At 45.9% G+C, this 144,179-nt stretch overlaps 4 protein-coding genes across 5 annotated transcripts; 3 read left to right on the top strand and 1 right to left on the bottom strand.

Moving 5' to 3' along the window:
• Window positions 1-52,835: 52,835 nt before the first annotated feature.
• On the top strand, window positions 52,836-60,258 carry LOC109776768 (SCAR-like protein 2). Of its 2 annotated transcripts, none has more exons than XM_020335433.4 (10): window positions 52,836-53,427; window positions 54,445-54,608; window positions 55,094-55,217; window positions 55,281-55,413; window positions 55,746-55,849; window positions 55,980-58,743; window positions 58,832-58,924; window positions 59,513-59,617; window positions 59,757-59,873; window positions 59,954-60,258. In XM_020335433.4, the coding sequence occupies exons 1-10, from the start codon at window positions 53,237-53,239 to the stop codon at window positions 60,005-60,007; spliced, it is 3,849 nt and encodes a 1,282-aa protein (XP_020191022.1). In that variant the 5' UTR covers window positions 52,836-53,236; the 3' UTR covers window positions 60,008-60,258. The 2 variants fall into 2 exon arrangements, with proteins under 2 accessions (XP_020191022.1, XP_020191021.1); XM_020335432.4 differs by having other exon boundaries at window positions 52,852-53,427; window positions 55,977-58,743.
• A 2,703-nt stretch (window positions 60,259-62,961) lies between these two features.
• Window positions 62,962-66,920, top strand: LOC109776770 (phosphoenolpyruvate carboxylase 1). The gene is made up of 7 exons (XM_020335434.4): window positions 62,962-63,426; window positions 63,549-63,949; window positions 64,044-64,455; window positions 64,557-64,647; window positions 64,752-64,906; window positions 65,014-66,396; window positions 66,514-66,920. Exons 1-7 carry the CDS (start codon window positions 63,148-63,150, stop codon window positions 66,802-66,804), a joined length of 3,012 nt encoding a protein of 1,003 aa, XP_020191023.1. The 5' UTR covers window positions 62,962-63,147; the 3' UTR covers window positions 66,805-66,920.
• A 384-nt stretch (window positions 66,921-67,304) lies between these two features.
• Window positions 67,305-116,288, bottom strand: LOC141042762 (uncharacterized). The gene is made up of 3 exons (XM_073511650.1): window positions 116,169-116,288; window positions 67,582-67,811; window positions 67,305-67,455 (listed from the first exon to the last, which is right to left on the bottom strand). The coding sequence occupies exons 1-3, from the start codon at window positions 116,286-116,288 to the stop codon at window positions 67,305-67,307; spliced, it is 501 nt and encodes a 166-aa protein (XP_073367751.1).
• A 6,658-nt stretch (window positions 116,289-122,946) lies between these two features.
• Window positions 122,947-128,447, top strand: LOC109757002 (alpha-1,2-mannosyltransferase ALG9). Its single transcript, XM_020315828.4, has 10 exons — window positions 122,947-123,398; window positions 124,999-125,089; window positions 125,212-125,371; window positions 125,481-125,701; window positions 125,782-126,077; window positions 126,900-127,011; window positions 127,090-127,228; window positions 127,569-127,765; window positions 127,847-127,936; window positions 128,015-128,447. Exons 1-10 carry the CDS (start codon window positions 123,124-123,126, stop codon window positions 128,204-128,206), a joined length of 1,773 nt encoding a protein of 590 aa, XP_020171417.1. The 5' UTR covers window positions 122,947-123,123; the 3' UTR covers window positions 128,207-128,447.
• The last annotated feature ends 15,732 nt before the right edge of the window (window positions 128,448-144,179 follow it).

Below are 144,179 nucleotides of genomic sequence, written 5' to 3'. Positions count from 1 at the left end.
ACTAACTTGAGAACAATTCCCATGTGTCCTCGGGGGCGCTTTGCTTTATATAAGAGTTCGTACAGGCTTGTCCTTTGCTACAAAAAGGATTGCGCCACCTTACTGCACCTTGTTTACTTGTATTACTTGTTACCCATTACGATTTGTCTTATCACAAAACTATCTGTTACCGATAATTTCAGTGCTTGCAGAGAATACCTTGCCGAAAACCACTTGTCATTTCCTTCTGCTCCTCATTGGGTTCGACACTCTTACTTATCGAAAAGAGTACGATAGATCCCCTATACTTGTGGGTCATCAAGACTCCTTTCTTGCGCCGTTGCCGGGGAGTGAAGCGCCTTTGGTAAGTGGAATTTGGTAAGGAAACATTTATATAGTGTGCTGAAATTTACTGTCACTTGTTACTATGGAAAATAATCCTTTGAGGGGCTTGTTCAGGGTATCTTCACCTCTACCAGAAGAGCAAAGAGTTGCTCCTCAACCTACTGCACCTACTTAAAATATTTATTATGAAATTCCTTCAGGTATGATAGAGAAACTGTTAGCTAGTCCTTATGCAGGAGATGGAACATTACATCCCGATATGCACCTAATCTATGTGGACGAAGTTTGTGGATTATTTAAGCTTGCAGGTATGCCCGAGGATGTTGTCAAGAAGAAGGTCTTCCATTTATCTTTGAAGGGAAAGGCATTGACATGGCATAGGCTATTGGATGATATTGGATCATGGAACTACAACCGATTGAAATTGGAAATTCATCAGAAGTTTTATCCTATGCATCTGGTTCATCGTGATCGGAATTATATATATGATTTTTGGCCTCATGAAGGAGAAAGTATTGCTCAATATTGGGGGAGGATTAATTCAATGTTATATTCATGCCCCAATCATCAGCTCTCAAGAGAAATTATTATCCAAAAAAATTATGCTCGGCTTTCTCATAATGATCGATCCATGCTCGATACTTCTAGTACTGGTTCCCATATGAAGAAGGATATTGAATTCAAATGGGATTTATTGGAAAGAATTAAACGCAACTCTGAAGATTGGGAACTCGACGAAGGTAAAGAGTCGGGTATAAACCTTAAGTTTGATTGTGTTAACTCTTTTAGGGATACTGATGCTTTTCGTGATTTTAGCACCAAATATGGACTTGACTCTGAGATAGTAGCGTCTTTTTGTGAATCTTTTGCTACTCATGTTGATCTCCCTAAGGAGAAGTGGTTTAAATATCATCCTCCCATTGAAGCTAAAGTAGTTGAACCCATTAAAATTGAAGAAGAAACTATTACTTATAATGTTGATCCTATTGTTCCTACTGCTTATATTGAGAAGCCACCATTCCCTGTTAGAATAAAGGATCATGCTAAAGCTTCAACTGTGGTCAATAAAAGTAAAAGCAGAACACCCAAACCCTCTGAGAAAATTAAATTTGAACCTAGTATTGCTATGGTTAAAGATCTCTTAGTTGATAATATTGATGGGCATGTTATTTATTTATGTGATGAAGCTGCTAGGATTGCTAAACCTGATACTAAAGATAAACATAGACCTATGGTTGGCATGCCTGTTGTTTCTGTTAAAATAGGATATCATTGTTATCATGGCTTATGTGATGTGGGTGCTAGTGTGAGTGCAATTCCTTATACCTTGTATGAAGAAATTATGAAGGATATTGCACCTGCTGAGATAGAAGATATTGATGTTACTATTAAGCTTGCCAATAGAGATACTATTTCACCAATTGGGATTGTTAGAGATGTTGAAGTCTTGTGTGGGAAGATAAAATATCCTACTGATTTTCTTGTTCTCGGTTCCCCACAAGATATTTTTTGTCCCATTATATTTGGTAGACCTTTCTTGAATACAGTTAATGCTAAGATAGACTGTGAGAAAGATATTGTTACTGTTGGTTTGGGAGATATGTCTCATGATTTTAATTTCTCTAAATTTCGTAGACAACCCCATGATAAAGAATTGCCTAGTAAGGATGAAATTATTGGTCTTGCTTCTATTGTCGTGCCTCCTAATGATCCTTTAGAACAATATTTGCTAGACCATGAAAATGATATATTTATGAATGAAAGAAGGGAAATAGATGCAGTATTCTTTAATCAGGGACCTATTTTGAAACACAATTTGCCTGTTGAAATCCTTGCGGATCCTCCTCCACCTAAGGGTGATCCCGTGTTTGAGCTTAAACAATTATCTGATACTTTGAAATATGCTTATCTTGATGAAAACAAGATATATCATGTTATTATTAGTGCTAACCTTTCAGAGCATTAAGAAAATAAATTATTAAAAACTCTGAAGAAGCACCGTGCTGCTATTGGATATACTATTGATGATCTTAAGGGCATTAGACCCACTCTATGTCAGCACAAAATAAAATTGGAGAAAGATGCTAAACCGGTTGTTGATCATCAACGACGGTTAAATCCTAAGATGAAAGAAGTGGTAAGAAATGAAATACTAAAGCTTCTGGAGGCAGGTATAATATATCCTATTGCTGATAGTCAATGGGTAAGCCATGTTCCTTGTGTCCCTAAGAAGGGAGTTATTACTGTTGTTCCTAATGATAAGAATGAATTGATTCCACAAAGAATTGTTAGAGGTTATAGAATGGTAATAGATTTTCGCAAATTGAATATTGCTACTAGAAAATACCATTACCCTCTACCTTTTATAGATCAAATGCTAGAAAGACTATCCAAACGTACTCATTTTTGCTTTCTAGATGGTTATTCTGGTTTCTCTCAAATACCTGTGTCAAAAGAGGATCAAGAGAAAACCACTTTTACTTTCCCTTTCGATACCTTTGCTTATAGACATATGCCTTTTGGTTTATGCAATGCACCTGCTACCTTTCAAAGATGTATGACTGCTATATTCTCTGATTTTTGTGAAAAGATTGTTGAGGTTTTCATGGATGATTTCTCCGTTTAGGGAACTTCTTTTGATGATTGCTTAAGCAACCTTGATTGAGTTTTGCAGAGATGCGGAGAAACTAATCTTGTCTTGAATTGGGAGAAGTGCCACTTTATGGTTAATGAAGGAATTGTCTTGGGGCATAAAATTTCTGAAAGAGGTATTGAAGTTGATAAAGCCAAAGTAGATACTATTGAAAAGATGTCGTGCCCTAAAGATATCAAAGGGTATAAGAAGTTTCATTGGTCATGCTGGTTTCTATAGGAGGTTTATTAAAGACTTCTATAAAATCTCTAGGCCTCTCACCAGTCTCTTACAAAAAGATGTTCCTTTTGTTTTTGATGATGACTGTGTAGAAGCATTTGAAATACTTAAGAAAGCCTTGATTTCTACTCCTATTGTTCAGCCACCTGATTGGAACTTACCCTTTGAAATTATGTGTGATGCTAGTGATTATGTTGTTGGTGCTGTTCTAGGACAAAGAGTTGATAAGAAACTAAATGTTGTTCAGTATGCGAGTACAACTCTAGACAGTGCCCAGAGAAATTATGCTACTACTAAAAAAGAATTTTTAGCAGTTTTATTTGCATGTGATAAGTTCAGACCCTATATTGTTGATTCCAAAGTAACTCTTCACACTAATCATGTTGATATTAAATATCTTATGGAAAAGAAAGATGCTAGACCTAGACTCATTAGATGGGTTCTCTTGCTACAATTTCATTTGCATATTATTGATAGAAAGGGAGCTGAGAACCCCGTTGCAGACAACTTGTCTAGGTTAGAAAATGTTCTTGATGACCCACTGCCTATTGATGATAGCTTTCCTGGTGAACAATTAAATGTCATAAATGCTTCTTGTAATACTCCATGGTATGCTGATTATGCTAATTGTATTGTTGCTAAATTTATACCACCTAGTTTCACATACTAGCAAAAGAAAATGTTTTTCTATGATTTAAGACATTACTTTTGGGATGACCCACACCTTTATAAAGAAGGAGTACATGGTGTTATTAGACGTTGTGTACCTGAGAATGAACAGGAACAGATCCTACGCAAGTGTCACTCCGAGGCCTACGGAGGGCACCACGCTGGAGATAGAACTGCACATAAGGTATTGCAATCCGGGTTCTATTGGCCCACTCTATTTAAGGATGCCCGTAAGTTTGTCATATCTTGTGATGAGTGCCAGAGAATTGGCAATATTAGTATACGTTAGGAAATGCCTATGAACTATTCACTTCTTATTGAACCATTTGATGTCTGGGGCTTTGATTATATGGGACCTTTTCATTCCTCTAATGGGTATACACATATTTTAGTTGATGTAGTTGCTGTTGATTACGTTACTAAGTGGGTAGAAGCTATTCCAACTAGTAGTGTTGATCATAATACTTCTATTAAGATGCTTAAAGAAGTTATTTTTCCGAGGTTTAGAGTCCCTAGATATTTAATGACTGATGGTGGTTCACATTTTATTCATGGTGCATTCCATAAAATGCTTGCTAAGTATGATGTTAACCATAGAATTGGATCTCCTTATCATCCTCAGTCTAGTGGTCAAGTAGAGTTGAGCAATAGAGAGATTAAATTAATTTTGCAAAAGACTGTTAATAGATCTAGAAAGAATTGGTCTAAGAAACTTGATGATGCTTTGTGGACTTATAGAACTACCTATAAGAATCCTATAGGTATGTGGTATGGTAAGTAAACCAACTCCAAAACGTTTCCAATGATAAATTTTATCCGTTTTGGAATATTTACAAAATTAGGAAAATTAAAAGTAGTCTGAAAGAGACACGAGGCGTCCACAAGGGTGGAGGGCGCGCCCTACCCCCTGGGCGCGCCCCCCATCCTTGTGGCCACCTCGTGTGCCCTCCGGACTCCGTTTTCTTGCACGATACTTCTTATGGTCGGTAAAAATTCATTATATAATCTCCCGAAGGTTTTAACCACAGTACCACGACAAAATCCTCTGTCTTCGTCTTGAGTTGTTTCTGCAGCAGATTTGGAGCAAGACGTCGTCCCAAAATTCGGAGGGAGAAAGCTACATGGCTGATTATATCGCAAACCCAAAAGCATATGGGGATGTGGAACATTATGGTTGGACCACAGAGGAAGAAGAAGACTATGATCCAAAAGGGAAGGAGGAGACAAGCTCCGATGAAGAAGACGATCCACTGCCCAACCTGGCGACATGCATGTGGGGTTCAAGAAGTCAAGCCACGTTTTTCGCAGGACAGCAAGTTGGCATTATGCAAAAAGATAATGAAACTTGAGCTTGAGAATGAAGATTTGGGGGAGGAAAATTTTAGCCTCAGACGCAAGCTAGAGAAGAAGAATGTGACAACTCCATCATCACCACCTCCAAAGAAAGAGATCTAAGTACATGGGTATGGGCACTCCCCTTGGCAACTAACAAGCTTGGGGGAGGTGCCCCGATATCGTATCACCATCACACCTCTATCTTTATCGTTTTTCTTAGTTTGATCCTTTTGGTTATATCTTGATCTAGTAGAATAAAGTTTTAGTATGATCTAGCTTTGAGTTTTGCTTCGATCTCTATCTATGTAATTGAGTCCTTGAGATATATAATAAAGAGTAGTTTTGAGTTGAGGGCTTTGCTTTGCTATGATCTTAAGGGAATCAAACAAAAGAAAGAGTAAAAAGAAATAAAAAGTTCATATATTGATCTTATGGAGAGTAATATGACTTCACAAATAAAGAGTATGATGAATAAAAGTTGTTGAGAGTTTACAAACATAGTTTTGGTCATTGTTGCAATTAATAGGAAGTAATAAAGAAAGAGAGGCTTCACATATAATATACTATCTTGGACATCTTTTGTAATTGTGAGCACTCATTAAAATATGACATGCTAAAAAGTTGACGTTGGACAAGGAAGACAACATAATGGGTTATGTTTTCTTATATCCGAATAGAAGTTATATTGTCATCGATCGTCCAACATGTTGAGCTTGCCTTTCCCTCTCATGATAGCCAAATTCTTTGCACCAAGTAGAGATGCTACTTGTGCTTCCAAACATCCCTTAACCCAGTTTTTGCCATGAGAGTCCACCATGCCTACCTATGGATTGAATAAGATCCTTCAAGTAAGTTGTCATCGGTGTAAGCCATAAAAATTGCTCTCTAAATATGTATGATCTATTAATGTGAAGAAAATAAGCTTTATACGAACTTGTGATATGGAAGAAATAAAAGCGACGGACTGCATAATAAAGGTCTTTATCACAAGCGGCAATATAAAGTGACGTTCCTTTGCATTAAGATTTTATGCATCCAACCATAAAAGCGCATGCCAACCTCTGCTTCCTCTGTGAAGGGCCTATCTTTTACTTTTCTCTCCTACCCTTATACAAGAGTCATGGTGATCATCACCTTTCATTTTTACACCTTTTCCTTTGGCAAGCTCTATGTGTTGGAGAGATCCGGATATATATATATATATATATATACATATACATATATATATCCACTCGGATGTAGGTTTTCATAAAGTATTATTGTTGACATTACCCTTGAGGTAAAAGGTTGGGAGGTGAAACTATAAGCCCCTATCTTTCTCTGTGTCCGATTGAAACTTTGTACCCATAAGTATCACGTGAGTGTTAGCAATTAAAGATTAAATGATAGTTGAGTACGTGGACTTGCTGAAAATCTCTTATTTGACTCTTTCCGATGTTATGATAAATTGCAATTGCTTCAATGACTGAGACCATAGTTTGTTAGTTTTCAATGAAGTTTTCGATTCATACTTTGCCTTGTGAATGAATTGTTACTTTAGCATGAGAAACTATATGGCATTATATGTTGCTATTCTAAAGATAATCATGATGCCCTCATGTACGTATTTTATTTTATCGACACCTCTATCTCTAAACATGTGGACATATTTATCGATATCGGCTTTCGCTTGAGGACAAGCGAGGTCTAAGCTTGGGGGAGTTGATACGTCCATTTTGCATCATGCTTTTATATTGATATTTATTGCATTATGGGCTGTTATTGCACATTATATCACAATACTTATGCCTTCTCTCTCTTATTTTATAAGGTTTACATGAAGAGGGAGAATCCCGACAGCTGGAATTCTGGACTGGAATAGGAGCAAATATTAGAGACCTATTCTGCACAACACCAAAAGTCATGAAACTTCATGGAGCGTGTTTTTGGAATATATAAAAAATATTGGGTGAAGAGCAACAGAGGGGGGCCACCAGCCAGCCACAAGGGTGGAGGGTGCGCCCTACCCCCCTGGGCGTGCCCCCCGTCCTTGTGGGCCCCCTGGCAAGCCTCCGACGCCCATCTTCTGCTATATGGTGTGTTTTGACCTGGAAAAAATCAGGAGGAAGCTTTCGGGATGAAGCGCCGCCGTCTTGAGGTGGAACCTGGGCAGAACCAATCTAGCGCTCTGGCGGAGCTGTTCTGCCGGGGAAACGTCCCTCCCGGAGGGGGAAATCATCGCCATCGTGATCACCAATGATCCTCTCATCGAGAGGGGGTCAATCTCCATCCACATCTTCACCAGCACCATCTCCACTCAAACCCTAATTCATCTCTTGTATTCGATCTTGTTCCCAAAACCTCAGATTGGTACCTGTGGGTTGCTAGTAGTGTTGATGACTCCTTGTAGTTGATGCTGTTGGGGAACGTAGCATGCAATTTCAAAACAATTCCTATGCTCACGCAAGATCTATCTAGGAGATGCATAGCAACGAGAGGGGGAGAGTGTGTCCACGTACCCTCGTAGGCCAAAAGCGGAAGCATTAGGTTAATGCGGTTGATGTAGTCGAACGTCTTCACGATCCAACCGATATAGTACCGAACGTACGGCACCTCCGAGTTCAGCACACGTTCAGCTCAATGACGTCCCTCGAACTCTTGATCCAGCAGTGGGTCGAGGGAGAGTTCCGTCAGCACGACGGCGTGGTGACGGTGATGGTGATGTGATCCGCACAGGGCTTCGCCTAAGCACTACGACGCTATGACCGGAGGAGTAAACTGTGGAGGGGGGCACCGCACACGGCTAAGAGAACAATTGGTGTGCTATGGGGTTCCCCCCTGCCCCCGTATATAAAGGAGGGGAGGAGGACGCCGGCCACAAGGGGGCGCGCCATGGTGGGGAGTCCTACTAGGACTCCACTCCTAGTTGGATTCCCCCCCCCCTTTTTTCCTTTCTTACCGGAGGGGAAAAGGAAGGAGAGGCAGAGGGAGAGGGAAAGGGGGGCGCCGCCCCCTCCCCCTAGTCCAATTCATACTGCCATGGGGGGCCACCCCTTGCGGCCCTCCTCTCTCTCCACTAAGGCCCATGTAGGCCCAATAGTTCCCCGAGGGGTTCCGGTAACCCCTCGGTACTCCGATAAAATACCCGAACCACTCGAAACCATTCTGATGTCCGAATACTACCTTCCAATATATGAATCTTTACCTATCAACCATTTCGAGACTCCCCGTCATGTTCGTGATCTCATCTGGGACTCCGAACAAACTTCGTTCACCAAAACACATAACTCATAATACAAATCGTCATCGAACATTAAGCGTGCGGACCCTACGGGTTCGAGAACTATGTAGACATGACCGAGACACATCTCCGGTCAATAACCAACAGCGGAACCTGGATTATCATATTGGTTCCTACATATTCTACGAAGATCTTTATCGGTCAAACTACAATAACAACATATGTTATTCCCTTTGTCATCAGTATGTTACTTGCCCGAGATTCGATCGTCGGTATCATCATACCTAGTTCAATCTCTTTACCGGCAAGTCTCTTTACTCGTTCTGTAATGCATCATCCCGCAACTAACTCATTAGTCACATTGCTTGCAAGGCTTATAGTGATGTGCATTACCGAGAGGGCCCAGAGATACCTCTACGATACTCGGAGTGACAAATCCTAATCTTGATCTATGCCAACCCAACAAACACCTTTGGAGACACCTGTAGAGCATCTTTATAATCACCCAGTTACGTTGTGACGTTTGATAGCACACAAGGTGTTCCTTCGGTATTCGGGAGTTGCATAATCTCATAGTCAGAGGAATATGTATAAGTCATGAAGAAAGCAATAGCAATAAAACTTAACGATCATAATGCTAAGCTAACGGATGGGTCTTGTCCATCACATCATTCTCTAATGATGTGATCCCGTTCATCAAATGACAACACATGTCTATGGTCAGGAAACATAACCATCTTTGATCAACGAGCTAGTCAACTAGAGGCATACTAGGGACACTCTGTTTTGTCTATGTATTCACAAATGTACTAAGTTTCCGGTTACTACAATTCTAGCATGAATAATAAACATTTATCATGATATAAGGAAATATAAATAACAACTTTATTATTGCCTCTAGGGCATATTTCCTTCAGTCTCCCACTTGCACTAGAGTCAATAATCTAGATTACATAGTAATGATTCTAACACCCATGGAATATTGGTGCTGATCATGTTTTGCTCATGGAAGAGGCTTAGTCACGGGTCTGCAACATTCATATCCGTATGTATTTTGCAAATCTCTATGTCTCCCTCCTTGACTTGATCGCGGATGGAATTGAAGCATCTCTTGATGTGTTTGGTTCTCTTGTGAAATTCGGATTCCTTCGCCAAGGCAATTGCTCCAATATTGTCTCAAAAGATTTTCATTGGACCCGATGCACTAGGTATTACACCTAGATCGGATATGAACTCCTTATCCAGACTCCTTCATTTGCTGCTTCCGAAGCAGCTATGTACTCCGCTTCACACATAGATCCCGCCACGACACTCTTCTTGGAACTGCACCAACTGACAGCTCCACCATTCAACATAAATACGTATCCAGTATGTGACTTAGAGTCATCCGGATCAGTGTCAAAGCTTGCATCGACGTAACCATTTACGACAAGCTCTTTGTCACCTCCATAAACGAAAAACATATCCTTAGTCCTTTTTAGGTATTTCAGGATGTTCTTGACCACTGTCCAGTGATCCACTCCTGGATTACTTTGGTACCTCCCTGCTAAACTTATAGGAAGGCACACGTCAGGTCTGGTACACAACATTGCATACATGATAGAACCTATGGCTAAGGCATAGGGAATGACTTTCATTTTCTCTCTATCTTCTGTAGTGGTCGGGCATTGGGTCTGACTCAACTTCACACCTTGTAACACAGGCAAGAACCCTTTCTTTGACTGATCCATTTTGAACTTATTCAAAACTTTATCAAGGTATGTGCTTTGTGAAAGTCCAATTAAGCGTCTTAATCTATCTCTATAGATCTTGATGCCCAATATATAAGCAGCTTCACCGAGGTCTTTCATTGAAAAATTCTTATTCAAGTATCCTTTTATGCTATCCATAAATTATGTATTATTTCCAATCAACAATATGTCATCCACATACAATATTAGAAATGCTACAGAGCTCCCACTAACTTTCTTGTAAATACAGGCTTCTCCAAAAGTCTGTATAAAACCATATGCTTTGATCACACTATTAAAGCGTATATTCCAACTCCGAGAGGCTTGCACCAGTCCATAAATGGATCACTGGAACTTGCACACTTTGTTAGAACCTTTAGGATCAACAAAACCTTCTGGTTGCATCATATACAACTTTTCTTTAAGAAATCCATTAAGGAATGCAGTTTTGACATCCATTTGCCAAATTTCATAATCATAAAATGCGGCAATTGCTAACATGATTCGGACAGACTTAAGCATCGCTAGGGTGAGAAGGTCTCATCGTAGTCAACTCTTTGAACTTGTTGAAAACCTTTTGCAACAAGTCGAGCTTTGTAGACAGTAACATTACCGTCAGCGTCAGTCTTCTTCTTGAAGATCCATTTATTCTCTATGGCTTGCCGATCATCGGGCAAATCAACCAAAGTCCACACTTAGTTCTCATACATGGATCCCATCTCAGATTTCATGGCCTCAAGCCATTTCGCGGAATCTGGGCTCATCATCGCTTCATCATAGTTCGTAGGTTCGTCATGGTCTAGTAACATGACTTCCAGAACAGGATTACCGTACCACTCTGGTGCGGACCGTACTCTGGTTGACCTATGAGGTTCGATAGTAACTTGATCTGAAGTTTCATGATCATCATCATTAACTTCCTCACTAATTGGTGTAGGTATCACCGGAACTGATTTTTGTGATGAACCATTTTCCAATTCGAGAGAAGGTACAACTACCTCATCAAGTTCTACTTTCCTCCCACTCACTTCTTTCGAGAGAAACTCCTTCTCTAGAAATGATCCATTCTTAGCAACCAATGTCTTGCCTTCGGATATGTGATAGAAGGTGTACCCAACAGTTTCTTTTGGGTATCCTATGAAGACGCACTTCTCCGATTTGGGTTCGAGCTTATCAGGTTGAAGCTTTTTCACATAAGCATCGCAGCCCCAAACTTTAAGAAACGACAGCTTAGGTTTCTTGCCAAACCACAGTGCATATGGTATCATCTCAACGGATTTAGATGGTGCCCTATTTAACGTGAATGCAGCCGTCTCTAAAGCATAACCCCAAAACGATAGTGGTAAATCAGTAAGAGACATCATAGATCGCACCATATCTAATAAAGTACGGTTACAACGTTCGGACACACCATTACGCTGTGGTGTTCCAGGTGGCGTGAGTTTCAAAACTATTCCACATTGTTTCAAATGAAGATCAAACTCGTAACTCAAATATTCACCTCTACGATCAGATTGTAGAAACTTTATTTTCTTGTTACGATGATTTTCTACTTCACTCTGAAATTCTTTGAACTTTTCAAATGTTTCAGACTTATGTTTCATCAAGTAGATATACCCATATCTGCTCAAATCATCTGTGAAGGTCAGAAAACAACAGTACCCGCCGCGAGCCTCAACACTCATCGGACCGCATACATCAGTATGTATTATTTCCAATAAGTCAGTTGCTCGCTCCATTGTTCCGGAGAACGGGGTCTTAGTCATCTTGCCCATGAGGCATGGTTCGCAAGCATCAAGTGATTCCAAAAGCCCATCAGCATGGAGTTTCTTCATGCTCTTTACACCAATATGACCTAACCGGCAGTGCCACAAATAAGTTGCACTATCATTATTAACTTTTGCATCTTTTGGCTTCAATATTATGAATATGTGTATCACTACAATCGAGATTCAACAAAAATAGACCACTCATCAAGGGTGCATGACCATAAAAGATATTACTCATATAAATAGAACAACCATTATTCTCTGATTTAAATGAATAACTGTCTCGCATCAAACAAGATCCAGATATAATGTTCATGCTCAACGCTGGCACCAAATAACAATTATTCAGGTCTAAAACTAATCCTGAAGGTAGATGTAGAGGTAGCGTGCCGACGTCGATCACATCGACCTTGGAACCATTTCCGACGTGCATCGTCACCTCGTCCTTAGCCAATCTTTGTTTAATCCGTAGCCCCTGTTTCGAGTTGCAAATATGAGCAACAAAACCAATATCAAATACCCAGGCGCTACTACGAGCATTAGTAAGGTACACATCAATAACATGTATATCAAATATACCTTTCACTTTGCCATCCTTCTTATCCGCCAAATACTTGGGGCAGTTCCGCTTCCAGTGACCAGTCCCTTTGCAGTAGAAGCACTCAGTTTCAGGCTTAGGTCCAGACTTGGGCTTCTTCCCGGGAGTAGCAACTTGCTTGCTATTCTTCTTGAAGTTCCCATTCTTCCCTTTGCCCTTTTTCTTGAAACTAGTGGTCTTGTTAACCATCAACACTTGATGCTCTTTCTAGATTTCTACCTCCGCAACCTTTAGCATCGCAAAGAGCTCGGGAATTGTCTTTTCCATCCCTTGCATGTTATAGTTCATCACGAAGCCTTTATAGCTTGGTGGCAGTGATTGAAGAACTCTGTCAATGACACTATCATCAGGAAGATTAACTCCCAGCTAAGTCAAGTGATTATGGTACCCAGACATTTTGAGTATGTGTTCACTGACAGAACTATTCTCCTCCATCTTGCAGCTATAGAACTTGTTGGAGACTTCATATCTCTCAACTCGGGCATTTGCTTGAAATATTAACTTCAACTCCTGGAACATCTCATATGCTCCATGATGTTCAAAATGTCTTTGATGTCCTGATTCTAAGCCGTGAAGCATGGCACACTGAACTATCGAGTAGTCATCAGCTTTAGTCTGCCAGACGTTCACAACGTCCGGAGTTGCTCCTGTAGCGAGCCTTGCACCTAGCGGTGCTTCCAGGACGTAATTCTTCTGTGCAGCAATGAGGATAATCCTCAAGTTATGGACCCAGTCCAGGTAGTTGCTACCATCATCTTTCAACTTAGCTTTCTCTAGGAACGCATTAAAATTCAATGGAACGGTAGCACGGGCCATTGATCTACAACAACCTAGATATGCAAAAACTATCAGGACTAAGTTCATGATAAATCAAAGTACAATTAATCATATTACTTAAGAACTCCCACTTAGATAGACATCCCTCTAGTCATCTAAATGATCGCGTGATCCATATCAACTAAACCATGTCCGATCATCACGTGAGATGGAGCAGTTTTCAATGGCGAACATCTCTATGTTGATCATATCTACTATATGATTCACGTTCGACCTTTCGGTCTTAGTGTTCCGAGGCCATATCTGCATATGCTAGGGTCATCAAGTTTTACCCAAGTATTCTGCACATGCAAAACTGGCTTGCACCCATTGTATGTGAACATAGAGCTTATCACACCCGATCATCACGTGGTGTCTCGGCACGACGAACTGTAGCAATGGTGCCTACTCAGGGAGAACACTTATACCTTGAAATTTAGTGAGGGATCATCTTATAATTCTACCATCGTACTAAGCAAAATAAGATGCATAAAAGATAAACATCACATGCAATCAAAATATGTGACATGATATGGCCATCATCATCTTGTGCCTTTGATCTCCATCTCCAAAGCACCTCATGATCTCCATCATCACCGGCTTGACACCTTGATCTCCATCATAGCGTCGTTGTCGTCTCGCCAACTATTGCTTCTACGACTATCGCTACCGCATAGTGATAAAGTAAAGCAATTACATGGCGATTGCATTTCATACAATAAAGCGACAACCATAAGGCTTCTGCCAGTTGCCGATAACTTTTACAAAACATGAGCATCTCATACAATAACTTATATCACATCATGTCTTGACCATATCACATCACAACATGCCCTGCAAAAACAAGTTAGACGTCCTCTACTTTGTTGTTGCAAGTTTTACGTGGCTGCTACGGGCTTCTAGCAAGAACCGTTCTTACCTACGCATCAAAACCACAATGATTTTTCGTCAAGTGTGTTGTTTTAACCTTCAACAAGGACCGGCCGTAGTCAAATTCGATTCAACTAAAGTTGGATAAACAGACACCCGCCAGCTACCTGTGTGCAAAGCACGTCGGTAGAACCGGTCTCATGAATGTGGTCATGTAATGTTGGTCCGGGCCGCTTCATCCAACAATACCGCCGAATCAAAATAAGACGTTGGTGGTAAGTAGTATGACTATTATCGCCCACAAATCATTGTGTTCTACTCGTGCATATCATCTACACATAGACCTGGCTCGGATGGACGTTCCATCTATGAAGAACACGTGGGACTGGAACTACGACACGGACATGTACCCAGGAGTGGACGTACGAACCTGAGTAATGTAGCACAGTAAGTGAAGTAGAAAGGCACAAATAGTATGAACATGCGTGGCATATAGGCAGTTGTCTCTTACTACCACTAAATGTTGTACGTGCAATGCCCGGTGATGTTATGGAGTATGTGCCTAAGTACTCTACTACTACTATATTAATTGGAGGCACATATTAAGTTTTATATTTGTTTACGTGTATGCCCCGTGACCTTCCAACTAGACGTGTCTTTCTCTCCGGTTTGCACTTTGTATCGTTCATACCACTAGTACTACTACGTGTGGTCTCCGACCTAGAAGTGGAAGCAGTGGAGACGCTCTACCACGCTGTTCATGTCCCACTCCTTTCGCTGACGTGTGGGACATCCAGCACGTGCCGTATTTGGCACTCCTTCATCGTAAGAGTTGAAACGCTAGCATTCATCAGAAATAAAAAAATAAATATAAATCAACAGTGATACTATACCACGCAGTTTCCTTGCTCCTCGATATCAGAAAGAATACTTCCGTTTGCCAACATGTGGGACATCGACCATCCTGGTCCACTTGTCATGCCTGCAGAACTCCAAGGGAGAGTCACCCAGGTCGTTGTATCGCAGTAATTACTAATGAGCCGTCAAATCACAGGCCCAACCTTTCCCACTGTGAAGTTGCTCAGACGAAGGAACCATCATGACTTCGTTGAATTCCGCTTCTTGAAGAAAACTACTGTACCAGCAGTACTGCTAGCTACAGTAGTTACTCCAGCAGAGGCCTCCTTTGGTTCATAGGATAGGAATTTTATAGGAATATGAAAATCATAGGAAGTGAGATGACATGCATCTCAATTCCTATAGAGAAAGAGATGCCATTTGATGCATAGGATAGAAATTTTTCCATTGAGTCTAGGCTAATGTACTAGTAATTTGCTCTAAAAACTACAGTTGTAACTAATACTGGTACATGCTCGTAATTAATTAAACAAACATACGGGCAACACAGACACACACACAAACTACTAAGTACTACTACTTATCACATGCTGGCTAGACGTTGTCGTTCTCCTTCCCGGCTTTGTCGGCGACACCCCACCGTGCTTGGATCTCCGCCAACCTCTCCGCAGCAACGCGTGCATCCTCTTCTTTCTTGCGGCGGCGGGCCTCTCTTTTCTTGAGTGCTTTCTGACTTTTCCGCTCCCTCTGTGCGGCTTTGGCCGCCTCTTGCTCTACCCCCCATTCGGCCTTGGCAGGTTCCAATTCCGCCCACATAGGTGTGAGGTTGCGAGCGGCGATGAACTCGGCACGGCGGGATGCCATCGCTTCCCTACCATTCTGTGTGCGGTCGTGGGCGGCGAGGAATTCGGCGCGGCGGGATGCCATCGCTTCCTTACCGGTTAGTGTGCGGCGCGGTGGCATGAACGACGCTTGGTGACAGCTCTGGGGTGGAGTGGCCGGACAACCGTATAGTGCATTGGTTTGTCAAGAGATCAAGGACAGAAGACGAAGGAAATTTGGATTCCCCTTCAATCCTGGTCATTTATTGCCGAGTAAAATGCATTGGCGGTCATCGAACTTGTCTTGATAGCTCACTTTGATCATTGTATATGAGATATGGTGATTATACGGTCACTGGCTCAGCGTATAGCTCTGTATTTGTCTGGTTGGCCAGTCAAATAGTCCGCATGCGCCTCATTAGCTCGTGTTCTTTATCTATCTACCTATGCGGGCCTACCTGTCAGTGGAGAAAGGAATAAAAAACAAAATTATGCGTATGTGAGGAATCGAACCACGGACTCGTCGCTGCAATGCACACTTGTCAGCCAAATGAAAATGAAATACTTTGCGTTAAATGCACAAACGGATTTTTTTTAATATTATACGTGATGCACACATTAGCGCACACCGTCCATAGAGGCAAGTAGCATGTACGCGTGCAGACACTCACGCTCACGCTGTCAAACCATGCTCATGCATGCACGTCGCCCTCTCAGTCAAAGTCTTGCTCATGGCGCAACGCAAACGGCGAGCCCGTCACCTGCGCGCCCCGGCGGTGCCTGACATTATTGTTTAGATGTTTGCTGGAGGCCTCCGTGAACACCGAGTATCTATTCACCTGGCTCAACATCAACGGTCATACTCGTGACTCGGCGCCTTGCTCATGTATATCGTCCATCACAACGACAATCCATAAAATAGCCTAGCTAGAGAGGGTACTATGGTACGGAGTATGTACTATCGTGAGCGACCGATCATAGTGCCACTGCACACGAGTGTGTGTCTGATCGATTCATCCATTATTCGTAAGTTATGCATGGTTGTGTGGTGTCTAATGGTTGTCGTCGAAGGCTAGCTGGCGACAAGAGCGGTTGCATGGACGCCTGGTTGTCAATACGTGCCACATACGTTTCAAAGGCTCATCAACCATGAGTTCACATTTTACCACCACGCCCGCGTCTGACCGCCCTGGCCTACCGAAACCCCTTCCATCGCTAGCGCGCGCTTCCCGCCTGAAACGGTCACCATCTCTCCAGAACGTCAATGCCGCATTCACCGGACTTAACTGCAGGTGCAGTTGGTGTCTCACTGACATGCGGTCCAGATGCCCGTTGGGCCCACATGTCAGTGACCCAACGCACATGCGGTTAAGTCACTGAAGCAGCGTCCGCATTCACGCCCGACGCGACCTCTCACTGGCGCCGGCATTGCAGCAGCGCGACGGCCGAGAGAGCGCCACCCGCGCGGCATCCCGGTGCAAGCGACTGTTCCACGTTAATGACACCACGACCATCCTTCCGTCCGCCGCCCACATTAATGACACGCGTCTGACAACGAACCTACTCCGACGCCAGCCGTCCATCCATCTGCCGCGGCTCATTGGCATTCGCCCGCTATATTAACTTGAGCCCCAGCTCCCAGCCATAGCCAAAGACCCACACTCATTCTCCTCCAGTCCCTTCCTTCTGTCGGCACCACTCCAACCATGGCCTCCTGGCGCTCCAAAGCTCTCTTGGACATACTGTCACAGGAGCAGACGAAGGACATCGGCGGCTCCGCTCCGGGCACGCTCCGAAGCTCTCTTGGACTTACTGTCGCAGGAGCAGACGAAGGAGATCGCCGGCTCCCCTCCGGCCGCCCTCCGCCGCCACAACCACGAAGCCGGCGCGCATGCGCGGGCGCAGCCGGCAACGAGGAAGAGTAGTACATGGTAGGTCGCTGTTGCTCTGGTCCCAGGAAGGCCACTGCTCCACTCAGTCGATGCCAAGCTTGGTGGGATAAACATCGCGGCCGATTAGCCGCTTGACAGTGACGTGGAGGCGGAAATCTTCAGAACCTTGTGCTCCGTAGGAGGAGGTTATCGAGGCGGATGAGGAGGAGACAAAGGCAATGGACAGCTTTCTCGGGTTCATGGCTGGACATGGTGGTCGGGCGCCGGCGATCGTTTAGATTAGGTTTACACTAGGTTTTAGTACGGTTTGTGCGAAATATGTAATGAATCTCGTCCAGTTTATAGGAAAAGTTTTCAAAATGTAATGAATTTCATCCGGTTAATTTGAAATTTGCTTTGTTTGCACGAATGTCGTCCGGTTAGTTCATATAGTTGTTGAAAGGTATGCGGGCAGCATTGGATGGCATCCATCAGTGTCCTCGGACAGATGCCGATGTAAATTTGTGGGCCAGCGCTGGAGATGCCCTAACTATCATGCTATAATCGCTAACAGTGCTCCATTATTTTGTAGGGAACAGTTATCCCTCGATCAAAATCAGATCCGCCGTGTTTCGCACCCTTCGCACGTAAGAGTCTAGACTCTTGTTTACATAAAAATGGAGCAAGTGGACGGCACTGTAGCATGTCATATCACTCAAACTAGCCTGCCTAACGCGCGGGAAAGCACCGCCGTCGTCATTTTGTTCTGGATTTCTATCGATCAATCGCACGAAAATGTTATGCTTTGCAAGTTCAAAAGGAAAAGGTGGCACACTTATGACTCGTACGCGTCGCACCCCCGGCAGTCCGGCTTGCACGCCGCTCAGCGGAGGGGACACACGTTGTCTTGCATTTTCACTGACATGTGGGACTGCAATTGAATAAACCGTCGATAGCCGAAATATAATTGCTCGGCGGGCGTCGGCTGAGAAGAGAGAGACGGGGGAGGGAGAAGAGATCGCCCGCCCGCTGCGCATGGACTCCAAGAAATATATAGTGATAATGTGAGGTGGGCCATGTGGGAGCCGGGACCGCTTCCAAGCCCGCTTCTGACCGCCCTGGCCACCAGAACCCCCCCCCCCCCCACCACCACCTCCCCGCGCGCGCTCCCCCCTCAGACGCCAGCTGCCCGCATTCATAGCAAGTAGTACTAGTAAAATTCTGGGCTATAAGCCCGCTTATGTGGAGGAGAGAGGGGCATTGACAAAGTCAAGGAGTGGGATCTGCAGGAGCCCATCTCTACACGTGCTCCTAGGTATAAAAAAACTAATTCTAAAAAAAGAGGCATAAAAAACAATTGTGTCTAAAAAAAGAAAGGTAAAAAATATTTGAGAGGAAATAGATAGAGAGAAAGTGAGAAAAAGTTGTAACCTTATAGCCAACCTTATAGTCAACACTATGATAGTATTACATGAAGAAGGAGGGAGTGGTGCACATGCCAAGTTCACTAGGCTGCCGTGTTTCACACTCCTCCGTCGTAACAGTGGATACAATAGCTTTCATCAAAAATAAAAAATGAATACTCATTGCTCGTCCACTATATCAGAAAGAATACTTTCATTCGCCGACATGTGGGACGTCGACCATCCTGGTCCACCTGCCATGCACAAAATTATCCTGGTCCACCCCGGTCGTAGCGCAGGCCCAACCTTTCCCACTGTAAGTTGGTCGGATGAAGGAACCATCATGACTTCGTTGAATTCCGCTTCTTCAAGAAAACTTACTATACCCGCAGTACTGCTACCACACGCGAAGACTGGACGGCACTATACCACGTCATATCACTGAAACCCACTAGGCCAAACTAGCCGGCCAAGGATTTGTACTCCCTCCATTTCAAAGTTAGTAGTACAAAGTTGAGTCATCTATTTTGGAACGGAGGGAATACGTCTCTGTATTGCTATGATTTTGTGTTGTACGTCTCTGTACTTTTGCTATGATTTTTCCTATCCTATGAACCAAATGAGGCCTCAATGTATCCATGTCGACTATTGTCTGATCGATCGCTAAGCCTACAATTTTAGGAGCTTGGGCTATTGGTCGGTCGACGACGGATCAGTATAAGCGTACCACGAGCTCATCAGCCCCAACGTTTCTCTTCGGTGAGTGTTTTGAAGTGACGATGATATGTACCTAGGGTAGGGCAATAGACCTGATCTAAGTACCCTACCCAAGGGCACTGCCTTGCAATCAAAGACATTCAAAAGACAGCAGATTCATCTGACTGAAATCATTACATAGTCCAACCCACTCGACTGAGAGTTCCACTCGGACAACCCAATTCCATTCGACAAGTATACGATCACTCGACCGCATCAGAACCACTCGGAGTATGGAAGATCTAAGGTTACTCTGAATGACAACGGTCAGGCGTTCACTCCGTGGTTTTAATGATCATTTATATGACTTTAATGATGGCGTTATCAGTAACATCCTATCTTTATGTACATTGAACCCTGTGTACCTGAGAGCCGGAGGGGTCTCGCGAACTCTATATAAGCCACCCCCTCCTCAGGCACAAGGGTTCGCACCCCCTGTAACTCCACACACATAATCCAATCGACCAAGCTCCTGAGCACCGAGACGTAGGGCTATTACTTCCACCGAGAAGGGCCTGAACTCGTAAATCTTGTGTGTACAACTTCACCATAGCTAGGATCTTGCCTCCTCATACCTACCCCCCATTCTACTGTCAGGCTTAGAACCACGACAGTTGGCGCCCACCGTGGGGCAGGTGTCTTAGCGACTTTCTGGTGAGGTTGCGATTTTTCCGATTCCCATCATCATGGTTTCCGACGGTGGATTGGCGGAGGGCCGTGAGATCCGTCTCGGTGCGCTCGTCTTCGTCGCCGACGACTCCGCCTGGCTCCAGGAGGCTCCACTCGACATCGAGACGCTCCCCGTCCGCGGGGCGACGCACTTCCGTGCATGCGTTCGCGGCGTCCTCATGCGGCAGCCGTCGACCAAGTATCAGTCGGCCCCCGCAGTGTCCTCGCTCCCCACTGTTCGCCACCGCAAGCGATCTGGTCGCTCGCGGCTTCAGCGGTGGGTAAAACACGCGGTGGCACGCCAGTCGGCCACCCCCCAAGTCGCGGCAATCGAGCTCGACGAATCACTCTACGGCCTGTTCGATCTGTCGACTGGCTCCATCGAGACCTTGTCTGAGTGCGACAGCAGCGATCCTGCGGCTGAAGTCTTGATGGTCGACTCTCCGCGCAGGCCCCCTGGCATGCGCCGCAACGGTGGCGGTGATGGCGGCGGCGATCCGTCACGCGTCCACAAAGAATACCATCCCGAAACCCTTTCCTCGTAGCAGAGAGAGGAACTTCACCGCCGCAACGTGGACGCGCTCCACACGCCCATCGTTGGAGAGACCTCTGAGGCTCGGGCCTTGGAGGAGGCGCGCCTAACCACTTTGGCTGAGCGCACTCAGCTGGAGAACCTTCAGCATGCACTCGACGAGCGGGCTCGTCAGTGGATCCCCGAATCCAGTCGACGCGCCCGACAATTGTTCCCGCCTCAACCTCAGGTATATCGCACTCCGATTCAAAATCTTACAGCTGCAGCCCATATAGCAGAGTCCATTCAGCCTTCCCAGCCGGAGGCTGGAAGAGGTTTGATGCAGATCCGGGCTTTACCCCGGGCAGCAGGAGAGCAGAACACAACAGTGTCTCAGTCACGGGACATAATCCATAGCAGATCTGTGGTGGCTGATACAGTCCAGACGGCTCACAGTCCGAGATCGCCTCAGAGGCGTGACGGACGTGGGCATCGTCAAGATCAATACTTGGGTCGCAATCATGAGCAGTTTGATAACCGATTCGACCGCGATAACCGCCGTCGAGTGCGTACGCCCCCTCCGAGGGGTGGGTCGTATGCGCCCCGTCATCATGATGACAGGCGCTCATTCGGTGGTGAGCGGAGATTGCCAGTCGACCCAGAGAGCCTGGATTTGATGCAAGGTCAATTTTGGTGCAAGGCCTGGTCGACAGGAACCGGGCGCACAGAGAAGGGCAAGACAGAGATCGCCCGAGTGGTAGCAGAGTACATGTTTCAGGTCCCGAATGCTTTAGCGGAGCCATCAGGGCTGCTGAGATCCCTCCCAACTTCAGGTTGGCGACTGGGGTTAGTAAGTTTACCGGTGAGTCGAAGCCTGACACTTGGCTCGAAGACTACCGAGTGGCTGTTTAGATTGGTGGTGGTAATGATGAGGTGGCTATGAAGCATCTTCCTGTGATGTTAGAGGGTTCGGCCAGAGCATGGTTGAATCAGTTGGCCCCAGGCAGTATATTCAGCCGGGAAGTGCTAGCCCGAGTGTTTGTCAGAACCTTTGAGGGTACTTGCAAACGACCAGCGGGGCTGAAAGAATTGCAACATTGTGTACAAAAGCCGAATGAAACCTTGAGGGATTACATTCAAAGGTGGACCACTTTGCATCATACAGTGGAAAATGTATCTCAGCATCAGGCAGTTTGCGCCTTCAAGGAGGGCGTCCGGTATCGAGAGCTTAACCTGAAATCTGGTCGAACAGGAGACATGTCTCTGACTCGAATGATGGAGATAGCCACTCGGTACGCCAATGGAGAAGAAGAGGATCGACTCCACAGTGGAAAGGGCAAGCCAGTCGCCCAAGACACCGGAGGAGGTCAGAAGCAGAAACGCAAGGCCGAGCCAGCAGCTCCTGGTGAAGCTTTGGTCGTGGGTCAAGGAAAGTTCGAGGGGAAACCCAAAGGGCCCTGGATCCCCAAGAAAGTAAAAGATCAAGCAGGAAATGATGTGTTGGATTTGTCATGCCACATTCACACCAAGAAAGATGAAGAGGGTAATCTGATTTATCCTAAACACACCACTCAACAGTGTCGGCTCATGATCCAGCAATTCCGAGAGAAACAGCCCAGTGAGAAGGAAAAGGAGTCGGACAAGGATGAGGACAAGGAAGAAGATGACGATGGTTTTTCCAACGGCAATTCCACTCTAGTGCTTTTTGCTGACATCGAAAGCAAAAGTCGATTGAAGGTCATCAATAGGGAAGTGAACATGGTGAGACCCTCCGAGGGATGGGCATTCCGATGTCCAAGCTCAGTGAAAGCAACATGCGATTCCATGGAGTCATCCCAGGGAAGAAAGCCGATTCACTCGGCCAGATTGCACTCGACATGGTTTCGATGATTCGACCAATTACCGTAAGGAAAAGTTGACATTTGAAGTTGTGGATTTTCATAGTGCCTATCATGCTATTCTGGGCAGAACCGCATATGCTCGTTTCATGGCTCGACCATGTTACGTGTACCTCAAGCTGAAAATGCCTAGCCTTAGGGGCGTGATTACAGTCACTAGCAATCGACAGCGAGCTGAAGAGTGCTTCCAGAAGGGCTCGAAGATCGCCGATGAGCAAATGGCAGCAGTTGAAATGGCAGAATATCAGAAGAATGCAGATCTGAGTGATTTGTTGAGAGCAAAGAAGACTGCTTCAGATTCAACATTTCAGTCGTCTGGTGAGACAAAGTCAGTTCATATTCACCCGACCGACCCCAGTGCTGCTCTGACTCACATCTCGTCGACACTCGACGGCAAATAGGAAGAAGCGGTCATCCAGTTCCTCCGTGAGAACTAGGACATCTTCGCATGGAAACCTTGTGACATGCCGGGTGTGCCCAGGGAACTGGCTGAGCACCGTTTGCGAGTCGACCCAAAAGTAAAACCGGTCAAAGAGCATCTTCGACGGTCTGCCGTACAGAAGAGAAAGGCAATTGGCGAGGAAGTGGCTCGACTTTTGGCAGCTGAGTTCATCCGAGAGATTTATCACTCCGAGTGGCTCGCCAATGTCGTCATGGTTCCTAAGAAAGATGATTCACTCTGCATGTGTATTGACTTCAAGCATATCAATCGGGCCTACCCGAAGGATCACTTCCCTCCCCCTCGCATCGATCAGATAGTCGACTCGACTGCGGGATTTGAGCGGTTGTCTTTTCTGGATGCATATTCTGGGTACCATCAGATCCGACTGTATGGACCTGATGAGATAAAAACAACTTTCATCACCCCATTTGGGTGCTTTTGCTATGTTACCATGACCTTTGGTCTCAAGAATGCTGGCGCCACATTCATGCGTATGATACATAAGTGCCTGCTCACTCAAATCAATGGGAATGTGGAAGCATACATGGATGACATCATGGTTAAGTCACGCAAAGGTTCCAACCTGCTGACTGACCTCGCTGAAACCTTTGCCAATCTGAGGAGATATGATATCAAGCTTAATCCGTCAAAGTGTAGATTTGGGGTTCCTGGTGGCAAATTACTCGGTTTCCTCATTTCCGAACGTGGGATCGATGCAAACCCAGAGAAAGTTGGTGCAATCCTCCGAATGAAACGCCCCGTGCGTGTACACGACGTTCAGAAGCTTACTGGTTCTTTGGCCGCTTTGAGTCGATACATCTCTCGTCTCGGTGAGAAGGCACTGCCTCTTTACCGACTGATGAAGAAATCTGACAAGTTCGAGTGGACTCCTGAAGCTGACGCAGCGTTTGCAGAGCTCAAAACCCTGCTTTCCACCCAGCCGGTGCTTGCTGCTCCAATCAGCAAATAGCCTTTACTGCTTTATATCGCAGCCATTGGACAAGTTGTCAGTACAGTACTCACGGTCGAGCGGGAAGAAGAAGGCAAGGCCTACAAGGTTCAACGCCCAGTATACTATATTTCTAAAGTTCTAACCCCATCCAAGCAAAGATACCCGCATTATCAGAAGCTTGTCTATGGGATTTACTTGACCATGAAGAAGGTTGCACATTACTTCTCAGATCATTCAATTACAGTCGTCAGTGACACTCCATTGTCAGAAATATTGAATAACAGAGATGCAACTGGTCGAGCGGCTAAATGGGCGATTGAACTCCTTCCGTTGGATATCAAGTTTGAGGCAAAGAAAGCAATCAAATCCCAGGCAATAGCAGATTTTCTTGTTGAGTGGATTGAACAACAACTGCCGACTCAGATTCAGTCGGAATATTGGACCATGTTCTTCGACGGGTCCAAGATGTTGAATTGTTCAGGTGCTGGGGTAGTCCTGGTATCTCTGCGAGGCGACAAGCTAAGTTATGTTCTCCAGATTCACTTTGACTCCTCCAACAATGAAACTGAATATGAAGCACTTTTGTATGGGTTGCGTATGGCCATTTCACTCGACGTCCCGCGCTTAATGGTATATGGCGACTCAGATTTGGTGGTCAATCAAGTGATGAAGGAATGGGACGTAAGGAGTCCAGCTATGACTAGTTATTGCAATGCAGTGAGGAAATTAGAAAAGAAGTTTGAGGGGTTAGAACTCCACCATATACCCCGACTGAAAAATCAGGCTACCGATGACTTGGCAAAGATAGGTTCCAAGAGGGAGCCCATTCCCAGCAATGTGTTTTTGGAGCATATTCACACATCTTCAGTTCAAGAAGATCCTTTCACTGAAGAGCCCCCACAGCCTAAGAGTGCCACTGATCCAACTGAAGTTGAAATCCCAGCCGTGGTCGACTTGGTCATGGAGGTTTTGGTCTTCATTCCCGACTGGACAGTGCCATACATTGCATATATTCTTAGGAAAGAACTCCCAGAGGATGAAGAAGAGGCTCGTGAGATCGTCCGTCGATCCGAAGCCTTTACTGTGATGGGCGGACAACTTTATAGAGAGAGTGTCACTGGAGTCAGTCAGAAATGCATCACACTAGAAGAAGGCCGAATGATCCTCAATGATATCCACTCAGGGACCTGTGGTCACCATGCATCCTCTCGGACCATCGTAGCCAAAGCATACCGAGCCGGATTTTACTGGCCACATGCCAATGAGATGGCGAAAGAAATAGTCGACAAGTGTGAGGGATGCCAGTTCTACTCCAACATGTCTCACAACCTGCTTCAGCTTTGCAGTCTAGGGATTGGATATGGTCGGACCTTTGAGGACTGGCAGGAGTGCCTTCACCCATGTGCCCGTAGCAGTTGACAAATTCACTAAATGGATTGAAGCTAAACCTATCAAAAACCTCGAAGCAAGTACTGCTGTCAGCTTCATTAGAGAGTTAACATTCAGATATGGAGTTCCGCACAGCATCATCATAGATAATGGGTCAAACTTTGATTCAGATGAATTCAGAGCTTTCTGCGCTTCCCAAGGCACTCGGGTCGACTATGCTTCAGTCGCCCACCCACAGTCGAATGGGCAAGCAGAAAGAGCAAACGGTTTGATCCTCAAAGGGCTGAAGCCCCGATTGATGCGTGATCTCGAGCATGCAGTAGGCGCTTGGGTTGATGAGCTGCCGTCAGTACTATGGGGATTGAGAACGACTCCAAATCGGTTGACTGGTCGTACTCCGTTCTTCCTAGTCTACGGGGCTGAAGTTGTGCTTCCGAGTGACTTACTTCACAATGCACCCCGAGTGGAACTTTTCTCAGAAGCCGAAGCAGAACAAGCTCGACAAGATGTTGTTGATCTTCTGGAAGAGGAAAGAGAGATGGCCCTAATCCGGTCGACCATTTACCAGCAAGACCTTCGTCGATTCCACGCTAGAAACGTGAGAGGTCGAGCATTTCAAGAGGGAGACCTGGTTCTCCGAGTGGATCAGCAACGGCCACACAAGCTTGCTCCCGCATGGGAAGGTCCCTTCATCATCACCAAGGTGCTCCAAAATGGAGCGTATCACCTCTATAATGTGGAGCACAATAAAGATGAGCCACGCGCCTGGAATGCAGAGTTGCTCCGTCGTTTTTATACTTAAGCACTCAAACTATTGAGATGCAATAAGAAATACCTTGTTAGTTTTATTATCAAAGACACAGTTTTACAGTCTTCTAAATGATTGTTGTCGATTATACATATGTTTAAAATCCCCCAGTGGGTGGCTTAGCTGCGAATCCGCTTCGCCTAAGTTTGGAAAAATCCCACCGAGTGAAGAGCAACCCCCTCACTCGGGGGCTTAGCTGCAGTCCAGTACTCGCCTAAGTTTGAAAAATCCCACCGAGTGAAGAGCAACCCTCTCACTCGGGGGCTTAGCTGCAGTCCAGTACTCGGCTAAGTTTGAAAAATTCCACCGAGTGAAGAGCAACCCTCTCACTCGGGGGCTTAGCTGCAGTCCAGTACTCGGCTAAGTTTGAAAAATCCCACTGAGTGAAGAGCAACCCTCTCACACGGGGGCTTAGCTGCACTCCAGTACTCGCCTAAGTTTGAAACACGTTCCGAGTGAGGACCGATTTTCTCGCTCGGGGACTTGGCCACACGCTCCATCCTGATCCGTAAGGATGACGAGGTGCAGGTCGACTGCGACCTTCCCCTCAGAGCTGCGCCATAAATACAATGTACGCTCCATCCTGATCCGTAAGGATGACGAGGTGCAGGTCGACTACAACCTTATCCTTAGAGCTGCGCCATAAATACAATGTGTGCTCCATCCTGATCCGCAAGGACGACGAGGTGCAGGTCGACTACGACCTTCTCCTCAGAGCTGCATCACAAGTACAAAGACTGTTCCGAGTGAAGAAACAAGTTCCACTCGAAGGCAAACACAAGCATATTCAGAGAAAGGCTAAGTTTAAGATAAATCCCACAAGGTTCGAGACCACGGATTAAAGTACTCGGGCATCAGACCCGAAAGAGTTTAACGGTTACAAAAACCACTCGGCATACCGAGGCAAATTTAATCGGATCATAAAAGTTTGTTCACTCCGCATGAGGAGGACTGGCAGGCTCAACGAACTCATGCAGGTCGATCCCATCTGCAATTCGAGTGGCGGCAGCAATAAAAGTCTCGATGAAGGAACGGAAGTCAAGCCTCTTGGTGTTGGCAACTTTGATCACGGTTAGCTTATCCTCTCTGGCTTCCTTGCAGTGGACGCGGACCAGAGATAGAGCAACATCAGCGCCACACTGGGCAGAAGACTTATTCCATTCTTGCACTCGACCGGGGATCTCATTGAGTCGAGTCATCAGAGACTCGAGGTCATTCTGGAGCGTCGCCCCTGGCCAGAGCGCTGTGTTGATTCGCGACACCGCAACCTTCAGCCGAGCCAGATAGTCAACGACGCCAGCGACACGGGATTCCAGTCGGAGCACGTTCATGGCAGCTTCGTCCTTAACAGGAGAGAGGATGGGGTCCAAGCTTGTTTCAATTCGCCCAGTCTCTTCCTCGAAGTTCTGGCTGAATTCTGCACACGCAATAAAACGATGAGTCAACAGTTATACAACGAATCGACAACACAAATACAGTCGGATAAAGAAAAATACCTTCAAGCATGACGAATAGCTTCTTGGCAAGCCCTCACAGATAATTCTCCAGCTCATCTCTCTTGCGGGCGATGTCTTCCACCTTGTCGGTCAGGGTCCTCTTGTCCTTCTTCAGACGAGTCGCCTCCTTGTTGGCTTCATCAAGGGCAGTCTTCAGCTTGGCGTTCTCTTCCTCCAGTTTACCGACTAAGGCCAGTTTCTGGTCGACGAGTGCAGTCTTCTCTTCTGCTGGTTTCTGCGCAGCTGCAAGGTCCAGATCCTTCTTCGCCAGAGCCTGGTTCATTGTTTCTGAAAAAGAAATAACGCTTGGTTCAGAAGAAGGAAATAACACTCGGATTCAGGAACGAATCAGTCGACAAGTTTTTCACACCAGCGGCTTCATCCTTGGCCTTCTGCAAGTTTGTCCTGGCCAACTCCAGATCAAGATTGAGCTGGATCTGCTTCTTCTCCAAGTCAGCAAACCGGGCTCCAAGTTCACAAGATTTCTGTGGTCAGAGGATAGTCAATCGACAGACGCGAAAATTGGTTGCTTCCAAGCAATAGAGTAACAAATTCAAAACAGAGTTCTAAGACTACTGCCGAATCAAACATCCAACAGTAGTCTCGGGGACTACACCCAGTGGGTGCACTTAGCGTGCCCCCACTGGTCCATTTTCCACTCGGCTTGGTCCGTCCAGGCCGAGTAAAAAAAGGGAGAGAGAAGAATGCAACAGTTGTTCTAAGACCACAACCGACTGCCCGCAGTCGACCGCGGTCTCGGGGACTACACCCAGTGGGTGCACGGAGCGTGCCCCCACTGGTTCAGATTCCACTCGACATGGTCTGCCCAGATCGAGTGGAACAATTGGCGAACAAGATATTTTTATCAAGACCCCCGCCGTATCACACATTTAACGGCGGCCTCGGGGACTACACCCAGTGGGTGCACTCTGCGTGCCCCCACTAGTCTAAAGCCACAATCGACATAACTCAGTCGATTCGATCGGAAAAACTACTTAGCATAAATTAAAACACCTAGTGGGTGTACGGATGCAAAAGTACAGACTGACAGATAGATGCACAAGAAAGGTTTTCAGATAGCATATCCTAACAGAACAAGCAACAGCTAGAAGATCAGTCGGAAATAAGCTAACCTGGACGTTGGCCTGGAGTGATGAGCTGGCGTCGTAAGCAGCTTGACTGGCATCGCGAACCACCTTCATCTGCTCCATCATGATGCCTGCCTGGCGTATAGCTTCCTTGGCAGCACTCACTTGGTCCTCCGGGACGTGATGGGCGGTGAAAAGTGACGGCGGTGGATCTGTCGGAGCTTGTGCAGTCGACGTTGAAGGTTGTGCACTCGACAAAGGAACGGCAAAAGTAACAGAGGCCCGGTTGACATCTTCAGACCGCTGGATCACTGGTTCCGTTGCTGGAGTCGACTGGGGCGTCTTGTGGGTTGATGCCTTCTTGCTCAAAGTCCTGCTCCTCCTCCCCGTGTGCTTCAGTGACGCATCCTCATCATCATCTGGAAGTTCAATAACATTGGGCGGAGCTGCAAAGAAATCAATTACAAGAGCTCAGTCGACTGACAAAATGGCTGATAAAGTAAAGATAAAACGACAAGGGTTGTACCCGGATTGGAAGTGACTGCATCCTCCATCTCCTCATCATCATCATCTTTATATACAAAAGTCCCAGAAGTAGCGGCACTACAGATTCAAAAACCATTCGGTCAGAACAGATAAATGAGTCGACCAAAGAGCAAGTCATGTGAAACTGAGAAGTCAAGTTCAAGGATTACCCAGAAGCAATAGGGGCATCCACTTTGATCTTGGGCAAGGCCTTCTGAGGTTTTTGCGGCACGACTTTGGGCTGCTTTGGAGCCTTCTCAGTCAGCACGGGAGAAGCCGTCCGACTGCGCTTGGAAGACTGACCAGTCTGTGCACTTGCTTTCCCTCGGATGCTGGCTAGGTCGTGGGTATGCTTGGATCGCCTTTCCGTGCGGGGAGGGGAATCGACCTCTTCACCATCGCTCGGATCGTCACTCTCCTCGTCTTCCCCTCCGTCAGACTGCCAGTCGGTGCTTTCCCCTCCGCTCACCGCTCCCTCCTGCTCCTGTACCTGCTCTCCGTTGGGCATTGAATACATCTCAGTGAAGACCTGCAAGACAACAAGTTGAACAAATAACAGTCAGTCGACCAGAACAATTACCGGTGGATCAAGAAGACACTCGGAAATTCAGAGTCGGACCTTGTCTGGTTCATAAGTGTTGTCGAGTGGAGGAATCCTGCTGGACCCTCTGGGGTTATCCTTGTTGCCGGTGATGCCCTACAGCCACCGCGCCACCGTAGCCTCGTCAACTTCTTCTGGGTGAAGCCGAGTGGAGTCGTCAATGCCCAAATACAGCCACATCGGATGGTCACGGGCTTGAAGTGGCTAGATGCGTCGACTGAGAAAGACCTCTAACAGATCCATGTCAGTCACGCCATCACGGACAAGCTGGACCACCCGCTCGACCAACGTCTTCACCTCCGCTTTCTCTGCCGGGGTCACTTTCAAGGAAGAGGGCTTTTCGACTCGAGCCATAGAGAAGGGGGGAAACCCAGTCGACTGACCTGGAGTCGGCTGGTCTTTGCAGTAGAACCAGGTCGACTGCCACCCTCTAACAGACTCAGGGAGAATCATGGCTGGGAAGGTGCTCTTACTCCTCATTTGGATCCCGAGACCCCCACACATCTGGATCACGTGCGTCCTCTCATCACTCGGGTTGGCTTAAGTGAAAATGTGTTTGAAGAGACCCCAGTGCGGTCGACACCCCAGGAAATTCTCACACATGAACACATATGCGGCAAGATACGTGATGGTGTTGGGGAACAGTGGTGAAGTTGAGCTCCAAAGAAGTTCAAAAAGCCTCGAAAGAAAGGATGGGAGGCAGAGAAAAACCGCGGTCAACGTGAGGGGCGAGAAGGACGCACTCACTCTCCTGCGGTCGTGGCTCGGTTTCATCCTCTGGAAGCCACCAAGACCTGGGGGATCAGGCCTCCCTCGACCAAATCCTCCACATCCTCCTGCTGAATCGTCGACCGGATCCAGTTGCCCTGAATCCAGCCGGGCGGCAGGCCGGATCTCGACGAAGATCCGCCCCGGCTAGTCTTCTTCCCCTTCGCCTTCGTCGTCACCTTCTTCGTGCGCTCCAAGGCCACCATCTTCTCCTTCCCTTTTGTGGCGGATAGAGCTCTAGCAAGGCAGCGGCGCCGGAGCGGAGGTGGATGCGTTGGAGGAACAGAGGAGAAAGGGGGAGAATGGGGCACACTATGCAGAAAACCCCAGCCGCGACGCTTTATATAAGGCGTTCTCCCGAGTGGCTGACTTGTGGGTCCAGGTGATCCTGTCAAATCCCGCAACAGTTGCGCGCGCAGTACGTGGCGAAAAAGGTGGCGCGGAGATTGAGGCGCCCCTGCCTAATCCATTCCGATTACTGCGGCCTCCTCCGTCCCGCGCGCTTCCCAAAATTTCAAATCCCGCAAGATTCGGGAGCAGCAGAGCAATCTGTCAGACCGAAGATTTTATACCATATCAAACACTCGAAGCTTAGTCACGAAAGTTCACTCGACACCTTCTGAATGGCTCAAGGCGACTGAAAATGAAGTCAAGACTTTTTGCATGGTTCATCAATCCAAAGTAAAGTGCTTTTGAAGCAAGAAAGTTGAGTCGGAACCACCTTCAACTTCAATTCCACTCGGACCCAGAACCATTTGGGGGCTAATGACGATGATATGTACCTAGGGTAGGGCAATAGACCTGATCAAAGTACCCTACCCAAGGACACTGCCTTGCAATCAAAGACATTCAAAAGACAGCAGATTCATCAGACTGAAATCATTACATAGTCCAACCCACTCGACTGAGAGTTCCACTCGGGCAACCCAATTCCATTTGACAAGTATACGATCACTTGACCGCATCAGAAACCACTCGGAGTATGGAAGATCTAAGGTCACTCTGAATGACAACGGTCAGGCGTTCATTCCGTGGTTGTAATGATCATTTATATGACTTTAATGCTGGCGTTATCAGTAACGTCCTATCTTTATGTACATTGAACCCTGTGTAACTGAGGGCCGGAGGGGTCTGGCGAACTCTATATAAGCCACCCCCTCCTCAGGCACAAGGGTTCGCACCCCCTGTAACTCCACACACATAATCCAATCGAATAAGCTCCCGAGCACCGAGACGTAGGGCTGTTACTTCCACCGAAAAGGGCCTGAACTCGTAAATCTTGTGTGTACAACTTGACCATAGCTAGGATCTTGCCTCCTCATACCTACCCCCATTCCACTGTCAGGCTTAGAACCACGACAGAAAGTACTATAGCTCGCACAGTAGCTAGCCTACTAATACCAAGAATCATCAAACAAGCCCTGCTGATATGATAAACAGTCCAAACTTACATCTAAGCATGTCATATATTACATCAAAAGCTAGTGAGGATACATCTGTTTCCACAACTTGGAGAGGGTTCGCATGACTCACTATCAAACAAATGTAGCAAGTACCGCCCACACAAGACAGTGCACCAGCCCTAAGATGGTTTGATAACACGCATCGTTCTGGTAATTAAACACAATGCAAACTACCCTGAAGGATTAGCGCGACCAACTATTTCTTGTAATCGATCTCTTGGGCAATGACCACAGCACGGACAGCGGCATGGGAATCGATCTCTGGGGCGATGTCCACAGGATGGACAGCGGCATCGAATCGATCTCCGGGGCGATGCCAACAAGACGGACCGCGACATCGAAAACAATCTCTGGGGCGTTGTCCACAGGACGGGCCGCGACATCGGAATCATCAAGGACGTCCACCGGCACCTGCACAACCATAACATATTAGCAAGCACATTGCACATAATCAAAAACCACAACTATGGTAAGCCATTATTTTTTACCTTGTGCAGCTCACCGGGGGATCCCATCCCTCCGGGGGCCATCTCCTCGTCCTTGATGGGGGCCATCACCTTGCCATGGGAATACTGCTTCTCAACGGCGACTATCTCGTCAAACTTGGCCTTGAGCCTCGCATAGGTGGCCGTTAGAGTTTTTGGGGTAGGCACGATGGGGCCCTTGCTGTTCTTCCAACTTTCTTTGAGGAGTTCGTCCGCCAACGTCGTCAACTCTTTGGCCAGTGCTTGTTTCTTGGAGTTCTTCGTCTCCATGGGTTGGCCCGCCAACATGGTCAACTCGTTGGTCGGTGCTCGCTTCCTGGAGAGCACTGTCTCCAGAGGGTTGTCTACCGGCAACTCTTTGCCTAGTGCTCCAGGATCCATCAATGAACTGACAAACAAAAAGCAATCGAAAGGAAACCACAATCACAATGAAAATGGGAGAAGAATAGGCTGTGAGAATCGGTCGGTGCTTCGCAAAAAGAAGATTCTTGGAATGAAAATATAGTAGCATCACTGATTCGCCCACCTTTCCTTCGTCGGTACAGAAGAAAAATGGCAGAAGTGAGTAGCCTGGAGTGAGGTTTTCTTCAAGAAAGGGGAGAAAGGGCTTCAACGAGCGTTCTAGTGAAATGATGGTTGCTTCGTCCAGTCCAACTTCGAGGCCACTTTACCACTGCTGGTAAAGGTGTGGGTTTTGTGATATGACGGGTCATGACGGCCACACCGGGGTGACCGGTGAGTCTCGACTATAGCACCTCGCTGTGATTTGGTTGATGGCACGCGGGCCTGGATGCTTTGATGTCCTACGTGTAGATACAACGGCTAGTCATATAGGATTACTCAATATTGTGCACCGCGACCAAGGCGGAGAGGAAAACGAGAGAACTACACATTTCTTTACGGTGTAGATTCACTCATTTTGCTCTAGTACTACTCATTTAGGGTTTAGTCTAGTCACTTGTTGAAATCTCTAGAAAGGCAAACACTCCTTTCCGGTTTATAGGGCTATACTAGCAAGTAGTACTACAATAGTGGGCTCAAATAGCAATTTTTTCTCATGTAAGAGCCTGGCTATATGCATGCTCCAAGCCCTTCTCGACCCACTTTTGGGTGTTTGGTAGGGTGTGTGAAGGGTGCATGAGTCCACACTAGCTTAACACAAAAACAATAGGAGCATGCATGAGAAGACCATGCATGAAGAGGGGTGCTGGGATGAGCATGCAGGAAGAGGGAACAACTATGCTGAGATGAGAATGCAACCAAACACACTATGGCGAGCGTTCGCAACTGCCATGTTTGGGTTGCGCTTGGCTCTTCGCCTCTTCGAGAAGACGAGAATGATGTTACTACTACTTCTACAGTATCAAATCCACTGCTGCATGTCCGTCCACCGCGTGCGGGAGGGATAGCTTGTTGTAGTACTCTATAAGGCTAGTTGTAATAGGAGTATCATAGGAAGTACTCCCTCCGTTCCTAAATATTTGTCTTTCTAGAGATTTCAACAAGTGACTACATACGAAGCAAAATGAGTGAATCTACACTCTAAAATATGTATATACATCTGTATGTGGTAGTCCATTTGAAATATCTAAAAAGACAAATATTTAGGAACGGAGGGAGTATCATGCATGCCAACTAGGCAAATTTGATGAGGTGGCATAGAAGTAAATGAAGAAAGAAAGGGTTGAGTATCATATCATGATACCGTATCATATTAAATATTGTACTACTATGTGTCATGCATGCTAATAAATGAAGTCATCGATGATACTAACATATGATACTATGCACTATGGATGTGTAGTATCATACACTAGTATCATATGCATGATACTAGTATTCCATTACGACCAGCCTAAGCTAAAGCCTATCCTCATCTGTGAGCCACCGCGCGCATGGGCGAGGGAGAAGGCGTGTAGTAGTAAAATCAAGCTTCTCCTCGTTGTACGAGTTGACGCGACACATCATAGCACTGGCCCCACATGGTTGCCTCTAAACTTGGCTGAAAGACCCGCAATGTACAATATATTTGCTGCAACCTCTAACATTTATCCCACCACAAATTAAAATATATATTCATGACTTGACCAGATGAGCATGCAAACTAAAATCACCGGGATGACAGGTAGGGCCAGAAGATTATTTTAATCAAAAAAAGCATGGAGCCGACCCCAACGATTTTAAGCTTACAGGCACGGTACACACTATCCTAGACTACTCTACACATCGGGGCTGTTTGGTTGCCAGCCACATCTTGCCACACTTTGCCACACCTCATCTTAGGCAAGTTTGACCAAGTTAGGTGGGTGTTTGATTCTAGCCACACTTAAGGCAAGAATTTTTTTTATGAGAAGTGAACCCCCACATGTCATAGACACAAAAAGTGTGGCAAGATTCCCTTAGCCAAGCCAAAGTGTGGCTAACAATTTGAGCAACTCAAGTTAGGCAAGTATGGCAAGTGTAGCAAAAATATTTTAGCAATGTATGGCAAACATAGTCACAATCCAAACAGCCCCAAAACTGCCACACGAGCATCCGGGCTGCGCTTGGCTCTTCGCCTCTTCGGGAAGTCGAACAATGATGGAGTACTACTGCGGTGGAGGAGTACTACAGTATGCTTCTGGCCATCTAACACTGAATGAACTGCTGCATGTCCACCGCGTGCGGGAGGGAGAGCGTGTAGCGAAAGCTTCTCCTAGTCCTGCCAGCCACAATGCTCATGGGCGAGGGAGGGATGCGGCTTCATTGACTTACTGCTCCTGCCTTTGCTCGTATGACAGGTGGGCCCAACAGGTGGGTGGCCCACCTGTCATGCAGCCAAAGGCAGGTGCGGTTAAGGCGAGAGGGCGTTGTAGTAATCAAACTTCTTGTTGTAAGAGTTGACGCGACACATCAAAGCACTGCACTCGATATATTTTAATAATTTGTGTTTACCGATGCATTAATTACAACGCATGCATGCATGCCGTGACTCTCCTTTTGATACTTGCATGTGTTGATTTAATGCACCTTGCCAAATTTTGACTATAAATTTAACTAACCAAATATTCATGCATGTCACAAAAAATTACATCATTGAAAACTATGTTCAAATACGAATCAAACGATATAATTTTTGTTAACATGCACTAACATTTTGTCACTTAAATCTTTGGTCAAAATTTAGCACCAATTACAAAGGGGCCCAATAAATATTCTACTCTCACATTTTGTTTTGAGGATACTCCCACATAAATAATGCATGTTGGGGCAGCCCACGTTTCTGATAATTTTAGCCGTGGGCTTGTTCACAAATTTTACGAGGGGGTGGTTGTTCATTTAATCGAGGGTCTTGTACCAGACTTGAACGATACAAAGTGTGACCTGGCAATCCGTAACACCACTTGGAATAAGTGGGTAGCTATCTCAAAAAACAATCAACAACTCAAAAAACGGTGACCTGGCACGTACACAATTTTAAACTATTGTTTTGATGGAGTGAAAAAGGAAAACTACCCCACTACGTATATATAGGCCGGAGCCTCCGCGCTTGCTTACTAGGGTTGCTCTATTCACACACACTCATCCTCTCCAGATCTAAACAAGATAGCAGTGGTAACACTGTCTTTCTCCCTTCAAAAAACAATGTCTTTCTATCCTCACTCCCGGTTACAGATCCGGACGTATCCCCCTCCGCCGGTGAAGGGGAGGAAGGGCAGCGTTTAGGCCGTCGTCGATAGCGAGGGAGGAGACCCACTGTCGGCCACACCATTATCTCTGGCCGAGCGCCGGCACGGGAGGTCCTCTGATCCCTTCGTCGTTGCCCTAGTGTGGGCGGACCTGGCCTCCCGCCGCCCACCTATCTACATCTCGACGACCTTTAGGTATATCTTCCTTCGAAACCGCCCTAGCTCTACTTCCCCAGCTCGCTACGTCACAACATGTGCATCGTTTTCTACCTCTCAGCCCCTCTCGATCGGATGATCCAATGACGCATATTTTTTTCTTCTATTGTTAGAGGTAAAGCTACTTCATGGAGTCGAATCATGTACTTGGTTCAAACAAGAAATAAAGTGGTGGTGGGTGAATTTAGTATGTACATCGGACTTGGTACAAATAGGAAGGAAAGGGGGTGAAAGTAGTACAGATTAGTCATCCAACCGGTCTCTTGGTCGAAAAGGGAAATACAGGGGAAACGTTGTACACAGTGGTATGACCAGGACTAGATTTGCTATCCACACATAGGAGTAGGTGTCTAGAGTGAACAAAAATGGGACCAACCCAGATATGTTTCTTGGATGTTTGTTTCTCGGGGCAACAAACTCTGAATCACCACTTTATGCCCCGGTTTAGGTATATGGTGCTGGACTGTTGGTGCACCCACTGTCCCATGCCCTTATACCAAATATTTAGTTGTTCTTAATCTAATGCCCCTGGTAAATTGAAGCCATGCCACTGTTATAAGCCATGACAAGTTTAGCCAAATGTTTTTGCCTGTGATTGTTTGAGACTCCGACTGTTTCCTCTGTAGCTTTTTGTGCAAACAGGGGTATCAATTTCACCTGGTTGATGTTGTGACCTTTTGGTGCACTACACAAAACACTTCTTAAAAGAAGTGACTTTTGTGCTGTTTAACTGGAATGTCAGAATGGAACAGTTGGTTCATTTCGGCAGAACTGCACAAAGGGAGATTTGTGTTCCAATCCTCATCATCCATATTGGCACCATAACCTTCCTTTAGGTAAGAATAATATTTAATGCACATGTTCATCTCTATTTTGCGACTGCCATGAGAAAATAATGCTATTGTTTACTAGTACACTTGTACTCCCTCACTGACAAAACCAATTCTCAAATAGAAGGTCAATCATGTACTTGGTTTCACCAACTGGTGAGGAGAAAGAGAAACAGAGCATGAAGAGGAAGAGGAAGAAGAATAAATAGTGCCAAGGTGATCTTGCTGAAGTCGAGGCCTCAGTCGAGGCCATTCAAGGGCTCCGGCAACCTCTACCTTACATGTGAGACGATCCTCCAGGGAGCCCTTCCACTTCTGCGTATTGTCCATCATGAATTTGATGCTACTGTTAGAGTAATATGCTAATGTCTTTCTATCCTTTCTCACTAAACTAATGAAGGTTTCACCTTGTTCCTACTTGTGCAAACAGGGATCATGTTGTGCCAATCATACATTTTAGTGGAACTACACAAGACAATACAATGAACTGTATCCCAGCCAGTGCTTTAACTCTGCTGGAAGTTCTTGATAATCTTTCGATATAATCTCAGCACTGGTAAACAAGAGTGATTTCAACCATACATTTTAAGTGCACAAAAATATATACTATTGAGTGATTCCAGTGAGTGCTTTATCATCTCTTCTGGGACTACATGAATAAGCTTTTTTGCTCAGGTTGGTACTGGCCTAAGGCCTTCATCCATATTAGTTTGTTGTCATCTCTATTTGTATCGTGCTACTGTCATGAGAAACTCCTTTATCTTTGCACGTTAAAGTTTTGCAACCTATGATACATGGCAAATCATTACATTGGATGATTTCAGTAGAACTGCACAAAAAGATCAGATGGACAGATACTTATGCTGCTGCTATGTACTCCAAAGTTCACTCAGACAAGCATCGATGTTGACAAGAAGAAGTGACTATATTCATTCGAGTATCAACCGGCGTCAACCAGTTGTCAAACTCCAAGTATTAGGAGAGTGAACGCCAAAAATATTGCTTGGCGCATAGCCCAAAAAAACGCGTATATTCATCTGGCACTTAATCAGCCTGCACGCCAGGGATGCTCCATTTCAGTTGAACTGCACAAAAAATTTGGGTGGTTCATTTTCTCAACCGCCTCCTTTCTTGTCTGCAATGTAGAATTTTGGCGAGCTACAGGACCAAGATGAGCCAGTCAACTAGTTGGATGAAAGTAGTGGCCAAGTTGCTCAAACCTCCCTCGGCACGAGGCCACTATTTGAGGATAAACCTACAAGCAAAATTCAGATTGTCTGTGCTGCCTCTTATGTACTCGAAAGTTTACTCGTACAAGCATTAATTTTAGCAAGAAATACCTCCGACTGAACACCATTTACCATTTTGTACCCTAGGTAATTAAAGTTCGTCCATGGATGATATTGGCTGTGATCTCAATCATTTGGTTGCATAAACATACTGAACATGTGTATATCTGAATCTTTTTGTGAATTATCTATGAATATTGTCGTGTGATCTATCAATCATTCGGATCCATAGACATGTTGAACTTGTGTATATATGAATCTTTTGAGTTGTTGATTGTGAATGTTGGCTATGAATATGAACGTGTCCTGTGAACCTGAGTTTGATACGAATGTTTACCTGTTCTGTTGTATTTGTGTGTGAACTTGTTAGTATGTCTACTGTGGGATTTGTGACGTGTGGGTGTCAACGACACACCTTCTTCCCGAGAAGAATTGCACCTGCTTTGTTAGGGTAGCAACGGCACATCAGCTCTAATTAATATTTTTTGCTCTGTCTTGCCCCCTCCCCCGCTCAACCCCTATTGTAATGTTTTCGGCCTCAAAACAAGCATAGTATTGCGTTGTTTTGGGGGCTTGATGAAAAATCGAGTGTTGGTTTCTGTAGGTTGGCCCGCCCAGCAAATGGGCTGCTGGTCCACCACGGACTGGGAGGCTAAAATACAAGTTGTATGGTGCAGAGGCAAGTAAAAAAACGCCATCGAGAGCCATCCACTGAAGAAAAAATCGCGTCTGATGTGCTTCTTCAGTCGTGCCGCCGGCCCCCTCTTTAATCCAGTTCGCTCGGGGATCTAGCTGGTACCATTTTTTCCAGAGGGCGAACAAGTATCAGCTAGGCCTAGGTATGCCTAGCCCACGACATACAGAGACAGTGGTTTCAACTTAGTTTTTGAGGTCCATACCGGCCTATGGGCCTCCCAGCATAGGTTTTACTTTTTCTTAAAGATCGGCAACCCAATGTATTTTTTTAATAAAACGCAGATCTCTGTTCTGTTTTTCTATATATAAGAATAATAATGTTGTGTCCAATTTATGTTTTCCCTTCTAGCCACATTATATATATTTATATTATTATTATTATCGTATATTTTATAGAGACTTATATATACATTATAAAAACATCCCACGTGTTATTAACTTATAAAAGTAATGTTTAACAGAAGTTGGCAAGGAAAATCCTGGTTGTTTTTGACTCACAGGTAGGACAATCCTAGTGATTGCGTACAAAAGCTTGCGAAGATTTTAAGGACCGATGTAATAATAACACACTCATTTTTATTTTGAGCAATAACTTGCTAATTTGTTAATTTTATATATATATAAATGTGTCGCTCCGGTTTACTTTTTGATATTAATTGCTCCTTCTAACCTAACATTATATATAGAACGAGCCCAGCTAATTCGTGTATTTCAAGAAAGTGCAAATGGACTGGGATTTCTTAGAAAATATTAAATGGGCAGCATTGACGCGAAATTATTTGTTCACCCAGCCCAGCAAATGGACTGTACATTCTAGAAAACATGGGTTAAATATATGCCACATTTTTGCAGGCTGACATGTGGGCCAATAGGTCGAAGCCTACGTAGGGCGTTGTCAACTTGGTCAACAAATGATTATGAGATCCACAGCCATTGGATTTATATCCAACGGCCGGCATGCACCTTCAATATCTCGTCTTCTTTCTCCAGCGTTGCCGGGACCGCCTGGTCCGGCCTCCGGTGGCTAGCGGCTCTGTTTAGCACGCATCGCTGCGAAGTGCTACCCCACCGCCGGCCAGGCTATCCCTCCACCCCTCCACACCTCCTGTTATTCTCCACCGACTGCAGCCCCACGCTGCACCAGAACCAGTTATAACCCTTGTACTCCTCTCAATCTGCGACTCCACTGCCACGTCTTCCCATCTTCGGGTCGTTCCCTTCCGGGGCCTCGCCGTCGTCCACCGCCTCGCTGCGCTCGGCACGGCGTGGTCAACAAACGAGAGTCATCGGAAGAGGACTGTACGTGGAGAGCCTGACGGCTGGGACCCGCGAGGTCCATGGTCGCACGCAAGGAAAGTTCCTCCTTATTAAGCTGAAAAAATGTTTCCTCCCCCTGACAGTTAGGACCCACCGGCTGTATCTTCACACGGAAGAAAGTGCCTCCTTGTTATGCGAAAAAACTATTCCTCCCGTTGACAGCTGGGACCCGTCAGATTTGGTGGCTGACTTGTGGGCCTACTAAGCGGACGTGTACGTAGGGCTTTGTCAACTTAATCAACAAATGATTCTAGTAGCTGGACCGTTGGATGTTAATCCAACAGTCGTACTCCTTCTTCAACCTCTGTTCTTGCTCCTGTCTCCCGTGGGCGGCAGTGCTGCCGCGCACCCGAACCAGTCAAGTTTCCCACTCCTCTTCATCTGCGACTCCACTGCTGCGTCTTCCCCATCTCCGGGTCATTCCAGTCTGGGGCCTCGCCGTCGTCCCCCAGCCTTGGTGCGCTCGGCAGGGTGTGGTCAACGTGGTCAACAAACGGGAGTCATCGGAAGATGACTATACGTGAGAGGCTGGCAGTGGGGACGCACCACGCCCATGGACACATGCATGCAATTGCATCCTTTTTACCCTGAAATATAATGTTTTCTCCCCCTGACTGCTGGGACCCACCAGCTACATCTTCGCACGCAAGGAAGTGCATCCTTATTGCGGGCAAGAAAAATATCCCCCTTGACAGCTGGGACCCAGCAGCTATATCTTCGCACGCAAGGAAGTGCATCCTTATCCTCCCTGACAACTGGGACCCACCCGGTCGAAGCGTACGTAAAGTTGTCTGTATTGTCGGAACATGTACATACATACTGGTCGATCAGTCTCTCTGCAAGTATGAACCGTGCAGAGGTGGAACCGTGGCCGAGTAAGTAGTGGCACATGTCATAGTAGAGCCCCCCACGTAGCAGTTCAGGCTGTCCCGTCTAAACCGTGTACACGTACATACAGCCACACGCCAAAAATACGGCCACGTACGTACATACGGGCGGGGTCACGAACGCCTACTCACGCATACGTACGGCTAGGGCTCGTGTACAGGGCTGGGTCGGAACGGAGAAACTGCATCGGCATCGTGTTCATGGGGAGGCAATGGAATGCGTCGTGTTCATCGAGAGGCAACGGAACGCGTGCTGTTCATTGGGAGCTAACCGGCTTGGACGGAACAGCCGATGGAAACGAGGTCTGGCATACCGCAGAACGGAGGAAACGGCCTTGTGTTCGACCGACCACGGTCGAAATGGGATCCTGTTCATCGGGAGGGGTCTGGCATACCGCAAAACAAAAGAAATGGCCTTCTCTTGGACCTCCTACGGTGGAAACGGGGTCATGTTGATCGGGAGGGGTGTGGCGTACCGCAAAACGGATGAAACGGACTTGTGTTGGAGCACTACGGTCGAAACGGGGGTCCTGTTCATCGGGAGGGGTGTGGCGTACAGCAAAACGGGACTCCACGGGATACTGTTCATCTCCACCGTCGACCTCCTCCAGCCTCCACGGGCTACTGTTCATCCACCGTCGACCTCCTCCAGCCTCCACCTGTCTATTCATCCACGGGCTCCTGTTCATCCAGCCTCCACCGCGCGCTCCTCCACCGGCTACTGTTCAACCAGCCCTCTCCATGGGGTCCTGTTCAACCACCCCTCCACGGGCTACTGTTCATCCAGTCCTCCACCGGCTACTGTTCATCCAGCCCTCCACGGGGTCCTGTTCATCCAGCCCTCCACGGGGTCCTGTTCATCCACCCCCAACCGGCTCGATCGGGGTCCTGTTCATCCAGCGGCAACTGCCTCTACTACCACAGGGTCCTGTTCATCCAACCCCCCAACAACGCTCACCGTTCATCTAGAGGTAGCATCGATCGGCTTCAGTTAGCAGCAGTAGCGAAGGAATCACTCGGGTTCAGTTAACAGCAAGGGATCGATCGATCGCTCGGGTTCAGTAACGCGTAGCCTGTAGTGCAATCGCTCAGGTTCAGTTAGAGCCCAACGCCTCGCTCGGGTTCAGTTAGAGCGCAATGCCTCGCACACGCGCGTACGTACGAGAGAAACGCGCATCGCTCGGCCCCCGACCACGCACCGTAACCGGGAACTCCCTGATATTTTCCTCGCCCTCGCTTCTACCACGTTTTTTCCCGTCATGGACGACCCAAAGAATGTCATGTAGCTGCGTCTCCGGCCCGCCTAGGACGAAAAGCCCATTTTTGTCATGATTTTTTGTCATAGAAGTAGGAGCCCACCACATCTATGATGATACTGGGTTTTGTCACAATTATCGTCATAGAAGTGTCATAGGCATGACAAAAAAAATTGTTCGGCCCAAAATGTCACGGATGTGTCTTTTTTGTAGTGTATCTTTGGGCCCTCTCGGTAATACACAACATAAGAAGCCTTGCAAGCAAAGTGACTAATGAGTTAGTTGCAAGATGATGTATTACGGAACAAGTAAAGAGACTTGCCGGTAACGAGATTGAACTAGGTATGAAGATACCGACAATCAAATCTCGGCAAGTAACATACCGATAGACAAAGGGAATTACGTATGTTGTCATAACGGTTCGACCGATAAAAACCTTCGTAGAATATGTAGGAACAAATATGGGCATCCAGGTTCCGCTATTGATTATTGACCGCAGAGGTGTCTCGGTCATGTCTACATAGTTCTTGAACCCGTAGGGTCCGCACGCTTAACGTTCGTTGACGATATAGTGTTATATGAGTTATATGTTTTCGTGACCGAATGTTCTTTGGAGTCCCAGATGAGATCACAGACATGACGAGGAGTCTCGAAATGGTCGAGAAGTAAAGATTGATATATAGGATGATGGTATTTGGACACCGGAAGTGTTTTGGGACATACCGGGAAGTATCGGGTCACCAGAAGGGGTTCCGGGCACCCGCCGGGAAGATATGGGCCTTATGGGCCAAAGGAGGGGACAGACCAGCCCACAAGGGGGCTAGCACGCCCCTCCCATGGCTGGCCATACCTAAGGGGAATGAAAGGGGAGGGGTGGCCCCTCCTGCCTTTCCCTCCTCAGGAGAGAAAGGAAAGGGGGGCACCTCCTCCTTCCTTCCTCCAGCGCTCCAAATAAGGAAAGGGGGGCGCGGCCTGGGAGAGACCCCAAGTAGGATTCCCCCTACTTGAGCGCCCCCTTGGCTGCTCCTCCCTCCCTCCACCCTTATATATGTGGGAGGGGGCGCCTAGCACACAAGAGACAATTGCCTAGCCGTGTGCGGCGCCTCCCTCCACCGTTTAGACCCCCGGTCATATTTCCGTAGTGCTTAGGCGAAGCCCTGCAGAGATCACTTCACCATCACCGTCACCACGCCATTGTGCTGCCGGAACTCATCCACTACCTCGCCGTCTTGCTGGATCAAGAGGGCGGAGGACGTCATCGAGCTAAACGTGTGCTGAACGCGGATGTGCCGTACGTTCGGTGCTCGATCGGTTGGAACGCAAAGAAGTTCGACTACATCAACCGCGTTGTCAAACGCTTTCGCTTACGGTCTACGAGGGTACGTAGACACACTCTCCCCTCACTTTGCTATGCATCTCCATGGATAGATATTGCGTGTGCATAGAATTTTTTTTGTATTCCATGCAACGTTTCCCAACACCAGTAGCTATGTGTTTGATCTCTCTCTCTCTCTCTCTCTCTCTCTCTCTCGTGTTCTTGATTCGGCACAATCTTGATGTACCGCGAGCTTTGTTACTATAGTTGGATCATATGGTGTTTCTCCCTCTCTACCTTCTTGTGATGAACCGAGTCTTTCTCTTTGAGGTTTCGTTATGTTGAGCTGAGTATTGGATTTGAGAACACTTGATGTATGTCTTGCGATGGGATATCTGTGGTGACAATGGATGTTCTATTGATCCACTTGATGTATGTTTTAGCACTCAACTCGCGGATTCCCGAGGTGACATTAGGGTAATCTATGCATAGGGGGTTCATGCACGTTTCCGTCCTACGTTCTCTGATAGAAACTTTGGAGTGATTCTTTGTTGCACATTAAGGGATTGTCATATGATTTAATTATGTTATTATTATTGATAGACTTTGCACTATTGAAAGTATGAACCCTAGGCCTTGTTTTCAAGCATTGCAATACCGTTTTTGCTCACTTTTACTACTAGTTACATTGCTGTTTTTATATTTTCAGATTACAAAAACCTATATCTATTATCCATATTACGATTCTATCACCATCTCTTCGTCGAACTAGTGCACTTATACAATTTACCATTGTATTGGGTGTGTTGGGGACACTAGAGACTCTTTGTTATTTGGTTGCAGGGTTGTTTGAGAGAGACCATCTTCATCCTACGCATCCCACGGATTGATAAACCTTAGATCATCCACTTGAGGGAAAATTGCTACTGTCCTACAAAACTCTGCGCTTGGAGGCCCAACACGAGTCTACAAGAAGAAGGTTGCATAGTAGACATCACACCCTAAAAGTCAAGGGGGCCTTGGATTCAAGATCTTGAGATTAAAAGCATCGCTCTTATGAGTAAATGGGTTTACAGATTACTCACTGAGAATGGGAAATCATTTGTAACAAATACGTGGGGTCCAAAGCCATTCTCAAGTTCATTGGAAACCCGGTGGTTCACTTTTGGTATGGTGTCATGAAGGCCAAGGAATTCTTTTTTCAATCTGGTACTTTCTCAGCTAGGGATGCTTCTCAGGTTCGATTCTAGGAAGATGCCTGGCTAGGCGCCACCCCAGTTATGGTGCAGTACCCTAACTTGTACAGGATTGTCAGACATAATTTTGTCACGATCAAACAAGTTTTGGGACAAGAAAACCCCTAATATTTCTTTTTGTCGGGATTTCTTTGTCCCTTGCCTAGTAGCATGGAATGAATTACTCGTCTGGAGGACATTCAACTGACAAGCGAGCCAGACAAGTTTACATGAAAACTACATCAAAACGATAGTTTCTTAGTTAAGTTCTTATACGATGCGATGACTCATATCGATGTTCCTGTTAATAACGAAAAATGGTGGAAGCTAAAAATACCTCCAAGAGCATCTCTAGCAGTCCCCTTAAAAGCGGCCAAACCCGTAAAAAATTCGGCATTTACAGTTTTGGTCCAAAAAACGGTCCCTAGCAGATCCCATAAAGTTCGATCGACCCTTAAATTTTTTAAGGGACACCAAAATCCATCTGTGCCGCCGTCATCGTCCCTTCATCACTGGAGTCAGGCACAACTTGTTGTAGTAGACAGTCATGAAGTCGTCGTGCTAAGGCCCCATAGGACAACCACACCAGAACAACAACCGTCGCCGATGAAGAATAACGTAGATTGGAAGGATCCAAATCGAAGACACATGAACGTAGACGAGCAACGATAAGATCCGAGCAAATCCATCAAAGATAGATCCACTGGAGACACACCTCCGCACGCCCACCAACGATGCTAGATGCACCACCAGAACGGGGGCTAGGCGAGGAGACCTTTATTCCATCTTTAGGGAGACGCCGCCTTCTCGTCTTTCTGAGCAGGACACAAACCCTAATAAAACTGAAATGAACAACTAAAATCGGAGCCCTCCCGCCGGCCCTTGCCAGGATTCACCGCGCCCCCATGGCCCTAGGGCCACCGGAGACGAGGCGGACATGCGGTGCGCCTGCGAGAGACGGGAACACTAGCTTTTTTTAGGAGGAGGAGGCGGCGGCTATACTGCACAAGTATGTACTTCAAAACTTATACATGACTTCAGATTTGTGTTATGTTTTAAGCCCATGTGTGTGCTACTTACTCTTTACAAATAAATCCTGGACCAAACAAGGCGGCCTCTGGTTTGGATATAACATGGATGCCACATCAAAAGTTTCTCTTAATGAAGTATGATAAATAAAAAATGCTCCAAAAGGGTTTATAATTTTAATAACTATTTCCGTCCAATATTTAAATATACTAAAAATGTAATTAGTTCAAATTTCATAACCAATAATAGAAAAATAAATGTGCTAAATCTATGATAATCCAGAACCTTATTTGAACAATATTACTTAACATAGAGTTAAAACTGATGAGATATATATTTTATGAATATTTCTAAATCTTATAAATGTTTTCCAATATGTTGTGATATGTGTGATAGCCAGCTGACACATGAGCCAACCGCTGAATATCACACAATTGGTAGAAGGAGGAAACACCGTTTAAGTCGAGTAACTGCTGAAACTCTTTGACAACTAGTAGAGGGTAAATAGTTGAATTTACTCTTTGAATTCTTGATGGGTTACTCTTTAGATATTAATACCGAAGAAAATGTGAGCCATTTTTCAAATGTAGTTAAAAAATTAGAGCTTTTGATTATATTTCAATGGAAATTAGAGAGATGACTAAGACAACCTTGTCGGTGCAACATGGAAAGGGTGGCTTGGTTTATTTGTGCCCGCCAAGCTGTGACACCACAACAATGTTATCATTTTGTTTGTACCCTTATTATGGCCTTGACACCGATTAATATGGGTGAATAAGCAAAAACCAGGGGTTAAGGGTATTAAGAAAAAGATAGTCCTATTAAGTCTCATGCGTCTCTCCTCCTAAGGAAAGGCGGTTAGGATTTCTGCCTCCCGTCGGGCGGTGGCGCCGCCGATCTGCCACGTCTCCTGTGGCCTTATGGCCATGGGTGCGTGGTGGATCCTCGCCCTTGCCGGCGGGAGGGCTCCATTTTTAGGTGCTTCTTTAAGTTTTGTTAGGGTTTTTGTCCTGCTCAGCAAAACGAGACGGCAGCGACTCCCTGAAGATGGAATAATGTTCTCACTGCCAAGCCCCTGTCCCGGTGGTGCGTCTAGTATCGTTGGAGGGCGCGTGGAGGTGTGTCTTCGGCGGATCTCGCGGGATTCAATCGGTGGTTGTCTTTGGTGGATCTGCTCGGATCTGGTTTTTATTCGTTTTTGTTCTATCTTCAGATTGGATTCTTCCGATCTAAATTTCTCTTCATCGGCGGCGGTTGTTGTTCTGGTGCGTTGGTCTATAGGGCCTTAGCACAACGACTTGCCGAGCGTCTACTACAACAAGTTGTGCCTGGCTCCGGCGAGGGAGGGGTGATGACGGCAGCGCGACTTTGGCTCGCTTCAGTGCTTGTAGTCGTCGCTAGGTGGTCCACGAATCTGAATGTAACTTTTTATTATTTCTGATGTTCGTTATACTGCCATGATTGAAGATGAATAAATCAAAAGTTTCCCGAAAAAATAGAAAAAGGTAGTCCAATTACTTAATGAAAATATAAAGCTTTTGTATCGGCTAAAAATGAAGAAGATAAAGGAAACCCCATCCAAACTTAACCCCAACTTTTTGTAAGAAACACAATAGAAAAGCAGACGCTTACACACGCGAACACTCATCTTTATGAACGTGCGCACACACGTATCCTACTTCTATGAGCATCCCAAAATCTAAGCCAACGAATTTTAAAATTGACGAAATCATCACAGGCATGTCGTAGTCGAAGAGAAGATCGTCTCCGTTCATGTCAAGTCTATGACTTGAATTCGACTAGACCATGCTTTTTCACCCGCACAAATTTCACGTTATGCAAAGCGTTCTTTGACAGAGCTCAACATAGGCCAAGTTATTTTTACTCGACAGATCGTTATCTCGTTAAAGACAGACATGTACGTGCCAACAACTTCTTGAATCCTCCTACACTCATACACAAACAAGCAATAAAAAGGGGACAAGCCAAGGACCAAAGACACGGTATAGAAAATAATAAAAACCACCCTTCAGCATTACGCTACGCAGATCAAATGCTGCACGGCGATCTCATCTGCAAATCACCAGCGCCACACATCTATTACCCCCCATGGCCCACAAGCAAGAAATGTTTGCACCTACTGCCACTCCTTCCTTCCTAGTACTACACGAGGTGCCGCCCATCCCAATCTCGGTCACTGACATCACGATGCACGATTCTTTCTTGATTCTGTGATGTCCCCACCCGGAAAATGATGCGGGGAGAAAAGGTTCGGTCATGATCATGCTATAGGTCTTTTACTATGTGAACCAGCGATTAAAAGGGGGAGTCGCTTGATAAAGCAACGGAAATATTAAATCCCACGCGTGTGGACGTTAGCCATCTCAACCACACACCTTCATCGCTGTCCAGCAGTATCTGCACGAATCTTGGCACGTTTTGACTGATTTTGTATGCCACGTAGGACAAGACGTGTGTGGTGTGTGAGAGAGGTCGCCCACACATCCGTTTTACCACAGGGACGGGCCGGTGTGTGGGCGTTTAGCAGTTCGCCCACACACCAGTTTTCAGTCACGCACAAGGGCTAGTGTGTGGGCGTTTACCATCTCGCCCACACGCCCGCCTCCTCTCCCACACCCAAGCTGCCAGTTGCCATGCGTTTTGCAGTGTACATGACAACTGCCCTAGTGTGATTGCAAGAAGATGACAACTCTCTCTTTTTTACCCTGAACATGTCAGTTGCCATATTTTTTGCATGGTACATGGCAAATTGCCCTAGCGTGCACGTAAGCAGATGGCAACTCTTTCTTTTTACATGGCAACTGCCCTAGCGTGCTTGTGAGCACATGGCAACTCTCTCTTTTACCCGAACATGTTTTTTTGCCATGCCTTTTTTTGTATCGCTACATGGCAAGCCTAGTGTTAGTATATGGCAACTCCTAAAGTTTTGAAATCATGACAACTGCAGTAGACCAGACCACACATGGCAACAGCTGTAGTTGTCCAAAAAAGGCAATCTGAAACTTTGACCTGAGATGGCAACTGCAGTTGAGCAAACATGGCAACCGTAGTTCAGCGACATGGCAACTGCACTTAAACGAACATGGACGAGGGTCCGGCCCATGGCAACTGCGGGCGCGCGGTAAAGTGTCACGTGGGGCGTGCGGGACCACGAGATACGAGGCCTGACGTACCGTGCGTGTGGGCGTTATCTATTTTGCCCACACGCACGCGTGTAAGAGGGACCGGAAGGGAAAAAAGAGGCGTGTGGACGCTAGTTGTTTTGCCCACACACAGGTATGTGGGCTGGTCCTCTTAGGCACCATACAGAACGTGTGGACAGATCTCTTAACACCCACACGTGTGGCAGTTAGCGGCGTCCTAAAGCAAAGCTCCAGCTCCTTATATGGCTGATACCACCCAACAACCATATTGAAGTGATGGTCCATAAATCGATTAGTAATGGACAGATGGCCCATTTTGTTTCTAAGATTTTTTTAGTGGTACATGATAACTTCCAAGTTCCACATGATCCCAAATAGCAAGCACGCGGTATGATTCAGGTCAAGCAATGGGGGTATAGTTACAATACCACATACTAGTAGGGAGTATATGCTCCTGCGCCTCCAAAAATATATTTTGCCAAGGTCAACTTAAAAAATAAAAATAAATGTGTGTATTGTCACACCCAAATAAGATGGACCTCCATAACCAGCGAATGTCAAATTTCTAGGCAGGGCAAATCAAACAACTTTTTATGACAAATTATGTTTGCCGACGGTGACAAGTTTAGTTGGCGAGCATGGCAAATCCACCACAGTTCACTTTTTGTCAGAAAATTGCCATGCTTGCCATCTAAAATTTTCATCCTCGCACCAACATGAATTAGGATTATAAACGTTCGTTTTGAGATGCCTAAAAATTGTATTTCTGAAAAAGATTGATATCACTTGAATTCATGCACATATATTTTTTTAACTGCGGAAATATATTCAAATATAGACCGTCGATGACTTTATTATCAAATGATACATGCTGAATGTTTTTGTAAGGTGTAGAATGTGAATGTCTAGTTTTGATATCATTGTTAAGAATGTATGTATGGAAATTTCATCATAATAATCAGTTGTATATAGCAGCTGGCAGGAGGGAAAATACACAGGAGCTCCTGGGTGCTCCACACCCCTATACGAATATTAAACTAAAAAAATATTAAAAACTTCAAAAAAAATCTGAAATTTGGGCATATCAAACCTGGGTTCTCAATCTACTCCCGTGTGAAATTTCGTGAAAAAATACCTGAAAACATATCCGTGGCGAAGGAAATACTATTCGAACAAAAATTCATCCAAACCGGTTTTTTTCACACATAGGAATTTTTTGTCTTTTTCGCCACGAATACGTTTCCTGGTATTTTTTCACGAAATTTCACACAGGAGTAGATCGGGAACACATGTTTGATACCCCTAGATTTTTTTTGAAATTTCTCTGTATTTTTATAGATTTAATGTTCGTATAGGGGTGTGGAGCACCCGGGTGCTACAAATCCGCTTCTATGGCAGGAGAGCATAGTCATGACGTTTTTATCCATTGCCATGCCATCCATTTGTCATGAAATTAAATGCCATTCATGTGCTCCTTGCAAAATTGCAGACACGATCATTGAGCACCACTGCTCCACCATCACCCACTCTACCACCATCATTACTAATGTGAAGACTCAAGTACTTACAAAAGGCTACATTATACTTTTGGGCATCCATATCTTATAGACAGTTCCGTTAAATAATTAGGCCTACCCTAACTATAACTCAACAACATCCCCAAGCCAGAATAGACCGTCTTGAGTACGTGCTATCTATTCCCTCCATCCCTAATATAAGTCTTTGTAGAGATTTCATTAGGTGGACTACATACAGAGCAAAATGAATGAATATACACTTAAAATGTATCTATATACATCTGTATGTGTTTCATAATGAAATATCTATAAAGACTTATATTTAGTAACGGAGGAAGTAATACACATTGTATCTTTATTTTCTTCTAGTGATAAGTTACAGAAAACACCAAATCTACAAGGCTAAACTTTTCTTTTAATCCATTTTCTAAAAAATACTCCCTCCGTTCCTAAATACTTGTCTTTCTAGGCATTTCAAATGACTATCACATACGGATGTATGTAGACATAGTTTAGAGTGTAAATTCACTCATTTTACTTCGTATGTAGTCACTTGTTGAAATGCCTAGAAAGACAAGTATTTAGGAACGGAGGGAGTATAACCAAAGGAAAAACATGCATGTAGATATTGTCCACAAAGTTTTAAAAGACCAACTGTAGTTTTTAGCGGTGTAGTGGTAAGTGCAACATAGACCTATAGCAATAGAAATCCTTTTTCTTTTGGATGCCACTAACCAGCGAATGTCAGATTTTTAAGCAATCCGAGCAAACGTCCTTAGAACCGCCAGACCCGGTCGAACGCATGGCAATTACTTTGCGCGGCTTGGCAATTTTTCTGCCATTTTTTATGCTACATGGCGATTTTCTTTCAGAGTATGACAAATCTCTTACAAACATCATATCATGCCTATTTTATCTGTTTTCGAATGGCAATTCTAGGCGTTTGCCGGGAAATCTTAAAAATTAGACGTCGGTTTTAAGGCTGTGTTCAACAACCCTCCGTTCCTTCGCTACAGAGCGGAGCACGCGGAGCACCCTGCCAGCCGCTCGCTGAAATATAACTGCATGCCGCTCCGCTCCGCAGCGGAGTTGTAGAGTGGAGGGATTCCGAACGGCTTCTAAATGTTCCTATTTCCATTTTGTGTGTAAAAATACCATTGAAACCCTTGTGCTAAAGGAAAAGATAGGCTAGAAGCACGAAGCACATGCATTTTTTTACACACAGTTGACGGGACCACGCCGCAACGCAAAGCACAGACCGCATGTTCCAACCCCCGGCAACCCGAGGAAGTGAAAAACAAGAAGAGCCAGCCACGGCCGGAAGTGGCAAAGCACCCCCGGCCCCCGCGCGACCCAGCAGCCTCGACTCGGCGGCATCGGCATCGGCATCTAGCACCCAAGTCGAGCCTGAGCTGAAGCATAATCACACCAGGCCGCGCCTGCCTACTACCACCACCGGAACCGGACGCGCCACTTGCCCACCCCCCTCGTGCCCGCAGCGCTGCGTGCCTTCCCTTTCCCACCGTCCCTTTCGCCCCGCACCCTGTCGGAGACCGACGCTCCTCCCCCTCCCGTCCCTTCCCCCTCCCCGCCACGCCCACGCGCCTCGGCGTCGCCTCCACTCCTCCTCCCCGCCACTCCCCTCGGCCGTCCTCTTCCGTGCGGAGGCGGCAACCTGTGACGCCCCAAAGTCGGCGCACCTGCTCCCACTGGGAAAGTAGCCGTTGCGGCGTCGCATTTATAGCGACCGCCAGGCGTCACGATGGCCGCGCCTCGGCGGTGAGGACGAGGAGGAGCCCGCTCGGTGGAGATGCCGCTGGTCAGGTTCGAGGTGCGGAATGAGGTCGGGCTGGGCGACCCCGGGCTGTACGGCGGCGCGGGGGCCGGGAAGAGAGGCGGCGTTGCCGGCGCCGCCGGGGAGGCCGAGCCCAAGGCGCTGCTCGAGGGCATCGCCGTCGCGGGCCTCGTCGGGATCCTGCGCCAGCTCGGAGATCTCGCGGAGTAAGCCAGCTCCCTCCCCTCGTCTTCGTTGCTCTCTGCCTCGCGGCCCGATTTCAGTTACTATTCGTGCGCGGCTCGATTCCGCGACTGCGTGTTTGGTTCCAGTCTTCCAGGGTGGGATCTGGTGCTCTCCGCGTGCTACTTTTGGCGGGCAGCCGCGGTTGGGGAAGTGTTTGGTCGCTGGTTAGTGTAGTTGAGGTGTTTGTGCTTGAGATTGGGGGTGATTGGAAGGTAGTGGGATCTGGTGTTGAGGTGGTTGCATTCGATTATGTGAGATTGAGCGCCGGGTTCTAGGAATTATGGCAGGGTTTCCGCTCGCCGGTTATCGATAAACCAGCAGTGCTTCCTGGCTGGAAGTGGATATTTCGTTTTGGGCACTGGTGGCTTTTGAGCTCATTTTCCGAGAGAGAATTAGGATTGGGTCGGGTAGAACCAAATTGTGCGTCTTCAGAGTGTTATACGAGCTAACCTCTATAATCAGGTGGTTTTTTACCGCCTTTGCTAGGTTTTTGGAGGCATGCTTTACTGAATTGGTAGGAAATATTGGTGTAGTCTAGGTATGCCATGTTTTGTGTAAGATCCCATGTTAGGATGAATTTATCTTATTAAGATCATATATTTTCTTTGTGATGTAGACTGTCAGTCTGAAAAATTCCTGTTCTAGACGGTCTATTGGGTGGTTGAGTGAATTCGTAGATATCTTGTGAGTGCTTGGGGCTAAAGGAGTCTTTGCTAGTTCTTGTGCAAGTGTTTCCATGGCTGCTGGCAATTTCTACTGGTTGTTGATCGAAAACTGTCATCACGCTTGGGAAGTCATTTTTACGATTTTACCGTTTTTATTATTTATCATTGCATTGCCTATTTCGCCCCAAATTTTAATGCCATATGCTTATGACAATGTCATAATTGATCTGCTAGCTTTTAGTTGGCTTAAGGAATGCTATAAATCCTCTTATATTCATCTTAAATTGTTAACGTTTAGTTTACTACGCCTGAGATATTCTTTGGTCATATCAGATTTGCGGCAGATGTTTTTCATGACCTACATGAGCAAGTTATAACTACATCGGCTAGGGGGCGTAAGGTACTGACTCGAGTACAGAACATTGAAGCAGCACTTCCGTCTCTTGAAAAAGCTGTGAAGAATCAGAAGAGCCATATACATTTTGCTTATGTACCAGGTAGTTACTTCATCAATGACTATACATGTGTTCACAAGTAGAAAAATAGAAAAACGAGCTAAGGATTCTTACGCACATTTTAGTCATCAATAATTATTTTGCCCATATGTAGTTCCCACTAATTTATCGAAGTGTATTGATAGTATTTGAAGTTGGTTGATGTTGACTTCATCATACTGATGTGAGTATTAGCAGTGGCAATCTGAATTCAGGGCAAACTTACAAAACAAAAAATGGCAACTGATTGAGGTTGGTGTCACTAAATCAGTACAAACCTTTTTGGGTAATAAGTTAATCTGTCCATAATGTTAGAGCAGTCCTGGCTGGCAGTAATAATTAATCTAACTTTTGCTTTACCATTACGGGACCAACATGGTAGAAAACGGCTCATTTGTAACTCTCATAATCAACTGTCTCTTGACCATAACCAACAATTTGGTTTAAGATCATCGTGCAGCTTTACTTAATTTGCTAATTAAATGCAGGCTCTGATTGGCACACACAACTTCAAAATGAGCAAAATCATCTCCTATCCAGTGATTTGCCTCGGTTTATGATGGATTCCTATGAAGAATGTCGAGACCCTCCACGACTTTACCTTCTCGACAAGTAAGTATGCTTGTTTTCTTATTTTTCAAGCGATTTTGTGTATCTAACATGATTTATTTTCAGATTTGATAATGCTGGTGCTGGGGCTTGTTTGAAGAGATATTCTGATCCATCATACTTCAAGAAATCATGGGATGTGATGAGAGCAGACAAGACTGCACATCTCCAAAAAGAAAGGAGATCTCATAAAATCAAGGTTCTATTTATCGTTTTCTGCGCCCGAAGATCAATGTCTATGTATAGCTATTTTAGTCAATACACAGGCACAACTAACTTCAAATCAATCTACTTGTGTTGTTACTGCTCCAGTCTAATCTATGAGCATGCCAACCATTATGTACTAATCTGGAATTAATTATTACGAACACTGTTATTTAATCCACATCAAGTCTTTATTGCTAAATGCATTGCTGAGGTACCGTGCTTCATTATTGGATGGTTGTGGCTTATTGGTGTTAGTTTGGCAGATGCAAGTTTTTTTTTCTTGTTGGTAACTCTATGCTGAAAGACTTGATTGAACTTGGACAGAGAAAAGGATCACGCTTAAAAGAACCATATCATGGACAAGCAGCATCCAGGCATAGGAATGGTGAATTGCAGCGAGCACTCACTGCTGTTCAACTTACCAGCAGGTTTTACACACAAATCCTGAACTCGAAGATACAACAACTGCATATATGTTTTCATCGTCCATGACTTTATTTTTCTTGTGTATTTAACAATACATATAGGACAGTACTCATAATAATTCTTTTGCAGCAGGCAGTGTGCATCTCCCAGCATGGATGGCCGGAGTTTTTCAGAGCATAGATCTACATCTGATGCAAGATCCAACCCTGACAATATAAGCAGATCTTCTTCATTTAGTTCAAAGGCACGGCTGAGTTTTGCAGAACAAGCTTCAGATACGAAGCCTTCTGTAGTTCCTCATGAGAATGGTAATGACAAGCTGTCAAATATTGATATGCACAAGCTTAATGATGCCTCTTCCCCCATCTTGCTTAGCGGGACCAGGGCAGATGATCTGGGTGATGATTCGAGGCAAGGTTCCCTGTCAGATGAGATGAATGCTAGGTCACCTTCTGTTGAATGGCATGAAAAGACTGCAATTGTCATGACTACAAGTTCTGTCTACTGTGATGATGTTGTCATGGATAGGGCTGAAAATGCAGAAACTAAACATATTAAGCCCGTGCAGCGAGAATTTGATCATAGTGAGATGGAGACCTTGGAGCAGCAGGGGGCCTTACTTCAGAAGGCAAAGTTGTTACTATCATCAGGCTTAAACCACCGTGATGAAGTCCCCAGTGAAACAGATAACTACATGGATGCACTTAACACACTTGAATCCGAGACAGAGACTGAAGTTGACTTTCAAACTAAAAAACGAGGGAAGCCAGTACATTCCTTCAATGCTCATGCACCTCAAATAGAGTCGGCAGATAATATCGTCTCACTTCCTGATTCTTCTCCCGCTGAATTTCCTGATACAAGTCCAAATTCCAGAATGTTACATACTTTTGAAAGAACTGCTGATTTCCCCAGTTTGTCAAGTGCAGATGCTTCGGATATTTCACAGCATACATTGTCAGGTTATACAGATATACATCCTAATGAATGGTCATCTGTTACCACCATCCCTGAGAATAATGAAAATGATGCTGCTGGAGACCCCACTGAAATTTCAGAACCGGCACCGCAAGCATATACAGCTACACCACCCAATGAAAGGTCCCCTCATGCAAATGAGATTCCTGAGAGTAAGGCAGAAGTTGCCCCCAGAGATTCTCCTGAGATTTCAAAACCAGGGCTGTCAACCTATGCAGTTTTTCCTCCCAATAAAGAGTCTGTTGTCAATCAGATCCCTGAGAATAATGTAGAAGATGCGTCAGAAGATGGTACTGTTGAAAGCATTAGTTGTCTTGTACAGGAACCTGCCATTTCCTTTGCTCCAACTAGTGAGGTATCTCCTGCAAAAATCTTACCTGGTGATACCACTGCTAACTCTGTAATTTCAGAAAGGAGTCCTCAGGATTATCCTGGAGAAAATCATCAGGAATTTGGTGGCTGTGGCATGGCTGAAGTGTCTAATTCACAGACAATGCCTTTGAACGAGTCATCAGAGAATGGATCTGCAACCCAACACCTTCCCACACATGCTCCTACTAGTTCTGTAGAATTATCTTCTGTTAAGCTCTGGACAAATGCTGGGCTCTTCGGACTTGAACCATCTAAACCTCCAGTTGGCATATGTCCTGGTTCTGCAAGCCAAAGCTACCCAGAGACTAATCAATCAGCCATAAGAACACCTGATGCAGTTTATAGTCAAACAGACCGGCCCTCAGATTCTTCCACATATTTCGAGCACAGGGAGCACAGAAATTTGAATGGCAAGCAAGCTTCAATAAGTGAGCTTCTAGAATCTGAAGGTAATGCTGAAAATGGTGCTGAAACATACTCTGGCACTGACTTGGCTGGAAGGAATAACTTGCACGTGGTGTCTGCATCAAGCTTCTCGAGCATTGCACAAAGATTCCTTGCCAATACACTTCAGAGAAGAACTTCTCCCAAGTATAATGATCTTCCTATGTCATCTGGGAGAGTGAACACTGATGCAAATGGGTTTGATGAAGCTACTGTAAATTCTACTCTTGCACCAAAGCAAGCAGTATTTGATGCATCTCAGTTTGAGAAGAAAGCAGATAATGGCATGGATGGACTGCCAAAGTCGTCAATCTTCTCTAGTCGCCATTACTCTGAGAAATCATCTCCGCCACTAGAGCATATGAAAATATCCTTTCACCCCATGAGTGCATTTGAAACGTCGAAATTGAACCTAGATTTCTCTGATGGCAACCTTCATGATAATGTTGATGATATGATGTTACCAACATTTCAGTTACTTCCAGGGTCTTCTGTCCCACAGCCTGGTAGTGGTTCTGAATCAGAAGATGACACCTTTGGTAGATCTTACAGTTATTCTTCATATGATGATCTAAGCCCACGTTTATATTCAAACTCTGAGTTGTGGGATCAAGAAGATGGAATTGGATTGGAGGATCATGAGCTGCATAATGATTCAAATCAGATAGGATCCTCCACAACACCTGTCTCTAGCTATATGGGATTCGAGCAGATGAACTTATCTGGTGAGAAGTCCACTATTTCACTTTCAGATATTGGAGATCATAATGGACTCGGCTCGTTAGAATCCCATCCTGCTGGAGAACTTCCGAACTTTGACACTTTGATGTCAACAAGTAATCATCAAAATGGAGATGCGCTCATTCCACATAATCCAGTCAATTTATCACCAGATGAAGATCAGATGCCGCCGCCGCCTCCTCTTCCCCCAATGCAGTGGAGGACAATGAGACAAACAACTTCCCTAGATGAAGAAAGAGACTCTACAGCTAAAGACATGCTTAAGAATGCCTCAAGTCTACCACCTGTACACACTCCTGTGCAGGAACAATATCTTCCGCCGTGTGCACCACCATTTCCACAAGGAAATGTTAAGGAAGTGGTAAGACTTAACCCTTTTTCGAATACCTTGGTATCAGTTGTCATTGTAATCTCTTGCTAATGACATTATATGAACTCTGTGCATGCAGAACCATCAGAAAGTTGATGTGATCAAAGAAGGGAGTAATCTTCCTAATATATTTGAGATCAAATCAAGCTTGCTTCAGCAAATCAGGGATAAGGTTTGTTTGCATTTTATTTTATTTTTAAGAAAATGTTATTTATTATCTATGTTCTCAGTCTGGCTACTTCCCACCAATGAGTTTGAAAGGAAAAAAAGCGCAATTGAAGAACCCACTTCGTCTTCCCCAGTCTGGAAGTTGGTTTTTGGATAATTATTTGGTAATTTTATCGATATAAGTGACGAGCTGGCTAAATTTGTTAAAAATGGAACTTTCGTATGTGTGATATGTGTAGTCAGACCAATAGAATCAAAGTTATGGATTCATCACTGCGAGTGAGTTCGCATTTTATGTTCATAGAATGAAGTGTGATATGTGTAGTCAGACCAATAGAATCAAAGTTATGGATTCATCACTGCGAGTGAGTTCGCATTTTATGTTCATAGAATGAATGCCATACAAAGTACTCCGTCTGTAACTTAATATAAGACCTCTAAAAACGTCTTATAAAAAGTTACATAGGCAGTAATATTTATAATAACGGTTAGTTGATTCTTGAACTTGAAAGGTCATTACCTAGTTTGTAGCATTTGACTGTTGTATGTGATACTGATATTTCTCCTCACTTTACATAACAAACTATTGCAGCCAGATCTGCACAAGCTGAATGGACATGAAAAGCCCAAAGCAGTATTTAATGATGTTAACAGTTTGGACGAAAGGGGGGAGTTGCTTCAGCAAATCAGGAGCAAGGTATGTCAAATATATGAACTGGTGTACTTGCGTACCACAGCCCTTCATGCCCTTTGAGATTTGTTGATTCTCTGCAGTTGCACCACAGCACACTAAAGGACCGCACTCACTAGTTTGTTAACATGTTTGTACAATGCAGACATTCAACTTAAGACGAACAAATGGATCTAAGACAAACACCTCATCGCAGTCAACCGAGTCCACTGCCAATTCCAGCGTTGTAGCAATTTTGGAGAAGGCGAATGCAATCCGGCAGGTATGCATTGCCTTAATATTTCCCCTCTATCAGATTTTTGGTTATTCTTCGTTTCCCCCTGATTACTTCCATGTTATCAGGCTGTGGCCAGTGATGAGGGAGGTGATGATGATAACTGGAGTGATATCAACTGAGAATGCATATGACAAACCTTTTCTGTATATGCAACTAGTACAAGATGAAGAGTGAAAATGTGAATAACACCTTTTTCTTCATTGTAATTAGATATTGTAGCTCTGTTTTTTTAACCTTATTTTAGTTCATGGTAGTGTATCTTAGATCCCTGTGGTTGTAGAGATGTTAAATCATTTCCACATCCTGTAAATTTATCTTATTATTTATTAATGGTAGTGATATGGACTAATAAAATAAGTATGTTTAGCTATCTTTTGTAGCATTGCACTAAAAATTGTCTCTTTGCATTGTTAATAAGATGGGGGCATACTGATAAAAAAAGTTATCCTGTCATTTGCAAGCATGTTTTTTTTTTTGATAAAGGCAAAATAATTCTTAAGAAGTCTCACTGCATTACCTCCATACTTTGTATTTGAGTAGCAAAATCTAAATCAGGAGATGCACTTGAATTTTCTTCATGTTAGTCAATTCATGAATAGAATTTCCTTCATGTTAGAAATCATTAGCAAGCATGTAGTAAGTAAGAGTTAGCATAATCTTTTATACTCCCTCTGGTCCGAATTAATTGTGTAGAGGCTGCATCAATTAATTCGGATCGGAGGGAGTATCTACACTATTCTTCTTATGTTGGTTAATTTAAATTTCCGACTAAGTTAATATTTTCTTACAGTAGAATTCTATTCATTTGTAAGAGATGTGCAACTGAATACTCATCCCTACTAGTAGATGTCATTTCATGTCTCGGATCTTCTTAGTTCGTAGTATGCAAGAAAGGTTGGCATTGCACTTTCCTTTCCTGGGGGATTCAGAGATGGTAATGCATATTTTGATGATATATACATGATGGGCCGTTGTTATAAGACTGATCTGTTCCTCAGTTCCTGTGGCCTGTGAAGAACTGGAAGGTGGTCATTTCTACTCTTGCTGCAGCAAGTGGCCTCGCTTTGCGAATATCTGTGCAGATACCAATTGAAGCGGCACAATGTCTCATCGTCTACAGAATATTCCAAAGTCTGGATACTGGGATGCCAATTTATTATGCCATTTTTGTGAATTTCCGACGAAGATGATATTTGGTTGCATCTACTAGTTTTTATCAGATTGTTGCTGTCCAGTGTCAATACTGTCACGGAGGGAGGTTTAGCAGCTTCCCCCATGTCTCTGTTGGTCCAGCGCGCAACATTCCACACCAGAAACCAGTCTGCAGCTCTTCAGCCATTCAAAGCGTCGGTTCACCAGAAAGAACAAAAACGAGGAGCCATATTGGGCGCAGAAATTTCAGAGGCCGACCTCGCATTACCCTCACAGCAGCAAAGGCCTGGAGATTTTGGTGTGCCGACTGCTGCTGTGGACCGGTGACGGGTTTAGTGGTACGGCCCGTGGAACCGGCGAAACGGTCGGCAAAAAATCGTATGGCACGCGTGGCAAAAAATCGTTAGCCACACCAGAGACTGGGGAGATGCTAGTATTAGAGCATCTCCAGCCGCGCCCTCAACAGGCTCTCCCTAGGCGTTTTTGTCACGCCGGCGCCGAAAAAACGGTTCAGTCGCCTCCAGAAGCCCGTTTTTCGCCGGCTCGGGCCGAATCTGATGCCGGCGGACCCAGGCAGAACCCGGCGCCCTGCGGCGTCTGGTGCGCCGGCACAAGCGAAAAGGCGCGCGTGGGTCCGCCCTGTTGGCGAGTCGAGCGCCTCTTCCCGCCGTTTCTCCCCGCTTTTCCTTAGTTCCCTTTCATTTTCTCCTTTCCTCCCGCCATTCTCTCTCCCGCTCGCCTCCCAGCCGGCCGCCATGGCACCGAAGAAGTACGTCGTCCCCCGCCTCCGTCGCCCAGCCGAAGCAGAGGAAGCCGAGGGCGCCGCCGTCCAAGCCGCCGGGCATGACAAACGCCGATTGGAGGGTAGAAGTACAACGACGGGAGGCCGTCACCGCCGACTGGCGGAACAGGGCCCTCGCCAAGAAGGCCTGTCAGCACGCGCGGCTGCGGGTGCCGCTGCCGCTGCCGCTTCCGCGGACCAGGCCGAGGCCGAGGCGGCACGCGCGGGGATGATGAATCCCCATGGCAACCACGCGCCGTACGCGCCCTGGGGCCAGCAAGGTGTCGGGTCTCCGACGCCGCAGCCATGGGGATCGCCGGGCTACGCCGACGTCGACGTGCACGGTGGGTTCAACCCAAATGTCACGTTCCCCCATGGACACCGGGCCCAGCGCACGCCCTCGCCCGCCTTCACCGGCGTGCAGTACCCTCCATACAACTACTCGCCGCCCGCGTACGCATCCTCCTCGACGCCCCCTCTCCGCCGTTGCGCACTGCCCTTCTCGCACCTCGGCGACGCCGACGAGACCGAGACCGACATGGACGACATCATCGCGGAAGGATCGGCCGCGGCCGCCGCGTCTCCCGGGTTCACCGCGGATGAGGCGGTGGATCTCAGCGGCGGCATGGACGGCGAGCTCGTCTACATCTACCGCGACGAGGAGCAGGAGGAGCAGGAGGAAGAGGACGAGGAGGAGCCGGCGAGGAGGCGCAAGAAGAAGAAGCGGACGGCCAGGTCAGCCGAGCCGCGCATCAAGTGGGCGCCCAAGGAGGAGGAATGCCTCGCCGAGGCATGGAAAGTCGTCTGCGTCGACCTGACCACCGGCGCGAACCAGAGCATCGACACGTACTAGGCGCGCATCAAGGCCGAGTTCGGCGAGCGCAAGAGACCCCGTCAAGCCCGCGCACGCCGACTCCGCCGACGCCGGAGGCCGACCTCGCCGTCTGATGCGCGTTTCTGTTCTGATTTTTGTACGTCGAACTTTTCATCGATCGCCGATCACCGCTTGATCACCGGATTGTGGCGTTTATTTTTAGCGCGGAAATGAACTACGTTTGAATTTGCCAAGGCTAGGGGAGGGGGGCCTGGGGCCGTGGCTGGGAGCTAGGCCGTCCCCAGGGGCCGAACTAGCGCCGGCTCGCCCCCAGGGCGCAGTTTTTCAACGGCCTGGAGGCCGAACGGCTGGAGATGGTCTTAGCAACAGCCACCCAATGACCCAAATCCTCTTCCGCTTCCCCCCGCTGCTTAAAACCCAGAGGACGGCGTGCTCGCCGTACTCTCCCGCCATGTCCTGCTGATACGTGGCGTGTCAAGTTTCTATACGCGATGATTTCCCTCCACACCTCCCCGTTCACTCTCCTGATAAAGCTCGAGCCCGGCCGGAGGCGGCTCGCGCTGCCGCAGTATGCCGTGCTCCGGCGGCCGGCGCCGAGGAGCGGCGTCCGCGCGGCGGCGGTGGCCGAGTCCGTCGACGCCCAGCTCCGGCAGTTCGCGCGGGGCGGGGCGACGGAGGACGACGACCGGCTGCAGAACTACGAGGCCCTCCTCGTCACCCGCTTCCTCGACATCATCCAGGACCTGCACGGCAGCAACTTCAGACGAGTGGTACGCAAGCAAACACTTGGCACTGACAGAGCAATCCCTTGATTCTCCTGCACCGCACATGCTCTCTCCGATGATCAATCAAACCAAGTAACCAACCAAGGGACTGTTGATTGCTGGTGCAGGTCGAGGAGTGCCTGCGGGTGTCCGCCGAGTACCAGCGCGACGCGGGCGACCGGGCGGCGAAGCTTGGCGAGCTGGGGGCGCTGTTCACGAGCCTGGACGTGGGCGACGCCATCATGGTGTCCAGCTCCCTGTCGCACATGCTCAACCTGGCCAACCTCGCGGAGGAGATCCAGATGGTGTACCAGAAGAAGATGGAGACGAGCCGGCGCGGCGGCTTCGCCGACGAGGCCCTGGCGCCCACCGAGTCGGACATCGACGAGACCTTCCAGCGGATGGTGGGCGGGCTGGGCAAGACGCCCCAGGAGGTGTTCGACGCGCTCAGGTCCCAGACCATCGACCTCGTCTTCACCGCGCACCCCACCCAGTCCATCCGGCGCTCGCTCCTCGAGAAGCACGCCAGGTAGTTTCGAGCACTAAATCAATCGACACTAGCAACACTAGTGAGTGAGTGCTGACGTGTGTGTGCTCTTCATGGCGTTGTTTCACTCACTCAGCATCCGGACGTGCCTGACGCAGCTGTGCGTGGAGGGCGTGTCCGAGAACGAGAAGCAGGAGATCGACGAGGCACTGCAGAGGGAGATCCTGGCGGCGTTCAGGACGGACGAGATCCGGCGGACGCCGCCGACGCCGCAGGACGAGATGCGGGCGGGGATGAGCTACTTCCACGACACCATCTGGAACGGCGTGCCCAAGTTCCTCCGTCGCGTCGACACGGCGCTCAAGAACATCGGCATCGACGAGCGCCTCCCCTACGACGTCCCGCTCATCCAGTTCTCCTCCTGGATGGGCGGCGACCGCGACGGCAACCCCAGGGTCACCCCCGAGGTCACCAGGGACGTCTGCCTGCTCGCCAGGATGATGGCCGCCAACATGTACTTCTCCAAGATGGGCAGCCTCATGTTCGAGGTGCCATTCCTCAATCTCTATGATGCCAAGTCGATGCCGGTTCTGTACACTGTTCTGGTTCAGTTTCTGACGGCGCCAGCCATGCATTTGCTCGTGTGCAGCTTTCTATGTGGCGTTGTAACGACGAGCTCCGGGCCCGGGCCGACGAGCTGCACCGGCTGTCCTCCCGGAAGTACGCCAAGTACTACATCGGTATGCATGCCCCATCCAATCCAATTTTGCTAACAGCCTGCAGAAAGAAATTCCTTTTAACTCGCCTGACAACTGAATAATTGGCAAACATTCATGTGCTGCAGAGTTTTGGAAGCAGATTTCTCCGCGTGAGCCCTACCGCATCATCCTCGGCGATGTCAGGGACAAGCTGTACAACACCTGCGAGCGCGCTCGAGAGATCCTGTCCAATGGAGAATCGAGCATCCCAGAAGAAGATACCTACACGAGGGTCGAGGAGGTTGCCGAATTTTGATTTCCCCACTGCAAATGAGTTTTAAGAATCAGAATCAAGTAGTACTACATTTTGATGCAGTCTTGGTCCATGCTGACCTTGGTTTGTTGCAGTTCTTGGAGCCTCTGGAGCTGTGCTACCGATCGCTGTGCGACTGCGGGGACAAGCTGATCGCCGACGGCAGCCTGCTGGACTTCATGCGCCAGGTCTCCACCTTCGGCCTCTGCCTCCTCAAGCTGGACATCCGGCAGGAGTCGGACCGCCACATCGACGCCGTCGACGCCATCACCACGCACCTCGGCATCGGCTCCTACCGGGACTGGCCCGAGGAGCAGCGCCAGGAGTGGCTCGTCAACGAGCTCCGCGGCAACCGCCCGCTCTTCGGCCCGGATCTGCCACAGTCCGACGAGGTCGCGGACGTGCTCGGCACCTTCCGGGTCATCTCCGAGCTCCCCGCCGACAGCTTCGGGGCCTACGTCATCTCCATGGCCACCGCGCCGTCCGACGTGCTCGCCGTCGAGCTGCTGCAGCGTGAGTGCGGCGTCAAGAAGCCCATGAGAGTCGTGCCGCTGTTCGAGAAGCTCGCGGACCTTCAGCAGGCGCGCGCCACCATGGAGCTCCTCTTCTCCATCGACTGGTACAAGGAGAGGATCAATGGCAAGCAGGAGATCATGATCGGGTACTCGGACTCGGGCAAGGACGCCGGCCGGCTGTCGGCGGCGTGGTATCTCTACAAGGCCCAGGAGGAGATCGTGGACGTGGCGGAGCAGCACGGCGTGAAGCTCACCATCTTCCACGGCCGGGGCGGCACCGTGGGGCGCGGTGGCGGGCCGAGCCACCTCGCCATCCTGTCGCAGCCGCCCAACACCGTCAACGGCTCGCTCCGGGTGACCGTCCAGGGCGAGGTGATCGAGAAGTCGTTCGGGGAGGATAACCTCTGTTTCCGCACGCTGCAGAGGTTCACGGCGGCGACGCTGGAGCACGGCATGAACCCGCCCGTGTCCCCGAAGCCGGAGTGGCGTGCGCTGCTGGACGACATGGCCACGGTGGCCACCGAGGAGTACCGGTCCATCGTGTTCCAGGAGCCGCGCTTCGTGGAGTACTTCCGGTCGGCGACGCCGGAGACGGAGTACGGGCGGATGAACATCGGCAGCCGGCCATCGAAGCGGAAGCCGGGCGGCGGCATCGAGTCGCTGCGCGCCATCCCGTGGATCTTCGCGTGGACGCAGACGCGGTTCCACCTCCCCGTGTGGCTGGGCTTCGGCGCCGCGTTCCGGCACGCCATGGACAAGCCCGGCGGCCTCGCCACGCTCCGTGAGATGTACGACGAGTGGCCCTTCTTCCGCGTCACCATCGACCTCCTCGAGATGGTCTTCGCCAAGGGCGACCCCGGCATCGCCGCGCTCTACGACAAGCTCCTCGTCCCCCAAGACCTCTGGCCCTTCGGCGAGCAGCTCAGAGCCAACTACGCCGAGACACAGAGCCTCCTCCTGAAGGTAAATGAGCTCTTGATCAACGTGGGCACCTTCGGCTGCTTGCAATATTGCAGACGATGAGATGAGATCATGTCACCATTGATGTGCATTTCTTGAAATTGCAACTTGCATGCGTAGGTTGCTGGGCACGAAGACCTGCTGGAGAGCGACCCGTACCTGAGGCAGCGGCTGTTGCTGCGGGACTCGTACATCACGGCGCTCAACGTGTGCCAGGCGTACACTCTGAAGAGGATCAGGGACGGCGAGTTCAGGCCGGCGACGCGACCGCCGCTGTCCAAGGAGTTCATCGACGAGACGGCAGAGAGCTTGATGGAGCTCAACCCCAGCAGCGAGTACGACCCCGGGCTGGAGGACACGCTCATCCTCACCATGAAGGGAATCGCCGCGGGCATGCAGAACACGGGCTGATTCTGGATTTTTGGGTGGACTCTCTCATGTCCTGGTCATGGATTCGTGACCCTCTTTTTTTCTCTGAATATTAGAAGAGGATCGGTGAAAGTGGAAATGTGCATTGGTTTTCGCGATTTTCTTCTTCTTCGAATTAATGAGCCTCAGGCCCCCAATGTCACATCACACTTCCGCAACGTGGTTCACAAAGGGAAAATCCCCAAATCTAAGGGCATCTCTAGCCGTTCGCCCCCCGAGGGCTTGAAATAGCGCCGCTTAGGGGCTAACCGGTGATATATTCGGCGTGGGAGGCTCGGGTTTCCAGCCGACCCACCAAGTTCGCCCCCCAGCCGCCGATTTCGGCCCAAATTTGGCGCAAATTCAGCCCAAATTCGACACGATTCGGAACAAACTCAACAAAAAGTACTTTTTATCACATAGTTCATCACAGAAATGAATTCTAATCAAATAGTTTAACCAAGCAAACTCATAATTCAAACACAAATTAAAAACACATCGAACTAGGCGTTGCCCTTGAGCCTCCATAGGTGCTCCACCAGATCGTGTTGCAGTTCTTGATGCACCTGTGGATCTCGGATCTCCTGACGCATATTGAGGAAGGCAGCCCATGATGCCGGTACCTGGTGATCAACAGTTGCAAGAGGACCCTGCCTGAAATATGGTTCAGTGTCAAACAATGGCTCTTCCTGCTCGCTCTCAATGATCATGTTGTGCAAGATGACACAACAGTTCATCACCTCCCACATTTGAGATTTCGACCAGGTCAGAGCGGGGTACCGGACAACAGCAGATGCCCGCTCAACATCCTTCCCGCAAGCCTCCTGACACTTGGCAAAGTAGGAGTTCTTGCCTCTCGGCACAGGGTTTGAGACAGTCTTCACAAATATGGACCATCTCAGATAGATGTCATCTGCTAGGTAGTATCCCTTGTTGTAGGGGCGCCCATTGACCTCGAAGTTCACCGGAGGAGCATGACCTTCAACAAACTTGGCAAAGACATTCGAGCACTACAGTACGTTGATGTCATTGTGAGTTCCTGGCATACCAAAGAATGAGTGCCAAATCCAGAGGTCCTGTGTGGCCACTACCTCAAGTACCACACTGCAAGCTCCTTTGGCGCCTTTGCACATCCCCTACCAAGCAAATGGACCATTTTTTCATGCCCAATGCATGCAGTCGATGCTTCCAAGTATCCCAGGAAATCCTCTTGCTGCATTTTGTGCTAGGATCCAAGCAGTGTCTTCAGCATTGGGTGACTGTCGGTGTCAAAACTGACAGATCTCGGGTAGGGGGTCTCAAGCTGTGTGTCTTAGGATCGATGGTAACGTGGACACGGGATTTTACCCAGCTTCGGGCTCTCTCGAAGAGATAATACCCTACATGCTGCTTGATTGACTTTGATGAGTATATGGGTTACAAGAGTTGATCTACCTCGAGATCGTATGTTGTGGTCTAAAGCTGAGGGTATGATGAATAATCTCATGATGATCTATCGACTAGCCTAGCCTGGGCTTATATAACATACCGGAGGCCTAGGATAACAAGAGTCCTAGTCGAATACGTAGGTGGAGAGGAGTCCTTGTCTTGATCATCAAGTCTTGTGGAATATCCCTTGTATGTGGCATGGGCTGTCCGAACTGGCCCATGAGTGAACCGCCATGGGGGTCCTCGGCCCGATCCAGCTGGTCGGGAGATGACGTGGTGAGTACCCCCTAGTCCAGGACACCGTCAGTAGCCCCCTGAACCGGTCTTCAAGTTGGGGACGCTCCTCGATTCTTCCGAACCGTTCTTCTTCTTCGGTCGTCGGTCTTGAAAACTGGTTCAACAAATCTTCTCATCTTCGATCTTGAGGATCGCCGAAGTGAATCCGAAGAGTTTACACGTCGGGTATCCGAGGAGCCCCTTTAAGTTCTCGGCCTTTATCAATGCCTTATTATTTTTTACGCCACACCTCGGGTTTGAAGTTGTTCCCGTGCAGCGGTGTCCTCTTGCATCCGAGCTCCAACGCCGGACTGCATTCGAGATATCTTTTGCAGCCGAGCACCAACGCCGGACTATATCCGACCTCCAACGCCGGACTATATTCGAGCTCCAACGCCGGACTATATCTGAGGTGTCATAGATCACCTTGGCTTGAAAAAGTTTGAAGGAGGTTATCCGAGTTTAACGCTGAAAAGTTCTCTATGGAACGAGCCACTCGAATCCGAGCTTTATGCCGGAACACTTCCGAGCTCCAACGATGGTCAGCGTCCGAGGTGTCGTAAACTAGCTCGGTCTTTTAAAAGATTGAACTAATTCAGCCGAGCTTAATGCCGGAAATGCCCTCTATGGAGCCAGCCACTGGCGCCCGAGCTTTATGCCGGACTGCTTCCGAGGTGGTGCACCACCCCGACCGTGGGCTGATTTTTTGTGAATATTTTTTATTGGTGCAATTTATTCTCTGCCGAGATATATAGCCAGTATATGTATATCCAGTAGCCCTCAAGGTGTGTGTCGGTCTAAAACCCGATATGCACCTGAAGGAAAACATAAAACTGCTGATCCTAGTAGCCCCTGAGACTCAGGTCGATTTGCAAAATCAGCCTCAGGATCAACTCCTAGCTCGGCAGCATACGTAGGAATAAAAATGCAGTGTAATATATTAGAAAATAATGATCGGCGGACAGGCCCCTGAGAGAGGGTTGTGAGAAGTCGCCGTGATATATTAGCTTGATGTCGGATAAGTCTCAGATGGTACTTATTGTTGTCTGAAGATGCGCTTGCCCATAGTTCGGTCATGCCGAACACTGAGCACTTTGAATCTTTGCATTGAATAAGCAATGCAGTAGCCCCCGAGACACTGGTCGGGTGGCAACATCAGATCAGGGGATCGATGTGCCCCTTTAATATTTATAAATAATGAGCACGAAGCCCAGTAGCCCCGAGCCTTAGTGTGGGCACGGGTGGCCGAATTAAGGATCGATATCCATTTGACAGAAAATTTTGTTGTGTTTAACACAAACTTCTCGGAAAGAGAATAAATATCTCATAAAGGAGTTAGAGCTAAAGAAAGCTGAGCTCACCAAGGTCGGCCTCAAGGGGCTTAATAGATGGGAAATCAATGCCAATAAGGAACTATGAGAGCGTTATGTCAGCTGCTCGGTTGTCTCAAAGAGACTGTGCCATTGACTCTTTAAAAGGGCTACGAAAAAATTGATTTTTGCTCACAATTTATGTGTAATGATTCTATGTACCCAAGTACTTTACATCATTAATGCTCGGATCCGCATTGTAAAAAACTTTGTTAACCGACCATCGGCTTCAACCTCCTCGGCCAGTAGCCACGGAGTGTTTGTCCCACTTTATAAAGCCTTTATAATGGCAAAAGATTTACGGAAAACAAGGCAATCCGGCCATACAGTTTTATAAACAAAGGTACACGGAGAGATATGTTATAAGACATCTTCTGGGAAAAATAGTTCCATTATAGGTTTCTTTTCCCAGGCTTTCATGTTGATTATGTCATGAAACCTCAACTACGATCAATGTGGGAGGAAAATATTGAGGATTTAGTTGTGGGGAAAGTTCCCGAACTCTGTGGTTTTTAAAGGACCTAAATTTTCGCTTCCGTCGCTGCCGACCAATTATATTCTTTAAGATGGCTAGCTTTCGGCTTCTCCCAGTCCGAGGTATTAACACGGATGACCTGGAAGTAACAATCACAGAGGTGCTCCCTTTACCTCCTAGCCAAACAATCGGGAACGTAGGGGTAATCACAGGAACCAGGCAACCCAGCTTGACCGAAATCTTACGTCAAATTGATGCATATTTATGGCTTTATAACGATGATTACGGAAGGCAGCGCTTGTATACTGAATACAAATGCTGATGATATATTTATTTTGACTTCGTTGCGACCGTTTATTAGTTGAAAGTGGACCATGATCGGCTTCTATCCTTTTGTAGATACTACGCAGGGTGTTTCCGTAATAACAAGACAACCCTAAGCCGACGTCTCGGTGCCCAGAGGCGGTTGTGTTAGCGGAAACGAGGCAATCAGATATGCGGGCTTTAAACTTTCACTTAGTCATAGGAGCTTAAAGTTGGGAGGCCAGCTACTAGCCCCTGGTTAGTGTTCGGCGACAGCCGAGGTCAAGCCGTAAACACTTCGGCAATGTTATGAACGGCCCGTCATGTAACACAGTCATCGGATCGCTGACCAGTTTACGCTTATTGTGACAGTTAGTTTTCGGCTTTCTCCACCGAGGTGCTTAACCATGCGAGCTGGAAGCACAATCGCAGTGGTTCTCCCTTTGCACACCTAGTCGAACAAAGCGGAACGTAGGAGGCAAACACAAGAGCCTGGCAACCCAACTATTGACCAAAGACACAATTCGAAATCGATGCATATATAGCAATATCCGAGAATGTTTTTGCAGAATCTCGAAAGGTGTCCGGCGTAGCACTACGAGACTTATGCTGGAAACACACAAATAGTTCAAAAGTGCCATAGGCTCAAAAAGCCAAAACTTATGTAAAATCTTGACGTCCGGTCTAAACCGAGATTTTGGTGCTAATCCGGAAATTGGTCTTTTCTTAAAAAAATGTGCTTATGTCGTGCTTTAACATGACACATCCGATCTCAAGACTTCAAACGGGTCAGCCTACGGCTTCAAGCTCCTTATCCCGAAGGCGGAGTGCTTCTCCGAGTCCAGTTTAGCGAACTAAACTCGAGCGGCTTTAGAGAGAAGCTAGGCTATCCGGATATTGACCATACACTCGAGTCGAAAAAGGAGTGGTAGAAAAAGACTTTGCAACGACCAAGAAGAAAACACATTATTATAGAATGGCTCGTGTAAAATTTAAGAGCCCCCAGTTAGCATGGGTAAGGGGAGTTTCTTTTAACGAACAACGTATGTGAGCATGGCCGAACCGAACACAAGTTAATTTTTTTTAACTTTGAGCATGAAAGCGACTTAGCTGGTTAATGTGTTCGGCATTGATGACGCGGTCCGAGCTTGATGCGGGACAAGGTTCCATCCCCCAAGCCGGTCCCGAGGTGGCGGAGCGAAGAGCTCGGCACTCCGAAGTGGTGACATAGCACGGCCAATGCAAGCCGGCAGAGTGACGCCGAAGTCCCCGGCATGGGTTAATGAAGTGTTGACGAAGCCCCCCGTCCAGCCGAGGTGACGTGGTATGTCAGTACGCCGAGGTGACAACACTGCCCGACCCGAACCATTTACATGTGCACAAAAAATAGTGCAAACCGAAGATAATAGTAATAATAATAAATTAAAAAATTTGTTGCATAATAAATAAATTATGCAAAGTGAGTAATAAAAGAAATATGGTCTGTGTGCCGAACACTCGATGAGGTAGAGCTCTCTCGGCGATGCCTAAGTCCCCGAGGCAACACGACCAACAAGGTGACACGCGAGCCGATTTACGCCGATTGGGACGACGGCGTCGGCTTGCCGAAGAGACCACGTGACGCAGTCGAAGTCCATTACCTGCACATGTAAAATAGTGCAGACCAACAATAATAATATAAATATATAAAAATCCTTGCGTAATTAATTTACGTAAAATAATTTATTTAAAGATACGTGGCCTGGCGCCGAAGTCAATGTTGATGCAGGGCGTCGGCGTGATGTGGTAAAGGCATGGCAAAGCCTGAATTCACAGGTCGGTCCGAGTTCCGGATGCGGCGGTCGCCGAACTATGTACGGAAACTGACCGAACCATCACACGACCATCGTTAATGCGGCCACCATTTGATAGACCTATGTACAGATGATGGAACAAACCAAAGTAATAATTCCTTGGGAAAAATAAACCCAAACAAGCAAAACTTGCTAGGATTAATAGCACCTAGTTTATTTGTTGTAGCAGTCCGAACAAAAGTGACTCCCAAAATTGGGACTCGATCCGCATACGCATTGCCTGATGGGCGGTGAAGCGACGGCATGACGATGCTGGTAAAGGTTGGCTCGTCGACGAAAAACCCCCGGTCCAGTTAACGTGACGAAGCTGGTCGGCTGACGACGCCGAAGTCTCTGGAGTAGGTTGATGAAGGGATAGCGAAGCCCCCGATCCAGACAAGGTGACGGAGCAGGTCGGTAAGGAGATGTTGCATCTGCCATGTCAGCCGAGGTGTTGAAATAGTTCGGCGTGATGGACATCGGCTCGAAGAAGCAACGGTGCGGCCATGTCGATGCAGGTCGTAACTCGTGACGTGGTCAATGCTGGCTTGATGAAGTGACCGTGCGGCGATGCGGGTGTGCCCGCTCCGTGTAATCCGTGGGGCGACGATGTTGGTGACGATTTATCCTTCGCAATGCCGAACTCTTGTTCGGCTTGCCGAGATGATGATCCAAAAAAGTTGAGCTCGGCTCAACAAAGCGACGACGTGTCTAGCGCAGGTCGGCAGCCGTGGAGCAATGTTGTCGGGCTGGTTTGACACCGGCGCGATGGTGAAGATCATATTGGAAAAGACTTTAAAATTAGTGGGATGTGTTTTGAAACAAAACACAATACCCCATAGAAAACTTCCTTCAAAAATGATGTCCGAAATCCCGTTCATAAAAAAGATGAACTCGGGTCGGATTCGTCCTCGCGCAGAAAACAGATCTGAAAAGTGATGCACTAATCGGAAAGTTCCCGGAGTTTGAACGGTGGGATCGAGCTGAAATTTTGAGGGGTGATAGATATAGGAATTCCGCAGCCGATCAACGGTTGGATCTTCCAAAGAACGTCCGAGCTAGATGCTGGACACCACGCTCCAAACTCGTCCAGATTCCCGTCCAGATTCGACGGGGCTCCGGTACATCGGAGACCGGCGGAGATTGCTCCATCGGAACGCGCCGAAATTTTACAGTGTTGTTGTAGACTCAATTCCGCACAATTCCACCGAAGAAATCCTCAAAGCGATGCTCGAGGAGGTGGTGGTAGCGGATACAAGTTCGATGTTCGGAAAAACAGCACGGTCGCCCGAGGGCAATGTTGACATCGAGCCCCCAAGCTCCATGGATGATTCCTCCATGATCTTGATAGAGATCAGAGTTGATGTTGATGAAGGCCCTCGTCCGAACATGATGATTGGAGGTAGGGCTCAGTCCTCGGTCAAGCCAAGGTGATCAGTCGAGGCGGCGACGAAGACGCCGACGTGGCAGTTGATCTGCAGGCGAGCCATTGATCCTTTTGCCGATCACACAGAGGAACTCTCAATGAAAGCACCATTGTCGATGTCAAAACCGGCAGATCTCGGGTAGGGGGTCCCAAGCTGTGTGTCTTAGGATAGATGGTAACGTGGACACGGGATTTTACCCATCTTCGGGCTCTCTCGAAGAGATAATACCCTACATGTTGCTTGATTGACTTTGATGAGTATAGGGGTTACAAGAGTTGATCTACCTCGAGATCGTATGTTGTGGTCTAAACCTGAGGGTATGATGAATAATCTCATGATGATCTATCGACTAGCCTAGCCTCGGCTTATATAACATACCGGAGGCCTAGGATAACAAGAGTCCTAGTCGAATACGTAGGTGGAGAGGAGTCCTTGTCTTGATCATCAAGTCTTGTGGAATATCCCTTGTATGCGGCATGGGCTGTCCGAACTGGCCCATGAGTGAACCGCCATGGGGATCCTCGGCCCGATCCAGCTGGTCGGGAGACGATGTGGTGAGTACCCCCTAGTCCAGGACACCGCCAGTGACCGCAAGTATTGTGGTCCAAACACTGCCACCACTGCCCTGCAGAACTTGTACAAACACTCAATGGTGGTGGACTCACCCATGCGTCCATAGTCTTCATGTATATCACCAGGAGCTCCGTATGCAAGCATCCTCATAGCTGGCGTGCACTTCTGGAGTGAGGAGAATCCAACTGTGCCGGTGCAATCCTTTTTTCAAATGAAATAGTTGTCGAACTCCTGGATGGCATTCACAATCCCAAGGAAGAGCTTTCGGCTTATCCGATAACGACGCCGAAACACTTTCTCGCCATGCAATGGAGCGTCGACGAAGTAGTCGGCGTAGAGCAAGCAGTAGCCCTCCATTCGATGCCTCTACTTGCTCTTGCGGCGACCTGGCGCCGAGCCACCTCACCGTGGCTTTGCATTGTTGGCGAACAGGCCGGCCAGAGCAGCGAGGATCATGAGGTGCTCTTCGTCGTCGGTGTCGGCCTCGGCTTCCTCCTCCATCAGAGCCGCGAATGCCTCCTTGTCATCGGAGTTCGTTGCCGAACAGGCAAATCGCCGAACACCTTGCGGGCCTGGTGGGTGGGAAGACGCCGGCATCCCCGCCAGCGTGGTCGGAGCTCTGGAAAGCTCGCCTAGGAGCGGGATGGAGGTTGTCGCGGAGAAACTCTCTTTCGACAGGGAAATGGCCTTTCTAGCGACGGAGCAGCGGGCAGGTGGGCGGCGCCGGGATCAGCATGGCGACGAAAGGGGAAGTGGCGCCTATGGCGTGCGGGTCGAATCTGGGCGAAGAAGGCATTTCGCCTGACAATGGTGGCCCACGCGCCACTTTTCCTTCCGTCGGAGCCCCCAAGTGCCCCAGTGCGCTGGGTTCGGCCTGGGATCGTCAGGCCAAAAATGGGCCGAACCGACGGAATTCGGCGTCCTGGGGGGCGACTGGTTTTTTTCGGTGCTGGCAGAAAAAATGGCGTCTTGGGGGGGGTGAAAGGACAGGTTTACTCCCAGAGGGGAGGTGAATGGGAGATTTTTAGAAAAGTTTCAAACTCTGAAGAATTTGACGAAGATCAGAGTGAAGAAATAAAAACACAAGGGAAACTAAGTCATCACATAATCAGAGTGCATGCAATCAGGATACGTAAGAATGAAGAACATGCAATCATAAAAGTTTTAGTGAATGTACTGGTAACCATAAAAGTTTCAGTGTAATATGTTCTCTGTTGCAAAAGGCAGTGACTAGGAGGCGCTTAGGCACGCTAAGGCTCTAGGTGATGGCCAAACGCCTCGCCTAGGGTATAAATGGAAGTCAAGGTAGTGCAAGCAAGATATTGTCTACCCAAGCAAGATATCATGTCATATTGCACTGATATGCCAAACGGGCCATATTCCAATGGTAGTAGTTGGTAATTAGCTTATTTATATGCCCTAACTTAATATTAATACACATATAATAACCATAGATATACCTTTATAGTTAAAACTATATTACCGCCTAGGCTGCGCCTAGGGCGCTGGGCGAAGGCCAACCGCCTCGCTTACTCCTACCGCTTTTCCCAACCTTATGCTTCAAATGAATTTTATTTTTACCTTGCACTACACCACAGGCGATTAACTGTTTCTCTAATGACACCCTTCATACAAGATTAGATAATATTCTGATGGCTGTCACAACAGACACAAATATTTTGATGCACCAATGAATAACTATCTAAGGTGGAATTGTCAAGATCAACGATGGAGCCGACGGATTTAGGGCTAGGGACCGATAACTATGGTTCAGGAACCGCCGAAAATAAAAAATGGGCCCGTTAAAGTTAACTCCGAAGCACCGGAAACCCTTGTTTATGGAACCGATATCATATACAAACGCCGCAAACCGCTTATTACACACTCGGAACCATCGAGATCGACGATGGAACCGACGTATGCGAAGAGCGCTAAAGAACAACTACTTAGGTGGAACCGTTGAGATCGACAATGGAACCGACGTATGTGAAGAGCGCCAAAGAATAACAATCTTAGGTAGAACTATTGAGATCAACGATGGAACCGATGTATGTGAAGAGCGTCAAAGAATAAGTATCTTAGGTGGAACCGTCGAGATCAACGATGGAACCGACGTATGTGAAGAGCGCCAAAGAATAACTATCTTAGGTGGAACCGTAGAGATCAACGAGGGAGCTGATTGATGTAGGGCTAGGGGACCGGTAACCGTAGTTCAGGAACCATTCAAAATCAAAGATGGGTCCGTAGCACCGATAACCCTTGTTTATGGAACCGATATCATATACTCCCTCCCATCCAAATAAGTATCACAATTTTGAACTATAAGTTCAATTTTAGAGTAAGCCAAGCGCACAATAGTATTTTTTTCCATACGGGGTGGCAGAAGGGTGTGTTTGTATACGTGAAGTACGTACACGCTTTTCTCTTGTATGATCAACCCGTGAATAGGAACAGATGGCAAGGCACACGTCTGCTTTGGCAAACAGGAGATTTACACATATACCTACAAAGGCGCAACGTGGAGTTCAGAAAAAAAAATGCACAACGTACACACACTAACAGACTAACCAAACTCCCTACAAGCTAGCTGCATGCGTTCAGATAAGAGAGAGAGAGGAGCGGTGGTCACGTAGGGGCTGCATGTACGGGTGCTTGATTCCAACACGTATACATAGCGTAGGTTCAACGCATGACACTCATAGGTTCCTCCAGATATACGCATGGACCCAGTGATGCTACACCTATGTAATTTTCTTTACGTGTTTAACGTAAAGAGCAACATGGAGGGCACTGATTGGAGATAGAGAGAGGCGGGGGCCCACCGCCACGTTAAAATCAGGGGGGCAAGTTTAACTCAGGCAATTTACGTAACTGTTTACATAGCTTCACGTAGATGGAGCATTATTGCGCATGGATCCGTTGTGGCTATCGGACTGAACCTACGTCTGTCTCGTCGATGGGCGTCATGTGTGAGAAATAGGACATAACGGCGCATGTTGGAACCTGCACGAAATGTTGCTCGGTCGATGGAAACTGATACATATGAACGCGTGTGACGGCCACCCCTTTGTACGCACATGCAAGACAGACTTTTCGTCAGCCCATTAGGCATAAAGCAGCGAGGAGCAGCCTGCCACCGCAGCTAAATTAGCACAACACAGGGGCTTGAGATGGTACCACACCAAACAACTAGTATGAATCACAAAGCACACCAACGGTACCGATGGCTATTTCTAGGGCAAGCTATGATAGAGAATCTCTCTCATATATATATATATATATATATATATATATATATATATATATATATATATATATATATATATATATATATATATATATATATATATAAGTGAAGAATAACCTCAAATGATGAATTTGAAAAGTTTGACGAAATTGCAAATGACGGAAAACTCAAATTTGAAGAATGTTATAGAGAGGTGGTGGCGTTACCCACCTTATAAGAACTCTGATGACTTCAGACACCACGTACAATTGTCGCAGGGTTCAGAGAGTCAAGTTCTTCATTAATTTCTTCACACTTAGAGGATTAGTCTTCATTGATTGAAGAAAAACGTTACTTTGTGTGTTGTGCATCAAAGTCATCAAAAATGCATAAGCATTAGGATGTGTGTCCACTTCAGAGGACATTCGAAGATTCTAGGGTGTTTAGCTCACACCGCAACTTGTAGAACCTCTTTTCATCCAAGGGCTTAGTGAAGATATCGGCAAGCTAGTCTTCGGTCTTCACGTGGTCGATGACGATGTTTCCCTTCAGCACATGATCACGAAGAAAATGGTGACGAATCTGAATATGCTTCGTCTTGGAATGTTGCACAGGGTTGTGGGCGATCTTGATTGTACTCTTGTTGTCGCAGAAGAGAGGGACTTTCTTCATGTTGACGCCATAGTCCTTGAGGGTTTGCTTCATACATAGCAACTGTGAGCAGCAGGCATCAGCGACAATGTATTCAGCCTCAGTTGTGGATAGAGCCACGCTAGTCTGCTTCTTTGAGGAACAACACACAAGAGATCGTCCGAGGAAATGGCATCTGCCTGATGTAGACTTGCGATCCACACGATCTCCAGTGTAATCAGAATCAGAAAATCCGGCTAGATCAAAAGATGATCCCTTGGGATACCATAATCCAAGCGTTGGTGTGTGAGCTAAATATCGAAGAATTCATTTCACAGCCTGGTGGTGTGATTCCTTCGGTGTCGCTTGAAATCAGGCACACATGAAAACGCTAAGCATGATATCTGGCCTAGATGCACATAGGTAAAGTATCGAACCAATGATGGAGCGATATACCTTCTGATCGAAATCTTTACCATTTTCGTCAGTGCCGAGTTGACCATTAGTAGGCATTGGAATTTTGAGGCCTTTGCAGTCTTGCATGTCGAATTTCTTCAGGCAGTCTTTGAGGTATTTCTCTTGAGAAATGAAGATGCCATTGTGCTGTTGATGAATTTGAAGACCAAGGAAGAATTTCAATTCTCCCATCATAGACATCTGATATTCTTCACGCATCATGTATGCAAATTCGTCACTGAAACACTTGTTAGTGTAACCAAAGATAATATCATCAACATATATTTGGCATGTGAACAGTTCACCATCATAAGATTTAGTGAAAAGAGTAGGATCAAGTGAACCGGGTTTGAAACCCTTTTTCTTCAGGAGTTCCTTCAGTGTATCATACCAAGCCCGTGGGGCTTGCTTGAGGCCTTAGAGAGCCTTGTTCAGTCTGAAGACTTTGTCCGAATGCTTTGGATCCTCAAAACCTGGTGGTTGAGCAACATATACTTCTTCCTCAAGCTTACCATTGAGGATTGAACTTTTCACATCCATTTGATATAAGAGAATATTGTGATGGTTAGCATATGCAAGCAATATACGAATAGCTTCAAGCCTAGCAACAGGTGTTGAGTTCTACGGTAGGGTGCGTCCACTGCAAATTAAAATTTCCTACGCGCAGAACAACCAGGAACATGCTACGGGGATGGATCACATATAGTTACCACTAGATGCGCAGTGTCGTGCAACGGAAGAAGAGTTGGGGCAGCGCGTCCGCGTGGATCGTCTCCTCCTTGTCCGATCTTTCTCGAACAACCGATCATCGGATCCCACGTACAGGTTCGCGGGAGCGGCACAAGTGCACCGCCTCTAACGGTATCCACGCGTGCAGGAGGAACACCGTGCGGTGGACTGCTAGGTCCGATCACACAGTCAGCGGCGAGTGGAGGTGGCTATTCGCAACACATGCAAACCCTAGTGACAACACCGAAGCGATCCATCGAATGAGTGTGCCACACCCTCACTTTATATATGCGTCTGTCGCGGGATCAACACTTGGGCCTCGCATGGACCCTAAAGCCCAAAATCGGTTCGGCCAAGATCCGAGTCCGAGTAGGATCACATCTAACTCGTGGAGTCAGATCGGGCCTCACAGGTTCCTTCCCTTAAGCGTGCGACCCCTTAGGTTCAAGTTGGCTTGGTCGCAGGTCGGATCACCTCCGACCTGCTCGGCTGGTAGCGGCCTCTAGCAAGGCGTGCCGACCACCAAGTAGACAATGAACCCGGTTGGCAAACCTGTGCAACATGTCACACTTCTGTTCCTTTTGCCACACAATATATGTTGTCGGGCTCAAGGCGTGTCTATCATCCTTGTGCTAGCCCGACCTCTTTCTCATTACAATGATGCCGACCACAAACCGTATTATCTCATAATCCTTGTCGCATGGCCATGCTTATCTTGGTCGGATCACACGAGGGGCCCAGAGTATATCTCTCCTAATCGGAGGGGCAAATCCCATCTTGCTTGACCATGTCTCGCAGCATGGGTCTGGACAATCCCGGAACCTACCTTTGTAACTGCCCAGTCACGGAGTAGCATTTGGTTGGCCCAAAGCAAGTCTGTCACCATCCCGAGTACATGCGCCAGCTCAGGTCTTGGGACATAGAACGTATGTTGTACTAGAGACTCACAGATGACATATCGCTGCGTCTCATAGTCGGGTATGTCCGACTCGGACCTTATCTGGACTCGGATCTGACTACATCGAATCCGACCAAATCCTTCCGAGTCCATATTATCTGGTCAGCATCCAATGCTCCATGGCTAGTGAGACCGAGCCATCCACCGTGTCATATGCTAGTCTAGTCGGCTGCGCATCCACACAACCCTTTCGACTAGGGACCTTTTAGGACAGTCATCATACAATGCATAATCCCACAAACAAGTCACGTACTTGTTGATACACATCATTGATAATGTCCAAGGACTATCTTTATTCATAAACACATAGGAAATATCATCATACATGATTGGCTCTAGGGCATATCTCCAACAGTCTCCCACTTGCACTAGAGTCAATCAAATAGACATCGAATGCCCATAGCTCTAACGTGCCCCTCATGCTTGGGTTGTGGAAGCGGCTTAGTTAACGGACCTGCAACATTTGCATCCATGTCAATTTTGCATAACTCTACATCACCACTCTTTACAATCTTACATATCAGGTGATATTTCCTATCTATGTGTCTGGTCTTGTGGTGATTCCTTAGCTCCTTGGCTTGTGCAATGACACCAGAATTATGACAATAAAGGTCCAACAGTTTTACCGAGGCTGGGAAAATACCAAGATCATCCAGAAAGTTCCGGATCCAAACACCTTCCTTTGCAGCTTCACAAGCCGCAATGTATTCGGCTTCTAGTTGATGGGAAATCTTTAGATGAGCATGCTCATTTTGTGTGTCACCGTTTGTCTGAAAAAGGGAAACTCTTATGGAATCAAATAAACAAATTGTTTTGTTATGCTTGGAATCTTTGTGAAATTCATGATTTTACTTGTTGCTCAAAGAACCCTAAAAAACACCTTCCTACCTATGTGAGTTTAATGATAATGAAATATTATCTTCTTATGCAAAGGGTATTTATATTTACTATGATATCGAACAAATTGAAGAATTTGTTGCTTTTAAGGGTGCTTATGAAGTTGCTTCTTTGATTGAAAAGTATGCTACTACTCTCTACGAATCTGAAATTTTTGACATACTTAAATATTGCTATGAAAACTATGCTCATAATGTCTATGTCAAAGAATTTATTGAGAGAATGACTGTTGCTTTGGAAGAAAATAATGATATGCATGAATCTATAGATAATGATGATTCCGATGATTTGATTGAAATATCCCTTGATGAACATGATGGTTGCTATTCTTGTGGCCATGATGCCAATATTTATGAAGATGAATTTGCTATAGTTCCTTATGTTAAACATGAGATCGTTGCTATTGCACCCATACTTGGTAGTTCCTTGAATAAAAAGCATGATTGCAATGATTTTACTATAAATTCTCTTTATGTCAATTGTGCCAATAATATGCAAAACCCTAAGCTTGGGGATACCAGCTTTGCTCTGTCTACTACTTGTTGCAATGATCATGATTGGGGTGATTCTTCTTTTGATCTTGAAAATTTATTTAAGCCCCATGATGAATATGAGATTTATAATAATGTTTGCAATAGTATTGAAAGTGGGTTTGGAAGAGCGTGAACTTTAGATCCCACATATTTGGATTTTGATCAATCTTATGAAGTTTTTGATAAAAGTGGGTTTGGAGAGGTCATGACTTTAGCTAATGTTAATCCCACTATTTTGGAAGAGTGTCAACTTTGCATACATGTGGATCGTGTTAAGCATATGTTTTGTGATAGCTATATTGTTGAATTTGCTTATAATCCTGCATGTAATTATTATGAGAGAGGAAAATATGGTTGTAGAAATTTTCATGTTACTAAATTACCTCTCGTTATGTTGAGATTGCCATTGTTTCTTTCCGCTTCCTTGCATACGCTAGTTTTTGCTTGCCATGATAATTTGTTTGCCTATAATATGCCTATGCATAGGAAGTATGTTAGACTTAGATGTGTTTGTCACGTGTTTTATGATGCTCTCTTTGCACTCCAATTCTTGTCTTTCATGTGAGCATCATTAAAATTATCTATGCCTAGCTAGGGGCGTTAAACGATAGCGCTTGTTGGGAGGCAACCCGATTTTATTTTTAGTTTTTTGTTTTTTGCTTCTGTTTAGGAATAAATATTTGTTCTAGCCTCTGGTTAGACGTTTTTTTATGTTTTAATTAGTGTTTGTGCCAAGTTTAACCTATAGGATCTTCTTGGATGATAGTTATTTGATCTTGCTGAAAATTCCAGAAACTTTCTGTTCACGAAAATAATTGTTAAAAATCACCAGAACGTGATAAAATATTGATTCCAATTGCTGCTTATCAATAAACAAATTGTCTAGGTCTTCCTATTTTGGCTGATTTTTTGGAGTTCCATAAGTTTGCGTTAGTTACAGATTACTACAGACTGTTCTGTTTTTGATAGATTCTGTTTTTCGTGTGTTGTTTGCTTATTTTGATGAATCTATGGCTAGTAAAATAGTTTATAAACCATAGAGAAGTTGGAATACAGTAGGTTTAACACCAATATAAATAAATAATGAGTTCATTACAGTACCTTGAAGTGGTCTTTTGTTTTCTTTCGCTAACGGAGCTCACGAGATTTTCTGCTGAGTTTTGTGTTGTGAAGTTTTCAAGTTTTGGGTGAAAGATTTGATGGATTATGGAACAAGGAGTGGCAAGAGCCTAAGATTGGGGATTCCCATGGCACCCCCAAGATAATCTAAGGACACCTAAAAGCCAAAGCTTGAGGATGCCCCGGAAGGCATCCCCTCTTTCGTCTACTTCCATCGGTAACTTTACTTGGAGCTATATTTTTATTCACCACATGATATGTGTTTTGCTTGGAGCGTCTTGTATGATTTGAGTCTTTGCTTTTTAGTTTAGCACAATCATCTTTGCTGTACACACCTTTTGAGAGAGATACACATGATTCGGAAATTATTAGAATACTCTATGTGCTTCACTTATATCTTTTGAGTTATATAGTTTTGCTCTAGTACTTCACTTATATCTTTTAGAGCACGGTGGTGGATTTGTTTTATAGAAACTATTGATATCTCATGCTTAACTTAGATTATTTTGAGAGTCTTAAATAGTATGGTAATTTGCTTAAATAATCCTAATATGCTAGGTATTCAAGATTAGTAAAAACTTTCTTATGAGTGCGTTGAATACTAAGAGAAGTTTGATGCTTGATGATTGTTTTGAGACATGGAGGTAGTAATATTTAAGTTGTGCTAGTTGAGTAGTTGTGAATTTGAGAAATACTTGTGTTGAAGTTTGCAAGTCCCGTAGCATGCACATGTGGTAAACGTTATGTAACAAATTTGAAACATGAGGTGTTCTTTGATTGTCCTGCTTATGAGTGGCGGTCGGGGACGAGCGATGGTCTTTTCCTACCAATCTATCCCCCTAGGAGCATGCGCGTAGTGCTTGGTTTTTGATGACTTGTAGATTTTTGCAATAAGTATGTGAGTTCTTTATGACTAATGTTGAGTCCATGGATTATACGCACTCTCACCTTTCCACCATTGCTAGCCTCTTCGGTACCGTGCATTGCCCTTTCTCACATTGAGAGTTGGTGCAAACTTCGCCGGTGCATCCAAACCCCGTGATATGATACGCTCTTTCACACATAAACCTCCTTATATCTTCCTCAAAACAGCCATCATACCTACCTATTATGGCATTTCCATAGCCATTCCGAGATATATTGCCATGCAACTTTCCACCATTCCGTTTATCATGACACGTTCATCATTGTCATATTGCTTTGCATGATCATGTAGTTGACATAGTATTTGTGGCAAAGCCACCGTTCATAATTCTTTCCTACATGTCACTCTTGGTTCATTGCATATCCCGGTACACCGCCAGAGGCATTCATATAGAGTCATACTTTGTTCTAGTATAGAGTTGTAATCATTGAGTTGTAAATAAATAGAAGTGTGATGATCATCATTTTCTAGAGCATTGTCCCAAGTGAGAAAAAAAGAGAAAGGCCCAAAAAAAGAGAAGGCCCAAAAAAATGAGAGAAAAAGAAAGAAGGGACAATGTTACTATCCTTTTACCACACTTGTGCTTCAAAGTAGCACCATGATCTTCATAATAGAGAGTCTCTTGTTTTGTCACTTTCATATACTAGTGGGAATTTTTCATTATAGAACTTGGCTTGTATATTCCAACAATGGGCCTCCTCAAGTGCCCTAGGTCTTCGTGAGCAAGCAAGCTGGATGCACACCCACTTAGTTTCTTTTGTTGAGCTTTCATATATTTATAGCTCTAGTGCATCCGTTGCATGGCAATCCCTACTCCTTGCATTAACATCAATCAATGGGCATCTCCATAGCTCATTGATTAGCCTCGTTGATGTGAGACTTTCTCCTTTTTTTGTCTTCTCCACATAACCCCCATCATCATTTTCTATTCCACCCATAGTGCTATATCCATGGCTCACGCTCATGTATTGCGTGAAGGTTGAAAAAGTTTGAGATTACTAAAGTATGAAACAATTGCTTGGCTTGTCATCGGGGTTGTGCATGATGAGAGCATTCTTGTGTGACGAAAATGGGGCATGACTAAACTATATGATTTTGTAGGGATGAACTTTCTTTGGCCATGTTATTTTGAGAGGACATAATTGCTTAGTTAGTATGCTTGAAGTATTATTATTTTTATGTCAATATTGAACTTTTATCTTGAATCTTTCGGATTTGAATATTCATACCACAATTAAGAAGAATTACATTAAAATTATGCCAAGTAGCATTCCACATCAAAAATTCTATTTTTATCATTTACCTACTCGAGGACGAGCAGGAATTAAGCTTGGGGATGCTTGATACGTCTCCAACGTATCTATAATTTTTGATTGCTCCATGCTATATTATCTTCTATTTTGGACATTATTGGGCTTTATTATACACTTTTATATTATTTTTGGGACTAACCTATTAACCGGAGGCCCAGCCCAGAATTGTTGTTTTTTGCCTATTTCAGAGTTTCGCAGAAAAAGAATATCAAACGGAGTCCAAACGGAATGAAACCTTCGGGAACGTGATTTTCAGAACGAACGTGATCCAGAGGACTTGGACCCTACGTCAAGAAAGCTACCAGGAAGCCACGAGGTAGGGGGGCGCGCCTACCCCCCTGGGCGTGCCCTCCACCCTCGTGGGCCCCACGTTGCTCCACCGACGTACTCCTTCCTCCTATATATACCTACGTACCCCCAAACTACCAGATACGGAGCCAAAAACCTAATTGCACCGCCGCAACCTTCTGTACCCGTGAGATCCCATCTTGGGGCCTGTTCTGGAGCTCCGCCGGAAGGGGCATCGATCACGGAGGGCTTCTACATCAACACCATAGCCTCTCCGATGAAGTGTGAGTAGTTTACCTCAGACCTTCGGGTCCATAGTTATTAGCTAGATGGCTTCCTCTCTCTTTTTGGATCTCAATACAATGTTCTCCCCCTCTCTTGTGGAGATCTATTCGATGTAATCTTCTTTTGCGGTGTGTTTGTTGAGACCGATGAATTGTGGGTTTATGATCAAGTTTATCTATGAACAATATTTGAATCTTCTGAATTCTTTTATGTATGATTGGTTATCTTTGCAAGTCTCTTCGAATTATCAGTTTGGTTTGGCCTACTAGATTGATCTTTCTTGCAATGGGAGAAGTGCTTAGCTTTGGGTTCAATCTTGCGGTGTCCTTTCCCAGTGACAGTAGGGGCAGCAAGGCATGTATTGTATTGTTGCCATCGAGGATAACAAGATGGGGTTTATATCATATTGCATGAGTTTATCCCTCTACATCATGTCATCTTGCTTAAAGCGTTACTCTGTTCTTATGAACTTAATACTCTAGATGCATGCTGGATAGCGGTCGATGTGTGGAGTAATAGTAGTAGATGTAGGCAGGAGTCGGTCTACTTGTCTCGGACGTGATGCCTATATACATGATCATGCCTAGATATTCTCATAACTATGCTCAATTCTGTCAATTGCTCAACAGTAATTTGTTCACCCACCGTAAATACTTATGCTCTCGAGAGAAGCCACTAGTGAAACCTATGGCCCCCGGGTCTATTTTCCATCATATTAATCTTCCAACACTTAGTCATTTCCGTTGCCTTTATTTTACTTTGCATCTTTATCACAAAAATACCAAAAATATTATCTTTTCATATCTATCAGATCTCACTCTCGTAAGTGACCGTGTAGGGATTGACAACCCCTTATCGCGTTGGTTTAACACAAAATTCTCGGAAAGAGAATAAATATCTCATAAAGGAGTTAGAGCTAACGAAAGCTGAGCTCGCCAAGGTCGGCCTTGAGGGGCTAAATAGATAGGTTGCAGTAAATGGATTTTACTCGCAAGTTTTATGTGTAATGATTCTTTGTATCCCGGTACTTTACATCATGAATGCTCAGATCCGCATTGTACAACACCTTGTTGACCGACCTTCGGCTTCAACCTCCTCGGCCAGTGGCCGGGGAGTGTTTGTCCTACTTTATAAAGCCTTTACAAGGGCAAAGGTTTACGACAAACAAGGCAATCCGGCCATATGGTTTTATAAACAAAGGTATGCAGAGAGAATGTTATATTACTATTTGATGTAAGAAACATCTTCCAAAGAAAATAATCCCGCTATCGGTTCCTTTCTTTGGGTTGTCATGCCGACCATGATCATGAAACCTCAACTCCGATCGATGCGGGAGAAAAATATTGAGGATTTAGTTCGGGGTAAGTTCCCGATCTCTGTGGTTTTTAATGGACCAAAATTTTCACTTCCGTCGTTGCCGACCAATTATATTCTCTAAGATGGCTAGCTTTCGGCTTCTCCCAGTTTGAGGTACTAACACGGAGGACCCGGAAGTAACAATCACAGAGGCGCTCCCTTTACCTCCTAGCCGAACAATCGGGAACGTAGGGGTAATCACAGGAACCAGGCAACCCAGCTTGGCCGAAATCTGAAGTCAGATTGATGCATATTTATGGCTTTATAACGATGATTATGGAAGGCAGCGCTTGTATACTGAATACAAATGTTGATGATATGTTTATTTTGACTCCGTTGCGACTGTTTATCAGTTGAAAGTGGCCCATCGTCGGCTTCTACCCCTTTGTAGATACTACGCAGGGTGTTTCCGCAATAACAAGACAACCCTTAGCCGACGTCTCGGTGCCCTGAGGCGGTTGTGTTAGCGGAAACGAGGCAATCAGATATGCGGGCTTTATAAATTTCACTTAGTCATAGGAGCTTAAAGTTGGGAGGCCAGCTACTAGCCCCTGGTTAGTGTTCGGCTGTAGCCGAGGTCAAGCCGTAAACACTTCGGGCAATGTTATGAACGGCCCGTCATTTAACATAGTCATCGGATCGCTGACCAGTTTACGCTTATTGTGACAGTCGGTTTTCGGCTTTCTCCACTAAGGTGCTTAACCATGCGAGCTGTAAGCACAATCGTAGTGGTTCTCCCTTTGCACACCTAGCCGAACAAAGCGGAACGTAGGAGGCAAGCACAGGAGCCAGGCAACCAAACTATTGACCAAAGACACAATTCAAAACCGATGCATATATAGCAATATCCGAGAATGTTTTTGCAGAATCTCTAAAGGTGTTCGGCGTTGCACTACGAGACTTGTGTTGGAAACACACAAATAGTTTAAAAGTGCCATAGGCTCGAAAAGCCAAAAACTTATGTAAAAGCTTGACGTCCTGACTAAACCAAGATTTTGGTGCCAATCCGGAAATTGGTCTTTAAAAAAAATTGTGCTTCTGTCATGCTTTAACATGACACATCCGATCTCAAGACTTCAAGCGGGTCAGCCTAAGGCTTCAAGCTCCTTATCCCAAAGGCGGAGTGCTTCTCTGAGGCCAGTTTAGCAAACTAAACTCGAGCGGCTTTAGAGAGAAGCTAGGCTATCCGGCTATTGACTATACACTCGAGTCGAAAAAGGAGCGGTAGAAAAAGACTTTGCAACGACCAAGAAGAAAACACATTATTATAGAACGGCTCGTGTAAATTTTAAGAGCCCCAGTTAACATGGGTAAGGGGAGTTTCTTTTAACGAACAACGTATGTGAGCATGGTCGAACCAGACACAAGTTAAATTTTTTAAAACTTTGAGCATGAAAGCGACTTAGCTGGTTAATGTGTTCGGCATTGATGACGCGGTCCGAGCTTGATGCGGGACAAGGTTCCATCCCCCAAGCCGGTCCCAAGGTGGCGGAGTGAAGAGCTCGGCACTCCGAAGTGGTGACATAGCACGGCCAATGCAAGCTGGCGGAGTGACGCCGAAGTCCCTGGCGTGGGTTAATGAAGTGATGATGAAGCCCCCGTCCAGCCGAGGTGACGTGATATGTCAGTACGCCGAGGTGACAACACTGCCCGACCCGGATCATTTACCTGTGCAAAAAAATAGTGCAAACCATAGATAATAGTAATAAAAAAAGATTGTTGCATAATTTATAATTTATGCAAAGTGAGTAATAAAAGAAATATGGCCCGTGTGCCGAACACTCGATGAGGTAGAGCTCTCTCAGCGACGCCGAAGTGACCACATGACGCAGTCGAAGTCGATTACCTACACATATAAAATAGTGCAGGCCAACAATATTAATATAAATATATAAAAATACTCACGTAATTAATTTACACAAAATAATTTATTTAAAGATATGTGGCCTGGCGCCGAAGTCAATGTCGATGCAGGGCATTGGCGTGACGCGGTAAAGGTGTGGCAAAGCCTGAATTCACAGGCCGGTCCGGGTTCCGGATGCGGCGTTCGCCGAACTATGTATGGAAACTGACCGAACCACCACGCGACCGTCGTTAATGCGGCCACCATTTGATAGACCTGTGTATAGATGATGAAACAAACCAGAGTAATAATTCCATGGAAAAAATAAACCCAAACAAGCAAAAATTGCTAGGATTAATAGCACCTGGTTTCTTTGTTGTATCAATCCGAAGAAAAGTGACTCCCCAAAATTGGGACTCGATCCGCACACCCATCGCCTGATGGGTGATGAAGCGACAGCATGGCGATCAAAGGTTGGATCGCCGAGGCAAAGCCCCCGGTCCAGCTAACGTGACGAAGTCGGTCGGCTGGTGACGCCGAAGTCTCCGGAGTAGGTTGATGAAGAGATGGCGAAGCCCCCGGTCCAGACGAGGTGACGGAACAGGTCGGTAAGGAGACGTTGCAGCTGCCATGTCAGCCGAGGTGTTGAAGTAGTTCGGCGTGATGGACATCGGCTCAAAGAAGCAACGGTGCGGCCATGCCGATGCAGGTCGTAACTCGTGACGTGGTCAATGCCGGCTTGATGAAGTGACCGTGCGGCGATGCCGATGTGCCCGCTCCGTGTAATCCATGGGGCGGCGATGTTGGTGACAATTTATCCTTCACGATGCCGAACTCTTGTTCGGCTTGCCGAGATGATGATCTGAAGAAGTTAAGCTTGGCTCAACAAAACGACGACGTGTCTAGCGTAGGTCGGTAGCCGTGGAGCAACGTTGTCGGGCTGGTTTGACACCGGCGCGATGGTGAAGATCATATTGGAAAAGACTTTAAAATTAGTGGGATGTGTTTGAAACAAAACACAATACCCCATAGAAAACTTCCTTCAAAAATGATGTCCAAAATCCCGTTCATAAAAAAGATGAACTCGGGTCGGATTCGTCCTCGCGCAGAAAACAGATCTGAAAAGTGATGCACTAATCGGAAGGTTCCCGGAGTTTGAACGGTGGGATCGAGCTGAAATTTTGAGGGGTGATAGATATAGGAATTCCGCAGCCGATCAACGGTTGGATCTTCCAAAGAACGTCCGAGCTAGATGCTGGACACCACGCTCCAAACTCGTCCAGATTCCCGTCCAGATTCGACGGGGCTCCGGTACATCGGAGACCGGCGGAGATTGCTCCATCGGAACGCGCCGAAATTTTATAGTGTTGTTGTAGACTCAGTTCCGCACAATTACACCGAAGAAATCGTCAAAGCGATGCTCGAGGAGGTGGTGGTAGCGGATACAAGTTCGATGTTCGGAAAAACAGCACGGTCGCCCGAGGGCAATGTTGACATCGAGCCCCCGAGCTCCATGGATGATTCCTCCATGATCTTGATAGAGATCAGAGTTGATGTTGATGAAGGCCCTCGTCCGAACATGATGATTGGAGGTAGGGCTCAGTCCTCGGTCAAGCCAAGGTGACCAATCGAGGCGGCGACAAAGACGCCGACGTCGCAGTTGATCTGCAGGTAAGCCATTGATCCTTTTGTCGACCACACAGCGGAACTCTCAATGAAAGCACCATTGTCGGTGTCAAAACCGGCAGATCTCGGGTAGGGGGCCCCAAGTTGCGTGTCTTAGGATCGATGGTAACATGAACACGGGATTTTACCCAACTTCGGGCTCTCTCGATGAGATAATACCTACATGCTGCTTTTGATTGTATTCGATGTGTATGATTACATAGTTGATCTACCTCGAGATCATATGTTGTGGTCTAAACCCTAGAGGTATGATGAGTAATGTCATGATCATCTATCGTCTAGCCTGGCCTCGGCTTATATAATGTACCAGAGGATTAGGATAACAAGAGTCCTAGTCGAATACGCCAGTGGAGAGGAGTGCTTGTCTTGATCACCAAGTCTTGTGGAATCTTCCTCGTGTATACATCGGCTGTCCGAACTGGCCCATGAGTAAACGGCCATGGGGGTCCTCGGCCCAATCCAACTGATCGGGAGACGACGTGGTGAGTATCCCCTAGTCCAGGACACCGTCACTATGAGTCTCACTTAGCCTTATACCATGTGAGAGTGGCAAGAACCCTTTCTTCGCCTCACTCATGTTGAACCGCTTCAACACTTTATCTATGTACGTACTATGGCTTAAGCCGAGCAGCCTCCTCGATCTATCTCTATAGATCTTCATGCCTAAAATGTAAACTGCTTCATCGAGGTCCTGAGGGAGCCCGCGCCTCCGCTGCCGTCCTCCGCACCTCGCCGGACGTCGCCGTCGCCTCGGCTTCCGCGCCACCGCAGCCCACCGCCGCCTCGTCGCCTGCGCCACCCGGAGCTCGCCGCCGCCCGTCGTGCCTCCCGCGCCCGCCTCCGCGCCTCACAGTCGCCTACGGACGCTGCCCCGCACCTCCTCGCGCCCGGAACCGGCCGGGGAGAGGCCCCGCCGCCGGCACCGTCGCCGGAGCGACTTCGTCGGCACCCCCGCGACCTCGCCGGCCCTTGACTGCCGCCGGGATGGCCTCGTCCTGGATCTTCCCCCGAACCCGTAGATCTCGCGAACCAAACACCGTCCCCGCGCTGTACATCTCCGTCCCGGAATCGCCCCATCCACTTTTCCAGGGGTGAGATTTTTCTCTAAGTCCCTGAATTTTAAACATCATGTGTGCATCTTTGAGTGGCTCTAACTTCATGCATGATGCTCTGTTTTGTGTGCATAATATGTCAAAATGTTCATCTCTCTGTGCTCTATGTGATGGTGGCTGTTGCATTCATGTTAGGGTTCTTATTGACATGTTAATCTTCGTTGCAAAAGCGTCTTCAATATGTGGCTCTATCCTTGGTGGGACCCTCGAGTTCCTCTCGGATAGGATCGCATATTGGGCGTGAGAAGTTGGTATCAGAGCCTCGACCGACCATAGGAGCCCCCTTGATTGATCGTAGTTTGGCCATTGTCGAGTCTAGAAGAAAACCTTTTTCGAAGTCTAGTTATACCGGAGAGTAGGAATTCTTTTTACTCCTCAGCCCCTTCGTCGCTCTGGTGAGGAATCTTGACGTAGGTGTTTGATTCTTCTACTCTTCTCATTCAAATTTTCTTTAGGATCTCGCAGGTGTTTTCGTTCGTTGTCCATCCTTTGTTTAACCGGTGCACTTCTCTTCGAGTTATTCCATCCTTTTCTACTTTTGCAACATCGATTCTAGTTTCCCCTATGGAGTTCGATCCTTTTCAAGTTCAATCCTTAGTTCTTCTCAGACAGTGTCCATTCTTTCTGTCCCAAGTCTACTTTGTTTTTCCCATCCTCCCACCCTTTTTCTTCCCAGAGTTTGAAGAATCTAATCAAGTATCCTTTTTGTTCGTGCGAAGCTTCTTCATTCTTTCCTTAATTGTTCCAACCGGTGGATTCTAGTTCGTCATTCTCTCTCTCTCGTTCTCTTCCCCAGTGGATTCAATTCAAGTATTCGGTGTTGATCATATTCCTTTCTTTGACTCAAGTGATTCCCCTTGCTCATTCGCCTCTCGCCATTTAATTGTTCTGGAGTTCCGAAGACATCTCAGGAGATTCGTCTGTGTTCCAACTAATTCGAGGTTGTCACCTCATTCAAGTCTTTGAATCATTCCGATGCATGATCTCTTCCTCAACCCTTTCCAATGGTGTTTTCTTTTCAGTGGGCCCTAACCCACATGTCTTTTCCCAGGATCTTACACGACTCTTCTAATTTTTTGGAGTTATTCCCAAATTCTTTTCAAGGACGTAAGTATGGATTCCATCAGTCATATGCCTTCTCCAAGATCGCTTTCAATTCTTCTCATCGTTGGTTCAACCTTTCCTGTTTTCATTCTTCCGGAGTATCTCACAAATTCTTCATGGTGTTTCTCGTCGTCATTCTCAACATTTGAAGACCGAAGAAGAGTTCCTCTAAATCTTGTCCGTTCTCTCGACTATTCGTCGTTCAAGCTTAATGCTATATCCTCAAGTATATTTGTTCTTTTAATTCTTTCCAGCGATTCGTTCTCTTCTCTTCGTTCGTTTTCATTGCCATGGTGGTTTGCTTAAGATTTTCACTTCGGTTCTTATCATATCAATTCAATCGTTCGTCCCAATCCTACCAGTGGTTCATGAAGACTTTCTCAACTTTTGCACTATATCTCCTCTTAATCTCCTTCAACAAGAATAAGTAGTATGCAAATCCATTGCTTCTCATCAATTTAATTGATGAAGGATAAGCATAACATAATTCTTATTCTTCTTTCATCAAGTTGGGTAATCCCTTCCTTAGGAATTTGTTCATGAAGAATAAACTCTAATCCCAAGTGTTTTCATCTTTTCTTTCCGGAGTTCAAAGTTTCCTCAGGCATCTCGTTGGAACCCCCGTCTAAATCATCGCAGGGCTTTAATCTTATTCTTTTCATCCTTCAATTCTATCTCATCATCCTTTTGTTACCGGAGTTCTTCATGGTGGTTCGTAAGGATTTAATTCATTCTTCAAGTGTTCATCAAGATTCTTGTTGGAGGAGCTCAAGTATTCTTCTTCTTGCTTCTCGAGGTGCAAATAATTCTTCGTGTTCTTTTGAAGTGGAGTTTTGCATTTCTTCATTCCTCTCAGCTATTCAATCATTTGGTAGTGGCGGAAATTCACCTCAAGTTTTGAGATGTTTACATAAGCCCACGCAAATCAAATCTTTTGTTGTTCATTCTTCAACTCCGTTCAAGCCTTTCTCTTGAAGATTCTCTTTCAAATTCTTTTGTGGTAGAAGTTGTCATCTTCTTCTTCGTTCTTTTCATTCCGTTCTTTCAAAAAAATCCGGAGGCATTGTGTCCTCTCGTCAAGTATCATTCCATCTTGTCAAGCTCATGCTTTTTTCCATTCCATGTTCAACCGGAGTGCTGTCCAAATTCTTTCATTCTTGTCCCTTGGCTATCTCGTTATATCGGTGTGGTTTCATATTCTTTTAGTTCGTTAAACTCTTGTTTCATGCCTTACAACCTACAAGGTTCTAGTAATGTTCCTTGTTCCTCTTTTGTAACGAAGCTTCTCAATCTCGTTCATCTCTGTTGTGTTCTTTATTTCAAGTTGTTCAACCTCTCAAGATTCTTGTGTTTCACTCTTTTCTCCAAGGAGAACTTCGCTTTTCCTATTTTTCCCTTCCGTCTCGTTCCTAAGATCTCAGGACGAGATCTTCTATTAGTGGAGGAGAGTTGTAATGCCCCGAGACCGATGCTCCAGGTGTCGTCAAATATTCACCATTGTTGCCATGTCATTTGCTTGCATGTTGCACTTTGCCATGTCATCATTTGCATTTCATCATCATGTTTTTCAAAACTTGCATCTGTCCGGGTCTTCTAGTTTTCTCCGTTGTTCGTTTCGGAATCCGACACTCGCACGCACCCGTCGCACCGCCCAGATCTTGTTTCGTGAGCGGGAGAAAAACGTTCTCGGAATGGGCCGAGAGTTGACGAGTGGTCTTGGTACATCACCGGTAGACCGCTTGTCAAATTTCGTTCCATTTGGAGGTCGTTTGATGCCCCAACGGTTAACCGCGTTAACCGTCGGACACCTCTCCTTTTGCAGCCCAACACCCCTCCACAACAGCCCACTAGCCCATCTAACCCCCCTCCATGCTATTTGTCGTTGGATCACGATCGTGTGGGCGAAAACCACACCTCAATAGCCCTCTCCTAGCTCCCTCTATCTATAAATAAGCCTCCCCCTCCACAATTTGCGGGCAAATCCTAGCCTCCCTCCTCCACCCGCCGCCGGACGCGTCCGCCCAGTGCCGGACACGTCCGCACCGCCACCCTTAGCCAATCCCGCGCCGCGATGTGTCCACCCCGGACGCCTCCGCCACCGCGGCCCTCCCGGCCCGCAGCCGGCCCGCCCCGGGCCGCGATCGGGCCCGAGGGAGCCCGCGCCTCCGCCACCATCCTCCGCGCCTCGCCGAACCTCGCCGCCGCCGCTGCCTCGGCTTCCGCGCCACCGAAGCCCACCACCGCCTCATCGCCCGCGCCACCCGGAGCTCGCCGCCGCCCGTCGCGCCTCCCGCGCCCGCCTCCGCGCATCGCAGCCGCCTACAGACGCCGCCTCGCGCCTCCTCGCGCCCGGATCCGGTCGGGGAGAGGCCCCGTCGGCGGCCCCGTCGCCGGAGCGACCTCGCCGGCGCCCCCGCGACCTCGCCGGCCCTTGACCGCCGCCGGGACGGCCTCGTCCTGGATCTTCCCCCGGACTAGCAGATCCCGCGAACCAAACACCGTCCCCGCGCCGTACATCTCCGTCCCGGAATCGCCCCGTCCACTTTTTTCCCGGGGTGAGATTTTTAAACATCATGTGTGCATCTTTGAGTGGCTCTAACTTCGTGCATGTTGCTCCATTTTGTTTGCATAATATGTCAAACTGTTCATCTCTCTGTGCTCTATGTGATGGTGGCTGTTGCATTCATGTTAGGGTTCTTATTGACATGTTAATCTTCGTTGCAAAAGCGACTTCAATATGCGGCTCTACCTTGGCGGGACCCTCGAGTTCCTCTCGGATAGGATCACATATTGGGCGTGACACCTTGTCCCATTGAGGACACTCAGATATATAGTGCCCTAGCTTCTTGCATTTGTGGCAAGTTCTCTTCTTGTAGTCGCGAGAGGAAGCCTCATCATTTCTTGAGCTAGATCTTGAAGACTTTCCGAAGCGGTTCTTTTTGGAGAACTTTTGGAACTTTCTCACAAGCATTGCTAGCTCTTTGCCAATGTCCTCAGGATCACCAAAACTGCAGTCAGATTCTTCTTCGGATGAGGAAACAGCTTTTGCCTTCAAAGCACGGGATCGGCCATAGTTTGGGCCATAGATATCTCTCTTCTCAGATAGCTGGAACTCATGTGTGTTGAGCCTCTCAAGTATGTCAGACGGATCGAGTTCTTTGAAGTCAGGGCGTTCTTGAATTATCAGGGCCAAATTGTCAAATGAGCTGTCAAGTGATCTCAGTAGCTTCTTTGCAATTTCATGATTTGTGATCCCAGTGGTGCCAAGTGCGCGAAGCTCATTGGTGATATCAGTGAGGCGATCAAACATGAGCTGGACATTTTCATTGTCGTTTCTCTTGAAGCGCTTGAAGAGATTGCGAAGAACATCAATCCTTGAGTCTCTCTGAGATGAGACGCCTTTGTTGACTTTGGACAGCCAGTCCCAGACTAGCTTCGCAGTTTCCAGAGCACAAACATGGCCATACTGTCCTTTGGTCAGATGACCACAGATGATGTTCTTGGCAGTAAAGTCCAATTGCGCGAACCTCTTGACATCAGCAGCGATGACACCTTCAACAACCTTGGGGACGTCTGTCCTGACGACATACCAGAGGTCGATGTAAATTGCTTCAAGATGCATGCGCATCTTATTCTTCTAGTAGGGGTAATCAGTTCCATCGAAGACTGGGCATGCAGCAGAGACCTTGATTATCCCTACAGTCGACATAGCTAAAACTCTAGGTGGTTAAACCGAATCACACAGAACAAGGGAGCACCTTGCTCTGATACCAATTGAAAGTGCTAGTGATCGACTAGAGGGGGGTGAATAGGCGATTTTATGAAAGTCTTGACAACACGAGGTCTTTGAAGACAAACTGTTAGTATGAACCTATATGATATGCAGCAGAAGATGAGCTACACTATTCAAGCCATAGTTAAGTAAGCTATATAGTGAAAGCATGAAGACTAATAGCAGCTAGGTAGTATGGATCGGAATGGAAGACGGTATGAAGCCAAACAGATAATAGTCTTCGCACATTGAAGTCAAACAAATCTGGCAAGCAAGCAATGACTTCACGAAGACAAACTGAAATGTAAGGAAGGTAGGGGATAGACCCAGTAGCTTGGTGAAGACAAGGATTTGGTAGACCAGTTCCAGTTGCTATGACAACTATACATCTGGTTAGGGAGGTTGAGATTGTACTCAGAAGACTGTGTTTTCACCTTATTCCCCTTGAGCTAAGGACACCTAGTCCTCGCCCAATCACTCTGGTAAGTCTTCAAGGTAGACTTCCAAACCTTCACGGACTCCATTCACTGGCGATCCACAGTGACTCTTGGATCCTCAGAACGTGATGCCTAACCAGCTGGAGGATGCACAATCCTCAAGTGTAACAAGTCTTCAGGTCACGCGGACAGAAAGACCTCAGTGATGCCTAGCACTCTTTGGCTCTGGGTGTTTTGGGCTTTGTCCTTGCAAGGATCTCTCTCTCAAAGGCTTCAGAGGTGGGTTGCTCTCAAACGACAAAAGCCATGTACTAACTCTGAGCAGCCACCAATTTATGGTGTAGGGGGTGGGCTATTTATAGCCAGGAGGCAACCCGACATGATATGTCTGAAATGACCCTGGGTCACTAAGGAACCAACACGTGTCCAACGGTCAGATTTCAAACACACACGGCAACTTGGCTTGGGCTACAAGCAAAGCTGACTCATCCAACTCTGGATAAGATCTGCTCTCATTTTCTTCACTCGAAGACATATGATTTTGGTTGAGCATCACTTCAGTCATCTAACTTTGTTCACTTGGACCCCACTTAACAGTACGGTGGTTCCTATGACTCAATAAAGAAGAAAAGGAAACTACGAAAGAAACTATGTCTTCGCACTCCATAGTCTTTAAGTGAATGTCTTCACAGGTCATTATCTTCAATGTGAATGTCTTCACGAACCACCATTGTCTTCAATGTCTTCATACATTTTTAGGGGTCATCTCTGGTAGGTAAACCGAATCAATGAGGGACTACTACCTGTGTTATCCTGCAATCCTCACAAACACATTAGTCCCTCAACCATGTTTGTCGTCAATACTCCAAAACCAACTGGGGGTGGCACTAGATGCACTTACACAGAGGTATGTTGTCATTGTCAACATAACAACCGAGAGATCTCACTATCTTCCATGCTAGACACATTATAGGCGGTTCCCAAACAGAATGGTAAAGTTTTTACTCCCCCTCCACCAACAAACACAAGCCATGGCTAGCCGAATCCTCGGGTGCCCTCCATACCAAAAACAACCTGGGGGAGTTTTGTTTCATTATTATATTTTGATATTGACTTTGATCATAGGACTGGGCATCCCAATTACCAGCCACTTTCTTGTGAATGACAAGCGAATAAACACTCATCATGAGAATAACCCACCTAGCATGGAACATACTGACAGCCCCCTCTCGATTCGGGCATACAAAACCGATTATTATTTGAAGGTTTAGAGTTTGGCACATGCAAATTTACTTGGAACGACAGGCAAATACCACATATAGGTAGGTATGGTGGACTCATGGAATAACTTTGGGTTTAAGGAAGTGGATGCACAAGTAGTATTCCCGCTTAGTACAAGTGAAGGCTAGCAAATAGATTGAAGAACGACCAACTAGAGAGTGACAACGGTCATAAACATGCATTGAGATTAATAAACATTGGGTACAAGCATGAGTAGGATATAAATCACCATGAAAATAAATATCGTGGAGGCTATGTTGTTTTTGATTCAACTACATGCGTGAACATGTGCCAAGTCAAGCCACTTGAATCATTCAGAGGAGGATACCATCCTATCATACTACATCATAAACATTTTAAATGCATGTTGACACACAAGATAAACCGTTATTCCACTCCTAGATAATTAAGCATGGCATGAGTAACTATGATCTCTAATTGTCATTGCAAGCATGTTCATTCATAATAGGCTGAATCAAGAACGATGAGCTAATCATATTTACAAAAACAAAATAGGTCAAGTTCATACCAGCTTTTCTTCATCTCAATCATTTCATCAAATATCATAATTATTGCCTTTCACTTGCGCGACCGAACGCTATGAATAATAATAATAAGAGTGCAAGTGTAGTGGACTAAGCTGGAATCTGCAAACATATGTTCCAAGGAGAAGACAAGGTATTATGGGCTCTTTGTTAGATAAACAATAATGCATATGAGAGCCACTCTCAACATTTTCATCGTGGTCTTCTCCTTACGACACAAAGGAAAGAAAAGAATTTCAAAGAAACACACTGAAATATTTTTGGAGTTTTTGTTTTTTTCTTAAGAAAGCATAATAAAAGGGAAAACAAAAACGAGAAAAGCTATTTACATGGGAAAGCTCCCAACAAGCATAAGAAGAACGAGAAATCTTTTTGGGTTTTCTTTTAATACTACAACTGATTAAACTAGAAAGAAAAACTAAAAAGAAGCGAGAAATATTTTTTTGATTTTAACAAAGTTTTTCATAACACACAAGAAGAAAGCAATAAAAATAAACTAGCATGGATTATACAATGAAAAAGTATGAACACCGACAACTGGAATGAATGTGTGATGCATGAATGTAATGTCGGTGAGAAATACGTACTCCCCCAAGCTTAGGCTTTTAGCCTAAGTTGGTCTATTACCATGGATCAAAGTAGCCTTCTACTGAATACTATGGAGGGTCCTGAGGGTTCCACTGGTTAGAGAGCTCTTATGGCTCCCACTGATAAACAGGCTCCTGATACGGCTCAGGTACTGGTGTTGGCTCAGGTGCTGGGGGTTGTGTTAGACCCCAGTGTGCATAGATGTCCTCGGGCATAATAATGTACGTGCCTGAATAAATATTGAACAAAGAAGGTGCGGGCAAAGTAATAATCTCACGAGTGTCCTGGTTAAATACTAAGTTATAAAGAAGTCGCTTATGCTTATCATTGTCAATAAAATGATGCGATGCCATACTAGCATAGTCTAAATATTTAGTCGGCATCAGCATCTCCTCTGCCTCCTCAAGTCTAATAGGAATATCAAAATGTGCAGCGAGGCGGGAGGCATAAATACCACCATAAATAATACCTTTCGAACGGTTTGTGTGTAACTGTCGAGCAACCATAGAACCCAAACTAAAAGTTTTATCAACATATAAAGCACGGCGCAAAATGGCAAGGTCGGGTGCACTGAGCGATCCACTCCCAACGACCAATCAAACATATCCCGGTAAATAATGCTTAGTAGCATAAAATGGGAAAATGTAAACTAGCCACTCTCGCTTCCGACACTTCTCTCTCCTCTCCCACAGTGGTTTCAAAGATGAAATCCTCCATGTCCCTAGGATGTGGATCTTTGTGACTGCCCTCATAAGCTATTTTGCAAACATTGCAAAAATCATATAGTGGCATTTCCTTAGGCACATCATAGAGGTTATATTCTACCATGGGTGATTCCTTCCTAGGACAAAAGCAAAAGTTTTGCATGAAGGTATTTGTGAGTAAGAGATATTGATCACACTTATCTTCGAGGAAGGGGATGATGCCGGCATTTTTTGCCAAGTGGTAGAAATCTTCATAAATACTCGCTTCCTTCAAAAATGTGTCGCTTGGCCACTCACATGGTCGAACCTCCGTCGTACGAGGGAGATGGTACTTGGGCTTATCCTTCGGAGTTACCTCCAAATTCCGGCTTGAAGAGCCCCTTAGCCATGATTGCTTGTGGCTCACAGGTGCACCCCCCCTGGGGTGTATTCAGTGCCAATATTTTTCAAATATTACAGAAAAATCATACGAAATTTTCAGGGCATTCAGAGAACTTTTATTTTCTGGTCATTTTTTATTGGACGAATAATTCAGAAGACGGTAAAATAATAGCATTTGTACTTTATTATCTCTAAATAACAGAAAGTAAAAAGTGGGTGCAGAAAGTTGTGTTCACTAAATTCATAGACCTCATGCCCATCGAAAGGAATCCATTAATAAGGTTGATCAAGTCTTATTAACAAACTTCTTCCGGATGACATGAAACCAGAGAATCTTCGTATAACACTAGGTTACCTCAAGGGGGATATGTACGTCCCCAACAATAAGAATCTCATATTTCTTTTTAACAGTATGAATAGGGAATTCAAAACCTCCAATAGTAATTGCTGAAATTTTTCCAATAGAATTGATACTATCCACTTGAGGTTGTTTCTTCGAGAAGTGTACCGTATGCTCATTACCATTAACATGAAAAGTGACATTGCCCTTATTACAATCAATAACAGCCCTTGCACAGTATTCAAAAAAGGTCTACCAAGTATGATTGACATACTATCGTCCTCGGGTATATCAAGAATAACAAAGTCCGTTAAGATAGTAACATTTGCAACTACGACAGGCACATCCTCACAAATACCGATGGTTATAACAGTTGATTTATCAACCATTTGCAAAGAGATTTCAGTTGGTGTCAACTTATTCAAATCAAGTCTTCGGTACAAAGAGAAAGGCATAACACTAACACCGGCTCCATGATCACATAAAGCAGTTGTAACATACTTTCTTTTAATGGAGCATGGTATAGTTGGTATTCCTGGGTCTCCTAGTTTCTTTGGTATTCCGCCCTTAAATGTATAATTAGCAAGCATGGTGGAAATTTCAGCTTCAGGTATCTTTCTTTTATTTGTAACAATATCTTTCGTATACTTAGCATAAGGAGACATTTTCAGAATATCAGTCAAACAAAGACGCAAAAGACAGGTCTAAGCATTTCAACAAAGCGCTCGAATTCTTCATTATCTTTGTTCTTTGAAGATTTAGGAGGAAGGGCATGGGTTTCTGAACCCATGGTTCTCTTTCTTTACCATGTTTCCTAGCAATGAAGTCTCTCTTATTACATCTTTTGTTCTTAGGTTGTGGGTTATCAAGATCAACGACAAGTTCTATTTCCACATCATTATCATTACTAGGTTGAGCATCAACACGAACATCATAATTATGATTGTTACTAGGTTCATGTTCATCATCAGGTTGCGTTTCAGCATCAGAGATAGAAATATCATTTGGATTCTCAGGTGCGTCTATAGTAGGTTCACTAGAAGCATGCAAGGTCCTATCATCTTTCTTTTTCTTTCTAGATGAACTAGGTGCATCGACATTAATTCTTTGAGAGTCTTGTTCAATTCTCTTAGGGTGACCTTCAGGATACAAAGGTTCCTGAGTCATTTCACGACCCCTGGTAATAACTCTAACAACATGATCATTCATCTTATTGTTCATCTCATTAAGGAAATCATTTTGTGCTTTGAAGTCTTGTTCTACTTGGGTTTTTATCATGGATGCATGTTTACTCACACCCTTGACCTCATTAACAGTTCTAAACAGTCTCACTCAAGCGTTCAATCATATAAGCATTTCGTTTCAATTGTCTACTAACATTTGCATTGAAATTTTCTTGTTTAACAATAAAAGTATCAAATTCATCCAAGCATTGGCTAGCAGATTTAGTATAAGGAATATCACCTTCATCAAATCCATAGAGAGAATTTACCTCTACTACCTGTGTCGGGGTATTAAGACCATGTATTTCTTCAATAGGTGGTAAATTCTTAACATCCTCAGCTTTAATACCTTTTCTTTCATAGATTTCTTTGTCGCTTGCATATCTTCAGGGCTGAGAAATAGAATACCTCTCTTCTTCGGAGTTGGCTTAGGCGGTGGGTCGAGAAGATTCTAATCATTATCATTACTCAATATATTATTCAATAATTCTTCAGCTTGTTCAATAGTTTGTTCCCTGAAAACACAACTAGCACAACTATCTAGTTGGTCCCTAGAAGCATCGGTTAGTCCATTATAAAAGATATCAAGTATTTCATTTTTCTTGAGAGGATGATCAGGCAAAGCATTATGTAATTGGAGAAGCCTCCCCCAAGGTTGTGGGATACTCTCTTCTTCAATTTGCATAAAGTTAAATATTTCCTATAGAGCAGCTTGTTTCTTATGAGCAGGAAAATATTTTCAGAGAAGTAATATATCATATCCTGGGGGCTACACACACAACCAGGAGCAAGAGAATTATACCATGTATTAGCATCACCCTTTAACGAGAAAGGAAACAACTTAAGAATACAGTAATAGCGGATTTTTTCCTCATGGGAAAATAGGGTGGTTATATCATTAAGTTTAGTAAGATGTGCCACAACAGTTTCAGATTCAAAACCATGGAAAGGATCAAATTCAACCAAAGTAATTAACTCAGGATCGACAGAGAATTCATAATCCTTATCAGTAACAAAGATAGGTGAAGTAGCAAACTTAGGATCATATTTCATTCTAGCATTCAAAGATCTTTCTTTCAACTTGACTAGTAATTTCTTAAGATCATCCATAACATAACCCTCAGGTATATCAGGCAATTCATATCTAGGATAGCTGGGTCTAATAGGTGCCTCAAAGTTTCCAGTTTCAATAATTTCATCAGTTTCAGCATTCTCAGTTCTTTAGCTCTAGCAAGTTGTTCATCAAGAAATTCACCCAGTGGCATAGTCTTATCAAGTAGAGTACTAGCATCATCATAAACATCATTCATAGCAGAAGTAGCATCATCGACTACTTGCGACATATCATGATTAATAGCAGGTGGTGTCTGATACGTCTGCAACGTATCTATAATTTTTGATCGTTCCATGCTGTTTTATTATCAATCTTGGATGTTTTATAATCATTTTATAGTCATTTTATATCATTTTTTGGTACTAACCTATTGACATAGTGCCAAGTGTCAGTTGCTATTTTTTCTATGTTTTTTACATCGCAGGAAATCAATATCAAACGGAGTCCAAATGCCCCGAAACTTTACGGAGATTTTTTATGGGCCAGAAGGAAGAAGATGGGCCCTAGTTGCACCTGGGGGGAGTCCCGAGGTGGGCACAACCCCCACCTCGGGTGCGCCCCGGACCGCCTCTTTGCTCTATAAATACCCCAAAAATACCAGAACCCTAGGGGAGTTGACGAAATATTCATCCAGCCGCCGCAGAGTCCACAACCACCAGATCCAATCTAGACACCATCACAGAGGGGTTCACCACTTCCATTGGTGCCTCTCCGATGATGCGTGAGTAGTTCTTTGTAGACCTACGGGTCCGTAGTTAGTAGCTAGATGGCTTCCTCTCTCTCTTTTGATTCTCAATACAATGGTCTCTTGGAGATCCATATGATGTAAGTCCTTTTGCAGTGTGTTCGTTGGGATCTGATGAACTTCGAGTTTATGATCAGTTATATCTTTTTATATCCATGAAAGTTATTTGAATTTCTTTGATCTCTTATAGCCTCGTATTTCTTCTCCGATATTTGGGTTTTGTTTGACCAACTTGATCTATTTATCTTGCAATGGGAAGAGGTGCCCGGTAGTGGGTTCGATCTTACGGTGCTTGATCCCAGTGACAGAAAGGAAACCGACACGTATGTATCGTTGCTACTAAGGATAAAAAGATGAGATCTATATCTACCGCCATATAGATAAACGGATCTTGTCTACATCATGTCATCGTTCTTATTGCATTACTCTGTTTTTCCATGAACTTAATACACTAGATGCATGCTGGATAGCGGTCGATGTGTGGAGTAATAGTAGTAGATGCAGGCAGGAGTCGGTCTACTAATCTTGGACGTGATGCCTATGTAATGATCATTGCCTGGATATCGTCATGATTATTTGAAGTTCTATCAATTGCCCAACAGTAATTTGTCTACCCACCGTTTGCTATTTTTCTCGAGAGAAGCCACTAGTGAAACCTACGCCCCCCGGGTCTTCTTTCTCATATATTTGCTTTGCGATCTACTTTTCCTTTGCATTTTTATTCATATCTATTAAACTAAAAAATACAAAAATACCTTGCCGCACTTTATTTTATTTGCGATCTATTATTTCAATCCAATACAATTTTCTCCCGTCCGTTTGCCTATCTTGAGGCGCCGTACCCCGAAAGGGATTGACAACCCCTTTAACACGTCGGGTTGCGAGGTGTTGTTATTTGTGTGCAGGTGTTGCTTACGTTGTGATTGCTTGGTTCTCCTATTGGTTCGATACCCTGGTTTCATAACTGAGGGAAATACCTACCATTGCTGTGCTACATCATCCTCTCCTCTTGGGGGAAATACCGACGTAGTCCTAGCGACACCATAAGTGTCGCAAGCTTACTCAAAACAGAAGGTGAATCAAGTGCAGAGCTAGATGGTAGTTCCTTACCTCCCCTCGTCTTAGAGGGAACGATCTTGGTTCTGGTATCTTTCAGATTCTTCATAGTGATCAACAGATATAAATCCCAAGTGACTCTTCAAATATAGGTATGCTCCCCGGCAACGCGCCAGAAAAAGGTCTTGATAACGCACAAGTATAGGGGATCGCAACAGTTTTCGAGGGTAGAGTATTCAACCCAAATTTATTGATTCGACACAAGGGGAGCCAAAGAATATTCGCAAGTATTAGCAGTTGAGTTGTCAATTCAATCTCACTTTCAAGACTTAATACCTGTGGCAAAGTATTTAGTAGCAAAGTAGTATGATAGTAATAGTAACGGTAGCAGTTTTGTAGTGATTGTAACAGTAGCAGCAATGAAAGTAACTTAGCAAAGATCAATATGTGAAAAGCTCGTAGGCATTGGATCAGCGATGGATAATTGTGTTGGATAATATTCATCATGTAGCAGTCATAACCTAGGGCGACATAGAACTAGCTCCAATTCATCAATGTAATGTAGGCATGTATTCCGTATATAGTCACACGTGCTTATGGAAAAGAACTTGCATGAAATCTTTTGTCCTACCCTCCCGTGGCAGCGGGGTCCATACGGAAACTAAGGGATATTAATGCCTCCTTTTAATAGAGAACCGGAACAAAGCATTAGCACTTAGTGAATACATGAACTCCTCAAACTACGGTAATCACCGGTAAGAATCCCAATTATTCTCACCTTGGGGTATGCAGATCATAACTCGTAATAGGTGCATATAACTTGTAAGATAGGATCAAGAACACACATATATTCATGAATTCATAATAGGTTCGGATCTGAAATCATGGCACTCGGGCCCTAGTGACAAGCATTAAGCATAGCAAAGTCATAGCAACATCAATCTTGGAACACAGTGGATACCAGGGATCAAGCCCTAACAAAACTAACTCGATTACACGATAAATCTCATCCAACCCATCACCCTCCGGCAAGGCTACGAAGGAATTACTCACTCCCGACGATGAGCATCATGAAATTGGTGATGGAGGAAGGTTGTTGATGATGACAACATCGATTTCCACCCTCCGGAGCCCCAAACGGACTCCAGATCAGCCCTCTCGATGAAGAACAGGAGGTGGCAGTGGCTTTGTATCATGAAACGTGATGAACCCTTCTCTGTGAATTTTTCTTGGCGAATAGGTATATATGGAGTTGGATTTAGGGTTGCCGGAGGTCCAAGGGGCCCACAAGCTTGCTAGCCGTGCCCTAGGAGGTGGGTGCGCCCCCTGAGATTGTGGCTCCTGGGTGGGCCCCCTCTGGTATCTTTTTCCACAAGTATTTTTTATATATTCCAAAAAATTCTCCGTAAATTTTTAGGTCAATCTGAGAAATTTTATGTCTGCACAAAAACAACACCATGGCAATTCTGCTGAAAACAGCGTCAGTCCGGGTTAGTTCCATTCAAAACATGCAAATTAGAGTCCAAAAGAAGGGCAAAAGAGTTTGGAAAAGTAGATACAATGGAGACGTATCAGTTGGCTCCTTCCCGGATTGATTCCTTGGAACGTCGCAATCTTCTTGAGCTCTCCTTCAGGAATCTGAAGCCTCTCGATCATCTCATGTCACATCCCTAGTTCTGGTATGACCTAGACTAGCTAGTCATGTGTGCATCATGTTTAAATTCCATTTAAATTTGAAGTGGGGATTTGTGAAACCCTCAGAATCATTTCTGGAAATGACCTAGATAAAAATTGCTCCAAAAAGGTCCAAGAAAATGTTCGTGTTGGTCTCTGAAAATATTGGACAGAGATAAAAATCAAACCAATATTTTTAGGAGCTCATAAATATTTATTTTGGTCATTTGGAATTAATGTAGTAATTATTTGCTTTGGATATATATTGTTATATATACAAAATATTGTCCAAAAATTATGCCATTTGTTGAGGAGCTCTGGAATAATACCACTAGCCCCTACAAAAATTGGCATAAGAAAATAAAATGGTTTATTATTTTTATTAAACCAAACAAATGTCAGAAAAATAGAAAAGAAACAGAAATGGAAAAAACCTACCTGTGCTTACCTGCGGCCCAGCTCCCGTGCTGGCCCAGCTCTGTGCGACCCAGCTGGACCAGCCCGCTAGCGCCGTCGTCCTCCTGGCGCCAGTTGGCCACGCGTGTGGCCGGTGCGCGCGCACGGCCGTGCCGCCACGCCACCTGCCTGTCTGTCCTCCCCCTCATCGCATGGATGCCCCGCGCGACGCCACGCGCCGCCCCGCACCTCTCTCACTCTCTCCCGTGCCCATTTCCTCTTCCCCTCGCTCTCTCTCGCGCACGGCCGAACGCCACCGTCGCCGCCGCTCGCTGCTGCCGCAGCCACCGCCTCCCCCTCGACCTCTCTCCGCGCCCGAGAGCTCCGCCACGACGTCTTCTACGTCCTCGACGAGCCAGGCAACTGGGGACGCACCGTATCGCCGCCTCCGCCGTCATCTTCAACTCCGGCCGCCGTGGATCTCCACCGCCGTCCGTCGCCTGCAGAGCCTCCCCCGAGCCGCCGTTGCCTCTGCTGGACTCCCCGTGAGCCCCCACCTCGAATCCCCCTCTCCCCTTTGTCTTTTGCAAGCTGCAGCCACGATCCCGCCCGAGGCCGAACTCCGGCCGCCGCCGCGAGCTCCGCTCCGGCGAGCTCCGCCGCCCCCACAGCCTCTCGCTGGCTCCCCTGGATGCGCGGGAGCGCGGGCAACCTCCTGGTGCCCCCAGCCGCCGCTCCCGTGGCTTCCAGCGGGGAATCCGCCGTGGCCAGCGGTCGCCGGCGACGAGCCCCATCGCATGAGCCCTGCCACATGGGTCCGGCCTGGTAGGTGATTAGCTTAGCGCTAATCACCGCCTGATTAATCCCCCTGACACTAGCATGTGGGCCTAGTGCGCCCTAATCTTTTAATTAGATTAGTAAACCCCCCTGTTTAACACTGTGTCACTGACGTGTGGACCCCACACGTCAGGTTTGACCCAGTCAACGTTGTTGACTTGCTGATGCAGTTATTTATTTTTTGGATTTAAATTAAATCAGGAAATTCCAGAAAATAGCCAAAACTTCTAAAATTCATAGAAATTCAACCGTAACTCAGATTGAAATAAGTTATATATGAAAAATTATCAGAAAAATTCAATCTATCCATCTGTACCATTTTCATGCATGACAAACCAACCTATACATGCTGTATATACGAAAGCACACTTATGGCATTTAAAGGAACTTAACTTAGAATTGCATTTGAACCTTTGGTTCAAATGGACCTCTTCCAAGTTGAATGCTAGTTGCATTAACTCAAACAGCATCACATGTACATGCCATGATCATGCATCATATTGTTGCATATGCTTGTGTATTGATTGTCGACACCGTTCATTCTCAATAGGTCCTGCTCCGAAGAGTGCTCGAGAGTACCTGCCTGTGAAGCAGTGCCTCCTCTGTTGATCTACCAGGCAAGCAAACCCCCCCCCTTGTTCATTCCGATACAATCCTACTCTCGCTCCTGCTCTCTTTTATTGCATTAGGACAACAACAATTCAACTGCTACTTTATGCTGCGGTAGTTGAACCCATTCCTCTGCATGACCTGCCATTGCCACAGTAAATAGTTGAAACCCATTAGCATGTGTAGGAGTTGATTGAGACATGTTGTGTTCCTACCATGCCATGCCTGCTATTGCTTAGAGTTGTGTCAGGTCTGATTCATTGGGAATGAATTGGAGTGTTACGATATGTTCTGGTGCTGAGAGTTAAGTGTATGAACACGATTTGGTAAAGGTAGCGGTGAGAGGCCATGTAGGAGTACATGGTGGGTTTTCTCACTGGAACCGTCCTTAAGCACTGAGTTCTGTGTATGTTGTCCAATGACTAGCTACTACCACACATTGGGTTCCGGTAACTCGACCCCTCTCGACTTATTAACCAACTTGATCTCTGTCCAGGAGTTGCAATTAGTTTCTGGTGTTTGTAGGTAGTGTTAGTAGTCTACCAAGTGGCACCCGGCCAGGTGGGCTTGGGACAGACTAGGCACAAGTGGCACGGTGTACCAAGCGTAGATCCATCCGGCGAGGTGGGCTTGGGAACCCTGCACACATCGTTTGGGGCCGTGAGCGACACCCCGGCTGGATCTCCTTGCGGATGGAACCCGAATAGGCGATAAACCTGGACTAGAGTCTTGTGTGGCTAGTTAGGTCGTGGCCGACTCCCTCGCCAGGCTTCCGCTTGAAGGTTGCCGAGATACATGACGTGTACATGGCGGTAAGTGGCGAGAGCGTGTGTGAAGAAGTACACCCCTGCAGGGTTAACATGATCTATTCGAATAGCCGTGTCCGCGGTTATGGACTTCTTGGATGCTTACATGGTACATAGACAACTTGAAGTGGATACTCTAAAATGCTCAAGATAAGTGTGAGTGCTATGGATGGCTTCTCGTAGTGAGACGGGAATGAATCCATAGTGGTGTATTGAGGTGGTGATTAGTGGACTCGTGTGCGCTTTCTTACCTCAAAGAAGTTACTCGTAGTCGTAGAATAGGTTAGCCACTGAGTCAAAGCTGGCTTGCTGCAACTGAACCCCACATTGCCTCCTTGATACTAGTGCATGTATGATAGGATCTGATGTAAGTCTTGCTGAGTACCTTTGTACTCATGTTGCTTTATTTATGTTTTTGCAGCGGAGACTTCAGTCTCGCTAGTAGTTCCGCATGGACTTCGACGTTTAGCTTGTTACCTCAGCTACGATCTTGTGCCCTCGGCAGGATCTGGTAGATAGTCAGGCTTCTCAGCCTTTTTCATTTGTAGATGTCTGTACTCAGACATGTTAAGCTTCCGCGTGTGTTTTGACTTGTATGCTCTGAATGTTGGGTCATGAGACCCATGTTTGTAATATCTTGGCTCCTCAGAGCCTAATGAATATATACTCTGAGTCGTAGAGTCTTGTTGTGATGCCATGTTGTATTTGCACATATCGAGCATATTGTGTGTATGATTGAAATGCTTGGTATGTGTGGGATCCGACAACCTAGTTGTTTATCCTTGGTAGCCTCTCTTATGGGGAAATGTAGTCTTGTGCATCCATGAGCCATAGTAGTCCGCTACAGCCCGGATCACCGGAGTCCTGCTAGCCCAGCACTACTGCTCCGGAACACTTGACTGGCCGGCATGTGTTTCACTTCGTTCCTGTGTCTGTCCCTTCGGGGAAATGTCACGCGGTGACATCCGGAGTCCTGCCTAGCCTGCTACAGCCCGGGTTCCCGGAGTCCTGTTAGCCCAGTGCTACAGCCCGGATTCGCACGCTGCTGACCGACATGCTCGATGTTGATTCATGTATGCCTGTCCCCGTAAGTTAGTGCCACTTTGGGTTCACAACTAGTCATGTCGGCCCGGGTTCTCTGTCATATGGATGCTAGCGACACTATCATATACGTGAGCCAAAAGGCGCAAACGGTCCCGGGCCATGTTAAGGCGACACCCGTGGGAATACTGTGCGTGAGGCCGCAAAGTGATATGAGGTGTTACAGGATAGATCGGTGTGGCATATAATCGGGGTCCTGACAGCTTTGGTATCAGAGCCTGACTGCCTGTAGGATTTCCAAGACAACCTGGTCGAAGTTGAGTCTAGAAATTCTTTAGTTATATAAGGGAATTGATTGTGGAAGGGAACGTAAGGCTCTTTTTACTCCTTTTACCTCATGCCTTCTGATCTGAGTCATCCTATCTTTCCTACGGGGTTAAGGAACTAGGCTTTCTCTTCCGTCTATCAGGATCACGTGTTACTACTCCGTAATCTCTTAGGATTGGTTGATCAGAGTCATATCCCAGTTCGAGTACCTCCGGTGTAGCCTGTTTAGTAATATCTCAGAACCTTGAGTGACGATGTTGAGTATGGTGCTACCCCGCCTTTTGCAGAATTTCTCATTTTGAGCATTTTACTGCCATTATGCTGCCGGATTTGTCCTAGGAGTTTGAGAGATACTAAATTTCCTTGTGCTACATGTTGCATCCTATAGTTGTTGTTGACCTCGCCCTTGGTTCCGCTTCTTAGGATGTCGTCAGTTAACCGAAGTTCTGTTGCTCGTTGCCTGAACCACGGAGGTGATAGGGATGAGGAGGATCCTCCCGACCAGCCTTCGTTGGCAGAGTTTATGTTAGAGATGGAGAGGAACAAGCATGAGTCTAACCGCTTGTTAGCACGTATCGAGGAGAACACCGCAGCTTAGTGCAAAGAGTCAGCGACCATCTATGATTTCATTGGTTTGAAACCACCTACCTTCCATCATTCCATTGAACCACTCGATGCAGATGACTGGCTCCGTAGTATCACACACAAGCTGTGTTCTGTGAACGTAGCTAAAGGTGACAAGGTCACTTATGCTGCATATCACCTGGAAGGTCCTGCTAGTCTTTGGTGGCAGAACTATGAGGCTATGCTTCCAGCTGGCCAGATACCGACCTGGAGGGATTTCACTGAGGCTTTTCGCGAGCATCACATTCCTCAGGCTCTCATTGACCGCAAGAGAGAAGAGTTCTGTAGTTTTACCCAGGGTAAGATGGCTGTTGATGCTTACAGTAGAGAGTTTGAGAACCTCGCCCGCTATGCTACAGAAGAAGTGTCCACGGACGCTAAGAAGCAGGCTAGGTTCCGGAAGGGTCTCAACCCCAAGTTGCGTTGAGATCTCCACCTGCACCATTGCAATACATTCCAGGATCTTGTGAACAAGGCCATTAATGCGGAGACAGCTCATCTCACCTACGAGGAGTCTCGTAAGCACACCCGTGATTTGGGTTCTTCCTCCGGTTCTAGTTCTCAGAAGCGCCGGATTTGGATTCCGAACTCTGCTCTTCCACCCGGTTATACACCGAGGCCATCTTATGTGGCGCCTCACCCAGTTCAGCCGTATGCTCCACCCAGGCCTATTGGTGGACCGCCTGCCAACACGGGTCCACGTCCTACCTCCAAGATTTGTTACAAGTGCGGAGAGCCAGGCCACACCGCCCGTATTTGCACTCAGACCCGTGTTGCTCCACCCCAGCCCGACAAGTCTGTTGGCCGTGGTAAGCCATCACGCAAGATGATCAGTACCAAGTCAGCTCCCACTGAATGTGGATGTGTGCATCACGTCTCAGCTAAAGACGCTCAGGATGATCCAGATGTCGTTCTTGGTACACTCCTTGTAAACTGTCATCCAGCTTCGGTTCTATTTGATACTGGGGCATCTCATTCCTTCATTTCCGAAAGTTATGCCCGCTTGCACGACATGTCATTTTGTGATATGCCCTTCCCACTACTCATTCAAACTCCTGGATCCAAATGGCAAACTTCTAGGATAAGTTATGGCAATGAAATACATGTTGACAGACTTGTATTCCTAGCTTCCTTGATATCTCTCAAGTCTTCAGATATTAACATCATCTTGGGTATGGACTGGATGAAAGCTCATTATGCCAAGATTGATTGTTACACCCGGTCTGTTCAGCTCACACACCCATCTGGCAAGATAGTCACTGTCTCCACCAGAATTGCAAAGCGTCAGCTTTATTCTCTTAATGCCAGCCCTCTTCCAGACTTTGAGGATATCCCGGTAGTCCGTGACTTTCCGGATGTCTTTCCAGAAGAACTGCCAGGTATTCCACCTGACAGGGATGTAGAGTTTGTCATAGATCTTATCCCAGGAACCGCCCCAATTTCTAGGAGACCTTACAAGATGGCACCCTTAGAGCTAGCCGAGCTTAAGAAACAACTCGATGAATCCTTGCAAAAGGGTTTCATCCGTCCTAGTTCTTCTCCTTGGGCTTGCCCCGTTTCTTCGTCAAGAAGAAGGATGGTACGGACTGGATGGTTGTAGATTATCGTCCCGTTAATTTGGTCACGATAAAGAACAAGTATCCGCTCCCCAGGATCAACGACCTGTATGATCAGCTCGCTGGATCCTTAGTCTTTTCCAAGATGGATTTGAGGTTAGGCTACCACCAAATCAAGATTAGAAATGGGGACATTCCTAAGACGGATTTTGTCACTCGTTATGGCCAGTACGAGTACACCGTCATGTCCTTTGGTCTAACCAATGCTCCAGCTACCTTCTCCCGCTTGATGAACTCGATCTTCATGGAGTACTTAGACAAGTTCGTCGTGGTTTACCTCGATGATATCCTTATCTACTCGAAGAACGAGGAAGAGCATGCCGAACATCTTAGACTTGTGCTAGAAAAACTCAGAGAGCACCGCCTTTATGCCAAGTTCTCCAAGTGCGAATTTTGGTTGCCAGAAGTGACCTATCTGGGCCACGTGATCTCTGGTAAGGGCATTGCTGTCAATCCCGAGCGAGTTCAGGCCGTTCTTGATTGGACTCCACCTGAAACGGTTAAGCAAGTTAGGAGTTTCCTTGGTCTAGCCAGTTATTGTCGTCGCTTTGTTGAGAACTTTTCCAAAGTGGCCAAACCTCTCACGGAACTTCTCAAGAAAGATAAAAAGTTTGAGTGGTCCCCACAGTGTGAGTACAGTTTTCAGGAACTGAAAAGACGCCTGACTTCTGCTCCCATACTGGTGCCACCGGATTTCACGAAGGACTTTGTTATCTACTGCGACGCCTCACGACAGGGACTAGGTTGCATTCTTATGCAGGATCGTCATGTGATTGCCTATGCATCTCGACAGTTGCATCCACATGAGGAGAATTATCCTACACATGATCTAGAGCTCGCAACCGTAGTCTATGCTCTTAAGACATGGCGACATTACCTTCTTGGTAAACGTTGTGAGATTTACACCGATCACCAGAGTCTCAAGTATATTTTCACCCAACCAGATTTGAACCTTAGGCAAAGACGTTGGTTGGAGTTGATCTCAGATTACGACTTAGGGATTACCTACACCCCAGGCAAGGGCAATGTCATGGTTGATGCGCTAAGTCATAAGTCCTATTGCAACAATCTTATGTTGCAGCAGGGCCAACCACTTCTCCATGAGGAATTATGTAAGCTTAACCTTCACATTGCTCCTCAAGGATTCCTTTCTACCTTGGTGGCGAAGCCTACTCTTGTGGATCATATCATAGAAGCCCAGAAGCATGATACGGGGATTACCCGGATCAAGAGAAACATTGCCAAGGGTATTGCTGGTAGTTTCTCTATAGATGATCGAGGTGTTGTTCTCTTCGAGAACCGTCTGGTGGTTCCCAAGAAGCAACATCTTCGGCAATTGATCCTTAAGGAGGTGCATGAATGCCCTCTCACGATTCATCCCGGTAGTACTAAGATGTATCAGGACCTACTCCAGAGGTTCTGGTGGACTAGGATGAAGAGAGAAATTGCTGAGTTCATAGCTAACTGTGACGTTTGTCGTCGCGTTAAGGCAGAGCATCAAAGGCCTGCTGGCACCCTTCAACCTTTAGCCATTCCTGAGTGGAAATGGGATAAAGTTGGTATGGACTTCATCACCGGCTTTCCCAGGACCAAGAAAGGGAATAACGCTATCTTCGTAGTCATTGATCGTCTTTCCAAAGTGGCTCACTTCCTACCTGTTCGAGAGAGTATCACTGCTAGTCAGCTTGCTGACTTATATATTTCTCGAATAGTGTCACTTCATGGTGTTCCACTAGAGATCAATTCAGACCGTGGTAGTCTCTTCACTTCTCATTTCTGGGAGAGTTTCCAAACTGCCATGGGCACCCATCTTTCCTTCAGTGCCGCTTTCCACCCTCAATCAAGTGGTCAGGTGGAAAGGTTCAACCAAATTCTCGAAGACATGCTTAGAGCTTGCGTTATCTCATTCGGTATGGATTGGGAGAAATGCCTACCTTTCGTCGAGTTTGCTTATAACAATAGCTATCAATCCAGTCTTAAGAAAGCTCCTTTCGAGATTCTGTATGGACGAAGATGTCGAACACCTTTGAACTGGTCAGAAACTAGTGAAAGACAATTCTTTGGACCGGACATGATCCAGGAAGCAGAAGAGCAAGTTTGCATCATTCGTGAGAATTTGAAAACAGCCCAGTCTCGTCAAAAGAGCCAGTATGACCGTCGTCATAAGGAAGTGGCTTATGAAGTTGGCGACAAGGCTTACCTTCGGGTTACTCCTCTAAAGGGTACCCATCGATTCGGTATCAAGGGCAAGTTGGCTCCTCGTTATATTGGTCCCTTCCTCATTCTCGCTAAACGAGGAGAGGTTTCCTATCAGTTGGAACTACCCCCACATCTTTCTCGAGTCCATGATGTCTTCCACGTCTCTCAACTTAGGCGTTGCTTCTCGGATCCCATCCGCGGAGTGGACCACGAAACGCTTGATCTCCAAGATAACCTCACATATCGAGAGTACCCTATTCGCATTCTTGATCAAGCAGAGCGTGTCACCCGACGTCAGAACACCAAGTTTCTCAAGGTTCAGTGGTCTCATCATTCCGAGAGCGAAGCTACTTGGGAGCGAGAAGATCATCTTCGACTGGAGTACCCCACCTACTTTCCATCCACCCCTGAATCTCGGGACGAGATTCTTTCAAGTGGGGGCGAGTTGTCACATCCCTAGTTCTGGTATGACCTAGACTAGCTAGTCATGTGTGCATCATGTTTAAATTCCATTTAAATTTGAAGTGGGGATTTGTGAAACCCTCGTAATCATTTCTGGAAATGACCCAGATAAAAATTGCTCCAAAAAGGTCCAAGAAAATGTTCATGTTGCTCTCTGAAAATATTGGACAGAGATAAAAATCAAACCAATATTTTTAGGAGCTCATAAATATTTATTTTGGGCATTTGGAATTAATGCAGTAATTATTTGCTTTGGATATATATTGTTACATATATATAATATTGTCCAAAAATTATGCCATTTGTTGAGGAGCTCTGGAATAATACCACTAGCCCCTACAAAAATTGGCATAAGAAAATAAAATGGTTTATTATTTTTATTAAACCAAACAAATGTCAGAAAAATAGAAAAGAAACAGAAATGGAAAAAACCTACATGTGCTTACCTGCGGCCCAGCTCCTGCGCTGGCCCAGCTCTGTGCGGCCCAGCTGGACCAGCCCGCCAGCACCGTCGTCCTCCTGGCGCCAGTCGGCCAGGCGTGTGGCCGGCGCGCGCGCACGGCCATGCCGCCACGCCACCTGCCTGCCTGTCCTCCCCCTCGTCGCCTGGATGCCCCGCGCGACGCCACGCGCCGCCCCGCACCTCTCTCGCTCTCTCCCGTGCCCATTTCCTCTTCCCCTCGCTCTCTCTCGCGCACGGCCGAACGCCACCGTCGCCGCCGCTCACTGCTGCCGCAGCCACCGCCTCCCCCTCGACCTCTCTCCGCGCCCGAGAGCTCCGCCACGACGTCTTCTACGTCCTCGACGAGCCAGGCAACTTGGGACGCACCGTATCGCCGCCTCCGCCGTCATCTTCAACTCCGGCCGCCGTGGATCTCCACCGCCCGTCCGTCGCCTGCAGAGCCTCCCCAGATGCGCCGTTGCCTCTGCTGGACTCCCCGTGAGCTCCCACCTCGAATCCCCCTCTCCCCTTTGTCTTTTGCAAGCTGCAGCCACGATCCCGCCCGAGGCCGAACTCCGGCCGCCGCCGCGAGCTCCGCTCCGGCGAGCTCCGCCGCCCACGCAGCCTCTCGCTGGCTCCCCTGGATGCGCGGGAGCGCGGGCAACCTCCTGGTGCCCCCAGCCGTCGCTCCCGTGGCTTCCAGCGGGGACTCCGCCATGGCCAGTGGTCGCCGGCAATGAGCCTCGTCGCCTGAGCCCTGCCATGTGGGTCCGTCCTGGCAGGTGATTAGCTTAGCGCTAATCACCGCCTGATTAACCCCCCTGACACTGACATGTGGGCCCAGTGCGCCCTAATCTTTTAATTAGATTAGTAAACCCCCCCTGTTTAACACTGTGTCACTGACGTGTGGACCCCACACGTCAGGTTTGACCCAGTCAGCGCTGTTGACTTGCTGACGCAAGCATGACGCAGTGCTGATGCAGTTATTTATTTTCTGGATTTAAATTAAATCAGGAAATTCTAGAAAATAGCCAAAACTTCTAAAATCCATAGAAATTCAACCGTAACTCAGATTGAAATAAGTTATATATGAAAAATTATCAGAAAAATTCAATCTATCCATCTGTAAAAATTTCATGCATGAAAAACCAACCTATACATGCTGTATATATGAAAACACACTTATGGCATTTAAAGGGACTTAACTTAGAATTACATTTGAACCTTTGGTTCAAATGGACCTCTTCCAAGTTGAATGCTAGTTGCATTAACTCAAACAGCATCATATCTACATGCCATGATCATGCATCATATTGTTGCATATGCTTGTGTATTGATTGTCGACACCGTTCCTTCTCAATAGGTCCTGCTCCGAAGAATGCTCAAGAGTACCTGCCTGTGAAGCAGTGCCTCCTCTGTTGATCTACCAGGCAAGCAAACCCCCCCCCTTGGTCATTCCGATACAATCCTACTCTCGCTTCTGCTCTCTTTTATTGCATTAGGACAACAACGATTCAACTGCTACTTTATGCTGCGGTAGTTGAACCCATTCCTCTGCATGACCTGTCATTGCCACAGTAAATAGTTGAAACCCACTAGCATGTGTAGGAGTTGATTGAGCCATGTTGTGTTCCTACCATTCCATGCCTGGTATTGCTTAGAGTTGTGTCAGGTCTGATTCATTGGGAATGAATTGGAGTGTTACGATATGTTCTGGTGCTGAGAGTTAAGTGTATGAACACGATTTGGTAAAGGTAGCGGTGAGAGGCCATGTAGGAGTACATGGTGGGTTGTCTCACTAAAACCGTCCTAAAGCACTGAGTTCTGTGTATGTTGTCCAATGACTAGCTACTACCAAACATTGGGTTCCGATAACTCGACCACTCTCGACTTATTAACCAACTTGATCTCTGTCCAGGAGTTGCAATTAGTTTCTGGTGTTTGTAGGTAGTGTTAGTAGTCTACCAAGTGGCACCCGGCCAGGTGGGCTTGGGGCAGACTAGGCACAAGTGGCATGGTGTACCAAGCGTAGATCCATCCGGCGAGGTGGGCTTGGGAACCCTGCACACATCGTTTGGGGCCGTGAGCGATACCCCGGCCGGATCTCCTTGCGGATGGAACCCTAATAGGCGATAAACCTGGACTAGAGTCTTGTGTGGCTAGTTAGGTCGTGGTCGACTCCCTGCCAGGCTTCCGCTTGAAGGTTGCCGAGATACATGACGTGTACATGGCGGTAAGTGGCGAGAGCATGTGTGAAGAAGTACACCCCTGCAGGGTTAACATGATCTATTCGAATAGCCGGGTCCGCGGTTATGGACTTCTTGGATGCTTACGTGGTACATAGACAACTTGAAGTGGATACTCTAAAATGCTCAAGATAAGTGTGAGTGCTATGGATGGCTTCTCGTAGTGAGACGGGAATGAATCCATAGTGGTGTATTGAGGTGGTGATTAGTGGACTCGTGTGCGCTTTCTTACCTCAAAGAAGTTACTCGTAGTCGTAGAATAGGTTAGCCACTGAGTCAAAGCTGGCTTGCTGCAACGGAACCCCACATTGCCTCCTTGATACTAGTGCATGTATGATAGGATCTGATGTAAGTCTTGCTGAGTACCTTTGTACTCATGTTGCTTTATTTATGTTTTTGCAGCGGAGACTTCAGTCTCGCTAGTAGTTCCGCATGGACTTCGACGTTTAGCTTGTTACCTCAGCTACAATCTTGTGCCCTCGGCAGGATCTGGTAGATAGTCAGGCTTCTCAGCCTTTTTCATTTGTAGATGTCTGTACTCAGACATGTTAAGCTTCCGCGTGTGTTTTGACTTATATGCTCTGAATGTTGGGTCATGAGACCCATGTTTGTAATATCTTGGCTCCTCGGAGCCTAATGAATAAATACTCTGAGTCGTAGAGTCTTGTTGTGATGCCATGTTGTATTTGCACATATCGAGCATATTGTGTGTATGATTGAAATGCTTGGTATGTGTGGGATCCGACAACCTAGTTGTTTATCCTTGGTAGCCTCTCTTATGGGGAAATGTAGTCTTGTGCATCCATGAGCCATAGTAGTCCGCTACAGCCCGGATCACCGGAGTCCTGCTAGCCCAGCACTACTGCTCCGGAACACTTGACTGGCTGGCATGTGTTTCACTTCGTTCCTGTGTCTGTCCCTTCGGGGAAATGTCACGCGGTGACATCTGGAGTCCTGCCTAGCCTGCTACAGCCCGGGTTCCCGGAGTCCTGTTAGCCCAGTGCTACAGCCCGGATTCGCACGCTGCTGACCGACATGCTCGATGTTGATTCATGTATGCCTGTCCCCGTAAGTTAGTGCCACTTTGGGTTCACGACTAGTCATGTCGGCCCGGGTTCTCTGTCATATGGATGCTAGCGACACTATCATATACGTGAGCCAAAAGGCGCAAACGGTCCCGGGCCATGGTAAGGCGACACCCGTGGGAATACCGTGCGTGAGGCCGCAAAGTGATATGAGGTGTTATAGGCTAGATCGGTGTGGCATAGAATCGGGGTCCCGACATCTCAAGGGAGATCAAGTTCTAGCCAGTGACTTTGAGGTTGCGTATTGTTGGTGATACCAACAACGGCAAACACCCGAGCGCTGTTGTGCGATCAGGGTGGTCCTCGGCATAAAAAATAATAGGCGTGTGGGACCACTTGAGGGGATTTCGAGCATCCATCGCCGGCTCCGCTGCATTGACCTCATGTGCCCATTGCTTGAGCTGACGGTGAGAGGAGTGCAAAGATGCACCTCCATCAATGCACATAGCTTTTGTTGCCTTCTGGGATTCTGATTCACTAGACTCGTCGTCATCCTCCTCTTCACTCTCTTCATCTTCTTCTTTTTTGTCTCTACCTCTGGCAGGCTTTTCTTTCTTCTGGTTAGTATTGCCGCGGCGTCCACCTCAGCCACCGCGACCCTTCTTGTCGGATCCACCCGTACCGTCCTGGCCCTTCTCCTTGTCTTGCTTCTCATACTCAGTTTTTTGTTTCTCAACTAGCTGTTCGACTTGACGGCATTCTTGTAGGTCGTGACCCTTGGTACGGTGAATCTTGCAGTACGGCCCGTCGGATTTGTCGGCTTTCTCTCCCGCTGCAGCAACCTGGCAATTAGCGCATGCCGATGTTTCCTTGCTGGTGCTTTCCGTCTTGGTTTTCTTGGCGGGGCTGGAGTTGTCGGATCCTTCCATAGCCATAACTTACTTGCCCTTGCGCTTTCTGTTGCGCCTTCAACCTTTCTTCTTCGGGGTGGCTGCATCATCGTCGTCAGAATCGACTTCGAGGCAACATCTTCCCCGGGAAGCCTTTTCCCCTCTTCAGCCCACGCACACTTGTCCACCAACGTATAGAGCTCATTGACGGTCTTCGGCAATCGTATGTGCATCTTTTCCAGCATCTTGTGATTGCTTATGTTTGTGTGGAACACGACAATGACCTCTGTCGGATGCACATCCGAGATGCTACAGTGTACACGACTGAAACTCTGGATGTACTTGCGCAGATCTTCTCCTTCCTTTTGTGGGATCACTTGCAAATCGATGGGAAACCCAGGGCCTTTCTGTCCTCGAGTAAAGGCACCAACGAACTCGTTGTACAAATCTGACCACGAAGTAATGGAGTTCTCCAACAGATTCATCAGCCAAGCTCTCACATTGGGCTTGAGCACCAATGGGAAATAGTTAGCTAGAATCTTTTTGTCCCTTCCCCTGACAGCTTGCATGGTGATCGTGTAGATGCCTAAGAATTCTGCCGGGTTTAGTTTGTCGTTGTACTTTTCTGGTACTTCGGGATTGAACGCACGGATGGACGGCCAGCGGACTTGCCGCGGCTCACGTGTGAAAGCGGGGCACCCAACCTCGTAAGGCAAGTACCCGCCCACAACGGGCGTTGGCTCGTCGATGACTGGACCCTTGCCCTCGTCTGATTGACGACGCGCCTCCTGGCGTCGTTGGATGGTGGTACGAGCATCCTCCACTTGCCTGTCCAACATCACATGCCGCTGATCTCGCTGCGTCTGCGGGTCTGAAGAGGCCATCGACACGTCATCGGGCTGTGTGTTCCGTTGGGTTTGTTGCGGGTGCCGACGCTGCTGCTGAGATTGCTGCCGTGGAGGCGATTGCACCGTGGGTGCACCGCCTCTCCACGGCCACCAGTTTGAGCTACGAGCGCAGTTGGTGGGCGCCACGAGGGTTCCGCCAACTGGGACATGTTCGCATCGACAAACTTAATCAAGCTCCGGATGGTGGCTGTCCACTCATCCATTTTGTCAGCTACTGGAGGGAAATCCAGAAGCATCTGTGCTCGCGCCATCGCCTCTGTCGCTGTCGAGGGCATGTTGGAACGTGAAGAACGTGATGTCGCTCGACTCATGGCAGAGCCATCAGGAGCGCCGTTACGATCTTGTCGCCGAACTGCGGGGGTGACGGCGAGTTGGCGTGGCGGAAGCGACGCCTGAAGATCTTGAGCCTGATCGACAGGCGTCTTATCGTGCGGGCGCTGTTGTGGAGGTACAACAACACCGCTCGACGTCACGTCGCGCCCATCTTGTGACGGATGCGACGTGTGTCTTGATGTCGTTCCCCTCGCCGCCGCCGGAGTCGACGCAACGAGAGGTTCGCGGCTCGCACCCGACTGGACAGGGTCACTCCGATGACTGCGTTCACCGGTGCACTAAGGAGGCGGGAGATGCCCGCCCATGCCGTTCGCGCCATTGTTATTGTCTTCGCGATAGAGTTCCTGCCTTGTCTTGTACTCCAAGTTGGTCATTGTACTTCTATATATCTGCCCACGAGACTCAAGCAATAAACAGCAATTCCACCAATCCCTCTCTAATCCCTTCTAACACAAACTTTTGATTCTCCCACAAAGCTTGAAGAGTAACAAGAGGCTCTTAACCATCTAGGGGTGCACACCCTCCAACAATAACAAACAAAGCAAATTCAATTGGTAGAACTCCTCTCAAAAATCTTCAATTAAATCACTCTCAAGAACTCATATGATCTTTCTCACAAAAATAGCCTTGAAGGAAAGAGGGATGAGGAGTACAAAATGGGAGGAGCTTGGCCTTTAAGGATTCAGCAACCACCCAAAACAACTTCAATGGCGGCGCCTACTGTGTATCCAATTATTGAAGAATTTTGGCAAGTCTTTGTGCAATGCGAACCAAGTTGTTGATTGTTTAGCAAAATCTGCTTGGGCTCTGATTTTTCAGACTTTATCTCACCAAAGTTTGAAAATGACATTGTTATTACATGATGAATAAAGCCATATTTCATTTAAAAGAAAGATAAATATACTTCTAGTGGTATGTGGCGTACTAGTGGATGTCAAGACGTGACTTCGTCAATCCATCGGTCATGTGTTGAAATGTACTACTCTCTCCGAATGACAATATAAGTCAAGGTCTCATTGGTTTTAGGTTATCGATTTGACTAGCGACACATGTTGTACATAAAAATTACTCCCTCTGACCGGTGAATTAGGCCATCAATTTAAGAGCATTTAAGAGCGTTTAGATTATTATTTTAATATTCTAAACGCTCTTATATTTTTTTAGAAGGGAGTATATCTCTAGATTTACTGTCAAGAAAATTTTGGAGCTCCCAGTGGTTAAATCGAGGACCTAATTTTTTTTTGCCGACTTAAGTTTTCATCCAGACTCGGAAGGGGTAGTGGGAATCGTTCTTGCTTATGGTTTAAGTTTCAACCCATATGCTCTTTCCGGTAAAGAAAAAGCCTAAAAAGAAGGGCCGAAAGCGAAAATGAAAGAGAAGGAATCATTTCAAAAAGCTACCCAGTCAGGGACCCATTTGTAATTTTTCGTTCTTCACTAGACGAAAGAGGAGCAAAAAGATCCAGAAGCTTCTAGTCCCGCTCACCCTTTGCCTCCGCCCCTGAAGCGAACGCCACACGAACCAAGTGAGCCAACCCTCGCCTCCGTGCTCCGGCCATGTCGATCTCGTCGGCGCGCCAGCGCCGGTCCACGGCTGCGTCGCCGCTAACCGACGACGGGTACTCCAAGGAGGCCAAGGAGAGGAGGCGGCGCACCGACGGCGAGGAGGTGGAGGAGGGCATCCGGTGGTTCCTCCCGTTCCTGGCCCTCGGGCTCCTCCGGCACATGAGCGCGTCCTCCAACCTGATCCACGACTGCGACGAGGTGTTTAACTACTGGGAGCCCCTCCACTTCCTCCTCTACCGCTCCGGCTTCCAGACCTGGGAGTACAGGTACGCTCTCCGACCTCACAGCCACTAGTCTAAACCCTAGCTGTACCGGCCGTTTCGTTGCTTGATTCGTGGTAGTGGATTGGCAGGGGTTTAGGAGTGTATGGGTTTGTGCTCTGATTTGGGTTAGGAGAGAGCTATAATGGGAGATTTGCCTAGTGATCACTAGTGGTTTTTGGTGGGGATGCACAGATCCGCTTCACTGTGCGGCATAATTTACTCCGATTTCTTCACCGTGTGGGGGCAGCTGCAGGTTACCATGCTCGCGTATAGTGGGGATGGTTAGGAGGATTTGATGGAATCGTTTGATTGAACTATTGAAGGGATTTGGGGGTGTATGCATTTGCTCATTCAGTTATTTTGAAGGTTTACTGTTCCAAAAGGGGTCGTCTAGCACCTATGCTTCTTAGTAAGCTAGAACACTTGTGAAATATGGTGCTCTAGGTTTGGTGGAAGTAGTGAAGTTTGCAAGTTCGCAGCTCGAGCATCTAAATGTGGATTCAAGTGGACAAACAAATTAGTGTTTACACTTTCCTTACCCGGGCTGCATATGCCTTGCTTAGTGCCTTGGTTTTATCTGGTTATTTGAAGGGTCGAAGATGCAAAATTTTAGGTTTTGTTCCAGTGATAATGTGGCCAGGGTTTGTTGAATTGTTTCCATGGTTTCAGTGTTACGGAAAAAAAAATCATCGCTTCCTTCTTAATATCTGTGGAATGTTGATTCGAAGTAATAGAGATTTTTAGTCTGGTAGAAGTTATGATGGAGAAGTCATAATACCGTGGTAGAAACGGCATTAGTTTATCTGTATTTGATGACTTTAGTTCAAGGTTGATTTATAGTAATGTAGAAATCATGATGCTGTTTGATGTAGAAATCACGGCACAGAAGATATCTGTTTAGTGACAGAAATGGTCCATTGTTTGTTTCAGAAATTAAGAAATGATGGTTAATTTAACTGTATTTTGATGACATCATTTATTGACTTACCAATCCTTGCCATATACTCTCGCCGTCCCAAAATAAGTGTCGTTGATTTAGTACAACTCTGTACTAAAGTTGTACTAAATCAACGGCGCTTATATTGGGCGGAGGCAGTATTATACATCTCTTAAGCTTAAAATTAAGTTTTGATACTTCACTAACATGTACTGCCAATGCTTATTCTAAAATGCCAATATGCCATTTGGAAGGTGCATTTGTGTTAGAGACAAAGGTTCCAATGCTCTGCATTCATTGGGGTTGGAACCTCAGTTTGATGGGCATTAGGTTGCTGATATTCTTGTCTTATACACACGGAAGATTGTATTATAGTGATTTCAAATTAGGAAAGGCATCTGCAATTGTGGCTGAAATATTTCTTCCATGGATATATGATATGTAATGGCATATCTAGTGCATGAAGCTTAACACCTGTGACCTGCAATATTATCTGATTTTTCCTTGAGTACACCTACATACATAGAGGACTGCATGTGTATTTGTACAGAAACTAGAGATTATTAGACAATAAATCTAACTGCAAGTTTTTTTTGTATTTTTTTGTATTATTGACATCAATAGGAGGACTTTGATTTTGATTCTCCATAATTGTATATTTTGCAGTTCCGACCATGCTCTTAGGTCATATTTGTACCTTTTCATTCATGGTCTTGTAGCTGGTCCTGCTTCATCAATCTTTGGCAGTGAACACAAGGTTTGCAGCGTTTTACTCTGTATTTTGTTCTCGTTTGTTAGACCTGCTAATTATTCCCTTATAGTTGCACTATCTTTGTCTAGTGCTAATCACATTTGACCTATTCTGCTGTGCTTGTAAAGGTTCGTGTGTTCTACGCTGTGAGAATCTTTCTTGGACTTCTATCGACTATAACAGAAACTGTTCTGGTAGTTGCTCTTTCAAGAAGATATGGAAAGAGACTTGCTTGCTATGTCCTTGCAATGCTATGCTTAACCAGTGGCTGCTTCTTTGCTAGTACCAGTATGTTTCTCATCTTACAATTTCTATTACCATGTCCATATGGAAGCTCTATTGCAGATGTTTATTCAAACTAGAACATTGACTTTATCTTATTTAATTTTTATTGCAGGTTTCTTGCCAAGTTCGTTCTCCATGTATGCTGTAACACTTTCATCGGCACTCTTCCTTCTAGAGAAATATGCTTGTGCAGTCTCTGTTGCAGCTGCTGGAGTAATTCTTGGCTGGCCTTTCTCAATTTTGGTGTTTCTCCCTGTCACTGTTTACTCATTACTCAGGGGACATTTTAAAAGGGTGTTTCTGTCTGGACTTTTGACTTCACTATGCCTTCTTGTAAGTAACGCCATTACAGTATCAGTATTTTACGATGTGAAAAGGTCCATTTTTATCTGATTATCACAAATTTGTGCTAGGTCCTTTCGGTTGTTGCTGATTATTACAGCTATGGTAGATGGACATCATCCGTGTTCAATCTTCTAAAATATAATGTGCTTGGTGGTGGTGAAAGTCACTTGTACGGAACAGAGGGGGCTTCGTTCTACTTCAGGAATGCATTCAATAACTTCAATTTCGCATTTGTTTTGGCTCTGCTATTCGTGGGGGTTGCACTATCTGCAAGGAAGAAATATGCCCCAGATCTGTTGATAGTTGTCTCTCCTGTCTACATTTGGCTGGCTTTCATGTCTTTGCAGGCGCATAAAGAAGAAAGGTAAGCATCAAAGTGTAAAACAATCTTATCAATCAGTTTAACATGTAATACAAGGAAATCAACTTTAAGTGACAACTAGAAATACTCATTTATGTTAGTCTATATTGGTGAGCCTAAAAAGAAGCTGCATCAATGTAGTGTATACTCCTGTATCACTTGCATGGTTAGATAGCTTTATTTGATTCATCAAGGGGTGCCTTTTCTTCCAGTTTATTTATGTTATCTGCATCCCTTCAGTTCAATTGTTTGCTTGTTGACTGTTGCAGTAACAACTATAGCAGTCATCTAGTGTGATCTTCCTGAGTTCAGATGCAATAGTGTGATGCAAACCATGCTGACTGTGTGTTAACCTATAAGCTTCCAAATTTGTCAATTTGTTTGGTTTTCTTATGCGTACCCATTAACACAGTTGAGTTGTACTCTTACATTTGAACTCCCTTAATATAACTTAACATTCAATAAATCTAATTTTAAGCAGCTTATGTGAAACCAATTTTATGTATTCCATGGTCAGCCAAACCAACCAATCTAGTCCTATGTGATGCAAACCATGCTGACTATTTGCTAGTTGCTACTGGTAACCTATTGGATTAGAGTTTTCTGGTATGTATATAATTGTTTAGAAGAACCACTGGTCTTCTGTATATTCTTGTCGTCATTGTTTTTGATCTACAGGAATGACACCCTGTTTGCGCTGTCTAAAAGTAACTATATGAACGATGTTTTTTTTATATATTCTTCTAATCCTGCTGGTTAACGCTACTCCATGCATGAAAGCTATAGAAACTAAAACCACACCCTTTCCTCAATCTGTTTGTGCAGGTTTCTCTATCCAATTTATCCATTGATATGTGTAGCAGCAGCTTCTGTTATTGACAGCTTTCCTTACTTTTTCCACGACAAATATGCAAATGAGCAGTCAATTTTTGAGAAGGTTAGCTTGGCGTCCTTTATCGCACTTATGTGTTTTAGGGACTGGTGATGGTTTTATATTTTCTGATATATTTGACAGATAGCGAAGGGTCTGCGGCCTTTGATCCTAGGCTTTATTTTGTGCACCTCACACAGCCGAACATTCTCTATGTTGAATGGATACGGTGCTCCTCTGCAGATCTATCAGCATCTAGAATATCATGAAGATACCGGGCCTGGTAAGGACCTAACTATATGCTCATTGAACAGGTTTCTCTTGTATAAACATTTATAGTATTGCCTTTGCCTGCCTATTATACACAGCTACTAGGCATGTCAGCTGTAGCATTAGACACTACAGAGAAATAAATGGCTTTCATCATTACATCTATTACCACGATTTGCTGTAACCTCATTCTATAGGGCTGCCTTATTGTAGACGTAGTTCCACAAATGCAGCCGTTACGTTAGTTTAAGGGAAATTTTTGTTTTTGCCACTCTTCAGTGAAAATTTATTATCCTTGATATGTTGACAGCATAAAGCTCTTTGAACTAACTAGCTAACCTGTTTCTGCACAGGATCTATTCTGTGTGTTGGAAGTGAGTGGCACCGCTATCCTTCATCATTCTTCGTACCCTCCTATATCAGCGAAGTTCGCTGGATAGATGACGGTTTCAGAGGCCTTCTCCCATTTCCCTTCAACGAAACCCTGGGAGGCACCACTGCTGCTCCATCTTATTTCAATACCAAGAACAAGGCCTCCGACAAGCAATATGTACTCCCCTTTCCTAGAAGTTCTACGACATACCTTTTCCTCTGATGATACTCTGTAACGCTTGCACTTTTTTGGTCGCAGTTGAAGGACATTGGAGCATGCAACTTACTGATGGAGCTTGATCTGAGGCGGCCTTACCCCTCTCGTGGAAACGACCTGTCAACATGGGAGGTAAATCAATACTCTAAATGATCTCAATGCGTTAAATGCGAGTTCTGCATCTGATAATTATTTTGCAAACTCTTCCAGACATTGGCATCGCTACCATTTCTAGACAGACAGCTTTCGCCGGCACTATACCGGTCGTTCTTCATACCATACCAATGGGAGCACAAGAATGTTTTCGGCCTGTACAAGTTGCTGAGGAGGCTTCCTACTGACCAAGGGCAACTCAAAGCTAACTCATCGGGTGGACATGCCGCATTTGCTTCTGTGAGCTGAATCTTAGGTTTAACCGGATCGAACTGATTAGCGATTTTTGTTTCCTAGATTTTCATTCTGATGGGCGTTCCCCCCGTTTGAGAAATGGGGGCTATGTTATGTGTAGGCTTTGTAGACTGGTTCGTTCCAATCCAACACACGGAGTTGTCCAACTGAATTCCTTTTCCAGCTCTCCTGACTGATGATGCTGTGAGACTATTAATGATAAGAAAAATCTGTATGCAGAACATTCCTCTAAGAACAGGGAATGAAGAGCATGTACGTAAGAGAAATCTCCGAATCAGTACGGAAGCATGAGAGGGAGTGGGAAATGATTCAAGCGTGTCTGTAGCACGCCATAGATATCAACGGAGGGAGTACAACCGACCAAATCCTATAATAGGTTAGTACACTATATACCCGGAGGAATATATTTTCCAAACGATCGAAGAAATTATGAGGGGAGTGTTTGCTCCTTGGAAATCTAAAAATATTTATTTATGCTACTCCTAACATTACATCGTTGCTCAAAATGCCTACATGCTAATCAGGATCAGAACAGGTAAGAAGCAAGCCTCTTATAATAAGCAAAATAAGGACCCGATAAGTGTCATACGTGTGGCACGAACAGATGGCAAACTCTGAACGTTTTCTGATGGCAAGTTTAGTAACACGAGTATGGCAACTTTCTTTTTGGATAGCAGGTTTCGTTTTTCTTGAAGGGTTTTTTCCCGATGACAGCTTTAGTTGTGAAAAATGTCAGGCAGAGTGTTTCATGCCACACATGTAGCACTTATCACTTGCGCAAAATAATGGGTGAAGACTAAAATGGTGCCAAAAACGGCACATGATAAAAAATTGAAATTTGCAAAACTAATGTAACATCCCAAAATTCTAAATTTTGGAATGTTATAATAAATAGATAGATTTGATTGATTTTTTGATTGATTGTTTGAAAGTGAGTGAATTCGAAACTTTTTGAAAGTTAAATGAGAGGGAATAAAAGGACTTTCCCAAACTTTCATCTTTGCTTTCTGATCTCCATGAATTCAAATTCTTTTCATCACAAAACCCTGGAGAGAAGATGACATGACTTCTTCCATTTATTTAAATGAAAAGGGGTGTTGAAAATATTTGAATATCATTTGAAAATATTTCCAATTCAGAAACTTCAAGCAACTCAATGATTTTCATGAGAGAAGATAAAATGACTTCTTCAAAACATACGAAATATGTGTTGGAAGTTTAAAAGGATCAAATTTAAAATCCTTTTGAAATTATTTTCAATTTGGAGTTATTTGGGTTTTATTCAAATTATTTTTTTCCAAAAATAAAATACATGAAAAATAGGGTAACATGATTCCCTACAATAGAAAATTGGAGAGAAATAAATTTGAATTAATTTTGGTATTTTTAAAATGATTTTTGTTGGAGTTTAGTAGAGCAGTAGCACTCTTGGATTTATTTGAATTTGTGTGGATTTTATTTAATTCTAGAAAAATGCCCATGCTGTAGGAAATCTTTTTCTAAAAATTTTGGTATATTATATGCCTATAGTATTTTTTTTATTTTTTTTATTTAAGGTTTTTTTTATTTTCCTTGCGCTGTTTAAAAAAAAACTTCGCCGACTGGGCCGGCCCAGCACCCAGCCAGCCCATCCGCGTCGTCGCCCCCAACCTCCCGACGGGGGCCCTGCTCCCGCACGCCACCGACGCCGCCGTAGCCGCCGCGGACTCCTCCCCGCCTCGCCTTGCCCCTCCCGCAAGCCTCTCCGGCCCTCCCCTTTATAAGCCGGGCCCCGGGACCCCGACCCCTTTTCTCTCCTCCTCCCTAGCCGCCGCACTTCGCCGCCGGAGTTGCGAGCTCCGGCGAGATCCGCCGCCGTTGCGCCTCGCTCCACCGCCGCCTACACCCGACGCCACCACCCCCTTCGGACTCGCCTCGCCGAGCCGCTCCTCCCCATCTACTTCGCCGGCGCCGCCGAGCCCTGGAGCCGCCGTCCCGTTCGAGACGAGCCGCCGTCGCTGCCGTTTTCCTCGCCGCCGACGTCGTCAGCCACCGCGGTAACCACCACCTGCCCTCGTCCGTCCGATCTGGATCCAACGGTCCAGATCGAGGTGTTTTTTTTTCTGAAACATTTTGTTTTATTTAATGGATGTTCGCTGGTTTAGCCTCTGTAGTGAACGGTTTTTGTCACGTAAGTTTCTGTAGCGAACGTTCGCTATTTAGTATTTTTCTTTTATTTTAGTTTTTCGCCAGGGACCTATCTGTGATGATTTTATTTACAGTTTAGTCCCTGTTCTTCAAACGGTCACAACTTTTTTCTCGTTTATCCAAATCCAACGAAACCAATGCCCACTTCTTCGTTATGATCTCCTCTTTCCGTAAAACAAGATAAACATGTTTTTAAAATTTTAAAATTTAAATTAGGTCAGATTTGAATTCAAACTTCGTTTGATCGTAATTTGAGTTTCGTAGCTCTGTTTGAGTTGATTCTTTTTGCAAATTAAAGCTCTTGACCTAAACTTTCTGATAAGGCCAAATTCACATAATTTTGGTACTGTTAGAAATTGTTTTATGTTGCAAGAGTTATTTGCTTGGTTTTGATGTTTTCCGAAGTATCTTCTTCGTTCTTTCTGATCTTTTGAGTGTTTGCTTATGTGTGGTTACCATTGCTTGCTTACGATAGATTGATCGGAGTGTGACGAGTAGAACTATCAAGAGTTATGAGTGTGAATCATCTTCATCAACATTGCAGGCAAGTTCACACTTTGATCATACCTCTTTACCACCCAGTTTTATTGCATTAGATCAATCCTCAAACAATTGCATGATTAGGATCTGATTAATATGTGGGTTTTGGGAAGTAGATGAGGTAGTACCTATTGCCCTGTTTATTATCAAACCTTTGGGAGTTACTTCTACGTTTGCGTATATTGCTATGCTATGCTCGTAGACGTGGATTGGGTTTGAGTGAATTTCCATGACAGATGTGAGATTGTTAATTAATGGTTCAACTTAAGGTGGCTACTTAAATAAACATCTGGGTGGATTGAGGCACCTGGAGAACCCAGTGTTGCCTGTATTTTTGGATATCCCGGAGTACCCGTGTGATCATCCTATGGACCGCCACCCAGACTCAAAGGGATCATAAGATTATTCATGCTAGAAACTTCCGTGTGCAGCCACAAGCCATTATGGGCTCTGGCATAGTTGAGTAAGTTGTGTGAGCTCTTGAAGAGGTGGACTAGCAGATGTAGGGGGGTTGTAGGTGTAACGGTCTGCCCGGAGTAGAGAGTAAATGCTTCTGAAAGACTGTGTCTCGATCATCCGTTTCTCAAACACCAAGTAGTGCGAGAAATCCAACGGAGGAGATCGAGTCTTGTGGGGAAAAGTGCGCAAACCTCTGCAGAGTGTACAAACTAATCATGATTAGCCGTGTCCCCGGTAATGGACAACTTGAGTATCTAGTATCTGGATTTTCATGTGAATCTCATCATGTTACTTTAATTAATCTTGTTGGGTTAATACTGATACTTAATTGGGATTGAGATGCTGTCAACCATCTCAATGTTTCACAACCACCATGATAGTTAAATAAAATTTATTCCTTTGCAGTAGGGAAAAATTGGCTTTTCGCAAAAACATTATAACCATAGAGCTTTTCCACCAGCCATATATGCATGTAGTGATAGCCTTTGTTCATCATTTCTCTATGGTGTGAATTTGCCAGCATATTCCATGTGCTGACCCGTTTTCAGGCTGCAACGTTTCATGTTGCAGGATTCTTACGACGAGTAAGTGATACGTTAGGGTTACGATTCCTACACTCAACTTTGCCGTTGGTGTTGATGGGAATCCACAACCTTGTTACTTCCGCTATTTGGATTGAGGTAATAGTATTTACGTTACTTTATACATGTGATTTACCTCTGTTATAAATCCTCGAGTACTGTGTGTGTCAGCATACCGATCCAGGGATGACACTTAAGCACAGAGACTTGATCCATTCGGGTCAGGTCGCTACAAGATGGTATCAGAGCACATGTTGACTGTAGGACGTGACCCTGGAAACTGGCAAGCCCATAGGAAGATTTTTCTCTACAACTTTCTTTTCAAAAGGATCTTTTACCTCTCTTCTCTTCTGAGTTAATTCAAATATTCCCTTTTAGTGAGACTATACCCCTTTTCCCTTTGGACCACTCGAAGATTCGACGGATGAGACCACTCCAAGAAGTACAAGATATCGGACAACTAAGACCATTTTGGAATGAAGAGGATTTTACCATGCATTATAGTAATGGAAACTACAACGGTTGAAGACTCCGAAGACTAGGAGATTTTGAAGGCTCTGAAGAATTCCCAGATTTTTTATGACCTAGGAATGGCTACCCTTATGGAAGTTGGCAGACTATGGAAGCCGTCAATGCCCGAGATCAAGGTGTATCGGAGAAAGACTGGAACGTGGAGCATTAGAAAACAAAGTTTTGTCAAGGAAAACCCTAAGGCAGGAGATATCAACTATGGAGAAATAGCTCATGGAAATGACAAGAGCAGAAACACGGCTATCCATGATGTTATCGCCCGCTTATGCTATTGTCACCGTGCCGAGTTAAGCATGCATATGCATGGAAGGATTGGATGGTAGAAGGCTGATGGAGCACCTATCAGCAAGATGAAGTTTTAACTTTAGACCGGTGTATCACCAGGATCTGGAGTATTACATCAAGAAGTTTAGGATGGACCTGCAGGAAGCTGTATTTGACAAAGAAGTGTTTCGTGAAGAACTCAGAACCCAGAAACTGAAAGTAGCCAAGCTGGGAAAGCAAAACCTCGAGATAACGGAGACTCGTCAGGAACTGAAGGACAGTAGTACCATGGTTCATGCCAAGGATGTTGAGACCCAGAAGTTTGGAACGCAATTATTAAAGGACGCCACGAGAGACTTCGCGTCAACAGAGAGGGTCTGGCAAAAGAACTTGAGAAGGACAAGCATGATCGGAAGAAGCCCATCGAAGACATGAACAAGATTTCAAGAGTTTGGCGACTTTGAAGATTTTTGACCTCTAGAAGACCCAACCCATGTTATATGCCTACGTTAGATGCGACGTTTGTGAGCCGTCATTTGTTTGATGTTTTTCCGACAGCCACGATAAAAAATCTGTCGTTTCAAAAATTTTGTTTGTATTGTGTGCATCCCTCTCGATCTCTCTTATCCCACCGCAAACCCATGGACCCAATAGAGGATGGATGAAGATGAGCTTGTATTTTCTGGACTGATAAGTCAATTGGAGACGGATTGATGGATTCAAAACATGGAGGATCACATGGAGAATAACCCTATAGCCGTAAAGGATATGACCCAGCATGCTCTTGAGTGCTTTGAAAGAGGTGCCACTACCTGGTAGAGGATGTACCAAACCATCAATGGATGGCAAAGAGTAACCACTTGGGAAGACTTTAAGTTGACTCTGCAAAGATCTCGTCATGTGTCCCAGAATTTGAGGCCTTATGGAAAGGATATGAAGAAACCTTGTGCATACAAGCTTTGTGGAGAAATAGGACACAACCATAAAGAAAACAAGGACGAATACCCTCATAAGCGGAGGATTTCCAAAGGAGTGAGCCGAGGATCTCAGGGAACTTCGGTTGGAGATTGTTCCCAAGGGTTTTGTTGCAGCAATGGAAGTTCAGTCTACATTGTTGGGAAAGATCCGTGAAGCTCAGAAGGATGACAAAGAGATTGCTGAGATAAAAGTGAAAATGAGCAAAGGAAAGGCCAAGGATTTTCGTAAGGATGAGCACGACACCTTATGGTTCGAGGACCGTGTATATGTTCCCAAAAATGCAAAGATCAGGAAGTAACTACTTCAGGAGGCTCATGACTCACCATACTCGATTCGCCCTGGAAACACCAAGATGTATTTGGATTTGAAGGAGCATTTCTGGTGGACTGGTATGAAGAAGGATATTGCGGAGTATGTAGTCGTAGGTGATGTATGCCCGAGAGTAAAGGCAGAGTATCAGAAGCCAGCCGGATTACTACAGCCTATGCCGATACCCGAATGGAAGTAGGATAAGCTTGGCATGGATTTCATTATCGGATTTCCCAGAACCCGAACAGGATATGATCCTATCTGGATAGTAATTGATTCGCTTGACCAAAGTGGCTCACTTTATCCCAGTGAAAACCACCTATACAAGTGCGAAGTTGGCCAAGATATATATGACCAGGACCGTATGTCTGCATGGAGTACGATATAGAGGAACGCAATTTACCTCAAAGTTTTGGAATTAGCTGCACTAGACTTTGGGTACTAGGCTAGAGTTCAGTATAGCCTTTCATCCGCAGACAGATGGATAGACCGAGAGAGTCAATCAGATTCTAGAGGACATGTTGAGAGCGTGTGCGCTAGATTATGGATCTAGTAGGGATGATAATCTACCTTACGCGGAGTTCTCATACAACAACAGTTACCAAGCCAGTTTGAAGATGGCCCCTTTTGAAGATTTGTATGGGAGAAGGAGCCAGACACCGTTGATGTGGGATGAAGTTGGAGACCGTCAGTTGTTTGGACCAAATGTGATCAAGGAGTCAGAAGAGAATGTTAAGTTGATTCGAGATAGACTAAAGGTAGCTCAGTCCAGGCAGAAGAGTTATGCAAACTAAAGAAAACGCAAGGAGGTAGTCTATGAAATTGGAGACGGAGCATGTCTTCGTGTGTCCCCTCTGCGAGGAGTTAAACGATTTGGAGTTAAGGGAAAGTTAGCCCCGAGATTTGTAGGACCATACCGAGTTTTGGAGCGTATGGGAGAAGTGGCTGGAGTCACCCGAAGGACTGTTAGGAGTTCATGATGTGTTTCATGTTTCCCAGTTGAAGAAGTGCCATGCAGAGATGGCCAATATTCCCCTGTAAGGACGCTTGACCCTGGAAAGGATAATGATGTTCCACGAAGTGGAGTATGAACTTCATAAGTACACGAGGATGAAGAGATAAATTACTATTGGATATAAAGGAGGTATGATGTTGGAAATATGGATCAATGGAAATTCCATGATGAGTCTGAGTAAACATGTCCTAGTTTGGTGCCAATAGAAGGAAGGAAGACAGTACAATTGGATGGATTTAAGAATACTAGGAAGTTGGATGTTGGATTAAGGATCAGTTTCCCCGATGATGAGTTCAAGGTTTACCAGTGATGAGGTGGGCCCATAACCCACAGGCCCCAGGACCTGCCAAGAAGCAAGCACATTCTTGCTGGAGGAAAAACCCTGGAAGAAGTTATGATTTTATCGACGGACGATCTTATAGGAGTTACGCAAAACCTGAGGGTTGGGAAGGAACGATAGATGTTTGTTTGGCTTGCAGAATCCATGGATTTATCCGAACTTGGTTCGTCGACAAGAGAAATTCTGCAATGCTTGTGAGGATGACCGAGTGTTAGAATGCGAGATTCGCTAAACCATATACAAGGTAATGATTTGGGTGCGGGATGGATTGATCACCATACCGACTTACTCTTATTATTCGCCTTGCTATGTGGGATGGAAAATCTGAGTGACTTGCCTATAGTAGAGAGACGACGATCAAAACCATGTTTAAACCTTAGAATGGTAGACAATTTTCCCCTGTACAAGGCAGCTGTTGCCAATCGTAGTATATACGGTGAGAATGAAGCCTAGACCCATTTCCTGCAGGAGAAACCATAAATTGATGACCACCATGAGATATCGATAGCTGTTTAGTATTGGTGCCAGACCCGTCAGCTAAGAAGAACCAGACACAGAGGAACCTTACCAAGATGAAAGGACAGAAGTATTGAGGAAAAGGTTATGCCACTACCGGAAGAGCCCAGAGAAGGAATTTTCCCGAGAATTTGAGAAGACCGGCCCCGTCAAGAATAAGGATGGAGTATATGAGTATTGATCGGACCGTAACCATGTTTCTAAGGGTGGTAGCACCCCAAACCCCGGAGACGATCGATGGATTTTGAGGAGACCCCAAACCTAACCTATTTCTTGCTAGCCTCTCCGAATCTCGAGGACGAGATTCCTTTTAAGGGTGGTAGGTTTGTAACATCCCAAAATTATAAATTTTGGAATGTTATAATAAATAGATAGATTTGATTGATTTTTTGATTGATTGTTTGAAAGTGAGTGAATTCGAAACTTTTTGGAAGTTAAATGAGAGGGAATAAAAGGACTTTCCCAAACTTTCATCTTTGCTTTCTGATCTCCATGAATTCAAATTCTTTTCATCACAAAACCCTGGAGAGAAGATGACATGACTTCTTCCATTTATTTAAATGAAAAGGGGTGTTGAAAATATTTGAATATCATTTGAAAATATTTCCAATTCAGAAACTTCAAGCAACTCAATGATTTTCATGAGAGAAGATAAAATGACTTCTTCAAAACATATGAAATATGTGTTGGAAGTTTAAAAGGATCAAATTTAAAATCCTTTTGAAATTATTTTCAATTTGGAGTTATTTGGGTTTTATTCAAATTATTTTTTCCAAAAATAAAATACATGGAAAATAGGGTAACATGATTCCCTACAATAGAAAATTGGAGAGAAATAAATTTGAAATAATTTTGGTATTTTTAAAATGATTTTTGTTGGAGTTTAGTAGAGCAGTAGCACTCTTGGATTTATTTGAATTTGTGTGGATTTTATTTAATTCTAGAAAAATGCCCATGCTGTAGGAAATCTTTTTCTAAAAATTTCGGTATATTATATGCCTGTAGTATTTTTTATTTTTTTTATTTAAGGCTTTTTTATTTTCCTTGAGCTGTTTAAAAAAAAACTTCGCCGACTGGGCCGGCCCAGCACCCAGCCAGCCCATCCGCGCCGTCGCCCCCAACCTCCCGACGGGGGCCCTGCTCCCGCACGCCATCGACGCCGCCGTAGCCGCCGCGGACTCCTCCCCGCCTCGCCTTGCCCCTCCCGCAAGCCTCTCCGGCCCTCCCCTTTATAAGCCGGGCCCCGGGACCCCGACCCCTTTTCTCTCCTCCTCCCTAGCCGCCGCACTTCGCCGCCGGAGTTGCGAGCTCCGGCGAGATCCGCCGCCGTTGCGCCTCGCTCCACCGCCGCCTACACCCGACGCCACCACCCCTTTCGGACTCGCCTCGCCGAGCCGCTCCTCCCCATCTACTTCGCCAGCGCCGCCGAGCCCTGGAGCCGCCGTCCCGTTCGAGACGAGCCGCCGTCGCTGCCGTTTTCCTCGCCGCCGACGTCGTCAGCCACCGCGGTAACCGCCACCTGCCCTCGTCCGTCCGATCTGGATCCAACGGTCCAGATCGAGGTGTTTTTTTTTCTCTGAAACATTTTGTTTTATTTAATGGATGTTCGCTGGTTTAGCCTCTGTAGTGAACGGTTTTTGTCAAGTAAGTTTCTGTAGCGAACGTTCGCTATTTAGTATTTTTCTTTTATTTTAGTTTTTCGCCAGGGACCTATCTGTGATGATTTTATTTACAGTTTAGTCCCTGTTCTTCAAACGGTCACAACTTTTTACTCGTTTATCCAAATCCAACGAAACCAATGCCCACTTCTTCGTTATGATCTCCTCTTTCCCGTAAAACAAGATAAACATGTTTTTAAAATTTTAAAATTTAAATTAGGTCAGATTTGAATTCAAACTTCGTTTGATCGTAATTTGAGTTTCGTAGCTCTGTTTGAGTTGATTCTTTTTGCAAATTAAAGCTCTTGACCTAAACTTTCTGATAAGGCCAAATTCACATAATTTTGGTACTGTTAGAAATTGTTTTATGTTGCAAGAGTTATTTGCTTGGTTTTGATGTTTTCCGAAGTATCTTCTTCGTTCTTTCTGATCTTTTGAGTGATTGCTTATGTGTGGTTACCATTGCTTGCTTACGATAGATTGATCGGAGTGTGACGAGTAGAACTATCAAGAGTTATGAGTGCGAATCATCTTCATCAACATTGCAGGCAAGTTCACACTTTGATCATACCTCTTTACCACCCAGTTTTATTGCATTAGATCAATCCTCAAACAATTGCATGATTAGGATCTGATTAATATGTGGGTTTTGGGAAGTAGATGAGGTAGTACCTATTGCCCTGTTTATTATCAAACCTTTGGGAGTTACTTCTACGTTTGCGTATATTGCTATGCTATGCTCGTAGACATGGATTGGGTTTGAGTGAATTTCCATGACAGATGTGAGATTGTTAATTAATGGTTCAACTTAAGGTGGCTACTTAAATAAACATCTGGGTGGATTGAGGCACCTGGAGAACCCAGTGTTGCCTGTATTTTTGGATATCCCGGAGTACCCGTGTGATCATCCTATGGACCGCCACCCAGACTCAAAGGGATCATAAGATTATTCATGCTAGAAACTTCCGTGTGCAGCCACAAGCCATTATGGGCTCTGGCATAGTTGAGTAAGTTGTGTGAGCTCTTGAAGAGGTGGACTAGCAGATGTAGGGGGGTTGTAGGTGTAACGGTCTGCCCGGAGTAGAGAGTAAATGCTTCTGAAAGACTGTGTCTCGATCATCCGTTTCTCAAACACCAAGTAGTGCGAGAAATCCAACGGAGGAGATCGAGTCTTGTGGGGAAAAGTGCGCAAACCTCTGCAGAGTGTACAAACTAATCATGATTAGCCGTGTCCCCGGTAATGGACAACTTGAGTATCTAGTATCTGGATTTTCATGTGAATCTCATCATGTTACTTTAATTAATCTTGTTGGGTTAATACTGATACTTAATTGGGATTGAGATGCTGTCAACCATCTCAATGTTTCACAACCACCATGATAGTTAAATAAAATTTATTCCTTTGCAGTAGGGAAAAATTGGCTTTTCGCAAAAACATTATAACCATAGAGCTTTTCCACCAGCCATATATGCATGTAGTGATAGCCTTTGTTCATCATTTCTCTATGGTGTGAATTTGCCAGCATATTCCATGTGCTGACCCGTTTTCAGGCTGCAACGTTTCATGTTGCAGGATTCTTACGACGAGTAAGTGATACGTTAGGGTTACGATTCCTACACTCAACTTTGCCATTGGTGTTGATGGGAATCCACAACCTTGTTACTTCCGCTATTTGGATTGAGGTAATAGTATTTACGTTACTTTATACATGTGATTTACCTCTGTTATAAATCCTCGAGTACTGTGTGTGTCAGCATACCGATCCAGGGATGACACTTAAGCACAGAGACTTGATCCATTCGGGTCGGGTCGCTACAACTAATTCCACGAGTATTTATTAGGCGGCTTTATTAGGAACAACTCTTTGTGATGCCACTCCCGATGTTGCTCTTGCACCCATGCCCGCTCGCCTTCCCGCTCCGCCGCGTTGCTGATCCACTCCACCCCGTCCCCGCCGCCGCCTCTAGATCCAGTCCCACCACTCGCTCCCCATGCCTCGCTCTCGTTCCTCGTCTCTACATGGAATGGAGGACATAGGGGGGGAGCGTAGAGCAGTTCCAGATCTGGGACGGGACTGTGCATGGAGATGGGCGCCACGCGATGGAGGCGCATAGGGGAGCAAGTGTCGCCGCCTCCATCGTGCTCATCCAAGTTGGTGCCGCACCCGCTGGCGCCCTGGGTGGAGACTACAATATAGCATGCGGAGTAGGTCGCAAACAAGGAGATGGGTAGCGCCCCGGTGCTCGTCGAAGTGGGTCGGGGATCGCGTGGTGAGTTTGATGAACAACACTTGGACTCTCGCGCATCTGGAGATGTTGGAGAAATCGAATCCGGCCGCAACACTCAAGGAGAAATTTCTTTAGAAGCAACTTGCGGCGGGCATGGCGGAACTCAAGTCAATGGAGTTGGATTAGGAACTGCAAGCGATACAGGAGGAAATTGTTCAGCAACACCCCGCAACTCAAGTGGAAAGGAATCAATGCCCTCCCCACCATTGAGAGGCTCAGTCTTAGATTCAGCTGTCATTGGAGGTGATTTGGATGTTCTGACTCGTGAGCCTCGCGATGCCCCTACGAGTGACTGCCAGTCGTCGCCTTCTTATTTCGGTTAGCCACCGTTGCACGATCTGGATCCGCAACCACATTCGATACCTTCCCCTGCTTCCATTGCCACTCGGCTTGCCCAAGTTTCTCCTTGGAGCAAAACTGGATCCAAACTCCTCTCATCCTCTGACAGAGGAGGAACTAGCTTCATAGCTTCAAATGATGCACTGAGCAAGGCTAGCCAGAGCGTAGGCATTCGAGAAGGCTAGAAGAAAACTGACAGTGATAATTGTAACTAGAACCAACCAGGAGAAGTGCGCCCGCATGCTGACAAGGATCAATGAACTGGAGTGGGCAAGGAGAGAAGCACAGTCATCGGATCCCGAGCAGCGTGCGAGGTGGACGAGTTTCCTCATGGACAACCCACTTAGTAACCCCTCTGGTTGGATTACAATTGGATTTCCCTCTCCGACGGATGTCGAATGCTTCATTGTTGTGCCACACTCCTCCGGTGAGGTTGCCTCCTCAACTGTAGGTCACTAGAGTGGGGGAAATCCCTTGCTTCACCTGTCCTCCCTTCCAGCGGGCCCGTGGTGTCAGCCAGGAAGATAGAAGCAAAGGAAAAGCCAACGTGTTCCTAGAGCAACTATTGGATGGAGATGCGGGAATCAAAGAATCTTTAGGCCAGCTGTGGGTTCCTCGGACATGCAAATCCTCTCCTAAGGTTTTCACTCTCTCCCACCCGTTTTGGCCTCCCACACTTTCGCCCACTCAGATTGCTTCCTAGTTATTCTTGATCAGGGGGATCCCCAAAGCCTCCCAACTCCAAAGCCAATCTCAATGATCCTTGTTGACTGGGAGAGCTCGAAAGCTTCATTTGAGGACATCCAGATCATGGCCGAGAATCATGGTAGGGGCAGGGGAAACATGAGACGAGGGAACTACTGCAATAATAGAAGTGAGAGAGATCATATGCAAGGGCAATTTCATTTAGACCAAGGGAATTAGGGGAACTGGCAGGCACCCCCATTTGATCCTCAATTTGGTCCTCCTAGATAATTCCCTTTCAACTATGGCTTCCCAAATGCACCCCTTCCTTCTTGGGGTTTCCAAGGGCCCTTCTTTGCAAATCCATCGCCTAATGATGACCCACAAGTATAGTGGATCGATCATGTTCCTTTCGATAAGTAAGAGTGTCGAACCCAACAAGGAGCAGAAGGAAATGACAAGCGGTTTTCAGCAAGGCATTCTCTGCAAGCACTGAAATTATCGGTAATAGATAGTTTGATAGCAAGGTAATTCGTAACAAGTAACAAGTAGCAATTGTAAGAAAGGTGCACCAAGGTAGCCCAGTCCTTTTTATAGCAAAGGACATGACGGAGCCTTTTCTTCTAGTAAGCAAAGCGTTCTTGATGACACATGAGAATTCATCTAATTAGTTTCATCATGTCTATTTGATTCGCGTTCGCTACTTGGGTGGACCAGTGCTTGGGTGTTGTTCTTACTTGAACAAGCCTCCCACTTATGATTACCCCCTCTCTCAAGCATCTGCAACTACGAAAGAATAATTAAGATAAACCTAACCATGATAATCCCCAAGTGCAGGTCCCAAAGGTGGAAGTGATAAGTATGGAGTGTCGAACCCACAAGGAGCTAAAGGCAAGATCAATATTCTCTCAAGTCCTATCTGCCACTGATACGACTCTACGTACACCGAACATTTGCTTCCAACTAGAAACGAGAAATAGAACTACGTTGTGGGTATGAAGAGGATAACTTTGCATGATATCGGAGAGCTAAAACATAAAAGTAGGTGTTGTTATCATAAAGTTAGAATATATTACTAAATATTATAAATAGCGAGTGTGGAATAATGATGGGTCGGTGTGCGGAATTATCCTAGGCAATTGTTAACAAGACCGGTAATCACTATTGCAATTTCATATGAGGGAGAGGCATAAGCTAACATACTTTATATTCTTGGATCATATGCACTTATGATTGGAACTCTAGCAAGCATCCGCAACTACTAAAGATCATTAAGGTAAAACCCAACCATAGCATTAAAGCATCAAGTCCCCTTTATCCCATACACCACAACCCCTTACTCGGGTTTATGCTTCTGTCACTCAAGCAACCCACTATAAGCGAATCATGAACGTATTGCAACACCCTACAGCGGGAATCCCTCACGCTTGCGCGACACGGAGGGCACAATAGGACAGCACCAAAATAAAACATACAACTCATACCAATCTAGATCATCAATCAACCCAAAGACAAAAGGATATCTACTCAAAACATCATAGGATGACAACACATCATTGGATCATAATATGTGGCATAAAGCACCATGTTCAAGTAGGGATTACAGCGGGGTGCGGGAGAGTGGACCGCGTAAAAGAGATGAGGATGGTGATGATGATGGTGATGTTGATGAAGACGATCACTGCGGCGATGATTCCCCTCCCTATGGCACTCCGGCGCCACCGAGAGAGAGAAGGAGAGGTTCTCCCCCTTGTGCTTCCTCCTCCATGGCCTCCCCCCTAGATGGGGAGAGGCTCTCCCTCTGGTCCTTGGCCTTCATGGCGATGATGGCCCCTTCGGGATCCTCCTCCATGGCCTCCGGTGATGATGGCCCCCTCCGGCAGGGTGCCAGAGAGGGCCTAGATTGATTTCTCGTGGCTACAGAGGCTTGCGGCGGCGGAACTTCCGATCTAGGTTATTTTTTGGAGGTTTGGGCATTTATAGGAGAGGTTGGCGTCGAGAACAAGTCAGGGGCCCCACGGGAAGTCCACGAGGCACAGGGGCGCGCCCCAGGGGGGTGGGCGTGCCCTCCACCCTCGTGGGGCCCACGGGACTCCCCTCCAGTAACTCTTTGTTCCATTATTTTTTATATTTTCCAGAAAGATTCTCCGTTGATTTTCAACGCATTCCGAGAACTTTTATTTCTGCATAAAAACAACACCACGGTAGTTCTGCTGAAAACAGCGTCAGTCCGGGTTAGTTCTAATCAAATCATACCAAAATCATATAAAACTATTGTAAAATGGCATGAATACTTCATAAATTATAGATACGTTGGAGACGTATCAAACCATAGCATAAAACATATGGATCCAAATCAACCCCTTATGGAATAACGCATAAACTAGGGTCTAAACTTTTGTCACTCTAGCAACCCATCATCTACTTATTACTCCACAATGCCTTCCCTTAGGCCCAAGTATCGTGAAGTGTCATGTAGTCAACATTCACATGGCACCACTAAAGGAAGCAACAACATATATATCATCAAAATATCGAACGAATACCAAATTCACATGATTACTTATAACAAGACCTCTCCCATGTCCTCAAGAACGAGGCATCAGGGCGCGCCCAGGGGGTGTTGGAAATATGCCCTAGAGGCAATACTAAAGTGGTTATTATTATATTTCCTTGTTCCTGATAATCATTTATTATCCATGCTATAATTGTATTGATTGGAAACTCAAATACATGTGTGGGTACATAGACAACACCATGTCCCTAGTGAGCCTCTACCGGACTAGCTCGTTGATCAAACATGGCTATGGTTTCCTAGTCATAGACATGAGTTGTCATTTGATGACGAGATCACATCATTACGAGAATGATGTGATGGACAAGACCCAAACTATGAACATAGCATATTGATACGTCTCCAACATGTCTACTTTTCCTAACACTTTTTCTCTTGTTTTGGACTCAACTTTGCATGATTTGAATGAAACTAACCCCGAACCGATGCTGTTTTTAGCAGAACTACCATGGTGTTGTTTTTGTGCAAAAATAAAAGTTCTCGAATGGAATGAAACTTTGCGAGGAATTTTTATATCAATAAAGAGAATTTCTGGAGCCAAGACCCACCAAAGGGGGGCACCTGGGTGGGCACAACCCACCAGGGTGCGCCCCCCCTCCTGGCGCGCCCAGGTGGGTTCTCCTCACCTGGTGGCCCCGCAGACCCTGAAACCGACGCTATAAAATCCTATTTTTCCATATAAAAACTCAAGGAGAAAGAATT

The sequence above is a fragment of the Aegilops tauschii genome, chromosome 3 (assembly GCF_002575655.3).
Source record: "Aegilops tauschii subsp. strangulata cultivar AL8/78 chromosome 3, Aet v6.0, whole genome shotgun sequence".
Taxonomy (NCBI): Eukaryota; Viridiplantae; Streptophyta; class Magnoliopsida; order Poales; family Poaceae; genus Aegilops; species Aegilops tauschii.
This window is presented reverse-complemented; position numbering and strand designations above follow the sequence as displayed.

Coding starts and splice junctions, on each gene's coding strand:
- LOC109776768 (XM_020335432.4), top strand. CDS start 53,237: ATGCCGCTGGTCAGGTTCGAGGTGCGGAATGAGGTCGGGCTGGGCGAC. Junction 55,414..55,745: donor GGAGATCTCATAAAATCAAG/GTTCTATTTATC, acceptor GAACTTGGACAG/AGAAAAGGATCACGCTTAAA. Junction 58,925..59,512: donor TTCAGCAAATCAGGGATAAG/GTTTGTTTGCAT, acceptor AAACTATTGCAG/CCAGATCTGCACAAGCTGAA.
- LOC109776770 (XM_020335434.4), top strand. CDS start 63,148: ATGATTTCCCTCCACACCTCCCCGTTCACTCTCCTGATAAAGCTCGAG. Junction 64,907..65,013: donor CCTACACGAGGGTCGAGGAG/GTTGCCGAATTT, acceptor GGTTTGTTGCAG/TTCTTGGAGCCTCTGGAGCT. Junction 66,397..66,513: donor CACAGAGCCTCCTCCTGAAG/GTAAATGAGCTC, acceptor TTGCATGCGTAG/GTTGCTGGGCACGAAGACCT.
- LOC109757002 (XM_020315828.4), top strand. CDS start 123,124: ATGTCGATCTCGTCGGCGCGCCAGCGCCGGTCCACGGCTGCGTCGCCG. Junction 127,229..127,568: donor TCATGAAGATACCGGGCCTG/GTAAGGACCTAA, acceptor GTTTCTGCACAG/GATCTATTCTGTGTGTTGGA. Junction 127,937..128,014: donor ACGACCTGTCAACATGGGAG/GTAAATCAATAC, acceptor AAACTCTTCCAG/ACATTGGCATCGCTACCATT.
- LOC141042762 (XM_073511650.1), bottom strand. CDS start 116,288: ATGGCCGTGCGCGCGCGCCGGCCACACGCCTGGCCGACTGGCGCCAGG. Junction 67,812..116,168: donor GCGCAGGAGCTGGGCCGCAG/GTAAGCACATGT, acceptor AACGTACTGTAG/TGCTCGAATGTCTTTGCCAA. Junction 67,456..67,581: donor CGGGCATCTGCTGTTGTCCG/GTACCCCGCTCT, acceptor ACCATATTTCAG/GCAGGGTCCTCTTGCAACTG.